A 144179-nucleotide genomic window follows, 5' to 3' on the forward strand; every position below is an offset into this window, starting at 1 on the left:
GTTCTATTGACATACGTGTTGTTAGAGCAATGTTCACTTCTTCCTTCCTTCTCAATTCTTCCTCTTTTTTAATTGCCTTCCTCCTTCTTTCCTATTCGGTTCTCTTTTATTCTTCTTTTAACCTCTCTGACTCCTCCTTTTCTTTATTCCTCCTCTTTTTTAGATTCTTTCTTAGCCTTTTCTAAGTCTACCTTCTCCTTTTTCGTGCTTTCTTCTTCTTGCTTCTCATGTGCGGTCTTTTTCTTTGCTTAGCCCTTCCATGACTAGATTGTGTTTCCTTTTCCTCCTCTTCATCACTTACTATTCTTTCACTAGATTGCTCTCATTCATTGTGGAGAGGGGACCTTTTTGGTGTCTTGTTGACCCCTTCTTCTTCATCATTTTGCATCACTTTCACTGCCTCTCGAATAAGAGCCATCAGAACTCCCCCATACCCCATGAACGAGGCTTTTGATGATGGTTTCTTTCTTTCAACTCCACCTTTTGATGCCAAGGATTCTCCACCTATCGGCCTACTTCCGAAGGCCAATGCATTGGCTGATTGGTCGATCGTCTTCCTCACATACCCATTCCAATCGACCTCATCCAATGAGTGGACTACCAAAGCTCTCTAACATGGGCACGTTGATTCTGTGTATGAGTGAATTATACCTTTGGCTACTGGAGAACAAGGAGTGGATGACCTTTTCTTGGAGCCTTATCTCTAGGTCAGGGATGTCTTGAATCATGATGCCATCATTGGTCAAAACCTAGTCTTTATTCATGTTCAACATGGTATACCAAGGCCTTACTAAGCAAGACCTGTACTTGCTTGGCTCCTTCTCCTCTTCCAACTATCACCGTGCCACATTCTCTATCAAGATCGTAGGTTCTCAAGAACTCTACGCATTTGGTGTGGTTGGTCTCTTGTCCAAATTTCTCGATGTATTTTGCTAGATTACAATGTTCTACAACTCTTTTGGCAACCTCCTCCTTGGCCACGACATCTTCAATGTTGTGGATAGTTCTGAACTTTAGATGGTTATAGGTGCGGTTATCAAGGGAGATATGGTACCTTGCCCTTTCTTCTTCTATGAATGGAAGCCGAGGGCCCGATCCTACTAAGCTGCCATTTTGAGTTCCGGCCATGATACCATAGTTCACCATTAGTGTCCTTAAGATAATTTCTTACTGAGAGGTAAGCAGGAATTGATTATGCTTTTATGGAAAGAATAAAATGCTCAAGTACAAAAAGAGAATTTTCCTTCAAGTAGTCCATTCATTCCAAAAAAATTATGACACTTTTCCTCAATCACAAGTTGATTTTCATCCACTCTTTTCTACTTTAGAACATTGATTGGGGCTTTTTTCCTTTCATGTTTCATTCACATGACATGTTTGATTCGCCTTACCCCCTCCCCTTTGGAATTGAGAAGAATCATTCCTAGGATTAAGGTTTGAGAGGTCAAGGACCTTCAACGCGTGCCCTCAGTGTTTTACTTTCGCATGAGCCAAGCATAGAAGTTCGGATTGTATTCTAGATTAGCATAGTGGTCCATATCGAAAGGACAGATGCCTACTTGAGTGATGTAGGTGAGAACATCCATGATGAAGTCTCATAGTCTATTCAACTAGCAATGTGTAACTCCTCCTCAATCAGACTTTGATCTAAATATAGGTTTGGGTCAAGAGGTGCTCTTCTAGGGGTTGGTGACGAATGGTGGTCAATACCCTATAGGAGATTGGAGCTACATAAGGGGGGTCATACTCTAAGGTTTTGATTGCATGTCATTGCCGCGTTGTCATGATTTGGTAGCCCTCTTGCTCCCATTGAAGTTGGAGAACATACCATTTCCTCAAGAAAGAGGAGTCGTTGTTAGCAAGTCGTTTCAACTCCTCCATTTCTTGGTCAATGGCAAGGACAGTGCTCTTGTCATAAGACATAATGAGGCATTATTTTCGTACGTGTTCTCAGGATATCTCAATGGCAATTAATTTATCGACTGCTTGGGGAGCCTTAACAAATACGAATTCAGATTCCTCCCATGAGCAAGGCAATGTACATAACTCTGTTGCTAAAGGCTCATCCAAAAGACCTAAGTCTAGCATGTCATAGCTTTTAGCGTGTTGTAAAGGTGGCATCTAAGCATCTTAGGCAATCAACCAAGTCATCCCCCGTATTTTTAGCAAAGTCCACGGCCAAGGTTAGAATCAATCTCCACTCGTAAATTAGGTCTAAGGCCTGGAGGTGGTTGGGTTTTGACAAAACTAGCTTTAGCAAAAAGCTGATGGTTGCGGCTTTGGTTGTTCTTAATGGTGTGGTTGAGTCATTGATGCACTCGGCTTGGCTTGTGATACAGATGTCATGCTACTAGACGCTTGTGAGGTTTTAAGAACACTAGTACGACTAGGTTGAGGCAGTGTGTGAGTAGTAGGCTGCGACTTTGGTCGATAGACTTGTTTAGACTCTGCCATCTTATGCTTTTGAGGCTTATGGGCTTCGCAGCCTAAGGCATTTATGGCATTGGGGCATTTTCTATCATGTATCTTGGTGTGGTCAAGGTTGCAGGTGACATTTGAGTAGTGCCCTTGGTCATCTTGGCTTTAGGTACCCATATCGAGGCATTACCCTCGTAATAGACTTGCGCTTGCAATAAGATCTTAGGGATCCATCATTGCTTGACCATTCATTGATGCCTATAGTTCCTTCTCTGCCTCGTAGGTTTCAAATATGAGTTTCTAGCCTTGCGAGGTTGTGATTGTGTGCTTCTAAGCGGCGGCCCTTGATGTTTAGGCATCCATTTGAAGTGTGGTGCACAGGCCCTAGCTTTGATTTTAGCGGTTTGCTGGCTTTGAGGTTTGGTGAGTTATGATGAGTTACGACTCCCCTCCTTTGGCTTGGTGGTGGGTTGCTCTACCAATGGCTTAGCAAGCTTTGATGGAGCCGCATTGCCCTTACTAAAAGCTGTGATTATATGTACATTGTTGATGGCTAGATGAATGTGTTGTGATGACTGATAGTCAACATTACAAAGTGTCTACTTTTTAAACGTACATCCTAAGAACAACTCCGTGTCCGCTTCCTTCGTATTTGGCAACCCATAAAAGATCATTGGTATGCTTTCAGACTCGATAGAGACAGCAAGCTTGCACTTTCCGAGAAGTGCATATGATCGACCCCCAAATAGGCTGAGTTTGGCATTAGTGGGTTGCAATTCTGGTTTGCCAATTTGAATCCAATGATCGTGAGTCAAGATATTAAAGTCAACTTCCTCATCGATCAATGCATCAAATGTATGTGTTTGCTGGGCAATGACAATCATGCGCACAACTTCCTTATCTTCATCTTCAATTTCTGTGATAGTGGCCACTCGTACATTGAGAGGAGGCTCTGTTGAAACATGGATCTAGGACATGGCAATGCAGAAGCATTGGAGGTTGAAAGATGAAGACCAAACTCATGAAGACATAGACAACAACTATCACATAAGTGAATTAGGCTCCAAGATTTAGGCTTGGACTCATAAACACAATCTTGTGTGTGTACGATGACATAGACACTTTACTGAAAAGAAAAGAGTACTATAATATCATTGAAGCAAGTACAATGCTTTATAGGAAAGTCTAGGCAGCACATCCTCCTACTGTGCTTATGGGATTATTGTCATGAGCCCTCATTGATCCTTCCAAAGAGACTGAAGTAGATGTGATTGCAAACATCTCAACACCCCTCCTCAATCACAACCAGAAGTACACAGCATATAGAGGCTTTAGTGAAAGCAACACATGCAAAGTTTGGGCACACCATAGACATGGCAAAACACCAGAGGCTATCGCAAAAAAGGCTAAGTGTGGGTACCACAAACATGGTGAACATCCAAAGGTTGTAACAGGGGCCTCACAAAGTGTACAGAGGTTGCAGTACAATGCTACATGAAGAGTTTACAAGTCTATGTCCAAAGCATTAGGGCTAGGCAATACAATGCTAAAAAATTCTATCTGAATAGAAGGACTGATGAGGTTCTCCTGGTGGTCTTCTTCTTCTTCTTCTTCTTTTGCTCCATGTTCTTCTACTTCTTTGACAACAACTAAATAGGCCTTTTGGGACCTCTTTTTGGCATGGCAGAACTTCTCGGTGTGTCCAGTCCTTTTACAAAAATCACAAAAAAGCTTGTCCTTCTTGCCTTTGTATCTGTTGCCAACATATAATGCTTGTTTATCTCTAGAGGTGGTTGGTTCTTCTTAGTTTTTAGCTTCTTTTCCTCCTCTAACAGTGATGCCTGGATATCAACAAGCTCAGGGTTTGGCATATTGATTAGAGTTGTTGACACATTATTATATTCAAGAGGTAAACTTTTGAGTAAAACACCAATGCAAACATCTTCTTCCATTTTAATGTTGATTCTTGCAAGTTGGGTTAGAAGTCCTTCCATGTAATTCAGATGTGTGGCAAGTGATGTGTTGGACTTTATTTCAAGCCTGAAAATTTCAATCAAGAGACCATACTTTGATGACTTAGACTGTGCACCAAACAAAGTGTCAAGTCTCTTCCATGTATCCAGTGAAGTATCACAGTTATCCACATGGTGGATATTGCTATCATCTAGCTCCAGTTTGATAATGGCCTGAGCCTTATCATCATTCTTTTGCCAAGTGACTGCAAGGTCTGCATCATGAGGCTTCTTCTCTTTGCCACTGGTGATGACCCAAAGACCCTTCTTCATTAGAATGAGCTTTATGCGGGTCTGCCAGGTGTGAAACCCAACCCTTTGAAGCAAACTATTGGAGAGTCCTTGCCCATGCTGGAGTTGGAGGATCAGCAGCAAATCAGCTTCAAAATTTTCAGATTTTAGCAACAAAAGACTTGATCTTGAGTGTACTTGATAAGCACAAGTGCCAAAAGGCACTATATGAATACTATCAAGAGATATTGATGCTTGTGGCTCGAAGTTTGAGACCTTCAAAATCTCCCCTCCTTTATTTGATGTTCATGGGCTAACAATGCCCTATGATGGTGGTCAACATCATGGACTGTGTGTGCAGCATCAGCAGTACGACAGGTCGCAAGTGCATTTTGGGCAGCGAAACGTTGCAGATGCAATGCTGGTCTAAAGATGTAGCAATGTTAGGGTTTTTAGTGATACAAAGAAGCGCTTTAGCTGAGGAATAATTCTCTAGAAGGATTTGTGATGAGATATGGCTTCTATGAAGAAATCTAAGTGCTCAAAGGAGGCAGGGTGCAAGCTGGCTATGGCTGCCACAAGCTTGATTGAAGATACAAGTGAAAATGGAGCTGGAAGTGAAGTCATGAGCTAACCAGAAGTGAAGAGGAGCTGAGAGAGAAGTGAGATGAGCTAGGCCATGCCCGACTAGGCTCTAATACCATGTTGAAACATGGATCTAGGACATGGCAATGCGGAAGTTATGGAGGTTATATAAACACAATCTTGTGTGTGTACAATGACATAGACACTTTACTAAAAAGAAAAGAGTACTATAATATCATTGAAAAAAAAGGAAGCAAGTACAATGCTTTATAGGAAAGTCTAGGTAGCACATCCTCCTACTATGCTTATGGGATTCTTGTCTTGAGCCCTCATTGCTCCGAGACTGAAGCAAGTGTGATTGCAAACATCTCAATAGACTCTAGCATTGGAGGCTCATGTAGTGGGTGCATGGGCAGGCAATACTTCTTTATGCGACTGCCATTGAAAAAGCCTATTCCCTCACCCTCTAGGGTTTTGAGTTCTACATTACCAATTCAGTTGGATGGTGTGAACTCTGAAATGTCCTAGCCCGCGAAACTTCATTTTTTGCTTATGGTCTTTGACTGAGTGCAATAGTACTAAGTCACCATGTTCAAAATCTCGTTGCTTAATGTGCTTGTCAAACAAACTCTTGCGTGGTGCCTTCTCGCATATCACCGCATACATGGCTAGAAATCGAGTCTTCGATAAGTGTTCTAGCTTGATTAGGTGCTCTATCCATGCCTCCTTTCCATCCCATCTCTCTTGAAGAGCTATTTGCAAGCTCAGAAAAAAGAACTCTATGGGTAGAATTGCTTCAGTTCCATAGGTCAACCTGAAGGGAGTCTCTCCTACAGTCATTTAATAGTCTATTTGATAGGCCCATAAGGCTGCCATTAGTTTGTTATCCTAGTCATGTGAGAAGTAGAGACTACTTTGGTCAGGACATTTACTAGAATCTTGTTTGTGGACTCAGCTTGGCCATTCTCTTGAGGGTAGTACAGTGAGGACTTTTTATGGATGATTAGGAAGGTGGATAGGAGATGAATGATCACTTCATTATTAAAGTGCACGCCTTGATCACTAACCAATTCAATTGGGCGGTCGAATCATGAGATCACTTACTCCCATAGGAACTTAGCTATGGTCCTAGAGTCTTTTTTCCTCGTGGCACATGCCTCTGCCCATTTCATGAGATAATCTATGGAAACAAGGATGTACTTGGCCTACGAGTATTGTGCTGCGGGACTAATAGGCCTAATGAAGTCAATCCCCCACTTCTCGAATGGTTGTCTTGCAATAATTGGCCATTATGTCCTTGCAAATAGGTACCTTGGTCCATTAGCTCTCATCACAGTGCTTGACAAATCCTGCTGCGCCTTGAAAAAGAGTAGGCCACCAAAGTTGAGACTGCAGCACCTTCTGGGTTGTCGCATCTCTACTAAAGTGTCCTCTTGCAATCCCGTTGTGTGCCTCTACAAGTGCATTGTGCATTTCATGCTCGCACATGCATCTTTGCAACAACCCATCTTGCCCTAGCAAATAGAGTTGACCTGCTATCAACTGATAGGATTGGATTTTAAGAATGAGTCGCCTAAGTTAGGCCTTTTTGATGGGTCGTTCAAGTAGTCCATGTTCAAGCACTTGGACTATGTTGTCTGCCCAATATGGCGTCAAGTCAGCTCTAAACAAATCTCATTCACTAGATAGGTCAATTCATCTGTGATGCCCTATCCAACGGCTTCTCCAATCGGTATGGAGACGTATGATCATTCATGTAATGCTACTTTTCTTTTCGTACAACCACAGAGAAGTCGAATTCTAAAAGCAGAAGTAACCATCGAGCAATGCGTCTTGTAGTGCAAGGTTTATTAAAGAGATAAAGCAAGGCTTAATGGTCAACAAAGAAGGTAAAAGGCATAGCCAAAAAAAAAAGCTGAAATTTCTTTACAGCAAACACCATGGCCAAACCCTCTCTCTCTGTCGTTGAGTAGTTCATTTCCATATCCATGAGTTGTCTACTAGCAAAGCTCATTGGATAGTCTAGACTGTGTTCAGCAAGCTGGTACAACACAGCTCCCACAGCAAACTTCGAAGCGTCAATGTGAATGTGGAAGGTTATAGTCCAATCAGGGGCTCGTAGGATTGGTGTTACAGTTAGAGTCTTTTTCAATTCCTCATATGTGTGCTGGCACTCCTCGGTCCATTCGAATATTATCAACAACTTATATAGAGGTCTAGCAATCAATGCATAGTTTAGTATAAATCTCCAACAGGAAGCACTGAACTCCCTTGTAATCAGATGGTGGTGGTAAATCAACAATAACCCTAACTTTTGAAATGTTTGTGGCAATGCCATTCTTTGACACCTCGTGCCCTAGAATGCATCCATGTTTTACCCAGAACTGGCACTTTAAGGGGTTCAACGAGAGACGATACAATGGACATTGTTCAAAGATCGCTCGAAGTTTGTCTAGGTGCTCCTTCCAATTAGAGTAAACACATAGATCATCAATGAATACTTCTAACTCTTTCCTAAGCATGTCTTTGAATATGGCACACATGAGTATTTGGAATGTGGTTGGTGCATTTGTTAACCCAAAGGGCATGACTATGTAGGCAAAGACCCCCCACACAGTGGTGAATGCAGTCTTGTGCCTATCGTCAGGATGCACTTGCACCTAATTGTATCCTGAGAAGTCATGCAGAAAACTATAGGCCTCTTTACTAGCAACTCTCTCAAGCATGTGCTTAGTGTACAATAATGGGTAATTGTCTCTCTTGGTAGCAACATTGACTTTCTTGTAGTTGTGACAGACACTCTAATCTTTTCGTTTTTCTTCAATACGATCACTATGGGTGAGACCCAATCCGTGTGCTCAATCTCGTAAATGAATCCTGCTCTCAACAATTTATCGATTTTTTCTTTGATAGCATGAGTGTGCTTGGGATTCATAGAATACAATCGTTGCTTGATTAGCGTTGCATTAGGCATCATGGGTATATTGTGAGTCCCTACACTTGGATCTACCCCTTTTAGCTCATTGAGGGACCAATCAAAGACATCTCCTATAAGAGAGAAATGAGATTGGCTTCCTCCTCCTCGGTCAAGTCATCGGCTATGAAGACAGGTCGAGGCGTCTCCCCTTCCTTAGCTAGAGTAATTTCCTCGACTTTGGCTGGCCCTTCTATTGGTTCACTCACTTACCCTTGTCGTTTGGTTCCTAGTAAGATCACTACCCTATTGCCTTTCTTAAACTTTGTGAATCATTTTGGTAGGTCTTGCGGCTTTCTTTGCTCCTTAGATTTTGCAGTTCCTTAGGTTGTTTCTTTCATTCTTCCTTCAACCTTCGGTGCCTTAGGTGGACTGGTAAGTCTCCTTCAAGGCGTCTGGTCTTAGGTGATCGAGGTATTTCATGACCACTATTGGAGCTTACTTCCGACTCAGAATCAAACTCTCTGCCTTTGCTAGAAGAGACCCCGGGTCTCTCATGGCGGTCGTAGCTCAAAGGATGAATCTGTCCTGAATAATGGTGCAGCACTCAGTTGGACCAGGCCTGCTTGCTCATAGTCAATTGCTCCTATATGCTCCAACCATGTGCAATCGCAATCCATGCGCATGACTGCTTTCTCGATTCTAAAAGTGTTCTTCTTCTCTGGTTTGGAGTCTGCCCTTATTTGTTCAATCACATGTCATTTTGTGTTGTACTCTGTCATATCAACCTCTCCTTCACCCTCGTCGCTAGCTTGTTTGTCAGATGCTCTAAGATCTCAAGGAGTTCTCACTTGTTGTTTGGTATGTTGAATATGACAGGGTTAGATTGTCTATATGTGAGCTCCTAGCTATCGTGCAGACTGGTACTAAGGGCGTGTCACTAGGCTTACCAATTGCCTTAGCGGCTTGCTCATACTCCTCATTATCTAAGAATGGTAGATTGATCATGGCTAGCATAGGCATCCAATCTCTCTCATCTTCAGGATAAGGGATATACTTTGGTGAGTGGTCCATATGATTTTCTAACTTACGCATCACCCTTCAGCATGGCTGAGATGGCATCTAAGTTGACTAGCATAGTCTTCCAAGTATCCACCCCTACCCTTACCACTTCCGTTTGATTGCCTAGGAAGATCAAATCATCGCCCCAATCTTCTATGACTCGTGTGTTGCACATCCAGGGTCGGCCTAACAAGATGCCATAGTCCACTCCTTTCATGACTATGAAGTCTGTGGAGAACTGGACTCCCATGAGCTTCAATGGCCAACTCTTTAGTACTCCGAATGGCTTCACTTTCATTTCGTTAGCCAGTGTGACATTAAATCTAGCATTCTCGACAGGTGGGTTACCCCAAGCTAGAGCACTATGTGGCTAAGCACACTATCTCCTGCCCCCGTGTCTATGATTCCCTCTCTCATGGTATCGCCTAGAGCTAAGACCGGTAAGATTGTATGCATTTTAGTGCTTCCCAAAAAGCATTAACATGCAAGGACTTGGGCACTGAGTGCAGTGTTAAACTCGGTATCTGCGTCACAGAATCATGCTCGTGCAAGTCAATAGCAGCTTGATCTATCGATCCCTTCACCCACTAGTTTAGTTCTTACCATAGCGTCGAATGCTACCTAAGCAGGTCTCCTAAGTTTAGAGTCATCTGAGTGGTTACTAATGTTGTGAGGAGATTGCTAACTTCTTGCTTCTCTCTTGGTTTTGCATTTCTTGACCAATGGCCTTGGTTGATTTGCTGGCCCGTAGCATTTAAACTCCATTTAAGCGGCACTACTTGTGGTGCAGTTGCATCTCTCGATTTTGGTCATGGAGGAAAAACTAGTGTGCTTATGCTTAAGAGATCATCGATCTCTTCCTCTAAGATGGGCTCAACATCCTTTAGGTGTTCCTTGGCTTCTTTCACCCACTCCTTCAGATGTCTCTACCTCTGCGTCTGTGACCTTCTTTCTAGCAGGCAATGTTGTGGCACTCTCGGTTTTGAGCATGACCTTTATGTCAATTTTCTTTTTCCTTTACCTATGACTTTTCTTTCCAATTGAGGCTGCATCTAAGTTGCTAGGCCCTGGCAGTGAAATGTCGGCCTGCTTTGTCTGTGCTCAGGTCATGACATGCAACGGGACGGGCGTGGCCTCACCGTCAAGTGTTTTGATACCAAACAACCCCAATGGGATTGATGGCATGATTGTCGAACCACAAGATGGTTTCTGCTTAGGGCAATTGACAGAGAGATGTGTGATTCCACACTCAGTGCATCTAAGATCGGCCTTGTCTTGATTGGCTTGTTCCTCGGCAGCGTGAGGAGATGTGTCCTGGGTGACCACAAGTCCACAACTCTTGGGTCTACCCTCCTAAATCTCTACCTCTACCTCTGCTTAGCGCCATCATCGATATTGGTCGATAATCCATGAGGATTGGATTGCCCTCTTCATCATACAAGACATGAGGGGTCACATAGGGCTCGTCATCATTCTGCTCCTCCACATACTAGACTAGAGTGTCACTCGATGGATGGGTTACAAAAGGTCTAGGTAGCCAAGATATGCATGTGGGATTTATCTCCATCCTAGGAATGGTGGTTTAGCATCATTAGGTGTTGGGAGAGCCAATGGGGCTCCCCTCCCGAAGAAATTTGGCGACCTATTCCCTAGGTAAGGCTAGTTGTAAGGTTGCAAGTATGGAAGTCTCCTCTCGGCATTCTGCAATGCATGGCATCGTGACCGAACCTACCGCAATTGGCGCATGGTCGGGACCTAGGGTCCTAACACTCAGTTGGCAGGTGGTTTCCACCACAATACACACATTGGACGTGTGGGCGCATAGGTCTCCTTATCATCTCTTGTAGTCTCGCTAGCTCCATCTTCATCTCTGCTAGCTCTTGGTTCTGGCCAGTACTCTTTCCCTTATCTTGTTGGCTACTTGGAACCAACCGCTTGCTAGATGTGGTTTCCCTTTATGAGGTTCTAGAGCTAGCCTCGTCTCGATTTGAGCTCTTGGAGCTCCTCTTCTTGAGCTGGTCATCCACTTTGATGGCCTCTTCAAAGACCCTAGTCAGCGCGGCTCGCTGCAAGCTTGAGTTTTATGCCAAGGCCTTGTAGAGCTCTTCACTGCGTACTCCATCAATAAAGATGGTCAATACCGCTCTTTCCATAGGTTGTTCATTTGTCAAGATTCTCTTAAAGAGACTCCTCATATGGTGTGTCAAGTCATGTTCGATTTCTATTTGCTAAGGTTGGGATCTCTTGCATTTCTATGTTTTGTCATAAGCTTCTAGCTTGCTATTCCTGATTGTATGCCACTATGCCTTGCAAAGCTTGCCGCGCTAGTTTCTCTCCTCTTCAAGGTCCACTACTATATCCTTAGATGGCCTACGGTGGTGGTCCATCCAGGTTTGCAAGTCATATTTACTCACCGTCTATTGGATTTCATCCGGGAAATCCCCCAAATCGAGCTCTTCATTACGTTTGTGGTTCTCGAGCTGGTCTCTGCCATGTTTGCGGTCTCTTGTTCCACCAAGTTGTCAATGAGGTTGATCAAGTCTGGTAGATTCACTTCCCCAATGATGTCGATCCTTGATGCGTCTAACTCATGTGTCGTGTCTTCCTCTTGGTCCTATAACTTGGGATTCTCGATTACCTATTGTCTAAGTCTCACAGTCCTCTTCTACTTGTGCGTTCATTCAGTTTCTTAAGTTTGAGTGAGTTCCTTATTCTTTACAAACAATCCTCAATTTACCGTCACTGTGTATGTGTGTGTGCACGCGTGTGTGTGCGTGTGTGCGTGTGTGTGCTCTTTTTCGTGCACCGTGCGAAATCAAGCTTTCAACTTTTCTTCACGTGCACTTCAAGTGTTGAAAAACAATGTGGGATGCAATGCATAATGGTAAAAGCAGCTTCAACACTCCTGTCTACGTTCTCGACCTAATAGGGCTTTAAGCTTAGTCGTCGCTGGTCACTCTCGTTGGTCTCTAGGGTCTATGCTGTGTCTTTCCGCTCAACTCACGGTCTATGGTTTAGTTTGACACTCTTAGCGGGGTGGACATCTAGTAGGTTGGTTGGCATTGCTTCTAGGTCTACGAATCACTGGTTCTCTCATTTCTTGCACTAGAAAGGTGTTATATTCATCTGTATCGCTCTCAAGGGTCCGTATGGCTATGGTCTAGGTCAGTGAGGGTCTACAAATGTTAAATCTGACAAATTCTAGATTCGGTCCAACTAGTTCGAATTGTAGGGTCAAATTATTCGGCCCGTCTAAGTGGCCTAGGGCCGAATCTGAGGGCTAAGTGTCTGAGGGACGAGTCCGAATGCCATGTGGCAAGGTGGGCCGAGTGCCTAATTGTCCAATTTGGACGACTGAATATGGTGGTCTGAATGGGTAGGGTCGAGTAAGGTGGAGCCAGATCGGGTGGGCCAGGATGTAAGTGGGACGAGGGATGATTTTGGGGCTTGGTCTAGAGTGGTTGTCTGAGACTAGGATTCGGAAAGGCCGAGTGCGACGGCGTGTGTTGGCAAGGGTGACGATTTTGGCTTAAATCAATCAATTTCTAGCATCCTAGGTCATAGGCACTTCTAGAATAGATCAATGGACAAAGATCAAGGTTTGTGTATACCTGATGTGCTCGAAAACCTTTGAAACGAATCGATCGATCCACTGCAAAGGTTTGGTCTCTCCTATGTGTGTGTGTGTGTGTGTGTGAGTGTGTGTGTGTGTGTGTGTGTGTATATATATATATGTATGTATGTATGTATGTACACACACACACACACACACACACACACACATATATATGGTTGTCTAAGACTAGGATTCGGAAAGGCCGAGTGCGACGGCGTGTGTTGGCAAGGGTAATGATTTTGGCTTAAATCAATCAATTTCTAGCATCCTAGGTCATAGGCACTTCTAAAATAGATCAATGGACAAAGATCAAGGTTTGCATATACCTGATGTGCTCGAAAACCTTCGAAACGAATCGATCAATCCACTGCAAAGGTTTGGTCTCTCCAAGCTCTCTCTCTCTCTCTCTTTCTCTCTCTCTCTCTCTCTCTCTCTCTCTCTCTACACACACACACACACACACACACACACACACACATATATCTAATGAGCTCTCCCTTGACCTCTTGGGTTTTAAACCATTGCCCAACTATTGACCTCTCCAATCACTCCCCTTGCGACATTAACACATCTAAGCACTCTTTTTCCTCATTTTTCCTTATTTTGTGCCCTATTTGGGCTTGTTTTACAACAACAACCTAAAAAAATTTGCTTCGATTTCTCAATCCTATCCTACTCTAAATGCAACAAAAATCAAAACTCAAATACTGAAATGATTCCTCCTACTTTCCTAATCATCAAAAAATTGAAATACTTACTTGTTTGCAAAGACTAAAACCCCAAAATCTCCTACCTATCTCAAGCTTCGGTTCGGGGATGAAACCCTTACTTCGTTGCTTGATTTGAGGCAAGCAAGTGCTCAAGCTTGAATCCGTTGGTCCCAGCAATGGAACCAAAATGCTCAACCGCCAAGACCCATGGACCGCTTATTGCTTCAAGTGTTTCAAGTGAGCACAAATGGTTATCTCTCACCTAGCCAACACATCTATTACAATGAGGATCATTATGGGATCCTTTTGTCCACATGTTGCATATCCTTATTTCTAAATATCTTATCCAAGCATTATCATAACGTCCCCCTTCTCAAAAGGTATCCTTTGCATGGTGATTTTGTGCTTTAAGTGAGGAACTAATTTGATGAGGAAGTCAACAACATTGTCATAAGAGGGTACATAATTAAGCGTGATATGACAATTTTCCACTAACTCTCTTACAAAATGATATCTTGTGTCAATTTATCATAGTGTAAGACTTAAATTTTGTCCTTGAACCTCAAAGCTGCATGTTTTGTTGTTGATGAGGATGGGGATTAGCTTTGGTTGGTATCCAAAAATAATGTTCTCTAGGAGTTTCTTAATGTAGATCGCTTCTTGGGCACTACTGGTTGTTAGTGGAAAGCGTGGCCACATATTCTACTTCTGTAGTAGAAAGCACTACTGGTTTTTGTTGCTCAATACTCCAAGAGATGGGACCACCTACTAGAGTAACAATGAAGCCTATGAGAGACCTTTGAGTATCAAGGTCTCCTTCCCAATCTGCATCTGAATAAGCCTTCAAAATAAACAGATTGTGTTCTTTAGAAAAACATAGTCCCACATGGGATGTGGCCTTGAGAAATCTCAAGACTCTTGTAATGCTCGTATGCTAGTTGATGCACAGCCTTGGAAAGAATATGTCATCCATAACAAAAATCCGGGTGTGTGCAAGTGATTAAATACCTTATGTATCCAAGTGCTTCCATGTAGGGTATAATTTTCATTTCTTGAGCTTCCTTCGTAAGAGAGAATAGTCTAGATGTAGGTATGTTATTTTGGCCAATTGAATATTCTGGCCGCTGGTAGCATGCTTAAAATCATGGCTTAAGTTGGAAGTAGGATTTGATAAAGTTTGGCCTAACCTTAGAGTAGAAAGCATTAATTAAGTGCACTTGAACATGGGGAAGGGGTTTGCCCCATGTGACAGGTGTATTGGGAGTATTATGATTAGTGAAGTGAGAAGATGATGTGTAGGACTTGATGTTTGATGTGTGATTGTCAATGGATGAGATAGAAGATATTGATTCAAGGCATGCAACTAGATACACAAGTAAGAGATTGGGAATTTATGATGGTTGAGAGAGTTAGGAGGAAGATATTAAGTTCGTGAAATATAGCACTCCTACCATAGATGAAGACTTTGTTCTCTAGATCATAAAATCTATAGGCTTTATGGCCATAAGGCTCACCATATCCAATGAAGAAAAGCTATGTGACTCTTGGTGAGAATTTTGACTTATGGTCAGTGTTGACTAGAAAGGCTGCGCATCCAAATATCTTGAGATGTGATAAGTCAGGAGGGTGGCCAAACCATAATTCATAAGGAGTGTGATTGTGAAGAGGTAGAATACAACTTGTTTTGGAGATAAGTTGCGGTAGTAATTGCTTCTTCCTAATATTCTTTGTCAAGATGGACCGTTGATAGCATAGCTCTTACAACATTCAGTGGAGTATGATTCTTACATTCAACAACCCCATTTTGTTGTGGATGATACGATATGGTAAGCTCGTGATGAATTCCAATGGCTTTCTATTAGTCTTCAAACTCATTAGAGGTGTACTCTCCTCCATTATCCGTCTGTAGAGCCTTGATTCGTAACTCACGCTTATTCTCCACCACTTATTTGTATTCTTGGAACTTGAAAATACTTATGGCTTCCTTGTGAGAAAATATACAACATTATAACTAGAATATTCATTTATTAGTGCCATTAAATATTTTGCTCCAATGAGTGATGTGGGATTGATACGACCACAAATATGGGAATGTACTAGTTGAAGGGGTTGAGATATAACCAAATGAGATTTAGAGTAGGGAAGGTGTGTGGCTTTGCTTAGAGCACAAGTTGGGAGAGAGAGAGAGAGAGAGAGAGAGAGAGAGAGAGAGAGAGAGAGAGAGAGAGAGAGAGAGAGAGAGAGAGAGAGAGAGAGAGAGAGAGAGAGAGGGGATGGGATACCCAATACAAGTTTATTGTGGATAGGTTGTTGTAGGACATGTTAAGAGGCATGAGAGTGAGGTTGAATTAGCAAAAGCATTAGTAGGAGGTTTAAGAATTGAGTAACCAAGAGTGTAAAGGCTGCTTGATTTTGGATAAGTGAGTTTGAGAGAAGGTGAAAGTAGCTGCAAGATATAGTGGTCCTTAAAGAAGTGAGCACTGAGAGAGGCTTGAGAAGTGAGCTCACCGATGCTTAGAAGATTTTTCTTGAGGTTTGGGACATAATAGAATTGGTGTACCTTGATGATGTGGTTGGATGGAAGCTCCACTTGAATGGTACCGTGTTGGATTCTATTGTCCCCCATGGCTACACTGAGTGGAGTAGATATCTCTTTACAATTTATCAACCATTCTTTGTGGAAAGTCATATGATGAGTAGGTCCAGAGTCTAGGAACCAAGTGTACTCTTCTTAGGAGTCTTGATGAGGTACTTAGGCACTTGCAGCTAAGTTGATGATAGTGTTTGATTGATCCTTTATGTCATAGTTTCTAATGCTAACAAAGTGAGATTGCCCTATTGAGTGATTGTTGTTAAGTCTCTCTCTTTGCCAACAATCTTTTTTGATATGACCTTGTCTTTTACAAACGTTGCATATGAGATGGTAGTGAGGATTTCTAAAAATGGATAAGGATTGAAATGACTGATGAAGATTGGGTTTGTGATTAGGATTGCCAAGGATTCCTTTGAAGTTGGTTGGACCAAGGAGAGATCTCAAGCTTTGGGTGAAGGGTTTGAGCTCTTTTGTGAAGATGTTTTGGGTTGTAGGTAGTTACAACCAAGGCTTTGTTTTCTTGAGTAGAAGAAGTGGAAAGAGTATCCCTTGTAACTTGTTCTTTCTTGATTTTATTGACGAGAGGCTAAAGCTTGAGTTTATTAGTGGAGATTTGAGTGGTGATAAAGGCTCTCCATGTTAGAGGCAAAGAGGAGAGAAGAAACATAGCTTGTAGTTCTAGAGATGTCTAATCTAGATATTACGGTTTCATCTAGCAAGGACTGCCACAACTCTAAGAACTTAGTGGGCAGATTGATCTTCACGCATAGTGGTAGTGGTTAACTTTTTGAACATGGTCATTTGATATCCAATATTTGTGTGTTCATAAGTATTGTTGAAGAAATCCCAAATACATTTTGCAGTGGGTATTGCTCTTACTAGTTGCACTTGTTGATCCCCACAATGGATCAAAATCTCCATTCTTGCAGTTGATAATTGCTGCCATTGAGTTTGTCAAGCTTGATGTGGCGATTGTAAGAGGTAGTGGCATTGATGAGAGCCATTAGAGTAATGAGAGTAAAAGAAGATAAGTGGTTTGCGATTTTGAAGATAGCAGAGAAGATATGATGGGCTGGACAATGGGAACCCGTGGTTTTAACACCATGTGGTGAAAAGGATAGGTTAGAGGATAAGTAGATGAGCATACCTTGTGCACAATGTATGAAGGAGAGAAATAGAGAAAGTATGGAAAGTAGGGTGAACTGCAGTTGTTGATTTCATTGCTTGCAGCTATATATTTATGCGGTATATTCAATGAGGTAGGTGAGCTCCTATTCTCAATATCTAGGACATTTACATTGAGGATCATTATGGAATCCGTTTGTCCATGTGTTGCATACCCTTATTTCTAAATATCTTATCTAGACAGACTTTATCCTAATAGTAGGTAACTCTAACCAGCCAAGCAGTGCATGATGTTCAGTATTTATGTGATGAAAAGTGGTACATGATGTCTAGTATTACTGCAATAAAAAGTGTTAACATGATGTCTAGTATCTGTGTGATAAAAAGTGGTAACATGATGTCTAATATCTATGTGATGAAAATTGTCTTCATTAGAATCTCATATCTCCATAGAAAGCAAATATCTGATTTGCATATAGCTTTTATACATGAAAGAAAATTCAAAATAACAAAGAACTATCTCTCCCTCTCCTAAAGAATAGAGGGAAAAACTCACCACACTAAAAAATATTGTGATAATACTAGTTATATCTTATTACGAAGGGATATTGTTCTAGTTGGGTTAATGCATGAAAAACATGAAGCTTAGGACAAATTTGGATGTAAACAAGGGTAACTATACACAATCTTGCCTTCTCGTGCATGATTCCATGCTCAAACTTCATATAATTACAACAACACTGCTCATGGACTAGTTAACATTTCCTCCTAATTTTATATCACCTTTAAAGTGTCACGATTATTATGTAAGGTTCATTCAACTTGTCTTTGTGTGATAACCAAGACAACTTAGGGAAGCATGCTCTAAGCTCTTGTATCCATCTATTCTGCATTTCACATCACACTTCATTTTTTAATAATTTAGATTACTAGTGGGAAACATAAGAGAATGTGAAAATCCACTGCTTACTGCTAGAATAGAGAGAGCCCTCACATTGAGAGGTCCCTTGAAGAAACACATAGTAAACAACAAATATGGAGAATAGGTTTATATGAAAATGATCAAGCTTGGATCTATCAAAAGGTCTATGAAAGGACTCATATAAAACAATCCAAAGAGCTTCAGTATCGAGCCTATGGAAAAACAATAAATAAAATGTCAAAATGGTCCAAAATACTATAAATAATCATGATAGCTATTTTTGAATATCAAAGACACACTGCCAATGGGGACATAGCCTAGTTCATTTGAGTGTGGGTTGAGTACCACGGATGCATGAGTTCAAACCTTAGGTTACGGTTCTTGGTGGCACTAATACCTATAAGCCATCGAAGATTGAATATAAGGCATAGCAAATGACCTTTGCAAAGACTCCTTTGTACTAGGATGATTGCAAAGCAAATGACGCGTGCCTTTTGAGGAGAAAGTAGATCCACATCAAAGTGCAAAAGCTACCTTTTTATTTGCCAAAGTTGAGTATAATGACAACATATTGGTAACACATCACCATACAAAGTATTTGCTTAAAGGGAAATTTTTTTGCCATAGCTTGCTTTCCACTAATGATCAATATTTAAACCAATCTTAACATTGGTCTTGACATGAACCATGAGAACCCTTTCAAAAGGTCGCTTTTGTACTAGAACTAACCAAAGGCCACAATAATCAATTATGAGCCAATAATGCAAACCCACATTCATAATGAGGAAAGTGGTACATGGACATTTAAGGTTTTAACCCCTTGAACCTAACTAAATACACAAACCATGAGAACCCTTTCAAAATGTCGCTTTTGTACTAGAACTAACCAAAGGCCATAATAATGAATTATGAGCCAATAATGCAAACCCACATTCATAATGAGGAAAGTGGTACATGGACATCTAAGGTTTTAACCCCTCGAACCTAACTAAATAATATATTTGAGTGTGTAAGTTGCCAAACTTCACTCGGTAACTAAGACATGTATGCTAGATATACTCAACACCACACTCTCTTAAGGTACTGGTAGGCCACCAAAGCTACTACCGGAAGATGTTGGATTTTTGGGAGAAAACTTAGTCTGTTGGCAAGCTACATCTCTAAGATAATGTAACTATTACTACTTTTTGTTGGAATAATAAAGCTGCATCTCTAAGATACTGTAACTATTACTACTTTTTGTTGGAATAATGAAGCTGCATCTCTAAGATACTGTAACTATTAGGAACTTTTGTTGGAATAATAAAGCATGCATTACAAAAGCTACTGGCAGCAGGCATTGATCCCAACGACAAGCATATGCATTTTGCAAGTTTTCGAGTGGCCAATCGTTGAATCAACGCATTCAAGCAGAGGTGCATAGCGGGTGAACGCCGGCTTAAGATTTTTGCTCCCGTGTCAAGCTGTGAGGGCCTGCTCAATCCAAGTGTTCGCATTCATGTGGCAGTTCAGTGGTGTGTGCGTGTGCATCAGTTTGCAGGCGTTGAAGTGGGGGAGGGGGCTTTTGTGGAAGACGTGAATCATGAACAGCCAAGTCAAACCGATCACAGCCGTCCGACCTGGCGATCCAAGGGTCCCGATTGGCCTCGAGGCAGCAGGTGTTTCCTGTCTACCTCCTCCACTCCTTCCCAACGCCAAGCTCTCCTGCTTCGACTAAAAGCACACGGGTAGAGAACCTTCTGTCTTCTTCTCTGGATGGTCTAGGGTTTCCCCTTCGGCTGGTCTTCTCTTCGGCGCACGTCCAAGGTCTCTCCCTGCGCAGAGAAGGTCAGCTTCCGCAACGAGCACGCCGTTTTTCAACGCGAATGCTTTCAAAGAGTTTCCCGAAAGAAGGATTTTGAGCTTCATCAGCAGTGTATGGTTAGCTAGGGTTTTTCACCATCAATTCAGTTGAAGGATCGCTCGACCGTTCTTCAGCTGCGGGGAGAAAGTCAGGCGATTTGATCAGCATTGGAGCTGTCTTTGAGCAGATTAAGAATACATTTTCTGCAAGCGCTTGAGGAGGGAGCGGTTTCCATTCTTCGAGAGCTTACTTCTGATATTTGTGATTGCGATACAAGAATTCGGATGATAAGGACAGAGACCAAAGACATGTGGTTCTCCGTTCTGTTTGATTGAGGTTTCTGCTGACAAGAAGAAGAATGAATCTGCATTCTCTGTACCTTACTAAGTATCTCTTTTATCATCGTCGAAGCTAGATGATCTGCTCGTAGCCACAACCAGTCTGTGTCAAGCCTCCTACCATGGGCTCCTCGTCTTCTGCACGACAATTTGGTTTGCAGGTTTTCCACTTTTCCCTTTTTTAACGAAGGCCCGTCATATCGCACTATGTCATGGACTGTTATGATTGACTTCGAAGTTGTTTTATTTTTAGCTGTCTGGAGGAAGAGAGGCTGCTGCCATTCGTCAAACAGGGCTTGAAAAAGATGAAAGAAAAATTGGACGGGAGGCTTGGAAAGACTTGGCAACATCAATCCAATCTGAAAGAGCTCTTCAAGAATTTCTTCAGGAATCTCCATCTGGGTCAGCAGATGACCACTTAGTAGAATTTTCTGAGGCATTGGCAAGTAAGATCCATAATTGACATTATCAACTTGTGTATATGCTCCACTGATTGATTGAATGAGAATAAAAAGAAATTGCCTGATTTCTTGTACCTTATTAGTCAAGCTCTCATTAGATTTGAAGTCATATTTAATCATAATTGACATTATCAACTTGTCTGCATGTTCTACTGAATCAATCACTCGATAGACTTATGTCAAATTGTGCTTGTCTTGTTAATTTGAAGGTATAAAGTATAATGCATATTCTCCTTTGAGGATCTAGCTCTTCCTTAGTGCAGAAAGAGTTAGAAAATATAGGAGAACATCGCCTACATTGACTTATGAACATGCCAATGGAGAATACTAAGATTTGCCAAAATATGTTGTATATTGTAGAGGATTTATTGCCTTGTCAAGGATTCCCCTCTTTTAAGTATCTTTTCCGATTTGTGTGCTGGGTATATTTAGAGCGTAGAGACACAATGGTACCTTCTTGTCTTTTGTGAAGGATGAGGATTGAGGAGTTGGACAAATGTGCAAGTTGAGGAAGGATGAAAACTTTTTGGCAAGTAGGATATACATGTTTCCGTTCAAGGGGGGGAGGGAGGGGGTTCAAAGTTCCTAGCACTTTAGAATGCTCAAATAGCCATTGAGTTGTTTTGCTATGGGCCACATGATGGATAGGTTCAAACAACCAAGTCCCTTCACTACTAGGGAGCTTTGGATGACAATACACGAGGCTTTCACCCCTATGCATTACCCATAACAATTTACAAGTCAAAATTGTTTTCTCTCCATAATGGCTCAAGAACTTGGCCATAGAATATGCGCTTGATCTTGCCTTACAAAGCTCTTTGGAATAGACGTTTTATTGAGATATGTTTGTGCTCAAGGCCCCAAGTCTATTGGCTAGCTAGGTAGATGTATACTAGACTTGGTAGTGTGTGTGCAAAATAACCCAATAGGCTCTTCAATTGGCTTTACCTTGTGGTGGGCTTACGTATCAGTGCAAATGTATATAGGGCATACTAGGTCATTTCATGCAAAAGGCTTATGGAAGACAAGAAGAAAAGCAAGTGAGTAGATAGACTTGCTCAATATCTTCCATGTCCATATTATGCTAATCTATACCCATTAATATGATATCGAATGTAAGGAAATGCTAGATCCAAGGGCAAATAGAGAAGGCATAGAGTAGCCCGATTCGATGAGTCCCCTTTTTTTTTCCGGTCGATTTCTTGGCTCTGAAGCTTCGTAAAGGACAATCACAATGCAAGAGCACCCTCAAGGGTGGTGAAGATAGAATATATGTTGAGATATGAAATGGGAATGAGTAGTTAATGCTGCTATTGTTGCGAATAGTGAATTGCTACGCATGTGGATCTAGATTGACCACTTTCAAGAAGTAAATGGAAGATTTGCTCACACGGGATGCAACTGTTTTTCACTTGGGTGACCACCGAACGGTTTTCAGTCCTCCCAAGTGCCCTAATGTAGAAAACTCAATGCAATGCAAGGGGCAATGCAAATTTGGGAACATGGATGTAGTAGGTGCGAGCAGTGCCCTTGCAAGGAACTTGTTCATACACTTAAGCACCTTGTTACAAAAACAATCATCCTGATACTAACAATGACCAAGTGCATGTGAGTACTAAAAGGGAAAATCAGTTGTCATTATCATAAAGTGGATCTTGTGTGTGGACGGAGAAGTAAATATTGCTTCTTCCCATCATGTTATCACTAGAATGTGTATTTTCAGTGCTTAGCTTTGGCATGATTAAATTGTGCATATGTAACGTGCATATGTGAAGTACAAGTCAGCTAAATCATGGTGACAGCCTAAGTACCTTAAATATGTATTGGATGACATTGGCAAAAGTTGTATTAAGTTATGCTAGACAGGTACTTGTGGGTGCCTCGTGTCATTTTGGGTCTAGGGCATTAATTGGGCCTTTAAAATGTCTTGTTGTGACATTAGCACTAGACATTAATTAATTAATTAATGCTAGTTGAAAGCCATTTAATTTTGGGTACAACTTAAAGTTCTAGGGTTAGGTTAGCACATTAAATGTGGATGACCACTAGCCAATTAATGGGCAGGGTCAAACTGATGATTGATTAATTTTCAGAAATTTATTTCTGAAAAAATAATTAATTAATGCTGAAAATTGCTTTTGGAAGGCTACCACTTAGCAAACTAGCCAATGCAAACTGAGGAAAGGGATTTTTGGGTTGGCTGAGTGTGGAGGCAGGCATTTTGTAGGTAGAAAGAGGAAGGCGAGGCTGTGTTGCTGTTGGTGCCTAATCTAGGAGGTGAATTCAGCTAGGAGAATCTGCCCTGAAGCAGATGCAATTGCTAGGGAGATATATGGGTGCTGGCGATAGCATTTCTGGCAGCTTAAGCTGTAGGCAATAGCACTTAATGCTGTCCAGCTGAATTGTGGCAGCCCTTAGCAATTCTCAGCATATTCCAGCCATTGGGGAAGAGCAGCTGCTGAAACCTTAATTTACAGCAGCAACTAGGGTTTCTTGGCCAACTCAGGATCCATGCCCAATAATTGAAGACCCAGAGTTCAGTATAACAGTTGGTGAATCGGGAATTTACAGCTGATTTGAAGGGTGAGCCCAATCCCATTTGCTTTGGCTTGCATGCAAGAGTCCAAGGATTGATTTTTGCCCAAATCTATAGCCAAAAGAAGGGGCAAATTGTTCCTTCTTGTTGTTGGTGATTTACAAAAGCCATTTGTATTGAAGATTGAAGGAGACTGGTCCGTATCTCAATGTACTTCAACTTACAGCAATAGAAGATAAAGTAATGCCACAAGGGGCACTAGTTGCTAGGCCCAATCAGGTGTCAATTGTCCAAGATTGATTTGTAAAGTGTGTAATTTCAGATTTCTGAATTTATTGCTCGCTGGAATCAAGGTAATTGCAAAACGTTCTCCTTGGGAAATGTTTCACCCTTGAAATGTTGTGTTTCACCTTGAAACATTTCACCTTTGGAAAAGTCCCAAGCGAAACATTGAGTGAAATGGTTGAATAATACATATGAGATGGCTCTCTTTATAAACAATGAGCTCCGCCTTACACATTTATACCATGCAAATCCTTTCATGTCAACAAATGATGTCCCTTTTTGTGTACACAACTTCAATAAGAATGATATCCTATATATAGTATACCCAACCCCCCCCAAAACGAAGAAATAAACCATTTTTTTCTATTTAAAAATCATGTTTCAGTCAGCTGTTTCACGTAAAATGTTTTGCATTTTAGTGCAACATTTCAAGTGTTTTAGTTGTTTTGCATTTCGACGCCAATGAAACGTATTTCACGGTTACCATGGCTGGAACTAAGTTAAATCAGCTCATCTACCACCCTATCCTAGAAGAAAGGCTGTTTTCGTGGCTCCGTTGCAAGGATCACATCAACTCTCTTGAGTAGGTGGGTGTCGGAGTGAAGTAGTGCGGAAGTGAATGACCGAGAGAGAGAGAGAGAGAGAGAGAGAGAGAGAGAGAGAGAGAGAGAGAGAGAGAGAGAGTGCAGAAAATCTGCACTGAAGAATGCTGCATAAGGATGTAGAAATATACACGCTTGTAGAGAGAATGTCTGCGTAGGTCTCCATCTTGAAGATCTCAATCTTCGTGAATCTCGAGGGTAGTCTCCACGATGTGTAGCTTGAAAACTAGGAGCACAATTGACCGAGATTGCCAAAAGCTAGGCCAATAAATAGGCTAGCAAAAATAGCAAGAAATAATAGGTCGGCTGCATTAAATGCAGACGATTGGTCAACAAAAGTGGCTGACCAGTTGTCCGACCTGTGGCCTGCCCTCGTCTGACATGTGGTAGCTACCACGTGGCACTCCTGCTACACCAATTGCCGCCTGCTGTACCTACTGCTTGTCAGAGGAATGTCTAGCTCTAAGACCCCCTCTTAGATCTTGGACACGGCAGAAGGCTAAGGGATCTGGAGTGTTGTCGAAGTAAAGCCTGAGGAAGCGCCTTGGTTAATAAATCTGCAAGATTGTCCTCTACCTTGCAATAGGCCAGGGAAATGGTCTCATCTAGAATCTTCTCCCAAATGAAATGGTACTAGATCTCAATATGCTTCGTCCGAGCATGAAACACAGGGTTCATGGCCAAGGCAATGCAACTCTCATTTTTACACTATAGAACAATAGGTTCTCTTTGTAGGTAGTTGTTAGATGACGGAGACAGATTTCTTGAAACTGATGGAAGCACGAGTGTTCTTCACCTCCCAGCCACGCCTAGATAAGTGCTGGCCCTCCAAGCTAATCTCTTTGCCAGCCGTCAACTTTCTGGAGTCCTACTATTCCTGGACTCCCTTAACCTCTAGGCTCCCCTTAACCCCGTTCGGGCGCCCAAGAGCCCAGACGGTCTTTCTCGTGCATGTTCCCCTAAATTTACCTTAATGTAACATTAAATATTCCTTTTAATGTCACATTCCACACTTATGACCTTAATGTGACATTAAATATCACTTTTAATGTCATATTAATGTCACATTTCCTTCCCCTTAAGAATCGGTTTCGTCCTCGAAAACGATACTTGGAAGGTCTAACTGTAAATCGGGAAACCTTTTCTTTAAAGTACTTACTCGCTCCCATGTTGAGCTTTCTTCTGAACAATCTTTCCACTTAACCAAATATTCTTGATAAATAGTATTCCTCGTTCGTCTATTACGAACATTTAATATTTTTTCTGGTTCATGTGGATTAGATTGGTCATAGAATAACTCCTCAATATCATCATTTAAGATTAGATTATCCAAATCACCCAGCTTCTTCCTTAGTTTGCTTACATGAAAAACTGGATGTATTTTACTACCAGCAGGTAGTTGGAGCTTGTAAGCCAATTCTCCCACCCTTTTAAGTATTATGAAAGGACCACAATACCTTGGTGAAAGCTTTGGACAATGTCCCTTTTTCATAGTTTTAGTTTGTTCAGGCACCTTAAGATAGACCAATTCTCCTTCTTTAAAGGAGATGTCTCTTCGGTGAGGATCTGCATATGCTCTAGCTCGATTTTGAGCTTTTTTAATATTTTCTTGAGCAAATTTTAACATACTATTCATATCCTCCAAAAAGTCTTTAGCTGCCTGAACCTTTTCCTTATGCAGTCCTACTGCAAAAGGAGCTCTGGGCTGAAACCCATACATCAATATAAATGGACTATATCCAGTGGAAGAGTGTTTGGCACTGTTATATGCAAACTCTGCTATCGGTAAATACTCTTCCCAATTAGTTTGCCTTTTGCTTACATATGCCCTAAGCATATCTTCAAGAATTTGGTTAACCCTTTCAGTTTGCCCATCCGTTTGCGGGTGATCCGCCGTACTCATGCTAAGTTTAGTATCCAATTTCCTAAATACTGCACGCCAAAAATGGCTATCAAATTTTCTATCCCGATCAGAAACTATATTTGCCGGAAGGCCATACAATCGGTATATGTTCTCTACGAACAATCTAGCCAATTCTGGTGTTTTAACATCAATTGAAGTTGGAATAAACCTAGCCATTTTGGTTAACCTATCCACAATCACCCATACAGAGTCGTGCCCCCTCTGTGTTCTAGGTAGAGCAACACTAAAGTCCATGGATATACTCTCCCATTTTCCCGAAGGAATTTCTAATGGATGGAGAAGTCCTCCCATTTTTAATTTTTCAGCTTTATTAACCTGGCATTTATTACATTTGACCACATAGTCAAGGACGTCCTTATTCATTCCAGGCCAATAGAACTGCCTTTTAATAAGACTATAAGTCTTATTAACTCCTGGATGTCCCGCACTAGGGGTATCATGACACTCAAAGAGTATCTGGCGCCTTATTTCTATATCTTTCGGGACACATACCCTACCCTTGTAGAGTAAATAACCATTATCAATGGTAAAATTCTTCCACTTGAATCCAGTTTGAGCAACCCCTGATGCTCCATTTCCTAGTTGAACATCCTCAGATATTCCTTCCTCAGTAGAAGCACTTTCATTTGGATCCCCATTTTTTATTGCTTCCCATATGTTGGAATATGCCGGATCAACCTGGCATTTCCCTTTTAAAGATTCAAGCAAGTTGGAAGTGAACTGAGTAAAACTCAATTCATTAATGATGGGCATTCTGCTGAGTGCATCAGCTACTATATTATACTTTCCTTTTCTATATCTTATCTCATAGTCGAACTCTTGGAGGAGTTCGGCCCATCTGGCTTTACGCCCATGTAAATCTGGTTGATCATTAAGCCACTTAATGCTTTCATGATCCGATAAAATCAAAAGTTTGGCACCATACAAATAGTGCCTCCATTTCTTCATTGCATGTACTATTGCATACAGCTCCCTCTCATAAACAGAATAATTCTGTTTTGCACGATCTAATTTCTTGCTTTCAAAAGCAATTGGTCGACCTTCTTGTAATAAGACCGCGCCTATTGCCTTATCACTGGCATCAGCTTCAACCACAAATGGTTTATTGGGATCCACTATTAATAATACTGGAGCTGTAGCAATAGCTACCTTAAGTTTTTGAAAACTTTCATTTTGGTCTGTTCCCCAATTAAAACTTTTCCCTTTCCCTTTAAGTTGCTCTGTCATTGGAACAGCTATTTTGGCATAATCTCGAATGAATCTACGATAAAATCCAGATAAACCTAGGAAGATCTGCAGCTCTTCCAGGTTCCGTGGAGGTGGCCATTCAATAATTGCCCTTACTTTTTCTGGATCCATGTTGATTCCCTCTTTCGAGATTATATGCCCTAAATATTTGACCTCTTGTGCAAAGAATTCACATTTAGTTTTCTTCGCATAAAGGGAATGTGTTCTTAACAGTTGGAATACTAATTGTAAGTGTTCCAAATGTTCTTCTCTTGATTTACTAAAGATCAAGATATCATCCAAAAAGACTACTACAAAATGTCCTAGATAGGGCCGTAAAACACTATTCATCAGCTTCATAAAGGTAGCTGGTGCATTAGTGAGGCCAAAAGGCATCACCAAAAAATCATAATGCCCATATCTAGTGCGAAATGCGGTCTTGGAAATATCTTGTGCCTTAATTCTTATTTGGTGATAACCTGATCTTAAGTCTATCTTTGTGAAGAATTTTGCCCCTTGCAATTGATCAAAAAGATCTTCCATTCTGGGCATAGGAAATTTATTCTTCACCGTTATTTTATTAAGTGCTCTATAGTCAACACAAAGTCGCATAGAACCATCTTTTTTCTTTACCAATAAAATTGGTGAAGCCCAAGGTGAATTACTAGGTTGAATAAATCCTTTATCCAGGTAATCCTTAATTTGTCTCTCAACTTCTTGATGCTGTGTTTCACTTAACCTATACGGTGGTTTTGAAATTGGGTGTGTATCCTTATTTATATCAATTGGGTGATTTATTTCACCCCTATCAGGTGGAAGGCCACTAGGTAAATCAGAAGGAAACACATCTTTAAAATCATCTAACAAACTGTTCAATTCATTATTAACATTCAATTCACAAACATAAGAAAATCGTTGCTTTATATTACAGAAAGTAAAAGTATTCTGTACAGGAAGAGACCATAGCATATATACCTCACAAACTTCCTTCTTTATCAGCTTCTGAACTTCAGTAGAACACAGCAAAGGATTATCAGATACTTCATGTTCACCTTGAATGACAAAAGTCTTACCATCCCTTTCAAATTCCAGTGTATTATGGTGATAGCTACGTTTCAAGGATGGTTCCAATCCCCATAGCCACTCCCTCCCTAGAGCAATATCAGCTCTTTCCATATTCATTATTTGGAAATCAAGCTTATCTTTATATCCTTGAATCTCGATTTCCAAATTGGATACCATTGTATCCCATATTTTATTGTCTTGGCCTTGCATCATACGCACAACATATTGATGCTCACTGTTTTGTTGGGGAAGTTTCAATTTTTTGACAAGTGCATAATTTATAAAATTATGTGTGGCAGAGTCATCAATCATGACTCTAACCCGTTTTCCAGCTATCAATCCATGTACTCTAAGTAAATCATGTGGCCCAAAAGTAGGCTGCCACAAAGAAGTTGACATACAACACTTATGTTGTACATCCATGTGCAAGACCTCTAAAGATTTATACTTTTCATGGCCCTTTAATTCTAAGGTCTGCACTACATGGATTTGTTTTTCTTTTCCCTTGCCCTTGTCCTTTCCTTTGTCTTCCCCCTTTTTCTTTTGAGGGCAATTCCAAGCAGCATGGTTAGGGGATAGGCAATTAAAACACAATTTTTCTTTTTTGGCCTTATCAAAGTCATCAGGACTTAGCTTTGGCCTCATATATGGTTTCTTTTCAAAAGGTTGTTTTTTACCCTTGAAAAATGGCATTTTCCTTTTAAATTTGCCCACAAATTTTGAGATTTCCAATTTCTTAGACTTGGGTTCCATATCAGTGGGACTGGTGAGTGTACCTGGACGCGTACTATCTTCATAAATTAATGCAAATTTAATTGCCTCTTCAAGCGTCTTAGGTAAACTCCGTTTTACTTCCTTTTTACAGGCTTTATCCAGTCCTCTAATGAATCCTCTTGTTTTTTGGAATTCATCAATTCCTTCCAGTTTAAGGATTATCTCACGATATTCCTCCAGATATGTCAGTAGGGGCCGTCCCTTTTGTCTGACATAATCCCAATCTTCCCAATTTCTTTCCATTTCATTTTCAGGAAGAAATTCTTTTAAAAAGACGGATTCAAATTGAGCCCAAGTTTCAGGTATTTTATTCGCCTCCTTTAAAGTTCGCCACCACTTATATGCTTTGGGCCCCAAAGTTAAACTGGCCTCCAGTGCTTGGAGATGTGGTGGGGTATTTTTTAATTTATGTAAATCTTCCCATTTTTGGAGGAAATTAAAGATTGTATCTTTATTCCTATCTTTTTCCTCCCCGTAAAATTGAGGTGGTTTCATATCCTTTAAAACCGGATTATCCCTCAATTTATGATAAGTTTGGGGTTCTTTAGGATCTCGCATAGTCACATCTAAATCTTTCGATGAAGATGGGACATCTGAGATTTTTATCTTATTTTTATCTTTTTCCAACAATAAAGTTAACTGAGATTTTATTTCAGTAAGTGTTTGAGTTAAAAATTCCATTTGAACCCCCTGAGTTTGCACACGAGCAGAAAGATCATCAAATTGCTCTCTCGTGGCAAAAAATTCTTCCCATTGTTCTTCTTGTATGTCTGGTTCATGGTCATGGGGATCTACCATAGGTTGATCCCCGGAACTAGAACTTTCCATTACCCTTTCCTTCCCTTTTTCTGCCATTAATACACTGGAATTGGAAAGCAAAAATAAGAAATTTGCATACAAGATAAAATACTTCCCTGATTTTTAATGGCAGGCTGTGGCTTCAGTTATGTATGAAGTTTTTCTGCCTGTCTCACAGCTTTCGCAGTCCTATCCGTCTCAGGAGCAGTCGGATTCACCCGTCAACAGCCATCATAACAGAATCACGTTTTTGTTTGTTTTTTAATGACCCGTGTCTGATGCTGGCGGCTCCACTTCTGATCTGGTTCTCGTGGATGCTGGTATCTCCACGTCTGATCTGGTTGGTCCTCGCGACCCTCTCGCGACTCTGATTCTCCCGCCCGAACGTAACGTTTCTGCCTGTAACGTTTTTTTCCACGGGTCCCCGTAACGTTAGACCAATGTTAAATGTCACTTACGTGACGTGGCGCTGCACTTCTAATGTGACGAGTCGCTTCTCCGTTTTCTTCACGGCCCGTTGATTCTCACGCGACGAGACAGTTCTTCACGGCCCGTTTTCTCACGCGACCTGTTTTCTTCCAATTCGTCACTGCTCTTCTGTTGAAGACCTTCAGGAATCCTCACGGCTCTGATACCAATGTTAGATGACGGAGACAGATTTCTTGAAACTGATGGAAGCACGAGTGTTCTTCACCTCCCAGCCACTCCTAGATAAGTGCTGGCCCTCCAAGCTAATCTCTTTGCCAGCCGTCAACTTTCTGGAGTCCTACTATTCCTGGACTCCCTTAACCTCTAGGCTCCCCTTAACCCCGTTCGGGCGCCCAAGAGCCCGGACGGTCTTTCTCGTGCATGTTCCCCTAAATTTACCTTAATGTAACATTAAATATTCCTTTTAATGTCACATTCCACACTTATGACCTTAATGTGACATTAAATATCACTTTTAATGTCACATTAATGTCATAGTAGCCAAGCTTCTCCAAGAGCCTGTGAAGCCACACGGTCTCACATGTAGTAGAAGATGCTGTTCGATACTCGGCCTCAGTTGAAGATAGGGCAACTGTGGCTTGCTTCTTGCTGCTCCATGAAACAGCACGAGTACCCAAGGTAAAGCCATGGACCTTCGATGATCCACATCGCCAACCCAATCGGAATCACTCCATCCTGTAAGGACTAAGTCTGTATCACCGGAACCTGTTGCATAATAGGTCTCAAGATTAGGAGTTTCCCATAGGAACTGCAAAATCCTCTGAGCAGCTTGCCAATGTAGCATCTTGGGTTCACTCATGAACTCAGCCAGCACACCTATAGTATAACACAAGTCAACACAAGTATTAAGAAGCTAGATCAAGGAGCCAACCAATGGCCTATAATGGATAGCTTCCACCAAAGGAGAATCGGAATGAGTAGTAGCCTTTCAATTTGGGTCCATATTACGAGTCGTAAGAGACTTGCATCCCTTCATCTCAAATGTAGTCAAGAGCTTCTAGACATACTGTTGTTGGGAAATAAAGATTTCCCTCGGAGTTTGATAGATCTCATGACCTAGAAAGTAGTGAAGAAGTCCCATATCCATCATCTCAAACTTCTCATGAAGTGTTGCCTTCGTCAGCTCAACCATCTAAGTATGGTCACTTGTCACAATCAAGTCTTCCACATAAAGGACAAACAAGACGACCTCCACTTGAGGTGTGAACATATAGCTGGGGGTTGGATGTGGAATGCCAATACCCCAGTTTCTCCTGGAGGAATGAGTCAATCTTCTTATTCCAAGCACGGGGAGCTTGCTTAAGGCCATAGAGAGCCTTCCTCAACCTATACACCTTACCATCAGAAGAATTGAAGCCTAGAGATTGCTCAACATAGATCTCCTTGTTCAACTCCCCATTTGAGAAGGTAGATTTCACATCATGCTAATAGACGAGCCATTGCCTATGGCTAGCCAAGGTAAGAACTACGCGAATAGTAGCCATTCGAGCTGTAGGGGCAAAAGTATCATGGAAATCAATGTCTAGGCGCTGTGCAAAACCTTTAGCAACAAGGCGGGCCTTGTGCTTGTCCAATGTGCCATCATTGTGGTACTTGATCTTGAAGATCCATTTGACTTCAATGATCTTATGGGGAGGCTTCGGCACAAGATACCAAGTGTCATTTCTCAATCCATTGCAGCTCGACTCCAATGATCTTATGGGGAGGCTAACACAAGATACCAAGTGCCATTTCTATCAATCGACTCTAGCTCTTGCTTCATCGCTTTTTGCCAATGATCATGCTGTACAACCTCCTTCATGGAGGTGGGCTCTCGATCGTTGCATGACACAAGTTATCAAACAATAATTAGTGTAAACAAGCTCAGTGTGGTGTGCTTGGTTCCTCTGAGAATGCTGTGGACCATCTTGTAGCTGCTACTCCTCAGCAACCCTCTCAATCCTTGCATCATGAAGAGTGTCACTAGCCCAATGAGGAGGAGGCTGAATCTTGCCTTGTTGCTTTGCATCTGTTGAAGTTTTTGGAAGGTCCACCAATGGCGGGGGAGCAAGCGGTGAATTTGGTGGCTGAGAACTAAGCTCCTCATCCGAAGAGTCCTCAAGTGGCATAGGCTCCAGAGGAACAGTCGCTGGTGCCCAGCTATCAAATCACATCCAAAAACCCTGAAATAAGAAACATTTGGCTTAGACCCAAAATACGCCTCATAAGGGGTCATACCAACAACAATGGAAGTAGGTGATCAATTAAGAATGTGAAGTGCAGTAGCCACAGCCTCAGTCCATAGGCACTGATGTGTTTGATGATGCTCCATCATGGTACGTGTCATCTCGATCACACTGCGATTCTTTTGCTCCAATATGCCATTCTCCTAAGGGGTGTTTGTATTAGCGAACTTGTGGTGAATACCACGATCGGCAAAAAAACAAGCAAGCTCATTAGAAACAAATTCTTCGCCCTTATCTGATCGTAAGGCCTTTAGTTTTCGGCTTGATCGATTCTCCTCAAAGAGCAACCAATCCTTAAAGTTGGAGAAAGCCTCCGACTTCAGCTTCAAGAAATAGGCCCATGTCAACTTGGTGTAATCATCCACAATTAGCATGAAATACAAGCTCCCTCTAAGGGACTCCGCCCTCATTGGTCCACAAAGATGGTAGAAACAAGCTTCAAGGGTACTGAAGACCGCCTTAAAGCCTTGTTGGGAACAGCATCACGAGTTTGTGTCCCATGGATGTAGGATACGCAATGTTGTTGGCTCACCACAATATCCGGAAAACCTTGAACAAGTTGTCTCTTTGACACCTTCCGAAGGTAATTATAGTTGAGGTGGCCAAACCAAGCATGCTGAAGGAGGAGTCATGTGCTGTGAGGCAGCACTATCAACAATCCACTCCTGAGAGTATGGGGCCTCCAGGATCAAATCCTCAACCACCTCCAAGTGGAGGAAAGCAATTGTTGAGGGAGTAGCCACTGCTTCGGAATCCTTTGAAGATTTCTTCTTCTTCTCCTTGTTAGGGTAATCCTTCTCCTAGTGACCTGTTTTGCCACAGAGGGGACAAGTGGACTCCTTTTCTTTGTCCTTCTTGGATTTGTTGTGCTTCTTCTCTTGGTCCTTCCCCTTCTTCTGAGAGGGTTGACCAACCAAAGCCTCACTTTTAGAAACATTGGTCCCTTTCAATTGCTCCTCTTGGTCCAAGACCATAAGAACCAACTCTTCCCATTGAAGAGTCTCAGACCGCCCTAAAGCAATCAAGGCGGAATAAATGCCACTGAAATGGGGGTGGTAACTGTGAAATAAGAGTTATTGCCATGTCTTTAGAAGTGATCACCTTCTCTCCGTTTTGTACCTGCATTTGAAGCTGTCTCAGCTTGTTAATATGCTCTTGTATGGAAGATGACTTGTTGACACACATGGTCCTCATCTGCACTTCCAAAGAATCTCGCTTCGTGATGGTCATACGATTATACATTTGATCAAGCTCTAGCCATGTCTTTCGAGCCTTCGTCAAATGCTCAATATTAGAGAGAACAATTGTAGTACATGGGAGAAATAAAAACGAGCGGATGCGAGCATTGAGTTGATCCCAATGTGCCTGAGCCTTTGCCAACTCCACCTTATCATCACTGGAAGAGAGTTGGGACTCGTCTCATGCAGAAGGACGATGAATAGCCTCCGTAACAAGCTCCACCAAATCATAGGACTCCAAAATGGCAAGCATCATGACCCGCCAGATGTAGTAATTCTTGCCATTGAGCTTTTGATCTGATGGAAGAGCCGGTAACACGGGCAGCTTTGGTCCACGATCGCCTGAAACTTTGTCTTGGCCTTAGAAAACATCTTTACGTACAATGCTTGCACAAAACACACAAAGGAGCCCCCTTTGACTGTGAGAATGTAGTCTACAAGGGCTCTTTACTGCTCGTCCTGCTCTCTTATTTACCCGTCGGAGGCGATGAAAAGGTAAAATCTGCACTTGAAGGCCCAAAACGCAGCCTTCTTCCTTCTCTAACAGCAAAAACTAGCAGTAGCTTCAGCTAATCTTCTCCTTTCTTGCATGCCCACACTCGCCTCAGCCTTGTTTTGATGGGCAGCCCTGCTGTCGCCCTTGAATGCTGGAAATGCAGCCTTGTGTCGAGCTGAAATCTCCTCTTCGGGTAGGTCGAGGTCAGCCCTTCAATGCTCTGATACGATGTTCGAATGAAGCAGTGCAGAAGTGAATGACCAAGACAAATGGTACTTTTGGATTGAGACTGAGTGATCTAGGATTGAGAGTGCAGATTGAGTGCAGGGAGAAGCAGAAAAAAGTGAGCAGCAGGAGAGCAAGCTCACACAATGGGTATTCGGTACAATGACGAGTGCACTACTATTTAGGTTTAGATAATATATATAGTACAAGAGTGTAAGGGTGCATTCACACCCGAACATTGTAAAAGACACGGCGAGCCTTTATTTCCAACAACCTCCCATCTAAAGGCAACGTGCCTGAAGGTAGAGAAAAGAATCAACTAAGTCTATGTATGTACAAAAGCTGAAATACACATATACTATCCAACCCCCATCACCTGGCGGCAATGAGTAAATCGCTCTGCTGGAAGTTCCTTCGTGAGAAGGTCTGTAGGGTTATCATTTGTATGTACCTTGACTAGCTCAATGCTCTTGCTGTCAAGTACATCCTTGATAAAGTGATACTTGACCTGTATGTGCTTTGTCTTTGCGTGAAAGATAGGATTGCGTGCTAGCATGATAGCACTCTAATTGTCAGAGTGGAGGATAGGAACCTTTGTAATGCCAAGCTCTCTCACCAGATGTGAAAGCCATAAAGCCTCTTTGCATGCCTTAGTGGAAGCCACATACTCTGCCTCTGTAGTAGACAATGCAACACACTTTTGTAGCTTGGATATCCAAGAGACTGTTGAGTGTGTGGATAGCAGAAGCGTGAAGATTTGCAGCAAGGAAAGTGTGCGAGTGAGTGAGAGTGAGCGTGGCTATCACATCCCAACACTGGAGTGCTCATAGACATGTCAAGATCCTCTGCAAGGCTGCTCAACCATATAGCTTCCTTAGAAGCTTCAGTAGCTGATATGTATTCAGCTTCAGTAGTACTCAGTGCTACAATGTTCTGCAACCTAGAGCACCAAGAGGCGGCCCTGCCAACAACTGTAAAGACATACCTGCTAGTGGACTTGCGAGTGTCCAAGTCACCTGCCATGTCTGCATCACAATAACCTTGCAGACTAAGTGCACCCTGCCCATAGCAAATACACTTTCTTTGTGTACCCTTTAGATATCTAAGAATACACTTGATAGCCTCCCAATGTGGTTTGCTAAGATTTGACATAAACCTGTTGACAACTCCCACTGCATGAGCAATGCCTGGACTAGTAGCGACCGTAGCATACATAAGAGAGCCACAAGCTGATGCATAAGGGATTCCCTTCATAGCATTGGCTTCCATGTCATCTTTTGGGATGCTGGCTTTACTAAGATTAAGATATGGAGGTAAGGGCATCCCAAGAGGCTTAGCTTCAACCATGTTAAATCTGTCCAGTACCTTTTCAATGTACTTCTCTTGAGATAAGAACAACAATTTCTGCGTTCTATCTTTGTGATTTTTCATGCCCAATATATGCTCTGCATTCCCCAAATCTTTCATGGAGAAAGCTGATTTCAGCCAATCTTTGAGAGCATCCAAGCTAGTCTTTCTTTTCCCAACTAGCAACATATCATCCACATACAAAACAAGTATGATGGGTTACCTTCTGTATCCTTTTTCATGTACAAACAATGAGCTGCATGGCTGCGTGAAAACCCATGAGAGAGCATAAAAGTGTCAAACTTTTTGTACCACTGCCGTGGTGCTTGCTTCAGCCCATGCAAGCTGCGTTTTAGTCTACACACCAATTGCTCTTTTCTAGGAACTACAAAGCCCTAAGGCTGTTTCACGTATATCTCCTCATCAATGTCACCATGCAAAAAAGATGTTTTCACATCCATTTGGTATAGCTCTAAATCCAATACAGTAGTGAGAGCAAAAAGCACACGTAGAGTGGTCATCTTCACAATAGGTGAGAAGACCTCTTGGAAGTCAATCCCTTCCTTCTGTGCATACCCTTTGGCAACCAGTCTTGCCTTGTACTTGGGTTTCCCATCAACTGTCTTTACTTTGTAAACCCATTTGTTTGGAAGATGCTTTCTTTCTTTGGGCAACGACACAAGATCCCAAGTATCATTAGCATACATAGATTTAATCTATTTCTGCAGCTAGCTCCCACTTACTGCTGAATTTGCATGATTTGGCCTCTTTATATGTAAGAGGCTCAGCCTCATCTGTAAGCATCACATAGTGCCAAGAGGGGTCATACCTATGTGGTTGCCTTCTTAAGCATGTAGACTTGCGTACCCAATGATTTACATTCTCAGGAATCGGGTTTACCCCTGGAGGCATGTTATTTTCAGCATTTATTGGCTGCTGTAAGCCATTTTCAGCATGCTGTTTATGCTGTACAACACCTTCATTTTCATTTCCAGCACCTGCATTTTCACAATCAGCAAATCTATCTTGCTGTCCATGACCTCCTTGTGCTTCTATTTGCTGTCCATCATCATTTGGCTAAAAAATAACTGGTTGATCATCAGTTTCAGCCTGTGGTACAGCATCATGAGGCTCATCATTTGAAGTAATAGATGGCTGCAAATTCTGAAATTTGACCTTTTTCATGTCATTAGAGGCTAAAGTACTTTTTAGCAACTTTGCCTCATTAAACACAACATTACAATTGCGAACAATTTTCTTGGATTGTGGTAACCACACTCTATAGCCAAATTCACCCTCATCACCATAGCCCGTGAAAATGCCGTTGGCCCTTAACATGCACAAAAGTATCACAACCGAATATCCGTAAATGGTCATATGAGGCCGATTTGCCAGACCAAACCTCCTCAAGGATTCCATTATAAGGACCTGTTTGGAGAGTGGTTGCAAATGTGAACCATAGTTTTAAGTGCCTCTCCCCAAATTCATGAGGGAGATTAGCAGTGGATAGCATGCAACGCATTCTCTCACATAAAGTCCTATTATATCTTTCAGCCACACCATTTGAAGAAGGGCTGTAAGGGGCTGTAAGCTCCCTCTTGATTCCATGCAAGTCACAAAAAGACTTAAACTTAGTAGATGTGAACTCACCCCCATTATCAGTTCTCAAGCATTTCACCTTTCTACCTGTCTGAGTAGTCACAAATGCATGAAAAGTTTTAAAAACAGCAAATACTTCACTTTTCTTTTTCAATAGATAAACCCAAATCTTCCTGGAATAATCATTAATAAAAGGTACAAAATATGGAGCACCACCCAATGATTTCACGGGCATACTACATACATCAGAATGCACTAAGTCCAAGATATTGGACTTATGGGAGACACCAGAGTAAAATGAAATTTTCATTTGCTTTCCAAACTGACAGCCATTACAAAAATCAAGTTTAGAGCCTTTTCCATCAATCCTCTTCAAAGAGGTAAGGACATCAAGTCCTTTCTGGCTCATATGGCCTAATCTCTTGTGCCACAACTCCAAATGACAGCCAATTTCAGCAACTGTAAGAAACTTGCCATTCAGAGCTTTACAGTGCAGACAATACAAAGTGCCCTTCTTAGTTTCTTTTGCAATCAGCATGGAACCCTTTTTCAATTTCTACAAACCACCACCAAACAATGTAGTGTAACCATGCAAGTCAAGCTGTCCAACAGATAGTAAACTCTTCTCGATGCTAGGCACATATCTGACATCTTTCAACACAAGCTCTTGCCCATTATCCAAAGACAAGTGTACAGTGCCTATCCCATCAATGTTGCAAGCATGGTTATTTCCAAGATAAACTTTTCCATAACTGCGTACATTGAACATAGCAAAACACTCCAAGCAAGGAGTTACATAAAGAGGCACCAGAGTCTACAATCCAAGTCTGAGTGACACCATCATCAATTGACAAAAGTGCATCAATCACATCAGCCTTGGTAATGTGCATATCCCGTATGTGACATACAAGGGCATCATAATCTACTGCACATAGTACATCAGCCTCTGTATCCAAGAGCTCCTCTATGATTACACTGGAGGCCACATTGGCCTTTTCCTTGCCTTTGGCTGCCTCAAATGCATCTGTCTTATCCCCTTTCTTCTTTTTGTCTCATGCATTCTTCTTTCTCTCTTGTTCCTTCTTGTAGTACCTGCAATCAGGCTTCTTGTGGCCCTTCCGACCACATTGATAGCAGGTAACATCACTCTTTTCCTTTCCTTCTGCTTCTCTGTCCAGCATTTGCATTTTTGTTTTCAGCCTTGCCTCTAACATTGTAAGCTGAGTTGTTGTCTTCTCCACTAGACTTATGTCTAATTTCTTCATTCAAGATTTAACCCCTTACACCATCATATGAGAGATTGGGGTTATTATTGAGAGAAACTACCAAGGTCTCCTAGGAATTAGGCAGTGTCATGATAAAAAAGATCGCCCTCAACTTATCATCAAAATCCAAATTAGCATCCTTGAGCTGATTTAAAATACCAATAAATGCACTCAAGTGCGTAACTACAAGCTTGGACTCATCCAGCCGGATATTCACCAACTTGCGCATTAAATGCACCTGATTAACAAGTGTGGTTATCTTATAAGGAGTTTTCAACTTCTCCCATATTGCATGACCAATATCTAAGCCCTTAATGTCTGTCAAAATGTCATTAGTGACACCCATCTTTATATAAGCCACAACCTTTTTGTTAATCTTGGCCAAATCTGCATTACACATTTGTGCGGGCTTATCTTCCTGCAAAGCATCCTCACAATCCTTTAAGAACAATATGCCCTGCATACGGTCTTTCCAAAGGTCAAAACCTTGACCATCAAACTGTTTGATTTCCATCAAACTCTTAATGTCAAAACTGGAAGAAGTTGCAGCCATTTTTATCACAAACACAAGTGTGAATGCATTGAATTGCAAGAGCTCAAGCTAAACCAACAACAACCTCTGTTGTTTTTACCTAAACTAATCACCACACGGACAAATATTGCAGAAAATTTACCAAAATTTGCACAGAATCCCAAATTTCCAGGTCCAATAGTGCGTAAATATCAGCCAATTTGACCCAGTTGAGCAAAATTTCATCAATACATGAAAAGCCCCAATTTTCTAGGTCCACTGTCAAGAAATTTTACTCGGATGAGCAAAATTCCAACAAATTTGGCAAAATCTCCAATTTAACTGAGGTCAACATGCACAATGTCTGCAATTTTTGACACAAATGTCACTGTCAAGCATAAACATCATCAAATCTGGGAAAAGCCCCAAATTTCGAAAAGCAGATTTGCACAGATTTATGATATGTGCTTATGCGTGTGAACGCCTTGAAGGGGAGAGATAAAAATGAACTAAAATTTCTGATTTAAAAGAAATTTGGGGAGGGGGGGTGTTGACTTGCTTGTCCTGTCGCTTCAGTTTGTCGCGTGACATGACGTGAGATCCTGCCAGTCCCTCTGGACCTCACTGAACCCTGTCAATTGCCGTCGCGAGCAGTCCGCCACGCGCAGTATCCCTAATGGACCTCATCGACTAGTCGCCTAAGCCCGTCTATTCGCCTTTAACTATAGATACACCTGTCGCGCAGTACTGGGTGTCGCCTACTCTGCTGCAATTGCTTCCTGCGACTGTAGCCTGTCGCGCAGTACTGGGTGTCGCCTACTCCACTGCGATTGCTTCCTGCGACTGTAGCCTGTGGCTATTGCTTGCACGTTGGCAGCCCGTTTGATCGGTCGGTCTCAATGATGATTGCATTGTTTGTAGTGATTACCAGCTTGTACCGTCGAGCTCTGATACCAGCTGTTGAGTGCGTGGATAGCGGAAGCGTGAAGATTTGCATCAGGGGAAGTGTGCAGGTGAGCAAGAGTGAGCGTGACAGAGAGAGTACGAGCTGATTTGGATGTACCAACAATGTGTCGGTGCACAAAGAATAAAATATATTTATACCTAGGGCTCGTAAGGGTGCATTCACATGTACAACATAATAATACACGTGTACAATACATGGAGGTGAATAAAGGACCTTTACATCCCAACAGAGATTGGTCCATGTGTGAACGTGAACACATTTCCTAAAGTAGACTTCTTGCAGTCAGGATGGCCAACATAGTCTGCATTCGTGAACCCAACAACAGATGACTTTTGCTTACCAAAGTAGATGCATAGATCCTTTGTGCCCTTAAGGTATCTCATGATACCCTTCATTGCTTCCCAATGCTTTTTGTTAGGATATGCCATATCTGCTAACAACTCCCATTGCAAATGCATTGTCAGGACGCGTAGCAATCATAGCATACATCAAGCCACCAACAGCTGAAGCATAAGGTATCTTGGCTATTTCAGCCTTTCCATCATCAGATGTAGGGTTGTCATCTGCACTAAGTTTCACATATGGAGGCAATGGTACACTAATGGCTTCCCCCTCCTCCATATTGAAATGCTGCAAAACTTTAGTGACATACTCCTGTTGTGATAGATAAAGAAGATCCGTCGATTTGTCTCTGAGTAACATCCTTGCTTGCAATCAGCATGTCATCCACATACAAAACCAAGAGAATAAGGCTGCCATCTACTGCCTTCTTGGTGTATAAGTAGTGATCAACTTGAGAACGATGAAATCCCTGAGATTGCATAAATGTATCAAATTTATGATACCATTCTTGTGGTCCCTGCTTTAGCCCATATAAACTCTTGTTGAGTTTACACACCATGTGCTCTTTTCCCTTTGCAGCAAAACCATCAGGTTGCTGTATATAGATCTCCTCATGTAGATCACCATGTAAGAAAGTGGTTTTTACATCCATCTGTATGGGTTCCATGTGTTCAGATGCAACCAAGCCCAAGATGGTTCGCAAAGTAGTCATTTTGACGACAGGAGAAAATATTTCATTAAAATCAATTCCATGTTCTTGCTTGTATCCTTTAGCAACCAGGTGTGCCTTGTACTTTGGCAGAGAACTAGAAGTAACTTTCATTTTGTAAACCCATTTGCATGTAATCACTTTTTGCCCTTTGGGCAAATGCACCAAATCCCAAGTGCCATTTTTTATGAGAGATTCCATCTTTGACAGCATTGCTTTATGCTGTTTCTTACTAGCAATGCTGTTTCTTACTATCTTTTCTGTCCATTGCTTCCTGGAAGCATGACGGCTCACCACAATTTGTCAACATGACATAATCAGCCACATAGTCAACACCAAGAACGAACCTGTTTGGCTTGTACTTTGGTCGACCTATGGACCCAAATGCCAAGATTTGCTGGCTATTCAGCGTGCAAATCTGCTTTAACAACTTACTGTTCTGCAGGTTCAGTGTGCTGTATAGCTGCTTCTGGTTGTTCCAAAGGCACATGTTCTTACTGAATTTGTGATATATCATGGTCAAGATCTTGCTGATCATTTTCAGCATCATTCCCTGCATTTTCAGGAACATTTATAGCATGTATTTGCTGCTGTCTAACGGGCATTCTTTGGTGTTCTACTGGTACATCCTTCTGGAATACAACCCTTTTGACCTCCTCTGTCTTTTCGGGCTATTTGTGCATGCGATCTTCTCAGAAGATAACATCATTGCTGCGTATTACTTTTCTTTTCTCCGGATCCCATAATCGATACTCCATCTCACTGTCATCACCATATCTTAGGAAAATACATTTACAGGACTTTGGCTCAAGTTTGCTGCGTTCTTCCTTGTGAATGTGCACAAATGCCTCGTAGCCAAACACTCTCAAGTGAGTATACAAAGGTGGCTTGCCCAACCACGCTTCTTGAGGGATACCCCGTCCCGTCCCCCTGTTCCCCCCCCGGGGCCCAAGTCTTGTTTGGTGATCGATTAATCAAGTGTACGGCTGTCATAATAGCCTTTGCCCAAAATCCATGAGGTAAAACAACATGTGACAACATTGTACGGACCTTGTCTTGAATGGTCCTGTTCATACACTCTGCAACACCATTTTGGGGTGGATTATGAGGAGCAGTGAGTTTCCTTTTAATCCCTTTGCTGTCACAAAAGCCCTGAAAGGCTTTGGACATATATTCCCCACCATTGTTAGAGCGAAGGCACTGTAATGTCTTGCTGGTCTGATTTTCAGCAAGTGTCAAGAATTTTTTAAATTTGTCCAAGGCCTCGTCTTTGTGATGGATTTCAGTAAACCCATACTTTGCGTGTGGCATCATCAACAAAGGTAATGAAATACTTATTCCCCCCTAGAGATAATCGTGGCATTTGATATACATCTAAATGTACCAACTCTAAGGGTGAAGACTTTGGAGAGATTTTTTATGTGACGTTTGAGCATGTTTACCATAAATACAATGATCACACTGTTCAAAATCAGCATACCTCAAAGACGGCAAGTAACCCAAGCGAGGAAACACTTTCATTCCAATTTGACTCATGTGTCCTAACCGGTTATGCCACAAAGAAACACTTGGCTGCTCAGTTATGGCGACTACATGGTCATGCACACTAGATACATGCAAAGGATACAAAGTATCACTTTTGGAGCCCTTGGCAACAATGTGAGAGTCCTTACAAATTTTGCGTTTGCTATCCCCAAAGGTGGTGTGATAGCCTTCATCATCTATTTGCCCTATGCTTATCAAGCTCTTCTTGAGTTGAGGTACATGTCTCACATTATGCAAAGCAAACACGGAGCCATGCTGAATTTCCAGTTTCACATTGTAAGTGCCTGCAATTTTACATGCATAGTTATCCCCCAAGTGGACAACATCACGTACACCACCATTGTAGTTAGAAAACCACTCATGATGTGGTGTGAGTCGTGACATGAAAAGATGCACGTGAATGAAGTATCCAAGTGTGCATATCATCCTCAGAATCTGCACAATTAATGCATTTGCACTCAAAGAAGAAGCAAGTACATCACCATCACTGTCATTCTCATGAGTGACTACATTAACCTCTTTTATTTTCACATTGCTCTTCTTTGCAGGCTGGCTGTCCTTTTTCTCAGCCTTGTTGTCTTTAGTGTTTTTGTTTTTGCCTTTCTCTTCCTTCAATTGAAAACAGTCATGTTTGTAGTGCCCTTTTTTGCCACAATGATGATACTTCACATTTTTGCCACGAGATTTGTTGTGTGCTCTATTTTCAGAATTGTTCTTTTGCTGAAATCTACCTCTAGTATGCAATGCATTAGAAAACTTCTTTGTTGAGTTATTTTGCTTATTGAGTTCTTCCATCAGCAAAGAACTCTCCACATCAGAAAATAATATCTGAGCATTCGAGTTACTCAAAGTTGTCCTGAAAGTATCCCAACTTTTAGGCAAAGTGCATAGCAAGAAAGTAGCCTTGAACTCATCATCAATATGGAAATCCAAAGCAATCAGCTGTTTGGAAATTGAGTTGAACTCATTCAAATGTACAGACATGGGTGTACCTTCTTCATGTGAAAGTCCATTAATTTTTTCAGGCAATAAACCTTGTTGGTTGCACTTTTTTGAGTATATTTTTCAAGCCTTTGCCACATTGCATATGCTGAATTCAGCTTCTCAATGTTAAAGAGCAAGTTCTCTAACATTGAGAGCTCAATGGTAGAGCGAGCAAGCTCATCCAAGTCATCCCACTCATCTTGTTCCATGTCTGCTGGTTTTATTCCCTTTGTTTTGATGGGCTTCACATGTTTCTTCTGCACTGAGACATTGTAGGTCTATTTTTACCATATTGCAAAATTATGTGCACCCTCAAGCTTCTTGATGTGCAAAAGATTGTTGTTGTCACTGTTTCCATCCATAATTTGCAGTACCAAATTAACTAAGCAGTCACCAAAGGCAAACCCAAATGTTACACAAGTAACCACAGTACATTGCAAGTACCAACCAGCAATGAAAATTCCAAGATTGCAGAGATTTTAGATTTGCAAATAGATTTTCAGAATTAAAGTTGTCTGATGCTGCACTCCTCAAGCAATTACTAACACATTTAGAGACCAAGGCACCAATTACATGTGAAATTCCCAAAATTTTACTGCAATTTCTACTCCAAAAGCATTCCCTGGCATAAATTTGACAATTTTGATCGAAATGCCCGAATTTTTAAAGGGTAATCCATCTAGACTGCATCAATACATGTACCCAAGTGCACATACCAAACATTTGTTGCACAAATTGAAGGGATTTTGCAAAATCCCCAATGTTCTTGGGTTCAGAGTGCACAAATTTTAGTGAAATTGAAGAAATTCCACTAAAATGTGAAAAGCCCCAAAATTTCTCGGGCAAATGCACAATTTTTGAGTTGGATTGTCTTGTTCTGCGCTGAAGTCCCCAAATCGAAGAAAAGGCCCAGTTTTCTTGGGTGAAATTTCTCGTTGTGCTTGTGCGTGTGAATGCACGGCAAAGGGAAGACAAAAAAGGGTAGAAATTATGGAAGATTGAAAAAAAGTACGAGCTTGACCTGACGTTGACCAAGGCCTATCGAATTTGTTGCCTGGTGTCTCTTGGTCTGTCTTGCTGCTTGCCAATAGGCCTGCGACTTGTCATCCGCTAGCGTGGAGCGTGTTGCTTGCAATGTGGAGCCCGCCAGAGTCACCCTGACTACCTCGAACCTGTGGCTTGTCGAGCCTAGTTATCCGGATTGCTGCAGGTCTGTGATAACGTGGAGCTTGCCCGTAGATACGGCAAGCACCTTGATAGCTTGCTCACCACGGGGCACAGTTTTGGGCATCCACTTCCTTGAGGGTTTGCTTGTAGAGGCTTTGTACGCCGCTTGTCAAAGTGTCAGCTGCTCGCCTATCTTCTCGCGCCAGTCACCTGCTCTGATACCAATTTGATAGCACTTCTAGGATCAAGACTGAGCAAGCTAGGATTGAGAGTGTAAATTGAGTGCAGGGAGAAGCAGAAAAGAGTGAGCAGTAGGAGAGTAAGCACGACAAAATGGGTATTTGGTACAATGACGAGTGTACCACTTTTTAGGTTTAGATAATATATTTAGTACAAGAGTGTAAGGGTGTGTTCACACCCAAACATTGTAAAAGGCATGGTGAGCCTTTATTCCCAATAGACAAAGAATGAACAGAGAGAGAAGAGAGAGAGAGAGGTAGTGAAACACTGAAAATCTGCAGTGAAGAATGCTGTATAAGGATGCAGAAATATACATGAGTGTAGAGAGAATGTCTGCGTATGTCTCCACCTCCAAGATCTCATTCTCTGGGAACCCCAAGGGCAGTCTCCATGGTGTGCAGCCTGAAAATTGGGAGCACAACTGACTGAGACTACGAAAAGCGAGGCCAATAAATAGGCTAGCAAAAATAGCCAGAAATAACAGGTCGGCTGCCGACTGGTCAACAAAACTGGCCGACCAGTTGTCTGACCTGCAGCTTGCCCTCGTTTGACACATGGCAGCTGCCACGTGGCACTCCTGCTGCACCAATCGCCGCCTGTTGTACTTGCTGTACCTGCTGCCTGTCCAGGGAATGTCCAGCTCTAATAGAGGGCCTGTGGCACCTGAATGCAAGCCAAAGTAGTTGCGCATTGCTGAATTTGTGATCAGTTGGGTGCAATTCAGCAAGCTTGTTATCATACTCTAGTGAAATGGATTCAAGTGATGATAATGCTTCACAATCTGAATATAGAGCATGGGGGGGAATGCAAACCCTAATCTTGGGCTTAGCATAAGTAGGCAGCAAGCTGAAAAGACTGACAATAAGGGTGATCTAAAGGGGAAAAAGTCCAAAACCTCAACTGGTTTGGTTCTTGATGTGCTTAGTGATCAGCCCAATGATGACGCCACAAAACTTTGTAGAGCATGGGGGAAGGTAAGAGATCAGCATACATTGATCTTCTTTGATCTTAGGGCACAAGTGAATATTAGCTCTACATACATGATTGCCTGTTTATGCATTAGGGATGATGAGATGGAGGCTATGGGAGAGATTGGTATGGCATGCAAAGTCGATCACACTATAGCTGAGGGAAACTTTGGACCGGGAACAAGAACGGGAATGGGGATGAGAATGGGAACCAGAAATGTCAAAGGGGGTGAAATGGGAACGGAAATGCCATATCAAGGGAAGGTAAGGATTATGTGATATCCTAGTTAATAAGATTCAAAGTTTGACACTGAAAACTTAAATTTATCAATATGCAAGAACTTACAGAGTCATAAGTTGGAAGGTGTTATTGAAGCTGTAAGTAGGAAGATGTTATAAGTTAGAGAGAGAGAGAGAGAGAGAGAGAGAGAGAGAGAGAGAGAGAGAGAGAGAGAGAGAGAGCTCTCCTAGAGCCATGTCTATATCCCAAGGAGCATGGATGGAGGGATTGTCATGGATGTTGAGACTCACATGGTTGCTCTCCGTTGGTGATTGTTTCAAGACGTGTGCAGTGTTGAGGAACCCATTCATTAAGTTCATTTATTTTCCTTAATTTCTTTTGGTTTCACACTTACATCCCCAAAAGGGCTAGGTGCCCACATTTTGGGGTGCCATCCAAGACTTCCAATGTCTATAAAGAGGGCATAGACTCTCTTTATTCTACAGATTCATTCATAGACATCCATCAGATCGCTCTCTTCCATCAGTCTCTACTCTATTCATGACCAGACTACTGGGCGCTCCTACTGTGGCATCACCGGCCACACCACCGATGCTTGCCGACTTCAACCTTTGCTCCCCACCCCTTCGGAGTACATGCGTCTTCCACTAGGCACTCCTTGTGCCACCTCTCCTTTTTGGGCCACAGAGATCGTTTTGCATTGGCTATCAGAGTACTATGCTCAAGGCAATAAGACGCATCCGATGCGCACTAAGTCCTTTCGAGCACATGGAGGATCGATTGGCACTACAACTTCCTGGAGATCGTCTTAATGCTAGCGACCGTCTTCTCCCACCTATTTTCGGGTATAGTGGCTAGCACGGCCCGTGGTTCTGCAATCCGCTCCATTGAGAGACAGTGATTGTTTGATACCATCTCCTCGTTAGTCTGCTCCTTCGAGAGACAGTGGCTGCTCGACTCCTTCCTCTTCTTTGGCTACCCAGTCTACTCCATTGAGAGACAACGACTATTGCCCACCTCTTGCTCATTCTGAGCCCCACCCTTCCCCACCCTCAACTACTTAGGTTCGAGAGGCTACCTCTGGGAGCTCTTGGGCACCCTAGATACCTTCTTTAGCACGACCGGCGGCACTTCCTTCGTCATCAGACATTTCGGAGTCCGTGATCCAAGAGTTTTTGGATTTCCTATCAACTTCAGAGGGGGATGTTATTTCTTTGGTCTCAGTGGGGGCGTCTACTTCTTCGACTTCAGCAGGGCCCCCCATAAAGCTTTTACACATCCTCTACTTTCTTGGGGTGGCTGTCTTCGACCAGTCATCTCTTCTATTGATACCCAGGATCTTCAAGTACCACCTAGATCGGGACCTCAAAGGTTCAGCCGTGACTTGGTGACGAGGCCTTCGTATTTCTTCCAGCATGGATGCACGGAGCTAGTGGCTTCTCTCCCGAGGTTGAGTTTCGGGTTCACTCTGTCTATTGTTCTTTACTGCAGGTTTTCTTTCCGGTGGAAATCTTGGATCTTAGGGATCATCTACATCTTCTTCCTCCTCTTCTCTTCTTGCCTTGGTCACTTGTTCAGCATGAAGCCACCTCCCGAGATCGAGTACGGGCATATCCTTATGGTTCTCGGCACCACACAAAGTCCGACATTCCTCCTATGCATTGCATGTTTTCTTTATCTTTGTACTAAGGCGCTTGGGCAAGTGAACAATTTCCTCACGAGGGACACTGTCCAAGTGGCACCTGCTGCATGAGCATTCTTCAGCATGTAGCATTGCATCTCCACACCTCTCTTCTCTTGTTTTCCTTTTTGGGCTTGAGAGGGGGTGTTGAGAAACCCTTCACCCTTCACCTATGGTTTGTGTTTTTACGTTTTTGCGTTTTGTGTTTAGGGTTTGCAACCCCAAAAAGAAACCATCCTAGACTGACTGTGCCTATTTATAGGCCACTCTCTCAATCATTCTTCATGGCTGATTCATTCAGTCCGTCACCTCTTCTCTCCAGCCTCTCCACTACCCTCACACCCCTTCAGGAGGACATTGTGGTTAGTGGTTCGTGGCTGTCTTCATCATCTTCCTTGTGTTATGGCACCCTTGTTCCCTTGTATCACATTCACTCCATGATTCGGAACTTCATCATTCCATTCATTAGAGTTTCTTCTCTTCTCCATGTTTGCCGAGTTCACTCCGTGTTCCTCCCTGCAAACCCTATTGTCTTGCTGGTACGTCGTGTTTTGACAGTCAGTTGGATAGAAAATTTCCTGTCTATCACTTGCAGCTATGAGCTTCATGTAATTTTGTAAAAGATAAGAACTGATCTTCCTCCCATGAAAATTGTAATACTTCTCAGATTTGTAATTAGAAGACACGTGATCATTGTAGTGGTTGTGGTTAGGGCCTATTTGCTCTTACAAAGAACATATCCACTAGTGTAGACCACAAGCCAAAGTGCAATGTAAAAGAGTGAACGATCAATCATAAGAGGGAAAGAGTTGAGCAAACCATATTTAAGTAATGTGTAAAATGAATGATTATATCAGTAGGATTGATGCGATATTAACCCTTGGCTGTAAACTGAGCTTTGGGGCTGAGGATTGTTCTCTGCTTCCACACAAATCTCTTTCAATTGACCTGCCCATTGTGCTCTTACAATGCATTTGCAATCTTAATATTCGTCGAAACAATTTTGATCATTATGAGGCTTGTTTCAAATAGTGTTGAAGACATCTCCTCTCGTCATTAAGCTCAATCACCTTTTTAATTGTATTTCATGGTTATGCATGCTACTGTTTTACTGTGGAAGCATGTTGTAGGCCTCTTGATGAATCTAGCTGAAGTTTGTTTGAAATTTTTATTGCTAAGTTTGTGTAGCATATTCTTATTCTACATACAAAAATTATATTCTGATTTACAGCTGTTGCAAGGGCGTTGAGGTCCGTTGCCGAAGGCAAGGCCCGTGCATTAGAAGAAGCAGCTGAATGGAAGCGGAAGTATGAATCTGAGTGCCTACGTAACAAGGCAGCTGGAGGTATATCATTTGTTGTGAGCTTAAAATTTGGTATAAACTCTTATAGTCTTAATGAAGTGTTGGGATTTTGAAATTTTGTTGACTATTCAGTACGATCTCTAACAAAGCTTAAAATTGGACCACATGCTAAATCAAGAGGATAACCAATAAAGTGTCCGAACAGAATAAACACCTCAATGGTAGTGATAGAGAATAATGGTAGTAGTCATATACACATCAAAGCAATACAAAACCCAAGAGCACCGCTTGTAGCTCCTAGACATTGAGGGCATATCAAATTTTAATGACCAAGACACAGTACACATGGTATATAGTGCTTTCTCTACTTGTACAAGTTATTTTTCCATGAATTTGATGGCCATGACACCATAGGGATACTTTAGAGGTATGGATGGAACATTTGGTACCATAAAAACAAAGAGACTCTCTTCTGCAGGCATGATATCCCCTTCATATTTGAAATCTTCATCCATAAAGAAACAACCGTCTACCCAAGGTTCACAAATAAGCAACATTTGGGTTGAACTACTCCCTTTGGTCATGCAAATACTCCACACCTTTGATTTTTGGGATTTTGCCAACCACCTCGATTGCTTGTCTCATGGAGGATCCCACCATTGGTTCCACAATGGACCCCAAGCAGATCTATGTAATTGGCTCAATTCTCAAGCTAGTTCTTTTCTCTTTACGAGTCTATAGGATTCTGTCCTTTTTCATATATGTAGCTTGCTGACTGCAATGGAGGTGTAGCTGAAGCTGACTTCCCTTTACCATCAGAAGACCTTTGCCCACGGTATCACTCTAGAGAAGAAACTCAGGATGCTCTCAATTGATGACTCTTCTTCTACGATCCTTAAGCACAGGAGAGCAAACTCTATTAAAACCACACAAGGATCTTCCACAAACATCAATTCATTGAGAAACACACTCGGGGAAACTAAAAAACTCCACTCCTGCAGTTAGAACTCGGTTATCAAAACAAACTCACCTCCTACTAGCAAGTAGGATCTTCAATCCACAATCTTCAAACACGAACTCTCGAACATTAGCAACTCTTCTTCTCAATCACCATGCACTCAGCCTCTTCTTCATCTTCTCACCAACTTGGCTGCGTTTGCATTGGTCTTACTCCACCTACTTGCTTCTTGCAACAGCAGTGTCTCCTTCTTCAGTTTATTAGCATCCCAACTCCTTGGGTATCAACCTCCCATGTCTGTCAAACAGCACCTTCTCTAGGCAGCTCGTCTCCCTCTTCCTTATCATGTCCCCCTTAACTCCATCTACTCATATCCTTATGTAGATTTGAGAGCATTGCCCCCCTTGTCACCTAAAAAAAAGGCTTGTCGCCCCCCAAAGTATGGGCTATATCCAGCCTTAGTGCCAAGGACACAACATCATTGGCATCCTGCCCTATATACAACAGTGCAAACACCATGATCAAGCCTGTTTCCAAAAAGCTTGCTATGGCTAATATTAGCCTTCATATGGCATCAACATCAGCCCAACATGGTGCTGCTTTATCCAGCCTCACCACCATCAAAATTGCCTAGTCATGGTGGTGTCAAATCTCCACATGATGATGGCAACAGCCTCCCCTATTGAATTGCGAACTCGGCGGCCCAAAAACATGTCATGACGGTAGCATGAAAAACTAACATTATCCTTATGACTAAAAAACGCAATATGACCAAGGTATATTTACATGTTATAGTATGTCACCTCCCATGTCTTGAGAAATAAAGATAAACTCCTCCTTTTGTGATGTAAACTGCTCATCGGATCATGTCTAAGGTTGATGTAAAAAGACCTGTGTTCTTGATTCAATACATCTATGATGAAAATCTTTGAACACACTAACCTCTAGTGTCCTTAGAGACCACATAAGCTCAGAAATTCAAAGGAAAATCATGCTATCCATGAAGAAAACCTCAAAAGACTACCTATGAAATTAACTCCATTGATATGAAACCATCTCAATTCTCCTTGCCTTAAGAAGCACAAAACCATTCTGATAGCCCTCACTATGGCTGAGCATGAAAGTCCATTCTAGTCCCTTTAGTCTAACATCCAATTTCTAGAAAAATCCTTACATAGATGAAGTCTCCTTTTTTGTTCCAACTTATTGGATATTTAACAGGCTGATACCCTCCAACAAAAGAGAGTTAAAATATGATTTTGATTCACCCAATTTTGATTATCATGTCCATCGCAATTGTTGTACCTACATGATTGCTTTGTGTACTCATGGTGACTCATTACATACAAGCCTTTGATGATCCAATTGCTAGGGGTGTACATGATATCCATGTTGGAGCCCGCGGGTAGCGGAAGCGTGAAGATTTGCAGCAGAGGAAGTGAACAGGTGAGTGAGAGTGAGAGTAAGAGTGACAAACAGATTTTGGGTGTACCAACAATGTGTTGGTACACAAAGAATAAAATGTATTTATACTTAGGGCCCGTAAGGGTGCATTCACATGTACAACATAATACACGTGTAAAATACACGGAGGTGAATAAAGGACCTTTACATCCCAACAACCTCCCACTTAAAGGTCCGGAGTGAACCTTTAACCAACTCCCACTAGTCGTATGCAATGCTCATGCTGAGCCTTGCCTAGACTTTTAGTGAGAACATCTGCAGGGTTGTCCTGTGTTTTGATCTTGGTCAATGTGATTAGACCATCCTCCAGAATCTGTCTGATAAAGTGATATCGCACATCAATATGCTTTGTGCGTGAATGATACATGGCATTTTTAGCCAGATACACAGCACTCTGGCTATCACATCCCAACACTGGAGTACTCATAGACATGTCGAGATCCTCTGCGAGTCTGCTCAACCATATAGCTTCCTTAGAAGCTTCAGTACCTGATATGTGTTCAGCTTCAGTAGTACTCAGTGCGACGATGTTCTGCAACCTGGAGCACCAAGAGACGGCCCCTCCAGCAATTGTAAAGACATACCCGCTAGTGGACCTGCGAGTGTCTAAGTCACCTGCCATGTCTGCATCACAATAACCGTGCAAATTAAGTGTACCCTGCCCATAGCAAATACACTTTCTTTGTGTACCCTTCAGATATCTAAGAATACTCTTGACAGCCTCCCAATGTGGTTTGCTAGGATTTGACATAAACCTGCTGACAACTCCCACTGCATGAGCAATGTCTGGACGAGTAGCCACCATAGCATACATAAGAGAGCCACAAGTTGATGCATAAGGGACTCCCTTCATAGCATTGGCTTCCATGTCATCTTTTGGGCTGTTGGCTTTACTAAGCTTAAGGTATGGAGGTAAGGGTACTCCGAGAGGCTTAGCTTTAGCCATGTTAAATCTGTCCAGTACCTTTTCAATGTACTTTTCTTGAGATAAGAACAACAATTTCTGCGTTCTATCCCTACGAATCCTCATGCCCAATATATGCTCTGCATTCCCCAAATCTTTCATGGAAAAAGCTGATTTCAGCTGATCTTTGAGAGCATCCAAGCTAGTCTTTCTCTTCCCAGCTAGCAACATATCATCCACATACAAAACAAGTATGATAGGGCTGCCATCTGTATCCTTTTTCATATACAAACAATGGTCTGCATGGCTGCGCGTAAACCCATGAGAGAGCATAAAAGTGTCAAACTTTTTGTACCACTGCCGTGGTGCTTGTTTCAGCCCATATAAGCTGCGTTTTAGTTTACACACCCACTGCTCTTTTCCAGGAACTACGAAACCCTCGGGCTGTTTCATGTAGATCTCCTCATCAATGTCACCATGCGGAAAAGCTGTTTTCACATCCATTTGGTACAACTCTAAATCCAATACAGCAGTGAGAGCAAAAAGCACACGTAGTGTGGTCATCTTCACGACAGGTGAGAAGACCTCCTAGAAGTCAATCCCTTCCTTCTATGCATATTCTTTGGCAACCAATCTTGCCTTGTACTTGGGTTTCTCATCAACTGTCTTTACTTTGTAAACCCATTTGTTTGGAAGAGGCTTTCTTCCTTTGGGCAACAGCACAAGATCCCAAGTATCATTAGCATATAGAGATTTAATCTCTTCCTGCATAGCTAGCTCCCACTTATTGCTGAATTTGTATGACTTAGCCTCTTTATATGTCAGAGGCTCACCCTCATCAGTAACCATTTGAAGAAGGGCTGTAAGGGGCTGTAAGCTCCCTCTTGATCCCATGCAAGTCACAAAAGGACTTAAATTCATCAGACGTGAACTCACCCCCATTATCAGTTCTCAAGCATTTCAACTTTCTACCTGTCTGAGTGGTCACAAATGCATGAAAAGTTTTAAAAACAGCAAACACTTCACTTTTCTTTTTCAACAAATAAACCCAAATCTTCCTGGAACAATCATCAATAAAAGAGGCAAAGTATGCAGCACTACCCAACGATTTCTAAGGCATGCTACATACATCAGAATGCACTAAGTCCAATACATTTGACTTACGGGAGACACCAGAGTAAAAGGAAATTTTCATTTGCTTTCCAAATTGACAATCATTACAAAAATCAAGTTTAGAGCCTTTTCCATCAACCCTCTTCAAAGAGGTAAGAAGATCAAGACCTTTCTGGTTCATATGGCCTAATCTCTTATGCCATAACTCCAAATGACAACCAATTTCAGCAACTGCAAGAAACTTGCCATTCAAGGCTTTACAGTGCAGACAATACAAAGTGCCCTTCTTGGTTCCTTTAGCAATCAACATGGAACCCCTTTTTAATTTCCACAAACCACCACCAAACAGTGTGGTGTAACCATGCAAGTCAAGCTGTCCAATAGATAGTAAACTCTTTTTGATGCCAGGCATATATCTGACATCTTTCAACACAAGTTTTTGCCCATTATCCAAAGACAAGTGTATGGTGCCAATCCCATCAATGCTGCAAGCATGATTATTTCCAAGGTAAACCTTGCCATAACAGCCTGCATCAAAAGTAGCAAAACACTCCAAGCATGGAGTCACATGGAAAGAGGCACCAGAGTCTACAATCCAAGTCTGAGTGACACAATCATCAACTGACAAAAGTGCATCAATCACATCAGCCTTGGTGATGTGCATATCCTGCATGTGACATACAAGGGCATCATAATCCACTGCACATAATACATCAGCCTCTGCATTTGAGAGCTCCTCTATGACAACACTAGAGGCCACATTGGCCTTTTCCTTGCCTTTACCTGCCTCAGATGCATGTGTCTTTTCCTCTTTCTTCTTTTTGTCTCATGCATTCTTCTTTCTCTCTTGTTCCTTCTTGTAATACCTGCAATCAGGCTTCTTGTGGCCCTTCCGACCACACTGATAGCATGTAACATCACTCTTTTCTTTTCCTTTGCTCTTGCTCCTGCTTCTCTATCCAGCATTTGCATTTTTCTTTTCAGCCCTGCCTCTAACATTATAAGCTGAGTTGCTGCCTTCTCCACTAGACTTACGTCTAATTTCTTCATTTAAGATCGAACCCCTCACACCATCATATGTGAGATTGGGGTTATTGCTGAGAGAAACAACCAAAGTCTCCCAAGAGTCAGGCAATGTCATGATCAAAAAGATCGCCCTCAACTTATCATCAAAATCCAAACTTGCATCCTTGAGCTGATTTAAAATGCCAGTAAATGCACTCAAGTGCTCAGTTGTAGGCTTGGACTCATCCAGCCGCATATTCACCAACTTACGCATTAAATGCACCTGATTAACAGGTGTAGTTATCTTATCGGTAGTCTTCAACTTCTCCCATATTGCATGACCAGTGTCTAAACCCTTAATGTCTGTCAAAATGTCATCAGTGACACCCATCTTTATATAAGCCACAACCCTTTTATTGACTGTGGCCCAATCCGCCTCAGACATTTGTGCGGGTTTATCCATTTGTAAAGCATCCTCACAATCCTTTAGGAACAGTATGCCCTGCATACGATCTTTCCAAAGATCAAAGCCCTGACCATCAAATCGCTTGATTTCCATCAAACTTTTAATGTCAGAACTGGAAGAAGTTGCAGCCATTTTATCCCAAGTACAAGTGTAAAAGCACTGAACTGCAAGAGCACAAGCTAAATCAGCAAATACATTGCTGTTCTTGCATAACCAGCAATAATCCTCTGCTGTTTTGACATAAACCAGCCACTGCACAGGCAAATAATGCAGAAATTTATCAAATTCTGCACAAAATCCCAAATTTCCAGGTCCAAATGTGCGCAAATGTCAGCCAAACTGACTCAGCTGGGCAAAATTACATCAATACATGAAAAGCCCCAATTTTTCTTGGTCCAATGCCAAGAAATTTTACTCGGATGAGCAAAATTCCAACAAATTTTGAAAAATCCCCAAATTAATTGAGGTCAATGCGCACAATGTCTGCAATTTCTGACACAGATGTCACTGTCAAGCATAAACAACATCAAATCTGGGAAAAGCCCCAAATTTCCAGGTTCAAATTTGACCAAATGTGAGAACTGTGCTTGCGCGCGCGAACTCCCATCAGTGGCAAAGGGGTTGCTTGCAGTAAACCTTAGAAAAATTTTAAAAAATTTCTGGAAGGAAAAATGTGTCGAACTGCAGCCGTTGACCTGCGCTGCCCGTCAGATGCCACGCAGCCTTGCGTGAGCTGTCGCCTGCTCAAAAAACGTGACGAAACTGCATCGTGTGACTGTGCAGCCTGCGCCTGATGCCACGCAGCCTGTCGCTGCAGTTTTGTGACCAGCGTTGACCTGTGCAGCCTGCGCCTGGCTGCTCGTGACCTGTTTGACTGCCGCCTGATCAAAAAACGACCTGTCCCTGCCTGCCAGGTCAAAAACGACCTGTTGCCTGTCTATCAGGCTGTCGCTTGCACAAAACGTGACCTGCAACACTGTCGCCTGACTGTCCAGCACATACACGTGCCTCGAAACAGTGACGACCTGACCTGTATGAGTGACGACTTACTGATTTCTCGCGAGCGAAGAGCTGGTGATGTCTCATACGGACTTCGAGGAGCGCGAGCACCTGAACCTCAGCTCTGATACTAGTTGTTGGAGCGCGCGGGTAGCGGAAGCGTGAAGATTTGCAGCAGAGGAAGTGAACAGGTGAGTGAGAGTGAGAGTAAGAGTGACGAACAGATTTTGGGTGTACCAACAATGTGTTGGTACACAAAGAATAAAATGTATTTATACTTAGGGCCCGTAAGGGTGCATTCACATGTACAACATAATACATGTGTAAAATACACGGAGGTGAATAAAGGACCTTTACATCCCAACAATCCACTTCTGTTTAGCTTGTTATCAAGAGTTGATAACCACAAGTCATCTCTATGTCCATTACATCTGCTCAAACCAACCTGTTACAAAGTCCTATTTCATTGCTATGATCAAAATTATCAGTGTTCAAGTAAGTTGTGCTAACAGTAATTAATTAAAATGATGAAAGGTTGCTCTTTTGATCAATGAACATACTTTTTTGCTTAGTTCCAGAGTTTAGATAGGGTATTCTCAACTTTTCTTGATAGACTTTAGAAGAGATTGGAGAAAAGCTTTAGGCCAAAGAAGATTCTCTCTTTCTTTGCTTCTAGCACGTAGGAGTGTGGCAATAGGCAATTGCCTTGGCATTGCCAAAGTCTTGGTAGCATGTGCTAGATGTGGTGTGATTGATAGGACTTAGAAGGCATTGTACTTGGGATTGCTAATCTCCTCAAAGCGCAAGAGGTCGGTGGGAGCATTTTGGAAGTCTTCAAATGTCTTCAACAATAGATGATACTGACTTAGGGAGTAGTGTCTTGGACTATAGGTAGAAGACCAGCTTATGGATTCAAGGATTTGAGGGGAGCATATTCTTTCACATGCAGGGTAACCACGAAATGTTTCACCGCTGAAACATTTCAGCCTTGAAACATTGCATTTCACCCCGAAACATTTCACCTTTGGGCAAGTCCCAAATGAAATGGTTGAATAATACACATAAGATAGTACTTTTATAAACAGTGAGTTCCAACTTGTACATCTATCTCATGCAAATCCTTTCATGTAAAGAAATGCTGTCTTTTTCAGGATGGCATCTTATATGTATGCAAAAACCTTTTAAAAAGCAAGGAAAAACAAAAATTTCCCATATAAAAATCATGTTTCAATAGTGTTTCAGTGAAATGTTCTAGCCGTTTCTAGCTTTTCATATTTCAGTGCTTGTGAAACGCATTTCATGGTTACCATGTTTATATGTTAGGTTGCTAGACTAGGATCATTTGCATGCTCAACTTCGCCTTGACAGATTGGATTGCATGACATTGTCATAGAGGAGCTCATTTCTAGCATATTATTGCATGGTACATATAGACAATGGGATGCAATGAGGTAATCTAACAGCAGCACACTTCCACTTGAAAGACTCTCACTCACATTTGGACAGAGGTTATACATGCACTTAAGAGGGAGATATGAGAGACTACATGTTGATTCCAAGTCTAAGAGGAGAAGGTGAGACACTTACTTCGACATTAGGATAACTCAAGTGCTCCAATTTCGCAATCAAGGAAATGTATAAAAAAGAATTGGGTGAAAGGTAGTTAAGAAAACTAGAAAAGTTGGAGTTGTGCTTCAATCTCTCTCTCTCTCTCTCTCTCTCTTTCTCTCTCTCTCTGTATAAAGGAATGGTTTTTTTGCCTTAGTCATGGAGTGTGTGACCTACTTGGACACATGGTAGTTCGTCACAAAGAAAGATTGACACAATTGCAGATATATTCATAGGTGCATGTTTGTAGAGGTATATCAAAGGGCAAATGACAAAATTGGCATAGATGGCAGCTTGACGAGTAGTCAGCTAGGAAGCCACAAGAGAAAATAGCATAGAAACAGGGAATGGTTGTTCCAGCCCTTAGGAATGGCTGGATGCATTCTTGGAATCTCGACCCCCCAAATGGCTATTCCTATTCCCTGGCCCATTTTGTACCATTTCTTGGCTATTTCTTGGTCGTAAGTATGCTCGATCAAACTTTTTAAGTCTCTCTCTCTAAGAAACAAGATCTAATCACCCTTTTGTTTTAGGTTTTGTATCTCCATTTTCTTCCCCTTTCACATCTTTTCACTTTCTTAAATCTAACTTACATAGGTCTCTCTTAACATACTAATACAAGTTTTTCGTGAAATTCCATATTTACATCATCAATGAAAAATCTCTCTTACATGCACATGTACACACCCTCCTCCCCCCCCCTTGTGTGCATGCATGTGTGTACATAGGGTGTCATTCCTCTCTTATATTTATTTATTTAAGTTTTTTGGGAAAAGAGATGGTTTGTGGCCTATCAAGGTATTGTTGTTAGCCTACCTATGTCAGTCTTGTCAGTCTGTCATCTCCTGGTTATGAGCTCTTGTCAAATTTTAATGGAGACATAAGAGCTTTGGTGGTTTAGAGGTATTTTCTTTGTTTGTTGTCTTCTTGTGTGCATTCTTGTTGCTAGCTCATTGTCATTTGGGATTTTTCTTCGACCTAGCGACAACATCTAGGCATAAGGCGGCTCCTATCTCTTGCGGTTTGTAGCAAAGGAAAATTTGCGTTTTAAAGGCGGCAGCTTTCTAGTGCAGACGGTAGCTCTCTAACATAGGTGACAGCCTCTTGGTGTTGGCAACCCCCTTTTGGTGGCAGGCAACAACCTTTGTTTGCCAAATGCAACTGTCTGGGTGATTGCCGGATCAAAGATGTCTTACTAGTTTACGCGCTTTGATGAATTAGAGGAGGAACTTCTTTCTAGACACTCTTTTGAACGGAGATGTGATTATTACGATTATAGGTGGCGAGAGGAGTTCCTCATTAGCACTTGCCCCCCTTCTATTTATCTATCACAGAAGGCTCCATCCTTAGTGAAGATGCTATCCTTGATACCCTCCGTACAGGTGCATGTCTTACCTTCATTACCCAAAGAAGACAAACTCCATGGTTCTAACTGTTCATTGTGGTCATGTAAGGTGGAGTGCATACTTGACACCTTTGATGTTTGGACTCTTGTTTTATATCCCATCCCCCATCCTATGGAGGATCTAGGAGATGGGACTTCTATGGACCGAGTAGCCTTGTGGGATTGGCTCAACTCTCAAGCCCAATCCTTTCTCTCTATGAGTTTGTAGGATTTTGTCCTTGTGCATGTTTGTAGGTTGAAGATCGGGGTAGAAGTGTTGAAGAAGCTTGTGTTTGTATAAGCACAAGATGTTTGCCCACAAGATTTCCCTTGAGAAGAAGTTGTAGATGCTCAGTCTTGATAGTTCCTCTTGTATGGCGGAGCACATCACGAAGATAGAGGATATGAGAGAGGAGCTTGCCTCTCTCGGTTGGATGATATCCTTTGAAGACATGGCTATGATCCTTTTGACTTAGCTGCTGCCATCTTCTCGGTTCGATGTCTTTTACACCAGCCTTATCACATTGAGGACTTGCGAGACACTCTTATGAGACGAGCTTTTATTCCTTGTGTTGGAGCATGACGAGCGACTCAGAGAGGTTGGGACTAGTGGTTTTGGCTCCACCAACACATTTACTATAGATAAAGGTGGAGGGAAGAAGAAGAAGACGCAGGCCAAGGACAAGAAGTAGGAGGACAAGAAGGATGAGAAGAAGAAGAAGCCCGAGTGCCCACACTATGGAAAGGGCATTCATCCCGAGGAAAGTGTTGTTAAAAGTATCCCCATTTGAGGCCAAAGGAGAAGGATTCAAAGGATACGAAGGCTGCCTTGGTGGTAACAATCTGTCTTTGTGCATGTATTTGCTGAGAGGATATCGCTCTTGCTTTTTCCGCTCAGGAGAAGCTTGGGCTCATTGACAATGGGGCCTCTTCTCACATGACCTACAGCCTACAGGTACGATTGACTTCAGGATTTGAGTGATAGAGGGGGCACAGTCACCATTGGTGACAACTCTACCGTTCCTGTTGGAGGAGTAGAGACTCTTCCTTTATTACCAGATAGGCAGTCTTTTTCAGCCAAAGTTCTCTATGTACCAGATTTAGGTTTTAACCTATTGTCTATTCATGGTCCTAAACGGCTTAGTACCCTTGTGGTATTTACACAAGATGCGGTGATAGTAGAGAATACTTCTACAGGTGCCATTCTTTGGATAGGATCTCGGTAGGGTAAGCTTTACACGCTCACCACCTTAGCCACACGGTCTTCCCACGAGCTTGGGCTGCTTTGGCATGCTCGTTATGGTCATCTAAATTTTGATGCTATACATTGGGCTTCTCGAAAGAAGATGGAGGGACTTGCTGATTTTTTTTCTATGTACACTTTGTGCCCTAGTTGTTTGAGGGGCAAGAAACATAGGCAGCCACAGAGCTTCTACTCCACTTGAGTTGGTTCACACAGACCTTTGTGGACCTATGGTCGTGACCTCCCTTGGGAAGGCCAAGTATTTGATGTTGCTTACAGGTGACTTCGGTTGTTATGTGTGGTCTTGTTTTCTTGAGTACAAGAGCAAGACATACTCTTGTTTCTGCAAGTGGAAGGTGTTTGTGGAGACAAAAACTACCTTCAAAGTTTGTGGCATATAAATAGATCATGGTGGATAGTTTACTTCTAATCTCTTTTCTTAGTTTTGTAGGGATCACGGTATTCAAGTGGAGTATACCTATCCAAACGCACCTTTGAAGAACGGTGAGGTGAAGTGTGCGAATCGAACGATGCTAGAGATGGTGCAATCGAGGTTGGAGCATCGGGGACTTTCTCATAACCTTTGAGGTGAGGCGATGGCTATTGTGGTTCACATTTACAACCGTTTCCCAACTTCTGCATTATAGGACATGACTTTCTATGAGGCTTTCTTTGGTTGCAAGCCCTTTGCGTCTCACTTCCGCATCATTGGATGTGATGCATTTGTCCATTTGGACAAGAAGAAGAGGAAGACAAAGCTTGACTTGAAGTCGAGGAAGCTCGTCTTCGTGGGCTGTAGCACTACCACGAAGGGCTGTTGCCTCTAGTCCCGACGACATGGAAGCTTTAGGTGAGCAAGGATGCGATCTTCGATGAGGCTTTGGCCTCTGAGGATCCTATTGATGTTTCTATTGTAGGTGATTCTTTGTTATCGATTGACCCTCCCCCACCCTCAGTTTCTCTACTTCCTTCTAGGTTGCCTTTTAGCGCTCCTCCTTCGTCTTTGGCTCCTCCCCCTCCTCCTTCTCCACCCTCTACTCCAGCTTTCCTACCACCTTTGATGAATGCAACTACTACTTTGTCACATACTTCCATTGCTTTAGCCTTCCCTCCAGAGTTTTCTAGGATTGCTCAACTGTCAGAGGGGAAAGCCTTCTTCAAATGAAGAGGATTTGCCTTTCCTTGGTGAGGGGGAGTCCCTACCCCACACAGGTGCATTACAAGTGTTGGAGGCTACTCAGTCTCTCTCGCAGTAGGATGAGTCCATTTGGATTCCTTCTTGGTATTGATAGTTCATGTAGGATTCATGTATTTCTCACTTTCCTTCTTCTCCTACAGGTCCATGTTGATCAACTCACTTACAAGCCTGGCGAAATAGTTCACTTTGTGTGAAGTATGCTCTTATGTCATAGATTCTTCATGCCAGTGAGCCTACTATAGTTGCGGAGGCTCTTGCATAGGATATCTTGGGTCAGGTCATGTATGAGGAGCTCGATTCTATGGAGTGTAATTAGACTTGGTATGGTTCCGTGTCCCTCGAAGCGGAAGGTGATAGGTGTGAAGGGTCTATAAAACCAAGTACCTTGCGGATGGTTCCTTGAACAAGCACAAAGCAAGGCTTGTTGCCAAGGGTTTTGCTCAAAGGGCAGGCTTGGACTATTTTGAGACCTATATGGACGGTTGATGTGTTTGAGGTTGTTGGCTGTTGGTCATGCCAGCATAAGATACACTGGCTTATTTGGCTCCAGCTCATTTGGAAAGACTAGATGGATCATTAGTGATGCCAGTAGCTCGCTGATACACTTTTCCTGATTACCTGGTCATCTGGCTCTTTTCCACAGAGGACCAAAATTACATGCAACTCTTTGGTGAAGTTTTAGATGACTGCCCCTGATGGATGAAAGACTTCCCATAGAATGGTCAACAAGGGGGGTAGTTCTCTTACTTCCCTCTCTATGTTTTTAGTTTTGTGGTATGCACAGTTTGTCCCCAGCTTTTATCGTTTCTTAAACAAGATAAGTTTTCTGAGAAGAATAGGTTAACGAGGAAGAAGTTGTACCCCATTATTTTTCTTGGAATGTCCAATTAAGCAAAATAATTGACAACGTGTTAAGTTTTTGTTTAAAAGGAGCTTTCCCTTCTAAATATATAACTCCAAGCCACTAGTTGCTTTTTTATTTTCAGCTCTGGCAGCATCAGTCAAAGGGAAAAACCTGCTATCTGCCGGGAAAAATAATTATTCAGATTATTTTGATGACAATGAATCATCACATAATGAACAAAATGGGACTTGCTGTGGGAAGGATGGGATTTGCAGTCACGAGGTCCTTGGAGGGGATGGGGTGCTTTCAGAATCAAACTCCCGGGAGGACTTCAAATGGTTATCAAAGAAGGTCATTTTACTTGCTTCAAAATTTTTTCTTTGCTGTGTCAAAAAAGTTCAGACAGTGATTTGTCAGTTGTTGAAGGCTTAACATCTCCTTCACGATTTACCTGTTGAAGTGCTGTTGTCTTTTTTTTGGTTGTTGTAAATGGAAAATTTGTCTGATTATCCTAGAGTTAGCTTTTGTTGTTAAATATGAGTCGGTATAAGGAAAAATGATTTTGGTTCCTTTTCACAGGTATCATTCTCTCTGGCATGGGGTTGTGATGGTGCTAAAGATCGACATCATAAGCATGATGTGGTCTCCTTTGGAAAAGGATACATCACAACTGCTGTCCGAAGCAGTAAACAGGTACCAATAAGCTGTGATTGCATTCTGTCTGTTTGATATCCTGGTTTGATAATGTTGAAGAATGTTACGTGTAGCTTGTGGCTCTTTAACAAGTATGGAACTACAGAAAGATTCACATTAACAGTACACTCACCCATTTACAAGTGATGAAGGTAGCCTTGACAAGTTTTGGCTGCACTTGCACTATATTCATTTGCTCTTCTGACGTTGGTGGCTGTTTTACATTTAAACAGATACTCTTAGAATGGGACTCACCCCCTCAATCAGTTGCCATTCTTAGCAAGCCCAACTCAACCTCAGTTCAAGTCCTTTGTAAAGAGATGGTCAAGTACGTTTTTAACTTTCTGTAGTTTTCAATGGGGTCAGTCTGCTCTATATTAGCATCAAATGCTTGCATAAGTATATTGAGATTTCTAACTCCAAAAGCTACCGGTAAAGTTCGGATATTCTTCTTACAGGTGGCTGAAGGAGGAAAAAGATTTGTCTGTCTTTGTGGAGCCTCATGTAAAGAACGAATTGCTTGCAGAAGACGAGTTTTTTAGTTTTGTGCAGACATGGCATACAGGTTTGAACTGGTTCTCTAGTCTCATGATTATGTTCAGGCTGCATAACACTGTTAATCAAGTACTAATATTGGCTTGAGTTTCTCAATTGTTTTCCAAGAAATAAGCAGATGTAATCTTTGTTCTTTGAGTCCTTTTACCTTGTTTGATGTTTGTTCTATATCCTTACTTGTGTACTCTCACTCATAGAAAGAAAGAATATATCAACGTCTCTAAAGAGGCCAAAGTGGCCCATGAGACCCAACAAAGGCTGCCATGATTCCGATACATACATGACTTGGGAAGAAGAAAGGGAAAGTTACCAAACTTAAAGCTAAAGGGCTGAAACTGATAAAACCATGGTAGACTAGTCTAGATCTATAATCATGATAGCCAATGATAGGGATCATATAGATTATCTCTTGTGTGCATGAGTGAGTATAATGATGCTAGGGGGGAAACAAGAATCATGGGGAGAAACTGGCTCAAGTAGGGAGCTGCGTGTCATTTGAGGATGGCCCTCTTGGGTTGAAGCACGGAGATGTGCCTGTCTCATTGATATTATGAATAGGGGGCCCTCGGAAGCACTCAATGATGACGTGAAACTGTCCATGATAGTGACCTCTGTCTTGCCTTATGGAGCATAGGCTGCAGTGTGCTAATCTTGGTGGAGGTGTCTAGGATCTTCCTTGGCGACGGGTGTGTATTCCCAAATTGTTAGAATATCAAGCTCCCGTTACTCTTTAGTCAGTCTATCTCTATGTGTGTGATCGACATTAGTTGGATACAACTGTACATGTGTGTGACATTCAATAAGTCGGTGTAGTCAGTGACTTAACCACAGTTAGTCTTGGTTAGTCATACCTATGTGTATAAGTCTCTTTCAGTTTGTATGATGGAAGTATAATGGAAGAAGAACAATGATGAGCTTAGACTCATCTTCCACTCCACTTTGTCTCTCTCCCTCTCTTCCAAAATGGTATCAGAGCTTGAATGCCTGAAGTTTGAAGGCTTAGCAGTAGCCATTTGACATCAATACATTAGATTTGAAGAAAACGTCATCAAATGAGACTATGCCTACAGCTCGTTTTTTTGCAGAAGCTATATCTTGCTACAGAAATGGTTTTTGGAGAAACGACCGGCGATTCCTGACCGTTTTGATGCGATCTATAACTTTGCAGAAGAAAGTTTTTTAAAATTCCTCACCTGTAGTAAACGGCAGGTGATTCTAGAGGATTGGTGGCTTTCATCCTAACAACATACATGCCCTTATTATCATGCATTTGAGTATGATATTGGAGTGTTAAATGCTCCAACATGCTGGAAACAATGAACTGGTTGCTATCCTGAATTTGGAAACAATATGCCTAAAGGGTTGAAGTATTTGTGATGCTTATTTGCTAGTGACAAATGCTTGGATTATACCACTTGAGTGGTAGATGCTTTTTGGGACATTGTGAGTGTTGAAAGTCTAAAGTTTGGATTGGTTTGTTGTTGGTTATACCAAGGTATTGACTGGTTATTGTTTGTAGGAAGGATACCTATCATCTTCACTTGACATACATGCAATATATTCTGACCGGTTGGACATGTATCAACTCCTGCATAGAGTGGCAACTGAATGAGATGTTTTGGGGTTGTTTTGAGGTCTGAATATTCTTGTTTTAACAAAGAAAATACTGCTGGTTATAGCAGTGGGCTGGCTGTATTTGGTACTGCTACTTGCATACAATACAAACATTGATACTTGTATGGATACAGTTTGTTGCTGGGATATTTTGCCACTACTATAGAATGTTTTGAACTGATTTGAGCTTGGTTTATGCTCAGTTGACTGTGTTTTTTCATTGTTGGAATACAATTTACAGCAAGCAGGTTGTCAGAAAAACTGTCATGAATTGTAGGAAACTGTCATGAATAGCAGGAAACTGGTCCTGAACTGTAGGAAAAGGAGTCAGATACTTACATGTTGTATACATCATTGAATACCTAAGCTGCAACAATGTCAAATGCTCAAGGCACTAACAATATCACTCAAATTGTGGGAGAAAAGCTGGACAACAAAAATTTTGCTTTATGGAAGTTCCGTATGAAGAACTTTTTGATTGACAGAGATTATTGGGACTTATGTACACGTGATGAGGTTGAACGTGAAATGCATGAAATGAATTCGACAAATAATAAAAAAAGAGCTCATAAGCTATGGACTGAGAGAGCATGCAAGGTGTTACATTGATTTTTTTATGTATATCAGATGCTGTGGTTTTACAGATTACTAGATGCAGTTCTTCAAAGGATGCATGAGACATACTCATGAAGAATTATGAAAATGTAACATGCAAGAAAGATTCAGCTAAAGCAACAGTTTAATAACATATCTAAGAATGACAGAAGCATTCAGGCCTACACTACAGAGATCAAGAACATAGCGGATCAGCTTGTTACCATTGGATCTTCGGTGTTTGAGGATGATATGATTGCAGTGACATTGAATGGACTTGGCAAAGAGTATAAAAAATTTAATACGTCTATTTCTGTGAGAGCTGAATTCCTTGATTAGGATGAGCTGATTGCTTTGCTGCTGCATGAGGAAGTTAAGCTTGGACTGAATATATGTTCTAGTACGTCTCAAAGTAGAGACATTGTTCTTTACTCTAGCCAGCGTGGCAGAGGCGGTAGAGGCCGTGGCTCTTTTCAAGGTCGAGGAGATACTCGAAATGCTTATGGATAGCATCGATAGAATGCCTGGCATGACATAAATACACAGGGCCAGTGTGGATCTGGTGGCTTTAGAGACAGGAGGAGATTACCCCATGGTAGAGGTGGTGGATCTGGTTCATAGCAGTCAAACGATCAGTCAAATAGAGATAAGGACTGTCACTACTGCGGCAGATATGGACACATTGCAAATGATTGTTACAAGAAGCAGGGAGATATGAAGGCAAAGGGCAAATAGCATGGGTACTATGCATCTTCTAGCGGTGCTCATGATGAGCAGGTTGATAGAACAGATATGATAGATGGTACATTGATTCAGGGGCTTCAAATCATATCCCATGGAGAATGGTTTGATGAGATGGTTGCAGGTTCACATGGTTATATGTGTACTAGGGATGACACCCAACATTACATTCAATATACAAGAATTGTTTTGTTATTGATGCTTGATGGCAAGAAAAGAGCCTACATGATGTACTACATGTACCTATAGTAACCAAAAATCTTTTGTCAGTTAAACAGATGGCAGAAGAGAATCTACAGGTGAGATTTAATAGAGATGGATACTTTGTTGAAGAATATAGTAATGGCTGCAAATTGATTACTAGAGGCCGAAGAGATGACAGAATGTTTACTTTTGATGCGTCAATTTTAGAATGGAAAGTAGCCGTGTTTGCACATGATCATGGTGCTATACGGGATGTTGAGATATGGCATAAGTGGATTGGCCATGTGAATGTACACAAGCTAAAATCTGTGCAGCAAAAGAAGATTGTGCTTGGACTGCCTAAGTTCAAGTATCACAACTTTGGACATATATGTGATGTATGTCAGTTTGGAAAGAAGACAAGGTTTCCATTTATGAGACATGCACAGAATAGCTCACGATCCTTGCAATTGGTACATTCAGATGTATAGGATTCGTCTCATAATACTTCGTTTGGTGGTGCTCATTACTATGTATCCTTCATTGATGATTTCAACAGGTATACTTGGCTTTACATACTGAAACATAAGGATGATGTGTTTGAGGCATTCAAGGACTTCAAGAAGCATACTGAAAATGAGTTGAGTTGTAAAATTTCATGTCTTAGATTAGATAGAGGTGGAGAATACGTCTCTAATTACTTTGACAGGTATCTTGCTAAACATGGGATCAGAAGACAGTTAACTTATAGCTATACACCACAGCAGAATGGTGTAGCAGAAAGGAAAAATAGGATACTGATTGAATCGGCAAGAGCTATGCTGAATGAGAAGAGTTTGCCAAATGGTTATTAGGCTGAAGCAGTAGTGATTGCTGTCTATGTGCTAAATAGAACCCTTACAGTAGGGATTTATAATGTAACTTCATATGAGAGGTTGTATGGTCATAAGCTTGATATTTCACACTTGAAGGTATTTGGCAGCATCGTATATGTATGTGTTCCTGATGAAAAGAGAAAGAAATTGAATCCTAAAGCTGTCAAGAGTGTGTTCCTTGGTTATGCACAAGAGTGGAAAGCTTACAAGTGTTATGTATCGTCTACACATGAGACATTGATTGGTAGAGATGTTTTTGATGAGCTGGCATTGTGGTATGGTAATCCTGTTGTAGTGGCTACTGATGGATCAACCATCACTAGTAATACTGAAAATACATCTACAGTGAGTACATCTATGAGTGGTCCTATAGGTGATGGGTCACCTACAGTAAATCCTTGGTCCGGATGCTTGTGGAGTCGTGCTCCTATGTCCACTTGACACGAACATGTCAGTGAGGGGGAGATTGGATAAGGAAAATGAAAAGATGCTTGAGGATGTGACAGGTCCACTTACAGCAGGTTATGAGTCATCTAACAACAACAGTTTGGATAGGGCATTCCGTCTATTATGACTCCTGGAGCAAGGCAGAGTTGTTATGTACTGCCTCATGAGAGGCAAGCTCAGAGTGAGCCACAGTTACGGAGATCTGAGAAAGTCAGAAAACCAGTTGACAAGTTTACATACACAGGTTATTTGGCCTACCATTATGCATATATGGCTAGTGTGACAGGTTACAAAGAACCTACAAAGTTTAATGATGCAGTTACAGATGATAATTGGTGTGCTGCCATGGATGAGGAGTATGTAGCCCTGGTTGAAAATGAGACATGGGAATTGGTTGAGTTACCTGAAGGCAAAGTCCCCATTGGCTGCAAATGGGTGTAAAAGGTTAAGTGCAAGTCAGATGGTTCGTTAGAACGCTATAAGGCTAGACTGGTTACAAAAGGATATGCACAACAATATGGCCTTGACTATGAGGAGACTTTCAGTCTGGTGGCTAAAATGGCAACAGTCAGAACTGTAATTGCTTTGGTAGCATGCAAAGGCTGAAAGTTATGGCAAATGGACGTCAAGAATGCTTTCTTGAATGGTGATTTGATTGAGAAAGTATATATGGAGCAACTTGAAGGCTATGTTCACCCGGACTTTCCTACACATGTATGTAAGCTGAAAAAGGCTTTATATGGATTGAAGCAGACACCTAGAGCATGGAATACTTGGATCAGCAATTATTTACAGCAACATGGATTTAGATTGGGTGATGCAGCTCACCGTTTGTTCACGAAGAAGACAGATCATAGATATGTATTTCTAGTGGTTTATGTAGATGATCTTATCATTACTGGAGATGATGAAGAGGGCATTAGTGAAATTAAATCATATTTTACGGGCTGAATTTAGAGTCAAAGACCTTGGTGAACTAAAGTATTTTCTTCGGATTGAGGTATTCTCTACGTCTTAAGATATATGGTTGCTATAGAAGCAGTATGCTCATGATATGTTACAGAAGTATGGTATGACTGAATGCAAGCCTATGGAGACACCTCTTGATCAGAATGTCAAGCTATAGATTGATGTTGGGAATGACACAGAGAATGTGACGATGTATCGACAGATGGTGGGCAGCTTGATATACTTGACTATTACCCATCCTGACTTATGTTATGCAGTGGGGCTGATTAGTCAGTTTATGCAGAAGCCTCGCAAACCACATTTAGATGCAGTTAGGAGGATCATGAGATATGTAAAGGGTACTACAGATTATGGGCTGTTTTATGCATATGGAAAATCTCTTGACTTGACAAGGTTTACTGATGCTGATTGGGTTGGTTGTGCCTATGACAAGAGGTCAACCAGTGGTTATGGATTTGGATTGGGCAACAATATGATTAGTTGGTAGAGTAAGAAACGGCCTATTGTTGCATTCTCTAGTACAGAAGCTGAGTAGAGAGGAGCTACCTTAGCGGCTTGCGAAGCAGTTTGGTTGATGAAACTACTGAAAGACTTGGGAATACAGTTGGAAAGCAAAGTGAGATTGCATTGTGATAATCTCAGTAGTGTTATGTTGGCTAGCAATCCTGTCTACCATGCTAGGTCCAAACATATTGAGGTTCACTACCATTTCATTAAAGAAATGGTTCTTACAGGGCAGATTGACTTGATTCATGTAAAGACTGAAGACCAGGTAGCAGATATATTTACCAAGTCTCTTGGTAAAGAAAAGTTCATATACTTCAGACAGCTACTTAGAGTTTATAAGATGGTTTGAGCTTGAGGGGGAGTATTAGAATATCAAGCTTCCGTTACTCTTTAGTCAATCTATCTTAATGTATGTGACCGACATTAGCTGGGTACAGCTGTATATGTGTGTGACATTCAATAAGTCAGTGTAGTCAGTGACTTAACGACAATTAGTCTTGGTTAGTCATACCTATGTATGTAAGTCTCTTTCAGTTTGTATGATGGAAGTATAATGGAAGAAGAACAACGATGAGCTTAGACTCATCTTTCGCTCCACTTTGTCTCTCTTTTTCTCTTCCAACACAAATCTGGAGGAGGATTTGCAATTGTGAGAATGCATAACGGAAATGAAAGCAAACTTGGAGCAAATAGAGAAGAAGACAAAACGAAGTATAGGGGAGAGAAGGAACAAATTGACTGATAGGTGAAAGATACAAGGCTGCAGCGGTCAGCCCCAACATGCAACAATGTGGGGGTGCTTGATGATAGTAGGGAAATGAGAGAGGAATGAGGAAATGAGAGAGGAAATGAAAGCAAACTTGGAGCAAATAGAGAAGAAGACTGAACGAAACATAGGGGAGAGAAGGAACAAATTGACTGATAGGTGAAAGATACAAGGCTGCAGCGGTCAGCCCCAACATGCAACAATGTGGGGGTGCCTGACGATAGTAGGGAAATGAGAGAGGAATGAGGGTTAGCTGATCAGGTGGACGAATGAGTAAAGGGGGCAAGCTATCTATAAATAGGCAATATGAGGCCACAATTGGTATGCAAGTAGCTAGGCCCAAAACATGGGTGTAGTGATGGGAGAGGCACAAAGATCGAGACAATTAGTCGTTATGTGCAGGGAGAGATAGAGAGTGAGATAGAGCAGAGTAGAGAGTAAGCACGTTTTTAGGTACAATGATGAGTGTGTACCTTTAGGTTTTTAGATAGATATATATGTGCAAGTACAAGTGCTAAGGGCGTGTTTACACCCGAGCACATTTAAAGGCATGAGGCCTTTATTCCCAACAACCTCCCACCTAAAGGCAATGTGCCTTAAGAGAAGAAAAGATACAAAACTAAAATACATATATCTATGTAACCAACAACAGATGCCTTCTGCTTTTCAAAGCAGATACACAACTCCTTTGTGTCTTTGAGGTATCTGATAATACCTTTCACTGCATCCCCATGCTTCTTGCCAGGGGTTGCCATGTATGTGCTAACCACTCCCACTGAAAAGATAATGTTAGGACATGTAGCAACCATAGCATACAACAAACTGCCAATAGCTGAAGCATATGGTATCTTGGCCATTTTAGCCTTCTCATCATTAGATGTAGGGCTGTCCTTTGCACTGAGTTTCACATATGGAGGCAATGGAACCCCAATTGTTTTCTTCCCCTTCATATTGAAACACTGCAAAACCTTGGAGATATACTTCTGCTGAGATAGATAGAGTAAGCCTGTCGACCTATCTCTGAGTATTCGCATACCAAGAATGTGATTTGCATCACCAAGATCCTTCATGTCAAAGCTGCCATGAAGACTTTGCTTCAATGAATCCAAGGCATGAGTATCCCTGTCAGCAATTAGCATGTCATCAATCAGGTTGCTATCTGCTGCCTTCTTGGTGTACAAGCAGTGATTCACTTGACTTCTATGAAAGCCTTGGGACTGCATGAATGTATCAAACTTATGATACCATTCTCTTGGTACTTGTTTCTGCCCATACAAACTCCTTTTGAGTTTACATACCATCTTTTCTTTTCCCTTGTTTAACAAACCCTTCAGGTTGCTGCATATATATATCCTCATGCAAATCACCATGTAAAAATGCAGTCTTTACATCCATCTGTATAAGCTCCATATCCTCAACTGTAACCAAGTCCAAAATGGTTCTCAATGTAGTTATCTTGACTACAGGAGAGAAAATGCCATCAAAGTCAATTCCATGCTCTTGCTTGTACCTCTTTGCAACCAATCTTGCTTTGTACTTTGGTGAGGAGCCAGAAGTTACCTTCATCTTGTAAACCCATTTGCATGGAAGTGTTTTCTGCCCCTTAGGCAACTGCACCAAGTCCCAAGTGCCATTTTTCTCAAGAGATTTCATCTTTGACAACATGGCTTTATACCATTTCTTCCTGTCCATTGCTTCCTTGAAGCAAGACGGTTCACCACAGTCTGTCAACATGACATAATTAGCCACATTGTTTGCACCAGGAACAAGTTTGTCAGGTTGTCTAGTAGCGCTAGATGATCTCCTAACCCAGTGGTCATTGTTTGCTGGCTCTTCCTGCAAATTTCCATTTTCAGCATGCTGTCCTAGCATTTCAGCCTGCAAATCAGCATTAACAGCTTGCTGTCCTGGTTGTTTTTGCACATGTAGTGGCTCATTTTCATGGGTAATAGTTGGCTGATCATTTCCAGCATCATTTCCTGCATTTACAAGTTCATTTACAGCAGGTATTTGCTGTTGTACAGCGGGCACATTTTGCTGTCCAAAAGGTATTTCTTCCTGGAATGCAACCCTATGGACCTCCTCAATCTTTTCGGGTTGTTTGTGCATGCGATCTTCCCAGAAGATAACGTCATTGATGCATATTACTTTCCTTTTCTCAGGATCCCACAATTTATACTCCATTTCACCCTCGTCACCATATCCTAGGAAAATGCATTTACAAGACTTTGGCTCAAGTTTGTTGCGTTTTTCTTTATGAATGTGCACAAAAGCCTTACAGCCAAATACTTTTAGATAAGTATATGAAGGTGGCTTGCCCGACCACGCTAACTCCCCTCCCTTCCCAAGACTTGTTTGGTGACCGATTAATTAAGTGAACAGCTGTCATAACAGCTTCTGCCCAAAAACCATGGGGTAATGCAGCATGAGATAGCATCGTACGGACCTTATCCTACATGGCCTGATTCATACACTCTGCAACTCCATTTTGGGGTGAATTATGAGGGGCAGTGAGCTCTCTCTTTATCCCTTTGCTGTCACAAAATGCTTGAAAGGCCTTGGACACTTATTCCCAACCATTATTAGAGCGAAGATACTTAAGTGTCTTATCTGTTTGATTTTCAGCCAATGCCAATAATTTTTTAAATTTGTCAAGCATTTCATCCTTGCCACGAATAGGGTAAACCTATACCTTCCATGTAGTATCATCAACAAAGGTGACAAAATATTTTTTCCCCTAAAGATAATCGTGGCATTTGACATACATCCGAATGTACTAACTCTAGAGGAGAACATTTTAAAGAAATAGACTTTTTATGAGACGTCTGTGCATGTTTGCCATAAATACAATGATCACAGTGCTCAAAATCAGCATAACGAAGACAAGGCTAGTAACCCAAACGAGAAAGCACTTTCATTTCTATTTAACTCATGTGTCCCAACCGGCCATGCCACAAAGAAACACTTGGCTGGTCGGTCACAACAACAACATAGTCACACACACTAGATACATGAAGTGGATACAAAGTATCACTCTTGCAGCCTCAAACAGTCACTCTTGATCCCTTACAAATCTTCCATTTTCCATCATCAAAGGTGGTATGAAAACCATCATCATCTAGCTGCCCTATGCTAATCAAGCTCTTCTTGAGCTGAGGTACATGCCATACATGGTGAAGTGTAAAGACAGAGCCATGCTGAAACTGTAGCTGCACATTGCCAATACCTGCAATCTCACATGTATAGTTGTCCCCAAGATGGACAACACCATGTCGACCCCTTGTATAGGCAGAGAACCACTCATAATGAGGGGTGATATGAAAGGAAGCACCTGAATTGAGAATCCATGTATACATGTCATCATCTGTATGTGCAAGTAAAGCATGTGCACCAAAGTGTGAAGAGACAAAGAGTACGTCATTCCCACTATCACTGTCATGAGTGACTACATTCACCTCTTCAATTTTTACACTGCTCTTCTTAGGCTGACTGTCCTTCTTCTCTTCCTTGCTATCATCTTCTTCTTGCCTTTTCCTTTCTCTTTCTTCCATTTGTAGCAATCACGTTTAAAGTGACCCTTCTTGCCATAATGATGACATTCTATATCTTTGCCATGTGATTTAGTGCATCTCTTGCTATCATATTTGCCCTTTTGCTGTGATTTGCCCCTAGTATGCAAAGCACTGGAAGACTTACTAGATGCATTGTTCTACTGATTCATCTCTTCCATAAGTAGAGCACTCTCTACATCAGCATACAAAAGGATCACATTAGAATTGCTCATAGCAGTCCTGAATGTATCCCAACTCTCTGGTAGAGTGCAAAGCAAGAAAGTAGCCTTAAATTTCTCATCAATCATGAACTTCAAGGCAACCAGCTGGCTGAAAATGGAGTTAAACTCACTCAAGTGAGTAGACATTGCTGTACCCTCTTTCATACGCAAATCCATAAGCTTTTTCAGCCAATACACTTTGCTTGCAGCACTCTTCTGTGCATACAGTTCTTCTAGTCTAGTCCATATAGCATATGCAGAATCCAAACCTTCAATGTTGAACAGCAAGGCATCAGAAATCGATAGCTCTATGGTTGAGCATGCAAGCTCATTCAACTCATCCCAATCGTCATGTTCCATGTCCAGGGGTTTTGCCCCTTTGGCTTTGATCGGCTTTGCCTACTTCTTTTGCAACAGGATATTGTAGCACTGCTTTTGCCAAACTGCAAAGTCATGTGCGCCTTCAAGCTTCTTTATGTGCATCAGATTGCTGCTGTCATTGTTGCCAGCCATGATTTTCAGCCCAAATGTGACAAAAAAAAGCAAATGCAGGCCCAAAACTGTCACCCAAGTGACCAAGGTGCAAACAAGTACCAACCAGTAACAAATAACCACGTAGAAGCACATATTTCAGATATGTAATTAAATTTTCAGAAGCACCAAACCATGGCTACAGCATTATCCAACTGATTACAGCTGTTCCAAGGGCATATGCATCACATTACATGAGAAATCCCAAATTTTAGCTGCAATTTCTGTTGCACATGTACCCATGAGCATAAAATTTGACACGAACGGTCAAAAGCCCCAAAATTTTGTGCTCAAAGCATCCATACATCTGCATTTTCTTTGTTATGCATAGAACATACCAATTTTGCCAAAATAAAGCAATTTCAGCAAAACCCCCAAATTTTACCAAGTGTTGATGTCCAAATTGCGTGGAATTTAACTTGCATGTACATAAACTAACCAAATGCTGCACATATTTTGCCCAAACTGCAAAAGCCCCAAATTGCACGGGGTCCAATGTGCATCAATGTTGAGAAATTGGGTAAATTTCAGCCCAATTTGTGCATGTACATGAAAAGCCCCAAATGTTAGGGACTAAATATCACAAATTTTTGCAATTTTTGAGACAAATTGTCTTGTCTTGCGTCACAATCCCAAATTCGGGAAAAACCCCAAATTTTCGGGCCAAGATTGCACAGATTTTAGTGAAATTGACTCATCCAAGGAAACATCTCACTTGCATTTGAGAATCCCCAAAAAATTTCTGAGGCTTGCACATTCAATGTCTACAATTTCTAGTCCAGAGGCCACTGCAATGTGTGTAAGGAACCAAATTTGGGAAAAGCTCCAAATTTCAAGACACAGATTTGCACTCTGTGCTTGTATGTGTGAACACTTGGTAGGGGGAAAAATAATATGAAGAAAAAAAAAAGAGGTGCGTTGACTTGTTGCCCGTTGTTCGTGCAGCCCGACACCTTGTCCTGTTGCGTGCTCCATTGAAATCGCCCGGTGGTCGCCGTTCGTGAGCCCCGCTGGTCTGAGCCTTGTCTGTTGCAACGCCACGTTGCCACCCCTGCTCCCTGCTTGACTGCTGCCTCGTTACGCGCTAGACCTGCGTGGACTGGTCGTCGACTGCTGCCCCAACGTTGCCCAGTGAGCTGCCCTGTTGCCTGGTCTCCAGCATCCACGACCACCTTTTGCAGTTCACGACTTGTCATTTGTCTTTAGAGATGACGTTTTCTGTCTTGCGCCTGCACTCTGAAACTGTCGCCTGACAGAGACGTGACCTGTTGACGTGCACGAGCTCGGAGGAGTGCGAACGCCTTAACCGCAGCTTTGATACCAGTTTGTAGTGACGGGAGAGACACGAAGATTGAGACAGTCAGTCGTTACGCGCAGGGAGAGACAGAGAGAGTGAGATAGAGCAGAGAGTAGAGAGTGAGCACATTTTTAGGTACAATGACGAGTGTGTACCTTTAGGTTTTTAGATAGATATATATGTGTAAGTACAAGTGCTAAGGGTGTGTTCACACCCGAGCACATTCAAAGGCATGAGGTCTTTATTCCCAACAATGGGCACCTAGGACAGCTTGTTGAAGTGATCAAAATGGTTCACAGTGCCCAAAATGATATGCAATGATGTGCTCTCCATCTAGAGTATCTAAAACCGCAAAATAACAAACAATCACAATGTTAGAGCTCATAATATCCTTGTTTGACTCAAATTGAGGCTCATAGGTAGGAGATGGTTGCACATCTGGAGCATGGCTTGGTGAATTAGATTTAACATTTGCTTACCAAGGATCATGCCTGGCTAGTAAGTAAGGGCAATTCCATCAGAGACTTCACAAAAGCATGAGGTGGTGGAAATCAATGATAATGGAGGGTTGGATTGACAAAATACTCTTTTCAATGCAAAGTATTTCTTTAGCAAATGTGGGCGGATAGCTTCTCCCTTCGTTCAACTCTTTCTCGATGGAATATCTCTAATGGCTTTTGCTTCTTCTACATTAAAAGCATGGAGACATCTTGCCATCGGTTTATCTCTACCTAGTGGCGAGAGAGGTCTTGTTCCTTTTGTTTGAGATTTAGCGCCATGTGGTGGGACCTACTATGGATCGATCTGGTTTTTGGCAAGCCTGAATTTTGAGATCGTGTGTAGCTGCACATAAAGATTTTGTTTCACTTCTTGCACTTTTAGGGTGGTTGGCATAACTAGACCGCCTTGGGGGAGAGAGAGAGAGAGAGAGAGAGAGAGAGAGAGAATGCAATGATGGAAGTGTAGAAGACTGCTGTAATAGAATGCACAACACAAAAAAAGAGAAAACAAAAGAAAACAAGAGAACACTGCAAAGGGAGAGCTCAGAGATATGCTCGGGAAATGAAATCCACATACTAAACACAAGACATTTGCATATAACAATGAGTCATTGGCTGTGTGGGCACTGGCATTGACTCCCTCTCTCCAACAAGACCTACATTGGAATCCCAAGTGATGAATAACGACTTTGGAGGAGGGAGCCATATAAATAGATAGAAAATAATGCAAATAATGTATCGGGTTGGCCAATAACAAATGCTGCCATAAATGCCACAAATCACCACAATAATGACAATAAAAGTGCCTAAAATAAATAGTAATGTCCAGCCCACTATTGCACACGCCGAGACTCATGTGTAAACTAACAAGACTGCTAACACCCTCTCTCAAATAGTGGGTGATCTTATAATACAATGCTACAATAATAAGGACACATCATATTCCATACAACAAGGACCATCAGATAAGACCATGGATACTCGAAGAGTGGGTGATCAAGTCACCACCAAGGTGCCTCTGATAGAACTTTATGGTGATGTCAATTGTACGAGCTTGTGAAAATAGAGAAGAATCATAGAAGTTGTTTGTGTCTGTCAAACAATGCCTCGTAATGGCATACATGACCATCTTGTCAAAAATGCCTCTAAGCACAGGTAACCATGGATTCCTTGATCACCAAAGTGTCCCATCATGTGAGCTTGGACGAGGAGCAAATCTTGCTCTTTGTCAAGGAATAGCCCATCATGAGCTTGAAAGTCAATCTCAACTCTAGGATTTAAAAAGTGCTAGACTTTAGTCGAAATGGCAGGAAAGTTTCTCTCTGAATCTTGGGCACCTGAATACTTATATGGATGAGGCTCACCTACCCCATCTCACCATCCTCTCACACTCCCTCTTTGGCATTGGAGAGTCATGAGGGATGACTGCATCACCTGTACTAGAAAGCAACAGAAGGAAGGCGTGCCAAGCCTTGCCATTGATCTGAAGAAGAAGATCCCTTTCGCATCTTGGCCCTCGCCTTGGTCGGAGATCCGAGTTGGAGTGAGAGGAGGATGACTTGATGGAGGAGTTTGTATCCTGCTTGTTTGTCATCTCCTTCTTCTTTCGTGAAGCCACTAACTCTTTATAATCCTTGTGCAAATGTTCATTCTTACCACAGTGATAGTATTGGCTCTTCGACTTCTTCCTACTCCTCCTCTATGAAGTTGCTATGAAGAAAACCGTGGAGTAGCCACTACGGTTTACATTAAGGAAACATAGAGTCTACGACCACAATAGAAACACAACAATATAAACATAGACATGCAAAACTCAAACCTAAAAGAAAAACTCAAAACTCAAATATAGAAACAAACACAAGCAGAAGGAGAGAGAAAGGACAGAACTCTAAAGTGAATGAAAACTGTAAATGAATGAAGAGTGCCCAAGGGCAAAGCAATAGTGTCAGAAAATGATGTCCACTAGAGATGGATCCCAAGTACTGTAACCACTAGTCGGAGATGAGAGAGAGCTGAATAATGAAGGGCAGCAGGCTGGTCACCAAAACACAGCAGTTGAAGGCTGAAATTTGGTAAACAGAGCAACATACCATTAGAGAAGGCTGAAAATTAATCACCCGAGGCTAAGAACTGTCAAGCGACAATAGGAAAGGTGTTTGCTAATGTAGGCAACTTGTTGGACAGCAAAAACAAACGTACTGCAGTGGTTGCCTAGTGGGGGAGATAGCAACAGCCTATTGCCTAGCACTAGATGCTGAAAACACAGGCTGATTAGGTGCTATGATGACACAATAGATGGAGACCTCCAAACAGCAGGGCGATGGCGGGAAACAAGTCGCTTAGGGCTGGATAGTGATGGGTTGTAGTCGGTGATGGTTGGACATTAGATGATAGGTGACTGATGGCTGAAATTTTGCACGGCAGAGTGATAAACGTGTACAAAAGGATGAAGACTGAGTGGGAGTAGCGTGTCTATTTATAGATATGGATGGACCCTCCCAAATTAGGGTTTCATTGAAACTCTCTTGAATTGCATACCATTTTTGCATTTTTCATTAAATAAGCTTGTTTTGGGGTTGTGTAAGAAACCAACTTGCATGTAATGCATTTCTTAGCTCAACAACTTCAAATGCCTCATTGGAGCCATTATACTGCGATGAAAGTCTCCCATGTAATCACAAAGACAGTTCATGTTCAAGCAACATTGAGGACATATGTGTAAAACTCATTGGCGTCGATGATGTTTGGGCCTATAAAGCATTGGCTACTCCATCAAACTCTAGAGGGAGTTTGTAGACCACAATCCCCACCAGATGAGCCTCTTGAAGGGTAGACTGCATTTGACGAAGTTGATCCTATACTTGTGTAACATGAAGCAAGAATGATTGGATGGTATCCTTAGGCTCAAACTTCATGTGTTGGAGCTGGCCATAGAGAGTCATTGTGTGCATAGTCGATGGAACCGCATACACATAGTTGTGAGGTATGAAAGGTACGATATGGTATGGTACGATAAAATACGGTACTAAATGGTACCTTAAGATTTTATGAGGTACAGTACGATATTAGTACGAAAAAAACTAACTTGATTATTTTGGACTAAAGATAATAGAATAGATATTTCAAGCCTAAATAGCGATGCTATTAGAGTATATAAGATGAGTACTTGAGGGTAACATGCCAAAACCTAATGCTGCTTGCATAACATGCGCTACTGCTACCTACAACTTATAACTACATAGATCGGAGTGGATACATCATACATGCATGATCATACAAATAAGAGAAGTGTGGGCTTGAGAGATGTTAGAATTTGCCAATTCTATGGGCAACGCCCAATGTAATTTGTGTGGTGTGGACCCTTATTAAAGGGTCAATGTAAGGTGTGTACACGTAGTGTCTTAGAAACTTAAAGTAGTGACACTAGGCTCTAGAGTAAAATAAACCTAACTCTAGTTAGTTGGTGGAAGGCTGGTTAGGTTAACCCTTGACCTAAACATAAGTTGTACTTTCACTCTATCTTTCATTCTAACAAGTACACTCTTCTCTTTTTGCTTCAGCTCACTCTCTTGCTGTTTCTATATTCAACATACTAATTGGAAAATAGTATATGCACTTTACAAACTAAGAATGTGGCTCAAGTTAGGCTAACTATATCCATCAACATATCAAATACTGACTAACAGATACACTAATCAATACAGACTATTGTGGATGCTGGGGTCTGATGAGTTCCTTAGTAATAATATAAGTACTATACCTGCAAGTTGATTAAGACAAAGGAGCCCTTGGGATGATCTGAATGAATAACCTCTCAATGCTTGATGCTATGCACCAATGATGACATGCTTCTATCATGAAAATACTGAACATTAGCAAAGACTACAAAGATGAAGTATGGACAGCATATACTCTCTGAAACCATTGAAGACCCACATTTGACCTGCATGTGAAGTTCAACAGTCATGTCTTTGACAGGGTCTAATGTCTGCTGCAGAGGAAGAGGTGCAAGAATTGCACAAAAAGGTTGACCTTGTTATAACTCTCGGTGGAGATGGAACTGTCCTCTGGGTATGTTACTTTTTATTCTGATTATGTTTTCTTCACTAGCATCATTCTTAATATAGCCTAACTGAAGAAGAACAGATTTTCAGAAGAGTACCTGTGGAGTAAAGAAAGCTCTCTTGTGATGATAATCTGCGCAATTAGTCTGCATGGATGCAACAAGTGTGAGTTGTGTTAAACTTTAGATTTTGGATGCTAAGAGTGAAGACTCGCATTATCATAGGCTGAAGACACACCTTGTTTATTGGCCTGTTCAATGTGCATACCAACAGATGCACATAGTTAGTTTTCAGATCTGGTTGCAAAGCTAGCGCCTTTTCAGTTTTGTGGTTTTCCTAAACATGTATTTCAATGTCTGGGTCAAAGATTCATGTAGACATTCTTGTAAATACTCTTTTTAAGCTGTGTTAAGTGTCTTTAATCCACTTTCTTTTATTGGATGCATTGACAGGCTGCTTCTATGTTCAAGGGACCAGTCCCTCCACTAGTTTCATTTGCCATGGGGTCACTGGGTTTCATGACACCATTCCGTATGTGTCTACAAGCCATATATGTAATCACTTGGCAATATTGTCTTAAAGTAATTTTTAACATTTTACATGCCTATGGGCTTCCGTTTTTGCAGAAAGTGATCGTTACAAGGATTGCTTAGAAACGGTAATGCGAGGCCCTCTTCAAATCACTCTTCGCCATCGATTAGAGTGCAGAATTGTTAGAGCTGGAAACTTGGATGAATCAGGGGATGCTCAAAGAAAAGCATCTGAGGAATCACATCTAGTTTTGAATGAAGTATCCATTGATCGAGGCATGTCATCCTTTTTGACATATCTGGAGTGCTACTGTGATGGATCATTTGTCACCTGTGTTCAAGGAGATGGATTAATCTTATCGACAACATCAGGCAGCACAGCATACTCTTTAGCAGCAGGAGGCTCCATGGTTCATCCTCAGGTAAAATATTTGCAGTTGCTATGAGATGAGATAAAAGTTGGGAGTGTGGCTCATTGTCACTCAGTAGTAGTAATTGAAGCAACTTTTTGTGTAGATCCTAATGTATCTCTCTTTGAGTACTGAGATCCTCATATACCCCTTTCTAATGGGAAACCTTTTTTTCCTCAAGAATTTCTAGTGAAAAACTGACTCTTATATTTGTCAGAATTCCCAGAATACCCGAGGTTCTCAAAAGTAACTGAAACATATCTTCGTTATTTCTCCAAAATGCTTCCTTGTACCAGAAAGCACCAAAGTACCCTATTTATCAAAGTTATTTAATTTACCCTGGTGAATTGTTCTTACAGTGGTAAAGGACCCTAGTCTTTTCAAACTCCAGTTATCTGGCTGTACCCCATGTTAATAGTTCTTCATCCTTCCTGGAGAACGTAGTGAAAATTTCCAAGATTCTCCTTGTTCCTCTTGAAAACAAAGGTTTTCATTCTGTGGGCACATACAAAGACTTCTTCTGTTATACTATAAAGGTCTCCAAACACACTAGAGTTTGTCAAAGCACATAAGCTGATAACTGCAACAAAACCACCACACCCGCCCCGCAATCCCTCCCCCCGCCCCCCCAACACATACCCACACACACAAAAAAGAAAAAGAAAAAGAAAGCATCTCATTATTCTTGTTGTGGTTGAGTTCTTGTGATTTCCCAAACATGTGCGTTCAGCAGAACAAGATGCATGTAATGCTTAAACTTTGAGTTTGTGGCAGGTGCCTGCAATTCTTTTTACTCCTATTTGTCCACACTCTCTTTCCTTCCGGCCTCTTATATTGCCAGAATATGTCACAATAAGGGTTCAAGTACCTTTCAATAGTAGAGGACAAGCATGGGCCTCTTTTGATGGGAAAGATCGGCAACAGCTTCAGGCTGGAGATGCACTTTTGTGCAGTATGTCCAAGTATCCTGTCCCAACGTCATGTGAAGAAGAGTCAACACGTGATTTTTTGCGCAGTGTAAGAGAAGGCTTACACTGGAATATGAGAAAGGCACAGTCTATTGATGGCCCAAGGGATGGTCATAACTAGGTGTGCAGGGCTTCAAATCAAGAAGCTTATGTTGCAGTATTATGTATTGTTATCTTTTATAGCTAAAGGCTACTTGTTGCACCGTTTCTCATCTTTGGTTTATACCACAAACATTTTTTGTATTGTTTATAATTGCTGTTGTAGATTGTGGCAGTGTGTTCATGATGCAGTGTGTTCATGACTGAAACAAGGCGCCTGTAGAATAGCTCAAGCCACATTTGTACCTTATAATACAGCTGCAACCATTATTAGACCAACAACGGTACTGATTCAAATGCATGTAATTAAACTTGGTGAGCAGAAAGCAAACCTGAATGACCTGCTGATTGTTAGGATGGCTTGGAACAGATAGAGAGTAATGTTAACAGCACTTAAGCTTGCTTGTTTTCTAGGAAAAGTTTGTGATGTTGAATTGGGACTGACTCATTCATCTAGAATAGATCTTTTTGAAGCATCCATGCTTCCCCAAAAAAACACACAATTTTAAAAAAAAACGTGTGTGGATTTTCAAGTGTGCTTTTGATGAACCTTACATGATGATTGGCGCCTTGCCAATTATGTGTCATCCAATGTGATCCAACTTGTCTCTATGTGGCGTGCTTGACTAGTGTGACAACTTTAACAGGACATTACTAAAGAGTCCATGGTCACATCAATAAGGAGTGGTAACAGTAGCTTGTAGTGCCTACTGCAGGTTATTGAAGTGATACTACCATAGTAAATAATGCGAACATGAAGTGTATTAGCAAAGCAACTTGCCACACTCAATTTGTCACAAGATTGCTAATAATAGTATTATTATGTATACATTCTAGAGTAACTCCAACAAATGGTAAGGAGAAGTGATGATGCAAGATTATGTGTACCTTGTTCTATGCACTGTTTGTGTTACTTTTGTAGAGAAATGAAATTCCTTAACTTGATCAAACTTTGAATTTTATGCTTCATAAGATGCCTATTGTTGTCTACTCCATCGTAATGCTTCATTTGTGTGATTTTGAGCTATCCACACATAGTTATGGCTAGTTTCCTACCACCATCCTATTTCTTATACTTGTAGGTAATTCACTAATTATTTTCTAACTAGGACCTTAGTGAAACAAAAGTTCAGCTGCATAAGAGTCTGCAATTTGCTTGGATTGGGTAAAGGCTTAAGCCACGCACCCAACCTTAGGTCCAAATGCAAGACAAGCTAATTAACACCAAGAATCTTATGACTTAGAGACATAGATGTTCAACACAATCACTAGTAAGCTTAAATTGCAAGTCACACAAGTAATGGAACTTCCATGCATACACTTGGAGTGGTGTCCTATCATTGTACTTGATGACTTGCTGCGAGTTGTGGTTTTGATTGATGCATTAGATGTGAAACTTCAATGTATACACTTGGAATGGCATCCCTTAATCGTACCTCACCAACGAATCATAAGGAGTGTGAGTAGCATCCTTAGAACTTTGTCATTGAGCCTTTGCTTTTAATTTTGCCACTATGCAAGTCGTGTGTTATTAGTGGGTGAATGACTTCCTTGACTTCAACAAGTAACACCCATGTATTGACTTCCTTAAGGTTGAGATTGAGGTTGAACAAGATGTAAGGCTTGGATTGACCATTAAATAGTAAATTGAGCTAATAATCTAACTTTTTGAATGCTTTGAGGTTTAACAATCTTTGATTTCTTTCAATAATTTGACATGGAACTCTTGTCGAGATTTCCATGGAAAAAGTTGAATGGTATGATGATGATCGGTTCCTCTTTGCCCAATAGATTACTATCATGTTCATTGCACCTTCCTTTGCTTGATACATTTTTAACATTGCAATCTTTTGAGATTCCATTATAGCATGCCTAATTACATTTTGCAAAAATTCTCCTAACATCCATTAGAATAATGTATATTTGTAAGGACAATCAATCCTCTACAAACAAATCTTGCAAGGATGATGATTGTTACCATCAATAGTTGTCCTCTATAATAGTGATTGATATTCCAACTCTTAAGACATTGATTTGACTTGCTCCAAGGTAGCCAAGTCTCCTTGTTACTCACTTAGCCCTTAAAAGAACATAATTATCACCATCACCCAAGTACTATTCCATCAAACATGTAATGTCAAACTTACAAATATGTTGATCATCCCATACAAGAAATATCTCTAGCTTATAGAAAGAATACAACAATGGGAAGTACTACTTTATAAAGAGAATGGACAAAGAGGTTATTACCTCTTAAGCTTTTAGAAAAATGAACCAAGCTTATTCTGTGGCATTCTAGCTTATTGGTACTTCAATGGACCTTGAGATAACCTTATTACAAAAAAAGAAAAGAAAATGGATGTTGCCTTGTTTACTAAGTGTTAAAAGTTTCATTTGCGGAGTATTTATCGATTTGCAAGTGATGGTAGAGGGACTTTCTATCTCATTGTTGGGGTCTCATTGTCAAATTCTCATTTGTTGTGTGTCGAGGCACTTCATAGACTATGCATGCTTGGATAGACACCGTGTTTCAATAGTGCTAGCTCAACCCAACAAAAGTAGCATCGGTTTTAAATGGCTCTTTACAATTTCAAACTTTTATTGTGAGGAAACCATTGTCAAATTGCATTTTGTGCTCCACAAAAGCCCTTCATAATTAGTATCTTTTCCCTCACCAGTCCTAACTACTTTCGAATGAGGAAAGTGTAAGATGATACATTTAAGGAGGTGGTATATACTAGTCTTCTATGTTGCTCCCAGTTTCAGAAGTAATGTATACTCAATGTGGTTTTCACCTACATTTTAGACCCCATGTCCCTTTAGGAAAAGTAAATGGTGCGTGTGTGTGTGTGTGCACATTGGTGGTGGCCGTCTTACTAATAGTAGAATATGCAATCTTCTAATGATTAATTTTATTCTATTGATAGAAAAGTTTTGAAAATGAATTTTATGCAGTTCTCGATATGCAAAAAAGTTGAGCTTTTGAAGTCGCTCTAGTCTGGTGGTCCCTCCCTACATGGTGATGTTGATGATGAAAATCTACGGTATATGCTTTTCTTTCTGCAAACCATTACAACATAATAGTAGCATGTATCTATAAAAACAAGAGGAATTTAGTGTACCCTTGGATTTCGCCTATATAGCTCATGGTCTTGGTGTCTTGAGAGAATAGATCAAAAAGTGATTTTGAGGATGTTTATTGTGGATCTTGGTAGAGGGATTGCAAAAAAAGAGATTGCAAACCAATTTTCCAAAACACAAAGATTTAGCTTCAGACCTTATGCTATTGTTAAGTGATAGTCGATCTTGCTCCAACTTGTTATTGGAAATTAACATTTTTCTTAAGCAAAGATGTCAATGTTTGTTGCAATCATGAGATAGTTAGGTAATGACATAACATCTTTCATGTGATTGATGGTTTCAACTAATCAGGTAATGACATTACCACTATTGTGTGAGGATGTAGCATTATCTTGCATGTTTGACTAGAAGTTAAGGCATAGCTTAGAAAGATCACCTTAACCAGATCTAACAAGATAATTTATTTATAATTTTTTGAAATTATTCTTTACCCTTACAAGGAATGCTATTGTAATGGTTAAAGTGTAATAGTGGTAAAATGATGAATTAAGATAAAGTGCACTAGTGTTATGGTATGGCACCATTTTACTCTACAAATGGATTGAAAACTAGATGTAAGTATGCTTTCAAAATGTCTACATTGTTGTTTAAGCATACATACATAAATTTGCATGCACGCACGCACGCACATGCACACATACGCGCACGCACACACACACACCCCAATCCACCCACCCATTTATCCAATTTGAAAAAAAAAAATACAATCTAGAAAATCCTCAAAGGCCAAGCTTATGGTAGTTTCACCCAAACTCCATGAGCTTTGATGGACTTTGTTAAAGTATGCATAAGACTAGAAAAGGGAATACAAACATGGATGCTTATTGGAGTGTATCCCTTTATTAGTTTTAAGGTGTGGCAAATAGGTTATGTGGCTTCTTAGAGCTCTATTTATCTTGTCCTTTATTCTTTCAGTGGCATTTGAATAAGGGAAGGCAAGTCACACATTGTGATTGTTGGAGTTCCCACATATAGTGTCTCTCTCTCTTGCTCCATCTGCCATAGCTCTTGCTTTCACTTGTGTGCTTCCACTCAGACTCTACCTTTCAACTATTATTAAAGCCAACCATTTGAGGAGTTTCTTCATCCTTTGCTTTAGCCTAGATTCAAAGCTTTAACTCAAGGTTTCATGGTAGCTATTGTTTCTTCCTCTTGAGGTATGCATTGAGTCTTTCCTTTTTTCAACTTGTTTCAGCTTACTCCACGCTTGTTGAGGAGATTCCCAAGGCTTAGCTAAGCATTGTTCAGTGCTTATTGAACGGTGAAGCATCCGTTTTATCCATTATTTTGAGTGGATACAGAGCATGATGTAGAAGTTGTGGACAATTATAGCAATTCGACAACACTATCATATTTTGGCCATAACTTTTGCACACAGTATCAAATTTAGGCATTCTATAGCTACAAACGAAGAGCATGACAAGAGCTATAGATATGGGAGCTCATTAAGTTGATTCTATGGAGTTTTTTGTTATTTGTTTCACACAAAATAGAACAGTTTTGGTTTGGACATCAAACATTAAATTCCATAATGCATGCTTGATGCTTCAGAGATGCTATTTTGGTGGCCAGATGGTATGGTTATGCTTTTGGGACTGATTTGATCTTGAAATAGCTCAAATTTCACTATCATTTCAGTGTAGTAATAATAGGGCTGCAAGCATTTATCAGTGAAAAGCTAATGCCTAATGCTCTTTGATACTTTACGGATACTCAATGGATGTACCACTACTTCGATTGTCATGTATATTTTTTGATATGCTATGGCATGTTTTTGAGTTGAGATTTGGGCTCTGTTACATTGATCTTGACTAAGGTTACATGCCTTGGTTACTTCAGTGGCTTATACAGTTATGGGATTGAAGAATCTATTGGGTTCTATGCTCCCGGCTTATGCTTAATGTATCTTGGATCCTCAAATGCCATGTACTTGATGTTTTGAGCATACATTGCTCATTTGGCATTCGATTTTGTTCTAGTGGGAGTTACCTACGCTACTTTGGATATTACATAGAGCTTTGTATTTATACTTTCTCATTGAGACCATGGGACACTTACGTCATGTACATTCTCTCTTGATATGTATTAGATGCAGTTACCCTACAATGGATCGATCTGATTACTTACTGTGGACCTAGCACTTATGTTTGTCAGTGATATTTATATGCTTCTAGGTTATGTATTGAGCTTTTCTTAATGTGTTATGCATTTAGCAACTCTTTTCTCTTTACCTTGAGAGCTCCTATATGCATGATGTCTATACCTACCGCACGTATGGTTACTAACACATTGCAATTGTGACAACTTTCAATGCCAGTTGTTCTTGGTCTTTCTTTCTTGGTTGCTCACAATTGATTGTTGGCATATTATTACAATAGATTGTCATTTCAATTTTCTGCATTCTATTTAGGGCAGTTACTTGAATTTGCTAGTTACTTGATTATGATTTGTGGACAACTCACCATTTTGACAGTTTTTGTTGCTTAGCCCTTGATTTGATTGTGATTTTGGGGCTATTTTGTTATCATTTACAACAATCTATTTGTGTTGCGTTGTGCTTTCATCTCTTATATTATGGCTGGTGGGTTGAATGATAATGCTATCTTTAACATTGAGAAGTTAGATGGCACAAATTACAACTGTTGGAAGGCACAAATCTGATAGGTTCTAGTGTAGAAATTGCACATTAAGCCATTGAGACATGAGGGTGTAAAGCTTGAACACTTTGATGCAAAGAATTGGGTTAAACTGGATGAGTTATATAAATCTAAAATAATTTTGTTACTCTTCAAGTAGGTCTATTATAATGTTGTCTCTGAAAGGCAAACTATGGGAGTTATGGGATAAGATTCGCAATGTCTATGACAATTAGACCACTGCCTCTTAGATGTATTGGTTGACGCAACTCATGGGCCTTTGTATGAAGGAGGGGACCTCCATGTCTACCCAATTGAATGAGTTTCATTCTATTTTTAGCTACATGTCTTTGTAGGGAATTGAATTTAAGAATAATCTTCCTCCCTTGTTCTTGCTAGTTCCATTGCCTAAGTCATGAAACATATTTCATACTATTATGTATGCAAATATGCCTATTGATGGGCTGAAATTGCAAGATATAGAGGGTTGCTCTTGAATGAAAATGTTAATAGAAAGAACGTCGATGCTTCTCGCACCTCTCATGCTTTAATAGTTAGAGGTAATAATGGTAGGAGTGGTAATGAGCACCGTGGGAGAGATTCTCAGCAGTCTCATTCTTAGTCACATGGATAGTCTTGCAATAAGTTTCGTGACTATAAATTTGCATTGACTTATCCTTATTATGAGAAGCAGATTCATATTTGGCCATAATTCCATAAAATGTGTGATGATAAGCACAAGGAAAAGGGAAATGATAAAGTGTAGAAAAATAATGATGATCGAAGCATTGTCCCTAGCAAGTCCATTGTCAAGATTGAAGAGATTAATATCGTGTAGACTAATTTTGATTATGACTACATACTAGCAGCTTCTTCTCTTGATGTTTCATAGTTGACTGATGCCTCATCCACCTATGCTCAGTGTACCCCTCATCAAGAATGGTTCCACTCCTATCGCAGCATGATAGGATGTGTAAGATCATGGCCTTGGATATTGGTATTGAAGATGTCCACTAGCTACAATTTCCTTCAAGCAGTATGTTTACTTTGCATGATTTATACCATGTTCTAGATTTAACCAAAAGGAAAATTGGATGATGTATATTATATTCTATCTTTTGGTAGTTCCTCATGGAAGCTTACCCATGGAAATCTTGTCCTAGAATGAGGTACCAAGTTTGGTATTCTTTATCCCTTACTTGTATTTGGGTCTATTGACTATGTTTGGGTAGTGGCTATAGTATCACATGTATCATTATGGCATCATCGTCTTGGGCACATGTCATTAAAGGGAATGGAAATTATTAATTGTTTGCAGTATCTTTCACCCCTTAACTATAAGTGTTTTGATTCTTGTGATCATTGTCTTTATGGTAGGTAGACTCATAATTCACACAAGGAGTCTAGCATTATGTATACGGGTGAGCCTTTGGTTCTTGTTCATTCTAATGTTTGTAGACCTATGCCCTACAGGTCTTTAGGTGGTGAGAAGTATTTTGTTACTTTCATTGATGATTAATCGCATAAGGTCTAGGCATACCCCATAAAGAAAAAATTGAAAGTCTTGGCCACATTTCAGTGTTGGCTTGTTTTTGTTGAGAACTAGTCTGGGTATAGATTGTGAAATGCCTACATTTTGACAATGGGGGAGAGTATGCCTCTAAAGCCTTTTAGAAATTATGTGATAAGAGGGGTATTAAGCGTCAGTTGACCACCCCATACATGCCACCCTAGAATGGTATGATTTGAGTACATGAATAGGATGATTTTGGAGCAAGTTTATAGTATGCTTAGGCAGTGTAATGTCCCCCCCGCCCCCCCCCCCCCCCCCCCCCCCCCCCCCCCCCATGACCCCCGTGCCTCCCCCCATAGGAACTCCCCCCCTTTAATTTTTTTCATTTTTTTGTAAAAATATCTCCCTCTCTCTCTCCCTACCGTGTGCATGGCGGGGAGAGAGAGAGAGAGAGAGAGAGAGAGAGAGAGAGAGAGAGAGAGAGAGAGAGAGAGAGAGAGAGAGAGAGAGAGAGAGAGAGAGAGAGAGAGGGAGGGAGTGAAGTGTGGGAGATGGGGGCATGCAGCCCCCCCAGATGGCGGGAGGTGCCGTCCTCCCCACCTTATAAAGACCACCCTCCTCTCTCCAGCTGGACGACAGGCCGCCCCCTCTAGCCATGATGACAAACGCTACGCCCCCCTCTGTGCTGGTATAGAGCGGCCCCTAGCAGGCGATGAAAGCACCCCCTCCTCCCTCAGATGGATAGCTTTCCCCCCTCCTCGTTCCGATTGAAAACCCCCAACAAAACCCCCCCCCACCTCCCCCCCCCCCCGGCCCGCTTGCTCGACTGCCAGTCGACTGCAGCCTCCCCCGTGAGGAGAAGAAGAGAAGTAGAGGGAGAGAAGGAGGAGAGAAGGGAAAGGAGGGAGAGAGAAGAAAAGAAGAGAAGTGGAGGGAGAGAAGGAGAAGGAGAGAAGGGGAAGGAGAGAGAGAAGAGAAGAAGAGAAGTAGAGGGAGAGAAGGAGAAGGAGAGGAGAAGGGAGAGAAGGAGAAGGAGAGAAGAGGAAGGAGAGGAGGAAAGGGAAAAAAGAAGGAGAGGAAGAAGAGAGGGAGAGAAGAAGAGAAGAAGAGGGAGAGAAGGAGAAGAAGGGAGAGAGAGAGAGAGAGAGAGAGAGAGAGAGAGAGAGAGAGAGAGAGAGAGAGAGAGAGAGAGAGAGAGAGAGAGAGAGAGAGAGAGAGAGAGAGAGAGAGAGAGAGAGAGAGAGAAGGAGAGAGAGAAGAAGAGGGAGAGAAGGAGAAGAAAAGACGGAGAAGGGAAAGAAAGAGGAGAGAGAGGAGAAGAAGAGAGAGAGAGAGAAGAGAGAAGAAGAGAAGGAGAGAGAGAAGGGAGAAGAAGACAAGAAGAAGAGGAGGAAAAGAGGTAGAAGGGGAAGAGGAGAGGGAGAGAAGAGGAGAAGGAGAGAGAGAGAGAGTAGGAGAAGAAGAGAAAAGAAGAAGAAGAGGAAGGAGAGAAGGAGAGAGAAGAAGAGAAGGAGAGGGAGAGAGAGTAGGAGAAGAGGAAGAGAAGAAGAAGAAGAATAGGAAGAGAAAGAGTAGGAGAAGGAAAGAAGAAAAGAAGAAGAAGAGGGAGAGAGAGAGAAGAAGAACAAGAATAGGAAGAGAGAGAGTAGGAGAACGAAAGAAGAAAAGAAGAAGAAGAGGGAGAGAGAGAGAAGAAGGAGAGAGAGAGAGAGAGAGAGAGAGAGAGAGAGAGAGAGAGAGAGAGAGAGAGAAAGTTGGAGAGTGAAGACGGTTCGAGGAGCCACACTCAAGCCATCCCCTCATCGGCAAAGGATCCCCTGCATGCGACCTTTCCCTCCCGAACCGGTCATCTTGAAGACTACTAAGGGCTGGACTATCCAAACCCCAAGTAGAAATGGCTCCCAAGAAGAAAATCACGGGAAGTGTAGGTGCCAAAGCTATCGTTGGTGCCGGTAATGCGGGAGAGGTGAGCGAAGCGACCAATGCAATAAACGCCCCTACAAACACGAATCAAACCCAAGTTCTTTAAGCGTTATAGTTAATTATGTATCATTTCTCGTAGAAGAGATAAAATGGTTAGCTACCTGCATGGAATAAGGACGAGTCGTAGGATTTTTGTTTACTCTAAGCGCTCGGTTGCATGCGTGAAATGGTAGAGTATAGAGTTTGCATAAGTTTATATGCATGAAATGATAGCTTTTACACACATAAAATGATAAGGTTTTTGCATTATTTCACATAAAATAATAGCTTTTAAACCAGTTCAGTGCATGAATAGTCATTTAGAGTTCATGCTTCGTGATCATGACTAAAAGGAACACATGAAATGATAGTTTCTGCTCATAGATGCAATTGCACTGATGGATAGAAACCTAGACCTTCATGAGATCTGGTGCATTAGGAATAAGTATAATTGCCTGCGAATTGTTTTATCGATCATGCTATGGACTATCGCAACTGGCTACACTGCTAGCTTAATTGAAGTTGGTGACCTAACCCTAAATGGATTGCTGACCCAAGTTATGCTTGGTTGTTTGAAAAGGTTGTAAATCCCTTGAGCAAGTGTTTTGATGCATCCAAGCTAAATCTTGATTGTGCATGCAATGGGATTGCGATGCCTTGAAGCAAGAGGTTGTGCATTCAATTGTCTGTTAATGTGGTTTTGGATGTTAACCCAAGTGGGATGTGTTTGATGATTGCATGGCCCGGTCTGAGGTGACTGATTGCCATGGAAACAAAAGGGATGCTTTCCCTAGTGATTGTTTTTAAGCTGGGTGCTTTAGCTGTGGTTGATTTCCTAAAGGGATAATTAAGGAAGGATGGTGCTAGCTACCCCTCGCGAACCGCCAAACCCTAACCAAGGGGGTTGTGAATCCGCATCGGAAATGTGGACCAAACCCACTGCGGGAGGTCTCTCTGTGGAAAATACTTGGCGTAGGAGGACGCTTGGGTGCTAGTGGGGGTCTAGCCATAAATCCCAATGACTCTGGGCCCTACACAAGTGTTCTACATGACTGGAGATGGGATCTCGAGGCCTTGATACTAGTTACAAGGGGGAATCTTGGTAGGATAAACCTTCGAGTTTTGTTGCCGGGAGACGGAAGGATTTTTTTGCGGATGCAGAAAGGAACACTTAATTCTCGTGTATGGGCGAGAGACAAACATTAATATGAAGATAAGTTAAGGAAGTGTTTTGATCTTGTTTTATCTTGCTTTCGTGTCAGTGCCCTGAATTACGTAAAGGAACCTATGATTAACGGGTCAAACATAATGTGGTAGGTAATTAGATAACTAAAACAACCCTCGAGGGAAGCGTGGTGGATGTGACCAATGGGTCTATTCTACGAAAGGATGGTCTCGGTTAGCCGAGAGCTTTCCTCAAAGGAAGTGTTAACGAGGAATGTTAGGAAGGCCCGATTACAAGGAACCCGGACTTCAGGTCGATCCTAGTGGGAACGGCCGGATAAGTTCCGTTGCAGGGCAGACTCGAGAGACCCTAGTTGGCAAACCACATGTCATTTCTTGGGAGTGCCGGGCGGCGTCTTCTAGATACATCTCTCGATGGACTGCTAAGACGTGACCCGCGATTTGAGGAGTGGGTACGTTACAGTTGGTATCAGAGAAAAACTTCTTAATGATGCATGATTGATTAATGTTCGGTTCATGGACATATCCTAAACAGAAATAACCTAAGTGGTATGGCTTGATTGTCAAGCACCTTCTGCGCCCATAAATGTCGACATGCAAGAGAAGAAGTTTGTGGGAGCTTTCACTCAACCGCCAAGACCCTTGGACCGCTTATTGTTTCAAGCGTTCCAAGCTAAGCACTAATGGCTACCTCTCACATAGCTGATGCGCCATCCATATCTACGGGTGTAGTGAGCTTACCTCCATGCCGATGGAGTTACCTCCTCTTCCGCGCACTCCAGTAGCTCCACGATCCAAGTGTAAGCTTCAAGCAAGCTCCATCCTCAAGCTTCACGCTCCAAGTTCCATAGCCACGAGCAAGACAAGAGAAGAGAAGAGAAGAGAAGAAGAGAGGGGAAGATGGAGAGCTTCTCCTCCCCGGTTCCTCACCCTCACATGCTCACTCCCTCACACTCTCACACTCCCTCTCTCAAGCACAAGCTCAAGCAAGCAAGAAGAAGAAGAAGAAGAGGAAGAGGAGAGCCACTTTGGCCACACACAAGAATGAGCTTCTCATTCACTTTTCAACTTTATATACAAAGCCCTAAATCCCTTTTGGGTGGTCATCCCCTTATCCCTTTTTTTACATGGCCGGACGTGGCCTAGGTCCTTTTTCCCATTGTCCTTCTATCTTCCTAGATTCCTTTCCACCGCCCGTCTATATTTACAAATTGCACGGGTGAGAGCCTGGCGCTCCTTAAATTAATCACGATGCGCTTGCACTCTTTTACAAAAGTATTGACTTGTACTTATCCTTGTGCACCTTTTCCCTTATTTAGGGCTTTTCTGCGCTTCTCATGTTTCTAGATTTTTCTTGGGAAGGTGGTGCGCCTTCGTCTTCCGTTTCACTTTGCCTTGGTCTTTGTCTTCTACTTTAGCTTTTCCAGATTTTCCACCTTGTTCGTCTACCAGTTAACATTACCCCCCTCTTAGACGAGTGCCAGTCCCATGGCACTCACCGTTGTAGGTAGCAGGATTTAGCATGCACCGAAGACATGGGTGGCAAGGACGCCTGTGGTTGCCGTGGAGGAGTGTTGGTGGTGGTGTGGAGGAAGGTCCTTGGGGGCACGTTGGTGGCCTAGGTGGCTGGTGGAAGGGTTGTTGGAGTTGGTGGTAGGGGGGTTGCATTGATGGCCAACACAAGTATTGGTTTGTTGGGGATTTTGCACCTGACGATTCTTTGCGGGCTTGTAGGATGATAAAGGATAAGAATTCAAAGTTGGGTGTCGATAAAGAGCGAATGACACTTTCGTTGGAGTCTTCAATACCTGCAATTTGAAAACCTCTCATAAGTGGTCTCTCCCTAGGGGTAGTGCTAGTCTTCTCTATCGTGCACAAGACATAGTTCAATTAGTTTGGGAGATAGGTCGAACTCTAAGCAAGCTGAGAGTATTGTCCTGTACTTGAGAACCCAGAATGTGTATATATTTCGGTGCAAATATTACGTGAGTGCTCGTGCATACTTAGATATTACGTAGTTAGAAGATCGCGCGGGTTGGTTTCTCGTAACAATGTGTGGATAAAGCAAAGTTGTCCATGTTGAGAAGAAGTACGCGTAAAGGTGTATGAGACATCCTTTGCATTGTGATTGCACGACGTAGCATAATTGAACATAAGGACACCGCACTTTCAGTTAGCTGGGAGCTATTGAACTTGCTTGATGAGGATGGTGTACTTTTTATGGCCATTCGTGCGGTGCTTACCACAATTGATTGCAATGGTATTAAGGCAGAGTGCAAGAGAGAATCGTGCGAATGGGTCAGGGTGACAAGTCTAACCATAAGCGAGACAAGCTCCCTAGGTATGTCCTGCCCTTGATGTGCCCTGAACAATTGTGGGTGATGCTAAAGGGCTAGGGGACTAGGGACGGAGCCAGCCGACCAAGGTCACTGGACGTACCTAATTTGAGGATCCCTAGGTGCTGTGCTGTGATCGTGGGTGCTTCTAATCTTTTCGTTTTTTTCTTTTATTTTTTCATTTTCTATTTTCTTTTTTGTTCCTTTTTCTTGTGCTTTCTTTCTTTCTTTCTCTTCTCTTTTCTCCCCCCCTTTTTTTTTTGAACTTGCCTGAGTACAACCATTGCAATATGTTGAGGCTATCAGCCTTTCAATGGGTTGGGAAATGTCAAGCTTCGAAGGCTTAGAAAATGGATATTACAGTGATGATTGTGCCCTAGCCTCGTTGTTAGAGAAGCAGTTGTTGAGATGGGGAGATACACTTGAGATATTGCAAACCTCTTTGGGACACGCGATGTCGGTACAATTGAGGTAACAACTGTCGTGAGCCAACTGTAGAACCTGACCCAAAAAGAGAGTGTAGCCCATGACTATGCTTTGGGCCATGCAATGTGGGCGATCGGCAAGGGTGATTTTCGCTTTCAGCAGCGTGGCTTTGTCGTGGCTCTTTGTGGGGTCGGTGGTCTTGCGGTGACTTGGGCATTGAACACTTTTGCACAAAGACCTGTATCATCCTGCATCCACTTGTCACTTCATGAGAGTACATGCACGGTATATGCCGCAACTATAATAAACCAGTGCAAAGCAAGGAGACATCACTTATTTGAATTCCATGGTGCTGACTTAGATACTTAACACATGTGCTTGATTAGCTTTTTGTTTTGCTAAAGACGTGAAATATATTAAACGCAGATATGAAAAGTTTGTACAATGGGGAAACATGTCAACACTTAACCATTTAAAGACAAAAAGTCATGGCCAGGTAGCATTTGATAAGCCTTTTATACAACACGGGGCTACTCTATTTGTACGAGGCATGGCAAGTCTGGGTGGTCAGGCAACTGAGGCTATGCTAGTGAGGGGCTCCTGTGAGGCTGGGTGGGAAAAATGTCGGTCAGGACCTGAATGGTGTAGTCCCTGGCCACAACTATTTCCAGAATGCTTTTGAACAATGCATCAAATTCCTGCTTATCTCAAGCTGCTCTCTCCTCTTTCGAGCACCTGGTGCCCGAGCATTTGGTGGGGGCCCACACGACTGGTGTTGCCACACCCCATGTGCTCCCTTGAGCTTCTATTCCCCTGGCCTGGGGATTTTTTGGCCTACGTCCGGGGTGGTGTCGCTTGGGGCCTCGTTTCTTTGTATACCTTTTAATGGTAGGCACGGAGCGTTTCGGCGGAGAAGCTTGTGCTGCATGCTCCCTTCGACGACGGGGAATGTCATTGCAAGCTAGCTGCACTGGGTGCTCCATGTCGGCTACCATAGGGGGACCTGAAAAATGCGAACCAAGGATTAGGCCTTGAAAAATGATAAAACTATTCGCATGGAAGGGATTATACAGTGGGTTATCAAGCGCATATGATGAGGAGGGGAGAGGTGAGGCATGCAATGTTTGTTGTAGAGGGACAACCCCCTGTTGATGTTTGTTTTGCCTCCAACCATTAGCAAATCTTGGCTTATGCTAAGTTGCACAGTGGTTGTCATGGAGTGGAGCAGGGATTATCCCTGGAAGGATAGACCAAAAAAGGAGAAAGGTGTATAGAAAGGGACGGTGCCCCATCTACATCATCAGAGATGTTGGTCAAGGCTTCCTATGGCGATAATGAGGGTTGCATGCTCTCCAATTGGAGGCAGGAATGATCACACAACTTCTAAATGTGTAGTGAGAGGAGGACTTGAGGAGCTTAGCTTGTCAAACCCAACTCTTCTCCCTGCGCTTGACTATCATTGCTTGTGTGTGTTGATATTGTCTATACAGGGTCACAAAATTTATTGTTTATTTATATACATATTTACGAATCCATGTCACTTCACGAGGATAAAAGCCAATTGTAGAACTTCGGATTGTACTGGAGTGTGGTACATGCATCTAGTACTCGTGGCAGCTTACTCAATAACGATAGATATTTTGCAACATTGAGTAGCATAGAACCTTGTCCGAGTCTACTGGCAACATGTAACTCCTCCTCAGTGAGAACCTTATCAGACAGAGAGTTCTCTTGGCTAGTTTTAGCTAAGTCTGTACCCCGAATGGCAGTGTTGAGTGTTGAAATGACCTATTTTTTGGCTGATTTTTATTGTTTTTGGGAGCTGAATGGTTGATTTTATGAGATGATTGATTGGTTTGGAAGTGGTTTAAGAGTGTTTGGATAGGTTGGAATGGTTTTATTAAGCTCATGATGTTTATTAGTAGAGATGTGAAGTTCTGTTGATGTTCTGATATGTTCTGTTTGGTCCTGATAGCTTCTGTTGAGCTTCTGTTTTGTTCTGTTTTCTCTCTGCATGGAAGGATGGAGTATTGATTGATAGGGTTTGAGATTGTTTGAAAGCTTATTGAGTGATTTTTGATGGTTTGGAATGGTTTTGGTATGAGTTATGTGGTTCTGATGCTTTCTGTTGACCTTCTGTAACTCTCTGTTGAGCTTCTATGAGCTTCTGTAGACCTTCTGTATGCTTCTGTATGTGTTCTGTTGGATGAGAGTGTATCTTGGGAAAGTTTTCTAGCCTTGGAAAGAGGTGAATACAAGTACAAAAGAGCTAAAAGAAGTCAAAGAAGTAGCTGTTGAAGACTTAAGTAAAGACTGGAGTGAAGTGATAGTGGTGAGCTATGAAAAGACACTGTAGTGGCTCTGGTGCCTCTTCATATCAAACATACCTCTTGGGAGGTGCATCCACGACCTAAGAAGGATTATTGAGGGTTATTATTGAGTGATTGTAGTGAGGATATGATGTATTATTGATGGAGAGAGAGAGAGAGAGAGTCAGAGATAGCCAAATCTATCAAAATAGTGTGATTGTATGTGAGAGATTGAGAGAGAAGACTATGAAGACATTGAAGATGAATAATATGTGATGTATTTCCATTCAAATATGGTGTATTCCTTGGCTTTCTTTGTTGTATTGATGGATTTTATGAAGATATTGAAGAATATGGTTGATTCTATCAAATCCGTGGGAGATCTACATGATGCTGCATGAAGATTTATTGTGCCTGGTGTTCTTTTCTTCATTGTGATTATATAAAACCTAATAAAAAAGCTTGTTGATGTTACAAGATAGATTTTCTTGCAAGAGAATTCTCTTTTTCCTTGGTGTTCCTCTTGGGGCTCTAGGCAGTCAGCACTCCAAAGGAAGTTGGTGCCACATAGGTTGGGTCTCTTTGAGACCGCCATTTGGCCAATCACTCCTCTAAGACTGTCATAATTTGGGCTCCTAGTTCGGCCATTGCAACACGGGTTTCAAACCAACGTCTTTCAAATTGACTTCGACCCTCTGATTGTCGCTTTAGTTGCTCTATCTCTAAGAGATTTGGTTGGTAGAGCACATCATTGAATGTTACAGTTAAGTGTAGTTCCTCGGCTTCCTTGTCAGAGGTGAGTCGCATGCCTTCATGCAAGAGCCTATCATAGTGCTTGTTAAGATGTTCTTGCTCTTCCCAGGATAGGGAAAATGGCAAGCATTCTCCAAGCTGCTCCTTACAAAATGCGCCCATGTCCGCAAGGACGTAGACACGGGCGAACACCTTGAGCTTAGCATCCAACTCAGTTAAGCATTCTACGACACTTCTATGTTCAACGAGGGCTTGCTCGGTTGCTATCTCATGCAAGGTTCTAGGTGTTTCCCTAGGCTTTAGCATAGCTGGGGGTTCTGGCCTAGATGAGAAAAATTGGTCAACACTAGGATCGCTTACGCTCTCAGGGTTTGTGCATTTTTCTTGAGGTTTTGCTGTTATTTTGTCATGGTTCTCCTCGGATGTGATCGGTATAAATTTGTCATCCTATTGTGATTGTGTTGTATCCACTCTTGATTAGTCAATGCGAGTTCTATTGTCAGTGGATTGAGTGTTGAAAGCAACCATTGATGGTAACAATTGCTTTGATTTTTCAGAGCACACAGATGTGTCTAAGGTTTCACCACTATTAGGAGAGACATCAATGGGTTCATTGGTGGATGGACTCGATGCTTTATTCGTCAGCTCTCCAGCGCTCTTGGTCTCAGTTCTCTAGCGCTGCTCGTGGGAAGGCTGATTGCTCAACAAAGCAAATGGCACAATCGTCTAATAGCCTCGAGCAAATCATTCAGCCAGTGCCGTCCACCTAAGAGTCCTAGATCTCATACACCCTCTTTCCCCAAACGAACACAGGAAGCATAACAGCAAGAGCTGTTTTCTCCTCTTTTTCTTGGTCAGTGAAGGTGCATACTTTAACCACTCAGGACCCTGAACTAGGTCAGTCCATTGATGTGCTTAGTTGGGCCTCAGCATTTGCTTTCTCTAGTGTGTCCTCATGGGACATAGCCACGGCCTACTAAATAGCCTTGCTAGGTTGTGATGGTACAACTATCTCTCTTTTTGGAGAGTCTAGCTCTTCAGTCAATTCCCTTCTGTTTAACTCCTCCAGCCTAGGCTTTAGGTGCTTTGGAAGTGCTAGAGTTGTCAAGGAAGTTGGTTGCAACACCTCCTCCACAGGTGAACTACTAAGGACACGCTCCACCAGGGGTGTAGTCACGGCCAAGGGTTGTGACTGCTGTGATCCCTGAGTGGAAGTAGTAGCGGCTAGTCCTGTGGGCTGGCTACTCTTGGTGGATTGTGGTGTCAAGTCCCTAGGGCAATCGAAAGTGGTCGTGTCTTTTGTTGCCCTTTGAGCATTCACTTGTGTAGATCGAGCATGAGTTGAGCTAGTCACCTTCGGTTGCACAGGCATATCCTTGGGCCGAGAGCTACGGATGGTGCATGTCCCACCTCTTGGAAATTTGGAAGCTTAGATGGAGATAGAGATTGGGATTGAGTAGCCGCCCTTGACGATTGCTGTTATGCTTCCTGTGTTCGTTTGGGGAAAGAGGGTGTATGAGATCTAGGACTCTTAGGTGGACGGCACTGGCTGAATGATTTGCTCGAGGCTATTAGACGATTGTGCCATTTGCTTTGTTGAGCAATCAACCTTCCCACGAGCAGCGCTGTGCCTCTAGTGCTCATTATCCTCTTGGGAAGTCAAAAGATCCTTGAGCACTAGTGGTCTTTGTGCACGCTCAATGGTTACATATGACATCTGCTTATTAAGCATGCTAGGCTGAGGCTCTTTCTTTCGAATACTCATGTTTGGTTTCTTGCCTCGAGACTTGGAGTTCCTCTTAGATTTTATCCTGTGCTTCATTGCTTTTGATGCAATCTGGCCTTCAGCTGATAGAGGTGGTTTAGCAGGGGGTTTTGGTACCCAAATCCATCGGTTACCTGCATGATACCCTTGAGCACGTAGCAACGCTTTGGATATCCATCTCGACGTTGTATTGGCTCTCCACCGATGCCTTTGTCTATAAGGCTTGGGCTTCTTTTGGGGTCTTCTACGATATTTATAAGTCCAAAGCCCATCCTTGGCATTGGATCCTGACCTTCTTGTTTCAAACATGGTCTCACTCATCACTGGTTCTCTTGTTCGACCTGTGCTTGCATCAACTCTTCCAACAAGTCTTGCTCTCGTTAGTATGCTTGACTGTTATGTCAGCACCTTCCTTGCCTTTCCCTCAAGGTTCGATGAGGTCACCCTGCTAAAGGTTGTGACTATCCTCATACCCGATGGTGTCAAGTGTATTCTCTGTGCTACATAGTCGGCCTCACACTTGGTCGCCCTTTTGAAGGATCTTCCAAGGAGGGTTTCCTTCTCGCAATTAGCACTATTTGGAGGAATATGAAATATGATAGGCAAGCTTTCAGTTTCAATTGTCGCAAGGATTTTGCACTTCCCTATTTGGAGGAATATGAAATATGATAGGCAAGCTTTCAGTTTCAATTGTCGCAAGGATTTTACACTTCCCTATTTGGAGGAATATGAAATATGATAGGCAAGCTTTCAGTTTCAATTGTCGCAAGGATTTTGCACTTCCCTATGAGTGATTGTGGATGTCCCCCATAAGGGCTAAGAGTTGCATTAGTCGGTGTGAGCTCTGGGTTGGCCTAGTAGGGTCCATCATTCATAGGTCAAGATATTAAAATCTACTCCTTCATCAATGAGAGCATCAATAGTATGCTCTCTTTTCGTGGTGAGTTTGACCCTAAGATAAGCAGGTGGTACTATGTCTTCATCTTCGGGTCTTGGCTTGTAAGTTTAAGCCTTCTGACAAATGTCCTTGAGTCCCCAACTGCACAACCAGATGTGGATTCTCCATTGGTATCTTGGATTGTCAGTGCAGTGCTATTTAAGGAGCATCTATCGTCAGGATTGTCATATCTAGTCATTCTCACTATTGTAGCTTGATGTTATTGCTTTCCGCTTTGACTAGATGCAGTCCGAATGCAACACGTATGTGTTTCTGCAGTGTGGCCTTTTTACCCTTGTTGGCTAGATGGGCCCATTGAGGTTCTAGGGTCTTTGTTTATCTCTGTTCGGGTACGGGCTTTTGGTTGCTCTTTTGCAAGTGAGAATCCATGCTCGTGTACCCGCCTGCTCTTGTGCCCCAACTCCTAACTACCACAACCACCCAAGGCATCACTAGCACAATAGATGCAAGCAACCTCGTGGCCAGGGTGCAATATCTAGTGAATAAGGTGCAAGAAATAGCCCCATATTTGAGTGGAAGAGATCTAACACGGTTGGAACAAAGAGATTGGTAGCTTCAAATGCTAAATCTAGGCAAGACCCCAAGAAGCAGAGGATAGAGGAATCGACAACGACCATACCTAAAGCATCGATGTTGTCCATGGGCTATGATGAGTATGTCAAAGAACTTCTCGTGTAGCTAGATAGAGCAAAGGTGGAGAAGAAGACATTTGTAGCTAAATTGGAGGCCAGACGAGAAGCATTGCCAGCCTTTCAGTTGGAAAGGACTCGCCAAGTAGTAGGATAACATAAGAAAATCCACGAGCTGAAGGAAGAGCTCAAAGCCAAGGAAAAGAAAGAAGACAATTGGAAAGGAAAGCTCGAAGAAGAATGACAGGAACTGATAGGCTTGCAAAGAAAGTACAAGCTCATCCTCATACAACATGAAGAATTGAGAGAGTAGTTGAAGAGGATAGAAGAGGAAACAGACAAACTTGAACCAAAGGACGTAGAAAAAACTTAGAAAGAGCATCAAAAAGACATGCAGGTAATGGAGCATAGGTTGCTAATGGAGCTAGAAGAGCAAGAAAGGCTAGAAAGGGAAATTGAACACTTGGGGAAGGAGAAAGAAGAAGCAATCTAGAGGTGGAAAGAGCTGGAACCGAGGATGGTGGCCTTAGCACAAATGCAAAATGAGAAAGCCTAGAGGAAATGAAGCAAAATGCCAAGGAATGGGTAGCCAAAAATGAGGGTAGAGTGAAAGAATTGGCAAGTTATCTAGCTCATACTGAAGGCAATAGAGTGTTATCAGAGAGGAGGGAAAAGGCCGTGAAGATGAGCATGGAAGCCCAACAACATGCCTTCCTTAGTACCATTTTAGATATCACGCATCCAGAAGAGGAGGAGGCAATTGAAATCTTAAAGAAGAAGCTAGAGATTGCCCATAGAGCCATAAGTCATGGCTTGTATGTCCAGGCACACAAAGTAGAAACCAACCTAAGCCAACGAGGGCAAAGGGAGTACCTGGCTAAGGGCTAAGGGCAAGACTAATAGTTCAGGAGATGGAATTTTTGGGGCATATGAAGGAAGAGGGACCACAAGAGCCAGTAAGAGAAGAAGAATAACAAATACCACTTCTTAAACTAGGGCGTGACTTCAAGGTCAAGCAATGAGATGAAGAACACGTCCCCCAACCACCCTCTCTAAGACCAAAAGCTCAATAGGAAGAGACACCAGGGGATACAACTAGGGAAAGAAAAGTAGAAGTCATGAAAAAGAGGAAGAAGATGTTGGAGCAAGCATAAAGAAGGCTAAGGGAACGATCCCTAGAAATCCCGAAAGCTCCCATCCCACAAAAAGAAGAATGCTTTCTTGTCAACTAGAATATGGAACTCGCAATGTGGGAATAGTAGGAAAACAGGTGCAGGCCCTTCGAATGTACTTTCTAATACCCACCCACACTAAGTAGAGTATTATCCCCTAAACTAGTGGAGGAAAGTGGAGGTAGAGAATTTGGGATGGGAACATGGATGCATGGATGCATGGATGTCATTTTGCAGCACCCTACCCTACAAGAGAAACAACCCAATATACATGTCGTATCCAAGAAGGGTAGAGATAGACTTTAACTCTGACATCTATGGTTGTTACAAATTCCCTAAAATCTACAATGTAAATGCTACTAAGTCAGAGGAAGCACTTACATTCTCCGAAAATGACCTAAGACCCTCCATCTCCCATTTCCTTAGTGAATTCTCTTCTTGCCCTGACCCTACTTTCATCACAACATGTAACTACCTTAGGCTACTTAGATTTTTACTTAAGCAAGAACCTACCTCTCATGAATACTGCCTACCTCCCCTATTTTTTAACTTGAATGTCGGCATAGATAGTTGTGCGATGGCCATGCTCATGATGAGAGCCACCCTCCTCTCATCCTTTTGCATGGCCCTACTAGAGGACATGAACGACAATCAATTTACTAGGTGCAGTCATCCATTTTTGTCAACAACCCCTCTGAATATACATATGAATCTAAAGGACTATATCCATAGTAGGAACTTCCTTGATAAGTCCCTTAAGCCCCTAGCCTCTTCCTCTCATGACTAGGAATATGAGGACTAGCTCCTTGTGTATTTAAATAGAAAATAAAAAAAAGCAATAAAGCAAAAAAATGAAGCAAGAAAAAGAAAAAGAGAAAGAAAAGAGAGAGAAAAAAAGGAAAGACAATAGCAAGGAATGAAAAGATAATCAAGTAAAAAGTAGGAAAGCACTCACTTGATGAGTGCCACAATCACTACACCTAGGGGTCCTCAAGTTAGGCATATTCGGTGGCCTTGGTCGCCCGGCTTTGTTCATGACCCCCTAGCCCCTTTTGCTCCTCGCTTCACATGTAGGGCACATCAAGGGCAAGACATGCCTCTAGGGAGGTCACGCTTGCCTATGATTAAACCTATCTCTCTAAGCTACATCCACCACACTTTTCCAATACATTAACTAGGCCCTCAAGTGTAGGACAAAACCCCAAGTTGACCCAGATCTCCTAGTTCCACTGGCACAAACACAATGCACTTTGCATGGTGAGGTAGGCACATCCCCCAGATAGTGCACTCTCTTTTCTTTTTCAAGTCAATCCAACAATCCACATGTAACCATCAACTTTGGAGGCTCTCACCCCCCAATCAATATACCCTTGGTCTCCACAACCTCAACCATTTTGACATGCCTATCTCCCATGTCTAATCCCCACAAAAGCCCCATCATCGACTCACATGACCACTCTTCAATCACTCTAGCCCTCATCTCAATAAAGTCCTGCAATCAAAACGTAAGAGTTTCACTCAACCACCAAGACCCACAGACTTCTTATTGCTCAGGTGTTTCAAGCCAAATGCTAGTGGCTACCTCTCACATAGCCGTACGGGATCTCAAGCCTACAAGTGTAGTGAGATTACCTCAATTCCCAATTAAGTACCCTCTCTCAAGCACACCAATAGCTTCACGATGTGAGATGCAAGCTCAAGCAAACACAATCCTCCACCTTCACGCTCCATGCTCCATGGCCGCGTGTGCGAGACAAGAGAAGAGAATAATAGAGGAGAAGATGGAGAACTTCTTCACCATGGTCCCTCACCCTCACACACTCACTCCCTCACACTCTCACACTCCCTCTCTCAAGTGCAAGCACAAGCAAGCAAGCAAGAAGAAGAAGAAGAAGAAGAAGAAGAAGAAGAAGAGAGCCACTTTTGCCACACACCAAGTATGAGCTTCTCTATTAGCTTTTTTGCTTTTATACATGCCATTATCCCTTTGGGCACCTACTCCCTTTTTTTTACATGACTGGCCATCTTGTCAAGGTCCTCTTTTCCTATTTTCTTTTATTTACATTATGCCTTCACCTATGCATGTCTACTCTTTGCAATTTGCATAGTTGGGAGTGTGGTGCTCTTTTACAAAAATTTGGGGGCACCTTTACATTTTAAAATGTGCATTTGCCTTTGCCTCGACTTTTAAGACTACCCTTGCTCTTTTGGCTAGCATTCATTATATGTTGCATAACAAACATATGCTCATTTTGACTTCGTTTTGTTGTGAAGATGATGCATAGTTTCCTTGCTGCAATTTACTATTACGAATATTATCCTTCTTAGCATAAGAATGGGCTGCAATATAACTTGTTTTGCCACAATAATGATCCTGTGTGTTGATCTTTTTAGTAATCATTAGAGAGAGACCAACTCATAAAAAACTAAAAATATCTTTCGTGCATATATAGAAGTGACAAATGATTTCTAGGCCTTCTCATTGTTGAGGCCATCCAAAGTAATGAAACCAAGTCATCATTATCGAGCATTGCGTCAATTGCTACCAAAGCATGTGCAATGATCGTCACCTTCAAAGCATACTCATTGATATATATTTTTCCTTTTTTCAAAGTATTCAACTCTTGCTTCAATTTACACCTTTGTACCTTTGTATTTACTAAAACATATTCTCAAAGATTATCCAAGCTGCATGTGAAGTTTTTGCATTTCTAATATACATAGCATAGTACTATCAATGAATGCAGATAACCAATATATCACATTTTTGGCCTTTACATTCCATTCTTTCCACGCCTTTAATTCTTCTACAATTGCATGGTCATTCAGCTCTCTAGCTTCCTTTTTTCACATGAAACAAACTCGTAAATGCCTTTTTCAAAAAGGAAGTTTGTCAGATGAAACTTCCATGATGGGTAGTTATTCTTTTCTAGTTTCTTAATGATGGGGTTTTCACTATTCTTTTCCATTATCACAAAATTGATACAAAATAGCAAGTAAGCCTTCTACAATCTTTCACAAGAAGTATACAACAATAAATAAGTAGAAATTTTTACTGACTACTCAATAGTACATGTAATCTACAAGCGATTTGCAAATAAAACTTGTGTTTGCTTGCTAGTAAATCGCTCAAGACTTATAGATTTGAAATTTGTAACATGTGTACCCACTTTTAGTCAACACAATCAAAATTGTAGTATACCCTCTAAAATTGTTGTCTACAATCTTGTGGCTCTAAAACAAGACCCGAAACAGCCTCAGATGGCCAAAAAAGCAATGGATAAGTCCTAAAGGCCTTGTTTGCAAAATATATAATGCTCTGCTCGCATGCCAAATCTCACAACAATTTGAGCTTTTTGGTTTGCTACCTTGCTTTCGGTGCCTTCACAGGCACTATCCAAGAGAAAGAGTGGAAGAATTGGAGAGCTTCTTACGCATTACTTGCTTGCTCAAATCCTTGCTTCTTTTCCTTCACTTTAGTCTTCAAAACTAGCCTCACTTACTGGCACCTCTCTAATACCATATCAAGAATTATGTGGTGGGGGGACTTGCTTGAGCTGTTACGCCAAACACACACCATACACACAAGAGAAAGATCACTCAAGAACACAAGAAGAGAGATGGAGGACAAAATGCCTTGTTGTTGATTTCTTCTTCTCATTTCTTGCACAATACAATACACAAAGTAAAAAATAAGATACATAATAAAGGAAAATGGCATACTAAGTCAAACAATGCATAACTAACTATACTAATCGACTCACACTATAACTATGCTAGATGTAGGTAGTTGCAACAAACTAAATATGATGAGTAATAATTCAATGGCCATGTAAGGATTATAATGACCACCTACATGCTAAATGCAGACGTGTGGACCTAGCTAACCAGGCAATCCATCATCAATGTTCACATGTGTTAAGCTTGCCATCTTAACAACAATGTTACAAATGCATCTTAAAATGATAGGAAAGTCAATATTCAAGGTTAAAATGACTAATAACTCAAAGGTAAGATGCTTAGGAGTTATTGAAAATTTGGAGATCAATATTGGAGATTAGAGAGCATGCTTGGATTTTCATGTTATATATCTATAAAGCTAAGAGTATATCCTCTCATTTTGGGTAGACCATGGTTAATTTGTATGAGATCCAAACAAGATTGGTATAGAGGTCAATTGAAACTTGGATAAACCAGCTCATAAGAGAGTGGTTTTTGATATGAAAATGGGATCTATCATTCAAGGTGGGCATAAAAGTGATGCTAAAAAAGTTGAAACTAGTATTTCAAAAAACTCTAGCATTGATGGTGAGGAAGATAGAGAATGGGAACCCATTTTACTTTATGGAGATGTTGACATTTTTGGTTTTCTAATTCAAGGTCCAAAAGAGGAAAAGGAAATTATAAATCCTACACACTAAATGTGTAGCTAGCAAGAAATGAATATTGAAATGTCAAAATTAATCAACATGCTAGGATATGACTCAATTTATAATGAAAGATCTAAGTATTTAATTATTTTTTAAAAATATCCTAAGTTTTTTTCCACTGAATATTACCAACTCAAAGGTACTAATAGCATTGTGTATCATATCAAATCGAAAGAAAGATGCATACCAAGCTCAAAAGCAAAAATGGCTTGGTACAATTTAAGAAAATGTATTTAGAACTAAAGTTTAGAAACTATTAGATACAAGGTTTATTTATTCTATTGATGATGCAAAATGGCTATCTCCTACTGTAGTTAGAAGAAAAAAGAATGAAAAATGGAGAGTATGAGGTGACTTTAAGCCTCTTAATGCTACGATCAAAAGGGATTTGTTAGTAGGAAAAAAATGAACTCAAAATGAAAAATGGAGTATGAGGTGACTTTAAGCCTCTTAATGCTATGATCAAAATGTATTTATTAGTAAGAAAAAATTAAACTCAGAAATGGGCCTTTTAACCCCCTATCCCTCCTCCTTAAAACAAGGAAGGGTGGAGAGAAGAAGAGTAAAATAATTCTCTTTTCTCTCCACTTTTGCAATCTCATTTTACCTTTTTTATATTATCCACAAAGGATTTGCTCGAATTCCTATTCTCTTCTCATTCAAGAACCCTTTTCCAACTAAATTTTATATTAAAAAATGAGTTAGTTATGGGATTGTGGTGCTTAGTTTTCAATGCAAAATAATTAGTAGATACAAAGTAATTCATTTTACAATTAAAAATGAGAAAAATAAACATTTAAAAGTTCCTTTAAAGAATTTTAGGGATTTTTAATATTATGTCTTTTGGTTTTAAAATCAACGTGCTAGTCAATTTTCCTATTTTTTTGAAATGTTTTTGGAGGTAAAATTGAAAGTTCTAAAATACAAAAGCTCTTGCATATCCCTTCTCTTTGAGCTATTTGTTCCATTTTACTACTCTCTCATACCTCTATTGTGACCTCTTTTTTGTGTTTATGCAACCTTTCTTACACAACTATCTTAACCTCTCTGGCTCACAATGAGTTATTAATAACCAATGTATACAATCAATCTATGTTTGTGCACTTTGCAATGTCTATCCATCCTCCCTCACACACTAAACTACTTCCGGACGGCGAATGAAGAAATGGAAAAAATACAAAATGGGCAAGAACATTGGGGGACAAGGTGATCAACTCAATTGACATTTCTGTTGGTAAAAAGAAGTGTTGACATGGAAAAATACCAAAAAATACACATAAAAACTCAGTTAAAAATTAATAACAAAAAATCCATCTACTGGAACAAAAGGCAATAAAAAGGAAAAATGTCAAGTTGGAGGCAACATACAAGATTATGAAGTGAGAATATGGTTCCCATAAGAAACATGGGTGTTCACATGAAAAAAGACTAAAAATACCAAAGAAATACAAATGCAAACATGCAAAAATTAATAATAGCCAATCCGTGCATCGGAATGATGGGTTGTGGAAAGAAAAAGTATTCAAGTAAATGGAAAAATTTGGACTATAATGTCAAAACATGGTTCTGAAATGACAATAGCTCACTCACGTGGAAACACTTCCAATTCACATAAAAGCATTCAAAAATTAATAGCTTATGAACCAGGGCTTGGAACAAAGGGCGATAAAAAGAAAAAGCATCCAATTCAAAGAAAAAAAATGATTGTAAGGTTAGATTTTAATTTTGGGATGATAGGGTGCATGACTAGGAAAATACGTCCAAAGAGCGTAAAAATGGTCAAAAATAAATAACAAATGAACCATAAATTGAAATAAGGGGTTGTAAAAGGAAAAAATTTACATTTGAAGGGACAAACAGGACTATGACATTAAAGTGCAATTCCAATGAAGCAAGGATGTGTTCACATGGAAACACAAGAAAAATATAGAAACAAAAAAGGGGGGGAGGGAAGACCCCATGTACGGTATAAAATAGGACGAGTAGGTGGGGAAGGGACCCCAACAAGGCAAAGAAAAGATGTTGTATTGTGTAAAGATCGAATAGAGAAGCGTGTTCATGATTGTATACAAAATAGACGTGCAAGGACACGTCCCCATACACAAGACCTTAACAGATCGGTGTTGTGAATCAGTAGGGGCCTAAGACGACTTGAAAATTGATTGAACCCTTGTGCCCCACACTTAAGATAGGATATACATATATAAACGCAAGAGCCAGAGTTAGAGAGGCTTAGCCCGTTTAGTAGATGGTCAATGTAAACAAGTGTTGATGCATGAGGTATTAAAGTCGACTACAGGAGGTACCCGATCTCATCTCACAACATGCTTTAATGAAGGCACGGACCATGCAATAGCACCCAGGGAGGTAGCATGATTGATAAAGACCCGTTAAGTTGTCGAGGATGAAGAATACAACACTCACCTCAACAATCACTCATGTAGAAGGATAGAGTAGTCTCTCACTCCATAGCTCACATCACTCGAAGAGGAATGAAGGGAACCCTTATCTCACACTTGGTATAGAAATCAACAAGACGGATGGCTCAGAGGGAGTAATGCTAGTGTGCACAATTGGTGGTACATTAGTGCATCCCAACCCATTTGGCATAGGTGCAAGAAGGAAGGCTAGGGAACCTGGTAGTGCAGTGTACAAAACAGAGTGACGTGTCTTGATGTGGTGACAGAGGTCCCCGACCCATGGTCAAAGGGGTTTTAGTCAAAAGATCATATCCACCAAGGATCAGAGATAGAAGGAAGTAGAGAATAGGAGATAGAAGAGAATAGACAAGAGGTATACAAGTTAAAGACAAAGCACAATGAATCAAAGCACTATGTATTGATAGAACCTGAGAAGATAAACAAATTCATTGTCTGGCACTACTAAGAAGCAATCTCCAAGCATTAGATCTCCTAGAGCTCCCTTGTAGACCAAAAATGTGCATCAAACACTAGCTTCTTCTCTGCTGCTCAAACTGCAAATCTAATGGTTCTGTTGGCTCCAAAAGGGAGGTAAAACTCCAAGACACTTGCTCAAGGTTCTTCCAAATCAATCCTTCTTCTCCCAGTTCGGAATGTTGTTTGATACTTGTAAATTGTGATCGCGTGCCACATGATTTCAACACTTTTAAAAAAAATAAAATCTCCAAAATTGGTTGAAAAAGCAGTGTGCTTTTTGGATGTCACCCTATTCTAGAAGTTTCCATAGCTTTTTAGGATATTTACAGTAAATAATATTCAAAAGATCAAAAATAGGCTAAAATTATTCAAAAATCTAGTATTTTTTAATCATCCATACCACAAACACTAGCACTAATGACTAAGATGACATTGACTCTCTAAATCAATAAGAAAGCCGGATGATAATGCATTCCATGTTTTTTCACACTGTGTCCACATAGCAGCACGACACTATGTGTGCATAGGAAAACGGGAACATACCTGATCATTAATTGTCATAACGTCCCTCAAACCTCACCACTCAATCGATTGAAAGAATATTATGGTCACTTAGTCTCCCCCTCCCCTCTTTATATCACACTCTATTGGTAAATATAGGAGAGCAACCTAGTTTCTCACACCCATTAATGTAATCCGCACTGCCACTTGTGCAAATGTTTCTATGCCTTGTATGCAATTAATGGTGCAATCATGCATCCCGCCCTATATTGGTATACAATGTGAGAAGAAAGGCCATGGAGCCTTATAGTGATGTGTACAAGAACAAATCATGATTTGTGCATTGAGAGACCCAACTTGTGTGTGCAACACTCCATTCACACATCTCACCTCTCATTTAGGTTGAAGGAAAAAAGTGTTGGGGGTAAAGGCGCCTCCGCCTAGCCGCCCATGTATTACTACACTGACAGTCACCGCCCCACTGCACACTGCAAGTGGCGGGCGTCTGTCATCGTTACTTTATTCTTTATTCTTTTAGTGATAGTTTGAATAAAGGAAGGCCCGGTCACACATTGTGATGGTTGGAATTCCCATTTCTTGTCTCTCTCTTTCTTGCTCTTGCTCTCCCGCCATATCTCTCGAGTGCAAGCTTCGATCCTTCTCTCCTTTCAACTAGTATCAGAGCATGACTTCTGACTCTTGAGCTTGGCTCATGGCATTCTCAGCTTTCCATCTACTCCCCCCTCGCATTAGGTCTCCTTCCCGGCAACCATAGCTCATTCTCTTGAGCTCCTGTCACTCCTTGGCTTCCCGAGCTTCTTCGCGGCCTATTGAGGCACCATTAGGGCATTGACATTGAGGTATTGCTTCATTATTTCAGAGATTTATCTCAGTCCACAGGTTTAGGTAAACAAGGTTTTCACAAGTTGTGGGTAGCCATAGCTCACACCTCTTGGAGCTTCCTTCACCTAGACCTTGCTTCCAGTCTATCAAGGCTTGCTGAGGCTTGGTGTAGGCCTTCTTTGGCCCCCATTTGTGCCCTCTTTGGGCCCCATTGTTGACACATGGGACAGCAGACCCCCCCAGCCAGCTCACGTTTTTTTTGCACCTGTGTCAAAATCTGGCCCAAAAATCACTCTTTTTGTCATATCTCGGGCATTCGGAACCTGATTCATGCAAGGTAAGAGTCTAAGTTGGGGTTTTGGCATGCTCCGGACGCGATGGTGATGTCGGATTTGCCAAATTCTGATGACATAATATTCTGCAACAAATTTCAAGTCTGAGACAGTATGTATTTGTATGTATATGGCTTATGTGATGCTTCTACAGATGTATATTGATACCGGATCACTTGTGGATGTTATGCCTCTTATGTGAGACGCATTTGGAGCTGATTTATCTCAGTCATTGACTATTTTGAACAATCCCAGATCTGTCCAAAACAGGGCAGCCACTTGTTACTTCAATTTTATGCTTACAGGTCTTGGCATTTGATGCCTGATTATGCCCGGTTGGTGCTTATACATACAGGAATGTATGCCTATGGTTTGCCAATGAATTTGAGCTTGGATTGAGCACTGATTTGCTCAGTTTACAGAGCTTATATGCTGCTGGAGACTTCAGGGCTGAAGCTATTTATGCTACAGTTGGGTTATGCCTAGGGGGTGCTCCCGACTACTTGGTATGATGTCATGATGTATTTGGACTATGCCACATGTCTTTTTTATGCTCCGGAATGCTTTTGAGCTGAGATTAGAGCTCGATTTGGGTTTGACTGTCACTTCTTTGCAGATGACATTTCAATTACAACATGGTTTATACCTAGGCTACCTAGTACATGTTATGATGTCTTGGTGAATGCTTTATGCTTTGGCTGTGGATGGCAGTTGTTTGAGCTCGTCTCGACTTTCATTTGAGTATTCCCTTGGGCAATTGGACATTGACTTGGATTTTTCCGTTACGACTTGGCTTTTTCCGTTATGACCTTGGATGCTATTGAGGCATTGTCTTGGTTACCTGTCTTTGGTACTTTGACTTGGTTTACTTGAGTTGTTGAGCTCGTTTAACCGCCTTTTGAGCCAATGGGAGCATCTTGTATGCTTGACCAACATTGAGCAAGAGGTTTATGCTATTTTGAGCATTTTACAAATACTTGAGACTTTGGGATCTCTTACACTTAAATGTTGCATGGTTCATGCACTGATATCTTGGAGTTGCTTTTGACCTGAGCTTGGGTTTTGCACTCTTGTGAGCATACACCTACTGGTGTCGAGTCTTTCTAGTGTTACGTATACTTTGCCCTACTATCCAGAGGATATGCCTACTCACTAACGGATGCTTTGGTGACATGTTTGGGTGTTTGCTCAGGGTCTTGATGACTATTTGGTGCTGATTTATGCCCGTTTATGGTTGGTCATGTCTTGGCTGTCATTTATTGACTTTATGTAGTTATTTGGTCAGCAATTGACTTTCACAGTACCCTGTTGTCATTTATTACAGCAAGCATATAACTCCGGACTGACATGGATTTTTCATGCTGAAATATTCTGAAATGATGTACTTTCACTAGCACTTGGTGGGCAGCAACTTTGGTTACACTTTTCTCGCCATTTTCTCTCGATTTTGGTGTTTTTTTTTTCATTTTCTGCAGTAAACAACAAGCAGTTTTGAACTGTCTACAATCTTCTAGCCTGCATTATGGCGAGTTCATCCACTGATCATGCTATTTTCAACATCATTAAGCTTGATGGTATGAATTACTCTTATTGGAAGAGCCAGATTTGGCAGATGTTGGTACAGAAATCGCAGATCAAACCTTTGAGGTTGAGCGGGCATCCGCTTGCAACTATGCCAGATGAGGAATGGCTTGAGCTTGATGAGTTATGCAAGTCCACTATTGTATTATCTCTCACATAACAGGTTCATTACAATGTATTTGAGTAAAAACAGAGTGGATGGCAATAGTGGGATAAAATCAAGAATCTCTATGACAAGAAAAGTCCAGCGAGTCAGATGTATTGGTTGAAGCAGCTTATGGATCTACGCATGAAGGAGAATGTGACTATGTCTGCTCACTTGAGCCAGTTTCATGCTATACTCAAGAATTTGACTTCGCAGGACATCACTTTTGCAAAGGATGTCACTCCTCTTTTCTTGCTTGGTACTCTTAATGAGTCATGGGATGTATTCCGCACTGCATTATGTACCTCTACTGCTACCTTGAAATTATCCAATGTTGAGAGTGCTCTTCTGCAGGAAGAGGTTAACCGTAAGAATTTGGATGCCTCTCGTGTGTCGCATGCTATGACAGTTAGAGGCAGGAATGATGGATATGGAAAGCATGGCAGTGGCAGTGGCCATGGATGGGATTCTCAGAAACCTTGGTCCAAGTCTCGTGGGAAGTCACATAGCAAATCCCGTGGCAGAAATGCAGATGTTACTTGTCACCATTGTGGGAAAAAGGGCCATATTAGGCCAAAATGCCATGAACTGCACAATGAAAGGTGCAAAGATAAGGGGAAAGACAAAGTGCAAGATAAGTCTTCTGATCGCAGCATAGTGCCTGCAAAGTCTAGTGTTAAAATTGAAGAGATCAATGTTATGCAGCCTGAGGATGTTGATGATGATGATTATATCCTTGCAACTTCTTCTAGTGCTTCACAGATGACAGAGATACACTCTATGTATCCACAGTGTTGGCTCTTGAACTCAGATGTGTCCTTTCATGTGACACCTTGCCGAGAGTGGTTTCATTCATATCGTACTATTTCGGGCTCTGTGCGCTTGGGTGATGACAACTCTCTTGATATTGTGGGCATTGGTAATGTTAGGCTACAGTTTCCTTCTGGCAGTAGTTTTGTTATGCAGGATGTACGTCATGTACCTGCTTTGACCCGCAGTCTCATATCAGCTGGACAGCTTGATGATGCAGGTTATCATGTATCTTTTGGAGACTCTGCATGGAAGATCACTCGAGGCAGACTTGTGATTGCGAGAGGTGCCAAGGCTGGTAGCCTCTATCCCTTGATTGTATCTGCTTCTTCCCTTGATCATGTTTTTTCTATGTGTTCTATCCCACATGTATCTCTTTGGCATGCCCGTTTGGGCCATATGTCTTTGAAGGGAATGAAAATGCTTTCTGGTTTGCAGTACTTACCGCCCCTTGATTATGCATGTTTTGATTCATGTGAGCATTGTCTTTATGGCAAGCAGACTAGGTCTACGCATAAGAAGTCTGGTAGGCCACGCATGAGTGAACCCTTGGCATTTGGTACATTCGGATGTCTGTGGGCCCATGCCTTGTTAGTTTATGGGTGGTGCAAAGTATTTTATTACGTTCATAGATGATTTTTCACGAAAATTTTGGGCTTATCCTATTAACCTAAAATCCAATGTCTTGGTTGTGTTTCAAAGATGGCTTGCATTAGTTGAGAACCAGTCTGGGTATAAGCTAAAATGCCTAAGGACAGATAATGGGGGTGAGTATGTCTCACGTGCTTTTGAGCAGTTATGTGATGAGAGGGGTATTAAGCATCAGTTGACCGCCCCCTATACCCCCCCCCCATAATAGTTTGGCTGAGCGGATGAATAGAACCATCCAGGAGCATGTACGTAGTATGCTTAGCTATGCAGGCCTACCACAGAGCTTTTGGGCTGAGGCAGTTAGTACAGCTATGCATGTCATAAACATATCACCTTCTAGTGGTTTGGATATCCAGGTTGCAGAGGAGGTATGGACTAGAAAACCTCCCTCTTATGTGCATCTCTATGTCTTTGGATGTGAGGCATTTTGCCATGTGCCCAGGGACAAGAAAAGTAAGCTGGATCCTAAAAGTGTCAAATGCATTTTCCTTGGTTATGGGGATGCAAGCGAGATGGGTTACCATCTCTGGGATCCGCAGGCGTGGAAAGTCATCCGCAGTCATAATGTAGTCTTCCATGAAGACAAGATGCATAGGCAGCCAGAGAGAGTTGTTGAGATCCGCATGGTCATATTTCAGGAGGAGCCGAGGGCTCCCGCATAGCCAGTTGGACAGCCTACATCTATAGCAGATGCTCATGGTCAGGGTGTTGGACAGGCAGCTGGGCAGGTAGTAGAGCCTACCGTGAGACAGTCTACTAGAGACAAATGTCTACCTAATAGATTTTAGTCCTCGATGCATTATGTCTTGGTTACAGATGCAGGAGAGCCTTTCACTTATGATGAGGCTATGCCCAGGGGTGACAGTCACTCCTGGGAGAGGACTATGCAGTCTGAGATAGAATCCTTGCATAAAAATGACACTTGGGATTTGGTTTCCTTGCCTATGAGCAAGAAGGCTTTGCCATGCAAGTGGGTGTACAAGCTGAAAAGTATCCATGGACACCCCAAGCCGGCATACAAGGCTAGATTGGTAGCAAAGGGTTTTAAGTAGGAGCATGGTATGGACTTTGATGAGGTTTTTTCTCCTGTGGTTAAGATGACCACCCTGCACTTTGTCTTGACTTTGGTTGCTCAGCTTGACTTGGATTTATACCAAATGGATGTCAAGACGGCTTTCTTACATGGGGACTTGCATGATGAGATTTATATGGAGCAGCCTAAGGGCTTTGTAGAACCTGGCAGGGAGAACCTAGTGTGCAAATAGAAGAAAAGTATTTATGGCTTGAAGCAGGCACTTAGGGAGTGTTATCATAATTTTGATACCTTTATGTAGTCACAGGGCTATAGCAGGAGTGCTATGGATCCGTGTCTTTACAGAAGAAAGTCTGTGATGGTTTCTTATTGATTTTGGTACTCTATGTGGATGATATGCTGATAGCAGGAAAAGCTCATGATGAGCTAGATTCTCTTAAGGCTCAGCTCAAGAAGAGCTTTGAGATGAAAGATCTGGGACAGGCCTCTCACATACTTGGTATGCGCATTAGACGTGATAGGCATCAAGGACTCCTCTACTTGTCATAGAGGGAGTACATTCATAAATTCCTTTAGTGCTTTCGCATGCAGGACGTTAAAGCCTATTGGTTGTCCATTGCCTTCTTATGTGAAGGTCTCACAGGCTAATTGTCCGCAAACAGATGAGCACAGGGCCAAGATGGCCAAGATTCCCTATGCATCCGCAGTGAACAATCTTATGTATGCCATGATAGCCACTCGTCCAAATATTGCCTTTGTAGTTGGTATTGTGGCACGCTATATAGCTACACCTGGCAAGAAGCATTGGGATGCCGTGAAGGGTATCATGAGGTACCTGAAGGGCACTGCAGATATGTGCATATGCTATGGCAGCCAAGATACAGGATTCGTGGGGTACACTGACTCTGATTATGCAGGACATGCAAATAGTAGGAAGTCCACTTTCGGCTATGTATTCACCCATGCTAGAGGTGCTATTTCTTGGATATCCAGGGTGCAGAAATGCACGGCCCTTTCTACTACAGAGGCCGAGTATGTTGCAGCCATTGAGGCTTGCAAGGAGGCCATTTGGTTGGGTCGTTTGGTTGCTGACCTTGGTATTGATGCTATCCCTACATTGCATTCGAATTCTATGAGTGCTATTCAGTTAGCCAAGAATCCAGTCTTCCATGCGAAGACGAAACACATTGAGGTGAGGCATCACTTCATACGTGGGGTCATTGAGAACAAGTCTGTTGATCTTGTCAAGATCTCGACTGACCAGAATCCTACAGATCTGCTCACGAAAAGCCTCTCTACAGAGTGCTTTGCCTTCCTCAGGAGGTTGATGGGCATGGGATGAGATGACGTCTTTCCTCATCCTATTGTACATGTGTACATGTTGTACTGTCTTTTTTCTTTTTCTTTTCACTCCTCACTGGGGCCAATTCGCCTTTAAGTGAGAGGTTGTTGGGGGTAAAGGTGCCTCCGCCTAGCCGCCCATGTATTACTACACTGACAGTCACCACCCCACTGCACACTGCAGGTAGCGGGCACCCGTCACCATCACTTTATTATTTATTCTTTTAGTGACAGTTTGAATAAAGGAAGGCCCGGTCACACATTGTGACTATTGGAGTTCCCATTTCTTGTCTCTCTCTTTCTTGCTCTTGCTCTCCTGCCATAGCTCTTGAGTGCAAGCTTCAATCCTTCTCTCCTTTCAAAAAGGCTTGTCACTCACCCTACCCTCTGTCTCATGCTCTGTTGTTGATGAATATAGAGGGCAACCCGTACTCACATCCCCATCCGATTAGGATGAATGCTCACATCACTCAAGGGATTATCGATGAAGATCTCATCAATAATGTCAAATAGTATATGCTAATGAAGAGGCATACTAAGGGAGATAGTCAATATATCAAGAACTTGGTTTGAATGTAGGTATTTTTGTCTGTTGGAGGAGTCAGATGCTTGCAGAGTGACAAGACAATGCACCAAGGGAGGTGACTTCAAGACTGCATTCTAGAGAGTTTGACTGGTGAGTCAGCTAATCTAGACTACGTGGTAGTACCACCTTTTCTACAGTCAACTTCCCACCCAAAGGTGTTTGCCAACTTTTCTTGGAGCGAGGCCTATTATAACATGGAATTTCTCCCTTTTCTCCCATAATAGTTTATTAATTTTCTTCATTCTTTTTTCTGTCCTACTCCCAAGGGTGTTTTCCAGAGTAGGTCGGTATGGCAAGGACCAAAGTCCTTTTATCCCATAATCTAATTTCTTTTTTTTTCTTTTTTTCAATAATAAGAATCCCAACGTTCAGAACCAACTTGCCGCATCTATATGATTGGAAGAAAAGGAAACAGAACAAGGATTGGAGCTAGAACAAAAGGTACAGTAGAAATCATTCGCTTCGTCAACAAAATCCACATGATTGTGATGGATAAACAAAAGGTTGTCAATACACCAAGCATCCCACATATCTTGCTATTGGGTGTCCATGAACAAATTCCAACTCTTTTCCTTTTTCTTCTTGTGAACCTCAATAGAGTACGACTCCTAAATCTTCTTCACAATCTCCCACTTAATGATGCTTGTAAATTCTTCAATGAAGGCCAAATCTTCCATTGATAATCATTCTATTAGTTTTGCTCTTCAATTTTGTGGGAAACAATTGGCTATAGTGATACAGCTTTCTGTAGTTTCAGAAGACAATGGAATCGGCATGTCCATAGAGCCTGCATAAAGATAGTGACATGTTTATGCCATTGAGGAATGAACTTCTTGTAGAAAGTGGCTTTGCCAACAAAGATCTCCAAACAACAGTAGTAGAAATTTTACAATCTTCCATTGCTTTTCTTTCTCTTCAACAATGCCGCTACTTACATTTTCAACCTCTGTTGATAATTGTTGATGGAAGTTTTCTCAGTGTACCAAAAACATGGAGCCCCAAGAGAAACACTAAGAAAACACAAAAACTACTATAATATAAAATCTATATGGTCACACCAACAATCATTTTCTTTATGCTTTAATCAACCATAAGAAGAAAAAGAACACCAAGAATAACCAATCTTCATGCAACATCACATAGTGAATCTCCCACGAATTTATCACAACAAATCTTCAGCATATCCTTTAAAGAACACAAAGAAATGATCAAATTTAAATGGAAATTATCACATAGTATTTATATTTCATCATCCTCATAGTCTTTATAGTCTTTCTCTCAATCTCTCTCATGCAGATACAATGTTTCTTCATAGAAATTGGCTATTTCTCATATACTATCTCCCTCACATATACTCTCTCTCAATAATACATGAGAATAACAAAGAATGGCACTTAATAATCCTCTCTTGATTGTGGATACCCCTCCCAATATGTATGCTTGATATGAAGGGACACCAAAGCCACTATACTAACCCTTGGGAGCTCATTAGTGTCAATGTCACTTCAGTCTTCAATTTAAGTATTCATCAACTACTTCTTTTTCTTCTTCAAGCTATTAAGAGCTTCCATTCTTCTCTTTCCAAGATTAGGAAACATCCCCACACTAAACATCCATTCATCAGAACACTTACAAAAGCATACAAAAGATACCAAAAGGCTTACAAAAGCTCAATAGTACACTACAAAAGGTCTACAAAAGGTATCAAAACCATAGGTCTCAAACCATCAAAAACCATCGAGCACACTCTCAATCATTCATCTACAATCATAACCTCTCAATTAGAAAGAAAATAGATCAAAACAAAAGCAAAACAAACCTATCAAAACCAAACAAACACACCACAGAACTAATCATCACATCATAACTCAACTAAAAACCATCATGAACTTCTCAAACCTACTCAATACATTCCAACACACTTCAAAACACTTCCAAACCATCCAAAAACTAATCAATCAACCACAAAATCAAATAAAAACCACCCAAAAATCCAACAAAAACTAGTTAAAAATACAATCATTTCAGCACTCGACATACTTGTTTAAACATTTGGCTCAATTTGGATCTTCATGTGAGGGGCAACCAAGGGACTATTGATCAGAATTGTTTTGCACCCAAAAACTCCCTAGATTCATTTCCCTACCATGGGCATGTTTATAGTCCCATGAAAATTGCAGACAAAGCACATCTATAATGATGTCGAAACTACTATGAAAGTTGTAAATGTCACATTTAAATATATCTATAAAATTTCATGTTTAGTCTTTTATAAACTATACGTAAAATTCTACGCAAGTCTACTCTATTGATGCAATAGTAGACATCCCCACATAAATTTAATAGTTCAACACAAATGTGTCGATCAGACCATTTGTGGGCCAAATCCTTTGAAATGTACACACTATTAAATAATTTAGTTTTCTTATTTACATTGAGATTATCGAATGGCAAGTTAATGGCTTGGAGATCAAAATGTGAGAGATTTATTTGGTTGTTATGCATTTGAAACTCTTGAAAGCACAAAAGTCATCCAAAGTCTCATTGTTGAGTGTTTGCACTGACATTTTATTTTTTTGTTGCCAAGACCAAGGATAAAACCAATCATCAAAGATGCTCACATTTCGATCATATAACAAAATAGAAGGCTTGTGCACTCGAGAGTGGAATGAAGTGCTGATGAAACAATCTATTGTTTTCACAACTCATTCACTTTAAAACTCCTATGGATAGATTAGGAAATCAAATTGATGTGAAATCAATTCAAAGTTTTGAGCTCAATTACTTACCTATTTCTCCCTAACTTCCATATTTTATTGCAACCACTTAAGTCCACACAAGTCATTCCATCAACTCCACTTGAGTGCACCACTCAAGTGCACTATCACTTGAGTGTACTTGTGACATCTATCCACTTGAGTGTAACATCCCTAAACTCCATCCTCTCAACCCCACATCAATTGAGAATTAACTTCTTAACGACAACCATACACTCATTAAAATCTTGTTATGGGCTAGCCTCCATACCTTGATGATACATTGAGGTTGAAAGGGATAATAATGCTTGCTAACCTACTATTGACAACATGCCTCAACAATGCAATTGTTAAGTGGTTACACCTTTATAAATCATGCAACCCACCCTAACAACACTCTTGTTAATAGTAGAATAAGGATAAATTGATCATTATTAATACCTTGATGCAACAACTCAATGATAGCATTAATTTTATAACCTCAATGATGCTTAAACACATGATGGGCTCAACAAGTCACCAACCAAGGCATCAATCTTATAGTGACTCAACTACATAAGCCATGCAAGGAAATCGAAAAAGGTGGAAGGAGTACATGTAGTTATATGGCATCAAGTTCCCCAATTATTACAAGCTAAACACATTAAAATTGCTTGTGTATGTAATTTGTTAGCTTCCAAGCAATTTATATATTCTACTATTTTTCCCTCAAATCTAGAAAAAACTTATTCACAAAAGTTTCAACATTTAAAGCTAGATTTATGAACCTTTAGTATTTGTTGTCTAGATATAAGTAGACTACCAAATATAGCAAGTCCACATGTTCTACTTCAAATGTCTAAGGGGTGTAATCAAATTGTCAATGGAAAGCTTAAAAGCAAATTTTCGTGCTTGGAAATTCAAATTGACTAATTCCTTATGAGAAAAATTATTGTGAATATACTCGAGGAGATAATGCAAAGGCTCTACAACTATCAAAGCAAAACCTTATGCTTGAGCAAAGGTGCTTAAGAAATGAAACTAAGGTGCTAGAAAATTTATGTATTTGTTTTCCATAAGTGTTTTAGGGTTTTCCATGTTTCTGTAGAAAATATGTGACCTCATGACACATACTATTGCTCATGTTAGGAGTGTCCCACTATCTATGTAAGATAGAAAAATTAAGTGTTTGGTATAATGTTGTATGTACCTATTATTACAAAGAATTTACTTTTTGTTTGACAAATGGCTAAGTAAGGATTGTAAGTAAAGCTTAATCAAGATGGCTATTTTGTGGAAGACTAAGAATAGATATACATTGATTGTGAAGGCAAGCATATAGATAGAATGTTAAGCATGGACATAAATTTTTGCCTAAGATTTAAGTTGTTATGTTTACACAAGGTACAAGAGTTGTCTAACATTGATAATTGGGATAAATATATTAACCATGTAAATGTGCAATGATTGAATATTATACAATCACATGAGGTCAAAACAATGTAACATAACTTTCAATATACAAAAAGTGTGTGAAACATGTCAATTTGGAATGAAAGCATGCATTTTCATAGGCATATACTTGATGTTGTATACTTGGATCTCCATTCTCATGTTGGGGGTAAAGGCGCCTTTGCCTAGCTGCCCGTGTATTACTACACTGACAATACCCGCCGTTGCACACTGCAGGTGGTGAGCGCCCGTCACCATCACTTTATTCTTTATTCTTTTACTGACAGTTTGAATAAAGGAAGGCCCGATCACACATTGTGACTATTGGAGTTCCCATTTGTGTCTCTCTCTTCTTCCTCTTGCTCTCCGCCATAGCTCACTTCCAAGCAAGTTTCGATCCTTCTCACCTTTTAATTGGTATTAGAGCTTTGGATCATAGCTTGATCATGGAGCTTGGCTCGGCATTACTTCAGCCCGAATTGAAGACCTAAAGCTTGGAGCTTCAATGCTAGCCATGGCTTCTTCCCCCCGAGGTAAGATTTCATCTCCCGCCTCTCCCCGGCCCTCATAGACTCTTTGCGGGTATTCCTTGGCTTCATTGGGCACCTTGTATTCCCCCATTTGCCCCCTTATCCTCAGCATAACCAGCAGGCCCCACAGTAGCAGCTCAAGTTTTTTTTGTACATGTTTCAAAATTTGGCTCAAAATTTCCATTTTTTCTCATATCTCGGGCATCTGGAACCCGATTTAGGTAAGATTTGAGTTGATTTACAGCAAGAAAATGTCATGCTCTTAGCTTATGTGATGCTCCTGAGGCTTGGTATTTGATGCCCAAATGCTTTGGGAATGTTTGCCCAATGTTTTGAGATGCTTTGAAACTTGGTTTGAGCTTCCATAGCTCAATTTATGCAAGGATTTACTACTGTACATTGTTTGGGCAGCAAGGTTTTATCAGGGACGGCTTATGCATAATGCTCTTTGTTGGCATTCGAGTGTCCTATTGGATGTATTGATGCTTGATCATCATGGCTTATACCCGAATATGCTATTTGAGAGCTATTGAGCCTTGATTTGGATGCGGACACTTTGTTGTTGGTTGGGATTTATGCTACCTTGGTTGACAAGTTATTTTACCTCCATTTTGGTTATGCCTATTGGTTTCGGGCTATGTCATTGGGATATGCAATGAAGTATTGACCTTCAAGGTACGACATCGAGCTTGTCTTTGGTTCTGGATCTTCATTTGAGCTTGAGCTCAGGTTTGGAATGCATTTGATGCTCCATCTTGGATGTACATATGGCATGTATATTACCTATGTCTGACCGGTCTTAACATGCTTGGCCTATGCCATTACTACATGCTAGTTATATTTTTTGGAGCCGATTGCTACTAGTGCCTTGTCTTGGCTTGCATTTGGCTTCCCCGAACTTACTTGGGATATTTCTTGGCTTGCCAGAGTTGTATTTGGGATACAGTTAATATCTATGGATGCTCTAATTAGAGACTACAGAGCCTATATGCTCATGATATCTTATTGATGTCTAGTCTTGGATCTTTCGTCACTGGTGCTCTCATATGCCTTTCTTGAGCTTCTTGGCTTGATCCTTACGGCTTTTGTGCCAATGGAAGCATCATTGGATGTTTGACAGACATTGAGCATGTGATTTATGCTATTGAGCTTTGAGTCTTGTCAGACTGGGATCTTCTTCACTTGGATGTTGCATGGTTGATATGCCGTGGTCCGCATACATGTACTTGGGCTAATTTGGGCTTCGCACTCCTTGAGCATACACCTCTTTGTGTCAAGTCTTGCCTATGTTATGTACACTTTGCCCTATTACACTAGGGGTATGCCGGCTTACTGATGGATTCGTTTGACATGCTTGGGTGTTTGGTCGATGTTCGTATAACTGTCATATGCTGATTTATGCTTGCTTGATGCTGGTTATGCTTTGACCGTCAATAGTTGACTTGGTGCATTGATTTTGCCTACAGTTTACTCTCATTGTACCTGGCTGTAATTTATTACAGCAACAGCTATGTATGGACTAATGTGGAATTTTCATGCCTAAATCATCCTAATTTTATGTACTTTTGATGGTACTTGGTGGGCAGCATCATTAGCTATCAGTTCGTGGTCATTTTGCCTTGGTTTTGGTGGTATTTTGACTGTTTACAACAGGAAACAAGCAGTTTTGAATTTTTTGCACTATTTTGGACTGCATTATGGGTTCTTCTTCCACTGACAGTGCTATCTTCAACATCACCAAGCTTGATGGTACGAATTATGCCTATTGGAAAAGCCAAGTTTGGCAGGTATTGGTGCAAAAATCGCAAATAAAGCCACTAAGGATGCATGGCGAGCAACCTAAAACTATGAATGATGACGAATGGAATAAGCTTGATGAGTTATGCAAGTCCATCCTCATCTTGTCTCTCATTGAACATGTGCATTATAATGTGGTTGAGGAAGCACAGAGTGCTTGGTAGCTTTGAGATAAAATTAAGAACCTCTATGACAAGAAAAGTTCAACAAGTCAAATGTATTGGCTAAAGCAGCTTATGGACCTTCGCATGAAGGAGAAAATGGCAATGTCTGCTCATTTGAGCCAATTCCATGATATTCTCAAGAACTTGACTTCGCAGAGTATTACCTTTCATGATGAGGTTACTCCATGGTTTTTGCTTGGGACTCTAAGTGAGTCATGGGATGTATTCTGCACTGCCTTTTATGTGCTCCGGCTACTATTTTGAACTTGCCTGATGTAGAGAGTGCTCTTCTGCAGAAAGAGATCAATCGTAAAAACTTGGATGCCTCTCGTGTGTCGCATCTTTGACTGTTAGAGGCAAAGATAGTAATGGCAAGAATGACCGTGGAAATGGTCGTGGCAGAGATTCGCAGAAGTCTAGGTCTAAGTCGCGTGGTAAGTTGCACAACAAGTCTTGTGGGAGAAATACTAATGTGACATGTCCTCATTGTGGCAAGAACGGTCACATACACCCACAGTGTCATGAGTTGCACAAAGAGAAGGGAAAAGACAAAGTACATGAAAAGTCCTCTGATCGCAGCATTATGCCTGCGAAATCCAATGTGAAAATTGAGGAGATAAATGTCATGCAGACTAATGACTCTGATAGGGAATACATACTTGCAACTAGTTCTTGTAACGCTACGTTGTTGATCGATGTTCGCTCTATGTATGCGCAATGCTAGCTTTTGGATCATGATGCTTCATTTCATGTTACACCATGCCATGAGTGGTTCCACTCCTAGCGCACTGTCTTTGGTTCAGTTCGCTTGGGTGATGACAAGTCACTTGCTATTGTTGGCATTGGGGATGTACGACTGCACTTCTCTACTGGCAGTACTTTTCTGTTATAGGATGTATGTCATGTACATGCGCTTACACGCAGTCTTATGTCTACAGGGAAGCTTGATGATGTTGGGTTTCATGTTTCATTGGGAGATTCTGCCTGAAAGATCACCCATATGACTTATGCTTGCTAGAGCTGCCAAATATGGTAGCCTCTACCCTCTTGTAGTTGATAGGTCCTCTGTTGACCATGTTTTGTCAGTGGGTTCCATCCCACATGTATCTCTTTGGCATGCCCATTTGGGCCATATGTCCTTGAAGGGAATGAAAATGCTTTTTGATTTGCAGTACTTACCGCCCCTTGACTACGCATGTTTTGATTCATGTGAGCATTGTCTTTATGGCACACAGACTAGGAATACGCATAAGTCTAGTAGGATACGCATGAGCGAGCCCCTGCCATTGGTACATTCGGATATCTATGGACCCATGCCCTGTCAATCTATGGGTGGTGCAAAGTATTTTGTGACGTTCATTGACGATTTTTCGCATAAAGTTTAGGCTTACCCCATTAAGCTTAAGTTAGAAGTCTTGGTTGGTCTTGTGTTTTAGAGATGGCTTACATTGGTCAAGAACCAAACTAGGCATAGGCTGAAATGCCTTAGGATTGACAATGGGGGAGAATATGTGTCACGTGCTTTTGAGCAACTATGTGACGAGAGGGATACTAAGCGCCAATTGACCGCCCCCTATACCCCACCCCAGAATGGTTTGGCTGAGCGGATGAATAGGACCATCCAGGAGCGTCTACGCAGTATGCTTAGCCATGCATACTTACCATAAAGCTTTTGGATTGAGGTAGTCAGTACAGTTGTGCATGTCATAAGTAGATCACCTTCTAGTGGTTTGGATTTCTAGGTTGCATAGGAGATATGGACTGGGAAACCTCCGTCTTATACGCATCTACGTGTCTTTGGATGTGAGGCATTCTACCATGTGCCCAAAGACAAGCGTATCAAGTTGGATCCTAAGAGTGTCAAATGCATTTTCCTTGGCTATGGAAATGAAGGTGATATGGATTACCGCCTTTGGGATCCGCAAGCGCAGAAAGTCGTCTGCAGCCATGATGTAGTTTTCCTTGAAGACAATATGCATATGCAGCCTGAGAAGGGAGTAGAGATACGCAAAATTATATTCCAGGAGGAGCCACGTGCTCCTGCATAGCCAGTTGAACAGCCTGCAATAGCACTTAGTACACATGGCCAAGGTGTTGGACCGGCCACAGAGTCTGCCATAAGACGGTCTACTAGAGATAGACGTCCACCTGATAGATTTGAGCCCTCAATGCATTGTCTTGGTTACATATGCAGAAGAGCCTCTCACTTATGATAAGACTATACGTAGGGGTGACAGTCACTCCTGGAAGAGGGCTATGCAGTTTGAGATAGACTCCCCGCACAAGAATATGACTTGGGATTTGATTGCACTGCCTCAAGGTAAAAAGGCTTTGCCATGCAAATGGATATACAAGTTGAAAAATACCCGTGGAAACCCCAAGCCAGCTTATAAGGAAAGACTTGTCGCTAAGGGTTTTAAACAGGAGCATAGAGTTGACTTTGATGAAGGAAAGACTTGTCGCTAAGGGTTTTAAACAGGAGCATAGAGTTGACTTTGATGAAGGAAAGACTTGTCGCTAAGGGTTTTAAACAGGAGCATAGAGTTGACTTTGATGAAGTCTTTTATCCTGTTGTCAAGATGACCACTCTACGCTTGGTTTTGGCCTTAGTTGCGCAACTTGACTTGGACTTGTACTAGATGGATGTCAAGACTACATTCTTGCATGGAAATTTAAATGATGAGATATACATGGAGCAGCCTAAGGGCTTTGCAGAACCTGGTAGGGAGCACCTAGACTAAGTGTGCAAGTTGAAGAAAAGTCTTTATGACTTGAAGCAAGCACCTAGGGAGTGGTATCATAAGTTTTATGCCTTTACGTAGTCATAGGGCTACAGCAACAGTGCTATGGATCCGTGTCTTTATACGAAGAAAGCCTGTGATGGCTCATTATTTATTTTGGTACTTTATGTGGATGATATGCTGATAGTAAAAAAAGCTCATGATGAGTTGAATGCTCCGCTTTGAGATGAAAGATTTGAAATAGACCTCTCACATTCTTGATATGCGCATTAAGCGTGACAGGCATCAGGGACTACTCTACCTCTCATAGAGGAAGTACATTCATAAAGTCCTTGAGCGTTTTCGCATGCAGGACGTAAAGCCTATCGACTGTCCATTACCTTCTTATGTGAAGGTTTCACAGACCGATTGTCTGCAGACGAATGAGTAGAGAGCCGAGATGGCCAAGATCCCTTATGCATCAACCGTGGGCAGTTTGATGTATGCCATAATAGCCACTCGTCCAGATATTGCCTTTGTAGTTGGTGTTGTGACACACTATATGACTACACCTAGCAAAAAACATTGGGATGACGTAAAGAATATCATGAGATACCTGAAGGGCACATCAGATATCTATATTTACTATGGCAACCAAAATACAAGAGTTGTAGACTACACAAACTTTGATTATGCAGAACATGCAAATAGTAGAAAGTCCACTTCCGGCTATATCTTTACCTATACTGAAGGTGTTTCTTGGATGTCCAAGGTTCAAAAGTGTACGGCTCTCTCTACCACTGAGACCGAGTATGTTACAACCACTGAGGCTTGCTAGGAGGCCATATGGTTGGGCCGTTTGATTCATGACCTTGGGATTGATACTATACCTACGCTACATTTGGATTCTATGAGTTCTATTCAATTAGCCAAGAATCCGGTCTTTCATGCGAAAACGAAACACATTGAGATGAGGTATCACTTCATACGTGGGGTCGTGAAGGACGAGTCTATTGACCTTGTCAAGATCTCCACTGATAAAAATCCTGCAGATCTGCTCACGAAAAGCCTCACTACTTAACGCTTTGCCTTCCTTAGGAGATTGATGACATTGAATGAGATGACATTTTTCCTCATCCTGTTATACAAGTATACATTGTACTATCTTTTCTTTTTCTTTTCACTCCTCACTGAGATAGATCCGCCTTTAAGTGAAAGATTATTGGAAGTAAAGGCGTCTCTGCCTAACCACCCGTGCATTACTGCACTGACAATACTTACCATTGCACACTGCAAGTGACAGACGGCTATCACCATCACTTTATTCTTTATTCTTTTAGTGATAGTTTGAATAAAAAAAAAGCCCAATCACACATTGTGATTATTGAAGTTCCCATTTATGTCTCTCTCTTCTTGCTCTTGCTCTCCACCATAGCTCACTTCCAAGCAAGCTTCGATCATTCTCACCTTTCACCTCATACATAAGGTTTCACAATTACTACATCAATCAAGTGCATGTAAATATTATGTAACTTTTGTTGATGCCTATACACAAAAAGTATGTGTATTTCATGAATGAGAAAAATAAGATATTCTCACTTTTAGGATTTTAAAAATCTTGTTGAAAAACTAATCTATGCATAAATCAGATGTTTAAGATCAAATAGAGAATAAGAGTACATCTCCAATGAATTCCATAGTTTTTGAAACATTAAATTCAAAGACAATTTATATACAAGCATACTTTGTAGCAAAATGGTATTGCTATAAAGATTGCATAAGTCTCAATGGATGATACAACAAGAATGTAAAGCCATAGCTCCTTCTAAGTGCATATGCCAAGCATAGTATTCCTTGGCTATGCATATGCTACTATTTATCATTGTCACTAGATATCCTTCCAAACCTTAACATGGTATATCAAAGATTGCACATGCAACAACCCTTCTTATGCCATGTTGATGGAGACTCTCCAATGAGAGACCGTCAATGCAAGTGGGCTTAAAAGCTGAAGTGAAAGGAAGGATGTACTATGTTGCAAGGTGCAAAGGATTGGATGGGAATGACAGGGCAATGACTAGCTTACCTAAATTCTCCAATATTCCAAACATAGCTTCGACATGTTGCTCTCTTTACCAAGGCAACAAAGGGCGTGTTGCACCTACGCATGGAACTTTGGAAGGCCGTGAGAGGAACCAATAGAGAATTACATGTAAAGTCAATGATTGCGACTATTTCATTGAAGATTTATTCGAATAATAAAAACTAAAGAGGACAAATCTTTAAAAATGTCAATATATACCTCACCATCAATCGATTACGAGTCACGACTATGTAAGATTTTTAAAAATCTACATTAACCTTAATCACATGGGCTCAACGAGGGACCCGTGCTGCTAGTAAAGAAAGAACTAAAGAGAGGTAGCCAAATGAATTTTTTCGTTGTGCGCCTGATTTCCATGGCTAATGGGCACGTGAGAAACCAAGTAGCTTTCACGAGATTGAAATTTTTCCTCAAGCGTTATGACAAACTTTATTGGCCGCATTGTAGGAACTGCTCTCAGAAACACCAACTGCACAAACTAAATCAAGTATTAAGAGACCTTACCTGTGACTTGGAACATGAGCATGAACTAAATGAACATAATAGGCCTTATCCTTTGAAAGGCGGTTAATCTGTTCATAAAACATGAGAGATGCAGTCTTAAACTGGCATCTCCGAGAAGTTCAAAGTGCACTCCCTTCATCACCAGACTTGACCACATCTTTCGTGATGCATCAAATGATATGCCGCACGTCATGCCAATCTCAACAGCTTGTAGGATCCAGTAGTCGCCTCCCCTGATAGCAACCTACTAGTCTTCCAGGTCATCGTCTGAATTGCTTTCGAGAAAAGAGCCCAGGGATTTTCTAAGGATGCTGAAAGACTTGCCTTCCTGTAGTTGCAAAATAGAGGTTTGTCAGATCTGTGGACTCCTAAGTCTGTCTAGGTACCTCTGTTTAACCTTTCTTCCAAGTTCGCGGAATACAAAAGCCAGAAATTTTAAGGTTCTCAAACAGGAAACTTGAGTCGCACAGCGCGGTGTGACATGCCTGCTTCTTCTTCTTAAGTGCATTTTCTGCGGCTGCAATCTGCTCGGCACAAGATTTCTGCAGCTCAGAGAAGACAGCTTTGTCCTTCTTCCCTACAGACAAAACCAGAAATAAGAAAGAGAAGAACGGAAGCACAAACAGAGGTGTGTCAAATCGTTTCCAAGATTTGGTTCGTAGAAGGATAAGTTTCTTGCTTTGTTGCTCAAAACGGGCGTTCAGCTTATCCTTCTCCTCTCCGAACTTCGTGAAAATGTCTGGATTATGAGAAAACCAAACAGTTTAGTTTCGGGAACAGCAAAAGCCATAAAAACACTTCGAGGTAAAAGAAAGTAACTGACCTTCGTAGGTTTGCATGTGAGTGGCCTTCTCCTTGCAAAACTTCTCTCTTGCAGATTGATACTTTGCAAACTCGCTCTGCAAAGCAGCCTCGTACTGCGACGTAAAGGCTCGAATATATCAAATGAAGTTCTTCTCAGCAACATACAGAAGTTATGCACAACGAACTTCTACAGATTTAGCTTACTTCTTTGCATAATTTCGTCGATACTTTGGCAAGGGTTTGCCTGCAACAAGAGCACATATTCCCTTTACTGCCGTTGATACACACGATGAGCACGAGTACTATTCTGTCACCACTCACCATTCTTTCTCTGTTTTCTGTTTCATAGCATCCGTCCTAGACTTGATTTCTGCAGCGAGGCTACACTTGCATATGGATCACTCCATTAAGTCCAGGACAAAAATTCCGGGACTCGCAATATAGAGATCGAATGAGTGAAGCTTATTTTACTTGTCGATTATCTCTTTATTCTTCTTCTGCCCGTCCCTTTGAGCTCTCTCCCGCACTTGCTGGAGAGCTGCAAGTATGCCTTTGATGTCGCTGCTAGGGTTTCGTACAGATGAACGGTCGATGTTAACTGAAAGCGGGACTTGATGTGACGATGCTAGATGCAACGGCCACAGGCAGCCATGCACCGCCATGAAATGGTAGAATACAGGTACGAAATGTGATGGAAATGGTAGAATACAGGTATGAATTAATGGAACGAGCGTATGTCTTTCAACTCCTGCACGCATGCTGATAAGAACTAGAAAACTGAAGAATGAAGAAACCTGGAGAGATCAAGTGTGGCATCGTCGACAGGTGAGGGCGCATCGCTGACGAGCTTGGAGGAACCGTCTCGAGCGCGCTTGAGAGTATTCAAATCTGTAGCCATGAAAGGAGATAGATGAATTTGATCCTTGGTCCAGTATATGAATTGAGTTTGATCCTTGGCCGGTATATATGTCATACTCACTGCTCTAAAAAACGAGCTCTAGTGTAATCCCACCTTCAAATTGTGAAATTTACTTTTAAAAATAAGTTTTGAAGGTGAGAAAACCTACAAATTTTGACATATTTTAATGTAATTTTGCTTCGATCTATTTCAAGCATTAGTGAAGCCCGTGGCCTTGGATGCCCAGTGTGTGTGACACGGGCCAGTCTCACAGGCTAGGATACCAAAAAAGGGCAACTTGCCCTTTACACACTCCGTACGCCCAAAAATGGGCCTACCTTGGGGAGCATTCAATGCCTTCCCCGTCTTGTTTCGGCCTTGAACAAGGGGGGAAGCTCCCCCGCCCTACCGCATCCACCAGCATGCATAGCCAATCATCATTCGTAGGCGAGCCCTGAGTCGGTTTTCCCGTTGCACTAACCGTTTTCCCCACTCTTCATATGCCATTTGTGGTGGATGAGAGCATGGGTTATTGATTCTTTGATCAATACAACAACTTTGTTAAAAGCTCTCTCTCTCTCTCTCTCTCTCTCTCTCTCTCTCTCTCTGTGTGTGTATAGTCAGCTCTTGCACGAGCATGGGTTATCGACTTCACTTATATTAGTACAGTGACTTTCTTAAAAGCATTGTCTTTAACTTCAAGCATGGTTGCCATTTGTGGTGGATGAGAGCATGGGATGTCGATATCTTTGATCAGTACAGTGACTTTCTCTGATTAGGCATTTGTGGTGGACGGGAGCATGGGTTATTGATTTCTCTGATCAATACATTGACTTTGTTAAAAGCTTTGTCTTTAACTTCAATAATTGTTGCCATTTGTGGTGGACAAGTGGTGGATGAGGTATATTTTTGGTTCGATGAGCTCTCCCCCCTGCATGAGCTCCTTCCCCTTCCCTAGAGCAATGGTATCCCCCATGCATGGACTCATTTGAGGATTCCATGATCAAGCTAGTGATGCATGAAGGCTGTTTGATCTGATTGGAGATTGGTTTCCCCCCTACATGAACTAGTTGCCTTTGATTGGAGGTTGGAGATTGATTAGGGATTGGAGTTTCATCATTCTAATCATTGATCACAGATTGGAGATTGATCATTCTAATCCAAGCTCTGATCATGGAACTAGTTGATCAGTCTAATCATTGATTAGAGATTGGAGATTGATCATTCTATTTGAGATTGGTTGGCTACAACAACAATCTGGACAAATATTTTTTGCCAAATCAAGTCGTATGATCGGATGGCCCTCATGCAATGCTGGCATACGATTATGCATGCATCATTTCCCTTTCTCTTGGTCTCTCTAAATTGTAGCTCATATCATAATTTGAATGGCAGTGTTGATCACAGGTTTTCTGATGATATCACAAGGAATATAGGGCCATTCCAAGCATCAGGCTAATGAAACGACAATCACGCGAGAGGAAGGAAGATCAATTAGCAGTTGCTCTCTCTCTCTCTCTCTCTCTCTCTCTCTCTATATATATATATATATATATATATATATATATATATATATATATATATATATATATATATATATATATTCAAGAAATGATTCGATAAGAAATTTTTTGGGTCTCATGCATGTGATTATAAATCATTGTGTATGCATTGCATCATCATGATAACTATCATGTATTGATGCAAAAATCTTTTATATTCTCAGCTTTTTTACATGAAATTTCATAGGCCATAAGAATCGTGTATTTGCAATTATGTTTTGCCTATGAAAGTTTATGGTCTTCTATGGTTCGGGTTTGTGTATCATTTATGCATTTGCATTGTCGTTATAAGAATCATCTATACATGCAAACTCATCATCATAAGTTTGTGCTTTATGGTTCATGCTTTGTATTTAGTGCTTGCTTTATGTCAGATTCAAGAAATGATTCGATAATATATTTTTAAATATTTTATATTCTCGGCTCTTTTACATGAAAGTTCATAGGTCATAAGAATCATCTATTTGCAATTATGTTTTGCCTATGAAAGTTTATGGTCTTCTATGGTTTGGGTTTGTGTATCATTTATGCATTTGCATTGTCGTTATAAGAATCATCTATCCATGCAAACTCATCATCATAAGTTCGTGATTTATGGTTCATGCTTTATGTTTTGTGCTTTGAGTAAGCTTTATGTCAGATTCAAGAGACATTAGCTCCAATGAGCCTTCGAAGATCACGCAAGATCAAACGACCAGCCAAGGAGCATGCAATAAGAAGGGTAGAAAGATAGAGGAGTCTCTCAGTGACATGGCTAGCACCGTGCTTGATCAATGTTAGCCAACCAAAAAGCAAACTTAGAGGAAAAGAAAACATTTGAAGAGCGCAAGCTCGTTATCATGGATATACTTGCCTCCTCAGTATATTTGGTCTATTAGATGTGATCAAAAGTCTTAAAAAGGAATGATGGTTTCAACAATAAATGAATCTGGAACTTTTTTTTTTAATGTTTTAAAGTGTACTTATACATCTCTCTTCAATTGTCTCATAAAGTTTCGTCAAATATTTTGACAGGCGAATGGACGATGAAAGTCTTCTATTAATGTGTGTCTTCGGTATTGTAGTTGCTATCACGGCGATGTGTCAAGAATCGCGTGGTGGGGGGACTTGCTTGAGATGTTGCGCCAAACACACACTGTATACACAAGAGGAAGCTCACTCAAGAACACAAGAAGAGAGATGGAGGCTAAAACGTTTCTTGCTGGTTTCTTCTTCTTCTTCCACACACTATACAATGTACACAAGGTATAGATAAGATACAACATAAAAAAAAGTGGCCTTCTAAGTCAAACAATGCATTACCGACTACACTAATCGACTGGCAAAATATCTTTGCCAGCTGTAGGTAGGTGTAACAAACTAAATATAATAAGTGATAAGTCAATAGCCATGTGAGTATCATAATGACCACCAACGTGCTAAGTAGATGTGCGGACTCATCTAGCTAGGCGGTCCATCATCAATGTCCGCACGTGTTGAGCTTGCCATCTCAACACGATGTTCCAACTATTGCTAAGTGATTTGGATGACAGGGATAATGACAGTATGCAATTGCATGCTTTGATGGAGTGCATGGCTCGAGGTTACGTCACATGTCGAGCTAGAATAGGTCAACGAAGGCACGATCGTCGATCATGCTGGGAGTATCCAAGACCACAAACTTTTATGGAGTAGGGGCTTCTAGGGAGTTATTCGAACTGAATGTTTAAAAGGAGGTTAAAAGTTAGCAGGAGTACATTTAAATATCTCACAAAGTTAGCACCACAAATGCGACACAAGAACACGAACTATAGAAAAGAAATACCAGTCAAGAAGCATGTCTGTGTGGCCCTACATCGCTTGGTGTGCGGCTCAAATTTGGAACTTATACTTAATTTGTATGAAGTCTCGACTTCGTTTACACAATTGGTTGTTTTGGACTTTTGCGATGTAGTGGCCGCATCTGGATTACATGATATGTAAATAAAGTGGCCAACATCACAACAAATGCAAAAATATGCAGATGAATTCAGACCCTTTGAGGTACACCGTGATGAAGACAACGATAAGTAAACTTTTGTTGCATTTGCATTGCAAGTGGAAAGGTGGAAGGAGGGGTGGTGTGCTAATAAATTTTCCCTCTTTCCACCTTTCCGTAGAGAGCTCGGTAGAGCCATGCCTCAACATCATGGTGAAAGGGTTCAACTCCCCTATTTTCTTTTTCATTACTAATTTCATTAGTCTGTTTTTTAAAAGTTTTATAATGCTCCTAGTTTTATTAGTCACTTTTAAAAAAGTTTTATTAGTCATTTAAAAAAAACTAGCATTAATGATTGTGCTTAATCATGTATTCAAATAATAATTATTATGTTGATAATGATCAATGATTTGTAATGCTTCTAGTTTTATTAATCAATGTTTAATCAGTTAGTTTTTTAAAGTTTTGTAATGCTTTTAGTTTTATTAGTCACTTTTTTAAAGTTTTATTAGTTCTTTTTTTTTAAATCTAGCATCGATGATTGTGTTTAATTAGGTATTCAAATAATAATTATTATGTGAACAATGATCAACATCCGTAGCGTCCCTTCATTCACATGCGATTCGGGAAGTGTCCGGTGCATAGGTGGTGGCCAGTGCGTAAACGATTGTGGATGGAAGATGGACGGACACTTATTGACAACAAAAAGTGTCCACTGCCCAATGTGTAAGCAGGTGGTAGACCCAAGTCAACTTTTCTTGTGCCCACCAACTGGGCACAGTTTGGGTGGCCAATGGCGATGTGTAACTAGCTTGATACTCCATGCACTTATATAATAATCTAGACATGTTCAGAGAAAATTGTCTTTCAAAGTATCTTCCCAACTTGGACTTCCAAACAACCAATAATATTTCTATTGTCTTTATGAAAACGAGCTATTTTTTAGATATTTTACTTGTAAAATTAACTGTGTACTCCTTAAAACTAGTCAAATTCAAGATGCTTGAAAATGACAATTCATCATAAAATGTATTTTTCTTTAAAGTTTGGCTAGTCTAAAATTCACAAAATTAAATGAAGGTACAAACTTTAGTTTTTGTGTGGTGGAGAATAATGTACGAGAATTGAATATGTGGTTTTTTAATGATCTTGTTGAATTAAATGTGTTATTAACTATATCTAGGCTTGAAATGAACACTCACAAGTTTTTGAAGCTTATCATATTTGGCTAGAAAATTTTCATATAGCATGCTACATGAGGCATTGTGTTGATAAGGAGTACCTTGCAAAACATAAAACAAAGAACGAGAAAATTGCTTGGCCAAAGTTTAAGATGTGGTGACTTTGACATTTTGCTATTTTTTTGGTTAAGAATTAGCTTATAACTTCATAAAAGTATAACAATAACATAAAACAGCACATAAACATGCTATACAAGTAGCATGTCAAAGAGCTAGCACAAGTGTCTTAATTGTTTCATAATTATAGGGGAAGATACCATTCCCTTATCTTTCGAGAAGATATGCCCTTTTTTTTGCTTTGTTTTATGTTCCACTATTGTTTGTTATGACAAAAAGGGAAATATGCACATTCTAACCTTGTGAAAGGTTGTGCATATGAATATTGTAGTTGCCTTTGCTAAAGTGAAGCTTGGAATGATAAGGAAGAACCGCCTGACTAACTACATTAATTCTAAGTGCAACAATCAATAATATTATGTTTAAAAATACCAACTAATAACAAATGATTTAATGGTAAATAACTAAGTACTCAAATAACTACATATGTAACAATCAATAAGTAAATTAACTATACACTAGTAAGTAAGTTAACTTCATGTTATCTAAATAGATTGCAGAAAAAATTTAAATAATATTTTTATCATCATTTTTCAAACAATTAAAAATTACAACTAACTTAACTAATAACCTAATGTATACTATTGTATATGATTAACTACATTGGTTATCTAATATTGTTAAGTTATGGAAAATAATGAACTATATTAAACATTTTGATTATATGTATTGACTATTAAATACTATTGAAGATTTAAAAAGTATATATATATATATATATATATATATATATATATATATATAACTATCTAATTAATAATATTAACACTTAAATTATCAATTGGAGTAAATAATAAATTATATTGACTAATCTCTCTCTCTCTACATTGGGTAGTTTTTTGTGTCACCTTCTCCCATCTCTTCCATTGTCTTCTTCCCCCATAACCACTTCTTGTTCCATTCTAGCCTTGCTTTTTGGTCTACTCTCTTCTTTCCCTATCCACTATGTCTATCTCCTCTATTGTATTCTTCCTTGGTCCCATCTATCATACCTCTTAGTACTACCTAGCTAACAATTGCAATACTCTGCTCGCCATTGATCATTGAGCAACTAGTACTCATGTGTGATGCTCTTGAAGTGCAAATTAATAGAAACTGCTCTAAGATTGAATCACGATTAGAATTATAGATTCAAATACAATTAGTTTGATCAAATCAACAATGAGTAGGTGATGATATCATGGTTTTTGAATACAGTGGTAGAAGACTATTTGATATTAAGGTAGTGTGAGTCAATGCGTGTTTGGTGGGAATGACAACAATGTCAACAATGAAATGAGAGAGAGAGAGAGAGAGAGAGAGAGAGAGAGAGAGAGAGAGAGAGAGAGAGAGAGAGAGAGAGAGAGAGAGAGAGAGAGAGAGAGAGAGAGAGAGAGAGAGAGAGAAGAGCAATGAGACGAACCTTGGGCAATGGGAGAGGAGGATCTTGTCACAAAATTGGGCAACATGGGACTAGAAAGTGCATAAGCAGCATGGGTAGCATGAGACTATGTAGCATGGAAGGAAGAATTGCCTGTCACACAAACCAACACCATGTAGTGGGGGAGTAGCCCCTTATGAGGCCAATTCATAATACACCTGTCATCATGAGGCCAATGATGGCACATGCCAATATATTTATAACCCCATAGGGATATATTTATCGCATTAACTTACAGACATACTTTAACCAACACATTAGACCAATTGGCAAGGCTTAATATAACGGTGAACATACTAGAGAGGAACCTACATACCTGTTTGATATTGTAGCCACCAACGTCTCAACTTTAGCTTCATTCACCATCACGAAGTCTCACAATTGCTTTATCGTTGCTTTGCTTTTGTTCTAGTTATTTATTTATGCCTTTACTTTGCTTTTAAAAGTGCCATCATTGTTTGCTTGTTTGCTTTTTATTCCCTTTTTGTTAGATAAGGAAAAAAATAGCTTAATTTTCAAAAAATAAGAAATTTAAGTTAAAGTTGAAAAATCAAGAAAAAAATAAGTGAGAATTTCTCATTAATTGCACATGTAAAAAAACATTTCAAATGTAAAAAATATGGTTTAAACTTTGAATATTAAAAAGGTTATAGCTATAAACATGGTAAATACATAGAATTTGATTCAAAACCCCCTCTAAGAATTTTTAGTTAAAGGTTTTTGTATATGATGCTATCAACATCACAACCCTTTTTTTCTTTCCCATCAAATAGTTGCTCACTTTTACACTATGCTTATTATAACACCAAAGATTTAGCATTGGTGTTCTCAAAAACAAAATAGTTACATACCACAATTGGTGAGCTATTTGTAGCATGCTAGATCTATGTCAATGAGTCTCATGGTGAAAGGTGGAGCGAGAGTGGAAGTAGAAGCGAAAGCAAGAAAGAAGTAAGAGCTATGGAGATTCAAGCACAAGAGAGCAAGATGGTGTGTGGGAACTCCAACATTAGCTTAGGGCAACCAAGGGTACTTTTCAACTTGCATACGCACTTACATGGCAATGCATTTAAGGAACCAAATCTAATGTAGCGTCATCTCCCAATCTAATTGAGAATGGGATTTTAAGCTGGATCCAGGGCCGAAATTGTGCCAAAATTCGTCATTTTAAAGTGGAAATGCAAGCCCACTGGAAGCGACAACGACAGATCCAATCATTTTAAGCATTAGTGAAAGATGGGTTTTAAAGTTGCATCTCAAGATAAATCCCTTGGCGGTTCTAGATTTCTAGAAAATTTTTCAAGTGACAGGACCAACAATGTTGAGTGCCAAGTAGTGTGGGGGTTCTAGATGGGCAGAGATAAATTTTCAAATCTTGATTCAGAGGCCGGATGTGAAAGATGCTAGACGTCAAGCGGGAGGTTGAGAAGGCGGCAAATGTGAAAGAGGTTTGGAGTAAGAAGAAGGGAAGGGTGTGATCTTTAAGGGCTCCCCTCCCCAATTTTTCACATGAAGTGGGGGGACTCTTTTTTTTTAATGAGAAAAAAAACATAAGGAGGGGAGGTGCATCATGTCAAGATGGGGAGAGGAGAGGGAGAGATGGCTATGGTGGCAGCCTCAATGTACCCAATGTAAACGATTACACCATGCTTCTCCTACATTTTTTCACTCTCCATCACCACCTCCAACTTTGCAAATAGTGGCCTGATCTGAAATCTCCATTTCTAGTCTTTCTCTCTCCTCCCTATTTCTTCTCTTGTGGAATGTTCGTGTGGGAATAATCAAGAGAAGGTCAGGATGAGATATGGTTGCTCATGGCTTGAACTGAATGAAGATAAGATGATGTCAATGCTGAGATGTGATTACCAGCATTGAGTGGAGCCTGAATTTAGACCAATTTGTTGGCCATATATGCAACTATAAAAATATAAAAGGTAGGAAATCCCAATAAGTCTCGCTTTTAATGAAATTTTGGTTCCTTTTTATGTTTGATAATGGAAATGATGTGCATATTGCATGAATTTTGATAAGAGTAGTATGTGATGTATTTGAGTGCTTTCATAAAGAAAATACAGAATTAGACATCATATTCATAAGAAAATAATTATCTGAAATATGAAAATGCACACAAAATATAGTTTTGACAATAATTGATAGAAATGGTTGAAAGAGATGTTGTGTGTGGATGAAATCATGTATGTTGGTTGCCATAGTTAGTCTTTGCTATTGTGTGATAAAAAATGGAAAAATAAAGAGTATTTATAGTAGACATAATTAGGAAAAATCAAGAAAAATAGCAAAAAATAAGAAAAAATATTTTAAAACCCAAAAAATAAAAAAATAGCAGAACATGTTCGAATGTATGGTGGGTGTAGGGCATGAGGTTTAGCCTAAGAATACACCCATTTGTGTGTTAAAGTGTTGGATTTAGGGGGTGTTTCTATGGGAAAATGTCATATAACATAAAGAATGCACCGTATAATGAATCCATGGGCAATGAGGCTGAAATGTTGAGTGTTTTCATTTTGAAAAAATAAATAATTGTGCATTGAAGTGTAGATTTTAGGTTCCATTGAATATTTAAAGGAGCGAAAGCATGGGTTAGTCCAGTTTTGTCTTCTCAACACCGATCTTCATTAAGAAAAAGCATGAAAAGAATGTCTTTCCACAACATGTGGTTGATTGTTAGTTAGAACTATTTGAGTACACTAGGGCATGGCACACTATATATGTACAAAGTATGATATCAAAGAAACATCCCTGGATGTCTGAATCTGTACATGTTCTTGTTGCTGGTAAAAAATGTCTCTAGTTTAGTCTCTTGCTCAGCAGTGTATGCTTGGTGAAATAAAAAATTTTGGGGTAAAGCACTCATGGCCAAGTCAACAATCCTATGACATAATATTAATTTTATCTGAGCAAGCAGTTGAGGGAATTCTTAATGTCTATTTCCTATATGTAATGGACTATGTGCAGTCATATAAGCGGGAATCATTACAATTCATGAATTGAATGTCTTTCTAGAGCTCAGGGTGCCGATTATTGATGTTGGTATGGTGTTAAATGATCAATGATAAACCCATGCATGTTCAAGAGCATTGTATGCTCAAGCTTATATGAGGCTAGTTTGACAGGCTATTGACCAGTTATAGTCTAATTGGAGGTTGGAATGTGTATGAGCAGTCGCGCTATTTCCACTAGAATCAACTTGAATTTCGGTTTCTAAGTAAGCTAAGTTCTCCTATTTAGGGTTAACTAGCATTGATTTTTGAGTAACTGCTTGCACTAGATTGCTCGAATTGAAGTCGACTCATATTGCACTTGGTTTGAGGAGAGTGAGAAATGAGGGGGAGTATGAGTATCTCAACCCCTCTACCCGTAACACAAAGTCGCACTCTGTTCCCCTAAAATGATATGGAGTCAAGGTTCTAATTGATTCTAGGAGTCAAATTTTTCAATACTCTAATGCATAGAATTTGTGTGCTAAATTATTGATCTATGTTGAGTGAAAGAGATTCCTTTGCCATAGGTTAGAATGGCTATCTTTGGGAAAGTTTGTGTAAGAAAATAATAAATCTCCTAGATCAAAAAGATAAAAAGAGAGGAAATAATAAATCTCCTGAATCGAAAAGATAAAAATAGCATACTATGTTTTGTTGTTTTGTATGTGTTAAGATGGTGCATCATGGGGCCAATCCCTGGGATGTAGGAGAGCCGTAGGGACCACAGCGTTTAGCTAGGAGGTGCCCTTTGTATGTGTAGGAAGTAGTCACCTATGTATGGGGACCTCCCTATGCTTGGAGTTGGGATAAGCAAACCATTGGACTATAGTTTGAAACTTATATCTACAAATGCATTAGTTAGATAAACCATTTTGTATCATCTAGACACTCCTATAGTCACAAGGCCATGAGGGTGGCCAGAGTCGATAGAGCCAATGCCAAGCCCATTTTTTATTCGAAAAACAAGTGGTGCATTTATGGAGAACCTTGGCTAATAGGGACCTAGTCAATTAGTGTACGCCAAAGAGTATCGATGTAGATTCAATATATCCTGATAGAAACTGTCAAGTGGAGATTCAATGACAAGACAGAGTCGAAAGGCCTAGATGGAGAGTAGAGATCCTCAGAAGGTATTCTCCTAAACACATCAGTCCAATATCACTAGGAGTGAGAGGTCTTATTGACCCTAATATCCTAGTTAGTCTTTTAGGGGGAGGAGGTAGCTCTAGCATCCCTCTTTCCTTGAAATGTCAATCTACTTTGAGTGGGAGTGTAAACCCCCTCTCTCTCCTCCCCCCCAATACAAACCCCTAGAGTAAACTTGATCATTATTATGGCACGCCTAATGGTGATGAGCCTGCAGGAATGGTGGATTGGCCAGTGCTTGGTTTTTCTGTATCCATTTTTTTAGGGTTATTAAAAGAGAATGTGGAGCTCCATATTAGTGAGTTCCAAAAGTTAATGTTTAATTAATGGATTCATGACACAAAGGACATCTTATGATATTCTTTAATGTGACTTTGAAAGGAAGGGTTGTAGTCTGGTATTATGGTCTAGATGTTGGAACCATAACTATGATATATCTATTTTATGCGGCCTTCCGAAGAGAGCTTGCCCCCGAGAGAGGTGGTCAATATTGGTTACGTTCTGAATGTAACACATTAAGAGCCTCATGAGAATGCTCAAGCTTATGCCAATAAATTGAAGGAGGTGTTTTGAAAATTGTAAGCCTCTATTCCCATTTCACCTATTGCCTAACTCTAGTACTTCCTACATGGATTGGATTTTAACATCCAAGTGCAGTTGAATAGTATTCCTCTTGCTAATATAGATACTACTATTACATGAGTGGAGGAGATAGAGTTGCAAGTACAAGTGACTTTTGCATCTAGGGGAAATATCTATTCAAGTATGGGTCCTATCAATAATTGGCATTAACCACAGCTAATGGAAGTCAAGGTGTGATAAGTACACCCATGACCAATCCTAATTCAAGAGGAAGCATGATGCAAAATGTACCTATGTTGCCAGCTCCTCCTAATGTTGCTATGTCAATGGCTAGCCAAATGGCTCTGCTAAATAGTGGAAGCCAAATGAGGAATCCTAATGTAATGCCAACTAATCAACTACCAATACCTAGCTAGGTGGTAAGGTCATTAGGACACCAAGCGGATGATTATGCTTAAAAGTCTAGTGCATCAAATGTTCTTGGGGAAGGCAAGGACATGATGAAGCATTATATTGACATGATATTTGAACAATATAGACAAATAGCTGTAGAAGTAAAATTCTTGAAGAAGCAACAAAAATTAATAGGAAGTCGACGCCCTAAAGAGAGTGGTCCGTAAAAGTT

General features: G+C 41.1%; 2 protein-coding genes across 5 annotated transcripts; one reads left to right on the forward strand and one right to left on the reverse strand.

Moving 5' to 3' along the window:
- The first annotated feature begins 19658 nt into the window (after nt 1-19658).
- Nucleotides 19659-83071, forward strand: NADK1 (NAD kinase 1). Its single transcript, XM_087670894.1, has 11 exons — nt 19659-20530; nt 20623-20815; nt 49512-49625; nt 62912-63120; nt 63349-63462; nt 63696-63790; nt 63921-64027; nt 80811-80884; nt 81330-81408; nt 81504-81829; nt 82592-83071. The coding sequence occupies exons 1-11, from the start codon at nt 20492-20494 to the stop codon at nt 82904-82906; spliced, it is 1665 nt and encodes a 554-aa protein (XP_087527020.1). The 5' UTR covers nt 19659-20491; the 3' UTR covers nt 82907-83071.
- A 46841-nt stretch (nt 83072-129912) lies between these two features.
- Nucleotides 129913-132601, reverse strand: LOC148011843 (DNA ligase-like protein). Of its 4 annotated transcripts, XM_087670887.1 has the most exons (8): nt 132424-132594; nt 132101-132190; nt 131951-132010; nt 131834-131873; nt 131649-131742; nt 131505-131564; nt 131311-131402; nt 129916-131153 (listed from the first exon to the last, which is right to left on the reverse strand). In XM_087670887.1, exons 1-8 carry the CDS (start codon nt 132525-132527, stop codon nt 131073-131075), a joined length of 621 nt encoding a protein of 206 aa, XP_087527013.1. In that variant the 5' UTR covers nt 132528-132594; the 3' UTR covers nt 129916-131072. The 4 variants fall into 4 exon arrangements, with proteins under 4 accessions (XP_087527012.1, XP_087527010.1, XP_087527013.1 ...); XM_087670886.1 differs by having other exon boundaries at nt 129913-131402; nt 132424-132601; XM_087670885.1 differs by having other exon boundaries at nt 129917-131153; nt 132101-132592.
- Nucleotides 132602-144179: the final 11578 nt, after the last annotated feature.

This window comes from Lygodium microphyllum, chromosome 28 (genome assembly GCF_053477565.2).
Source record: "Lygodium microphyllum isolate KBCC chromosome 28, Lygodium_microphyllum_v1.1.10, whole genome shotgun sequence".
NCBI classification, from domain to species: Eukaryota; Viridiplantae; Streptophyta; class Polypodiopsida; order Schizaeales; family Lygodiaceae; genus Lygodium; species Lygodium microphyllum.

Coding starts and splice junctions, on each gene's coding strand:
- NADK1 (XM_087670894.1), top strand. CDS start 20,492: ATGGGCTCCTCGTCTTCTGCACGACAATTTGGTTTGCAG. Junction 20,531..20,622: donor CACGACAATTTGGTTTGCAG/GTTTTCCACTTT, acceptor TTTTATTTTTAG/CTGTCTGGAGGAAGAGAGGC. Junction 63,791..63,920: donor CTTTGTAAAGAGATGGTCAA/GTACGTTTTTAA, acceptor TTCTTCTTACAG/GTGGCTGAAGGAGGAAAAAG.
- LOC148011843 (XM_087670884.1), bottom strand. CDS start 132,387: ATGCGTGCAGGAGTTGAAAGACATACGCTCGTTCCATTAATTCATACC. Junction 132,011..132,100: donor AATAAAGAGATAATCGACAA/GTAAAATAAGCT, acceptor ATGCAAGTGTAG/CCTCGCTGCAGAAATCAAGT. Junction 131,565..131,648: donor TCACATGCAAACCTACGAAG/GTCAGTTACTTT, acceptor CTCATAATCCAG/ACATTTTCACGAAGTTCGGA.